The following is a 113,021-nucleotide window of genomic DNA, read 5'->3' on the forward strand; positions in this document are numbered from 1 at the left end:
TTCCCTGCAGTTCTGTATTGCAAACAGCACTTTCAGTGGCACATGGCTTTGTAAGTCGAGTCCAGAATAGACCAATGGCTACACTGGAGAATCTGTCACAGAGATGCAGCTGGTCACTTTCAGTGAGGACTGCTAGCATAGTTTAGTATTTGCTCAGAAGGTGGTAAGCCTTTCTGCATTCCTTTTTCCTGGAATAACACTTAAGTGTACATGTGTGTGTTTATAGGTATGCACTTTTTTCTTTATGTTTTCTTTGTACTTACATGTAAGTACATATAGTGTATGCCACTGCTGGCCTCTCCTGAGCCCTGCCAGATGCTGTCCTCTGTTGCTATGTTTTAGAGTTCCTCAAGTCACTGTTGTGCTTGTTTTGTGGGTTTTCTTTTCCAGGTGTTGCTCCTACGTGGGTCGCCGAGGAGGGGGCCCTCAGGCCATATCCATTGGAAAGAACTGTGACAAGTTTGGTATTGTGGCTCATGAGCTGGGTCATGTGGTGGGCTTCTGGCATGAGCACACACGGCCTGACAGGGACCAGCATGTCACTATCATCAGAGAGAACATACAGCAAGGTAAAAACACTCTTCAGGTTATTCCACCTGGCTTTTGGCTGGGTAGAAACCTTTCTTGCTACACTTTTGGAAAATGCTGGTGGTCTCAGGGTTGGGATTGAAAAGAAGAAATATTGCTGTCCTTGTATAGAATAAGGCTCTAAATAGCTATATGAATAGACATTTTGGATGTCCAGCTGGAATTGCTGAAGCTTAGGAGCACATCCATTTCATTCTAGGCTCCCACAGGCAGAAGTTGTCTTTTTTTTTTTTTTTTCTCTAAGAGTGGTTTGTTTCTTTTCCTTTTTGTTTGTCATCACAGGTCAGGAGTACAACTTTTTGAAGATGGAAGCTGGGGAAGTGAACTCACTTGGAGAGACCTATGACTTTGACAGCATCATGCACTATGCTAGGAACACGTTCTCCAGGTGATAATTCAAGGTTGCATGTCCTTAGGACTATTTTTGGAAGTTGTAGTTGACTCTGTGACATATATAGAGCCTAGGAGACCTCTGGTGTATTGCTGTATTGCAAGACTTGAAAAAGAATTGAAAATCAAGGTAGGTGTAGTATGGTGGACTCCTGTTTTCCCCTTTCCACTATATTTACTCCGTAATAATACTGGTAATCTCAGAGAGTTTCCAAAGCCTTGCTAACATTCTTTTCAGCCTTCCCAGGCAGATACATGTATATCTGTGTGCATATCTGCCCATGTGGAAGTTGGCTAGTACTAAAACAAGCTTTGAATGTGGTTGTCCAGCTTATGCTTTGATGTTACAATACTGCTGTCAGAGTCTCTAGTGGTTGTGCCAAGGGACAGTTTAACTCTAGATCATGATCTTTAATTGTTTGGGTGATTTTTTTAACCATTTATGCATGAGCTTTCAATCATGGCCTCTGCAGCTATGTGGTTCTGTGTGACTGGGCTTTTTCATGGAGGAGTTATCAGTCTTGCCCCAACTAAGTGCCAGTTTCTGCACAGGCTGTTTGTCCTTGACTCCATCTCATACCTCCAGATGGAGCCCGTTCTCTGATTAAACTGCTCTACTGGATAGAGAGGTGATATAAACATAGTTATGTCCTGTCTTTGGAATGGGAGTTACTGGACGACCTGATTCATTTTGCTGCATAATTACAAGTTTTCTTCCATAAATCCTACTGTTGCTCTTTCCAAGAACTTTCTGTCGCTACATACTGCAAGTAAAGGGGTTGGAAGGTACAGTGGAAGTATTCACACTCTCATAAAATTTTTGTTGCAAAAATTTAAGATGTCTTTGGAGCTTTTTTAATTTTCTTACTCCCCAGCTGTATTGAAGGGTCAAGTTTGTTGTTTTATGCTTTTGCTTTGACAGCTTCACACCAACCAGTGGAAAATTGTCAAACATGCTGAAATGCTGCTTGTTGTGGCAGGAGAAGATGGTGTCTGGGCAAGGGTGTTTTGCAGACTTCAGAGATTTCTTTGTATCAGATATCCAAAGCAAACAATTTTTCTTCCCTTGAGGCATCTGCCGGACCCTTCCAGCATTTGCTAAACTCTAAATGGTTAGAATTGTTTTGCACAAAAGCAGGATTAAGTTATTACCACCATTTATAGTGTGGATGCCTTTGAGTCTGTGTCTCTTGAAAACTAGGGTCCTTCAGAGCACTGCTGGGCCAAAATGGGATAAAAATGGCAAGAGTCCTGCTGGATTTAAATTGGTGCTCGATAAGATTTTAAAGTCTGTTTTCTTTAAGCCCTTTGTCTCTGTGACCCACCCTTGCCCCAGTTGCAGTCTTTGTGCAGTAATTGAAGAGAGCACTAAGTGCCTCTGTAGGGTGATTGTGCTCTCACCACAAATAAGCAGTGCTGGTAATGGCTTTTACTTTGCCAAGACCTGTCTTGACATGTGCTCCTCTAAGGGAGCCAGGCATTGACCAGCCAGAGAGACTGGTGGGTGTATGCACCTATCCTTCCCACCTCACTGAGGTTTGTGAGCTCTGTACAATTGCAACCCAAACTGACAAAAGCACAGACTCCATGTGAAGATACTAAGTTCCAGCAAGTTTCGTTGAGATCAGTGGCTAGGAAAGGGAGAGAGTTCCTGTTTGGCCCTGCAAGGGAAGGGCTGCACTGGGTATGTTGATACATGAGCAGACACCAGAAAGCTGACATAAGATGATGTGAGCACCTGACTAGTGGGGATGGGATGTGAGTGAGCAGGGGAAGGACACACAGTCATGTCTGTGACTTACTCTCTTGTAGCAATTCTTACCTGGCACTTAGTACAGCCTTGTTTTTGACTTCAGTCAATATTGATGATAGTAAATCGTATATGCTTGCCATGGTCAAATACTGCTGTAAATCCTTGGCCCTTTTTATTCTAAACTTTTTACCTAGGACAGAAAGGTGCAGCTTTTCTGAGATTTGATGACTCCTAGCAGTGGAAATTGTTTCCATTGATACTTTTGAGGATTGGCATAGAGTCACTCCTTTCCATTTCATAGCAAAACGTGCCTCTCATTTTTGTCTGTGGCTAATAGAAATAGGAGTATGGCACAAGAGACTGTAATGACAGCAGGGACAAGTTTTTACCATTGGAATTTCTGTTCTCATCTATGTCAGAAATTTGCATGTTTTGCAGATTGTGGCTGCAGGCTTTTATTTCCTGGTGCATTCCTTGCAGACATGGCAGCAATCTAAATGGAATGTTGCTGTATGTCAAGACTAGTAAATGGCAACTTAGCAAGAAGAAAGTTTAAACCTCCACAAAGTCCTAAGCAAGTAGCTGGTTACCTTAATTCAGTAAGTGGCTTGCTAGTAGATGTGACAGCACAGTCTGGAGTTACAAAACACGACCTCTGCACGGCTCATGTTCAAATTAGGGTGTAGGCAGCACTGCCTCTGCAACCAGGGACGATATCTTCTATCTGCAATGCACTGTCCTAATCCTGCACAAGACATACACAGATGCTCCACAGGTTTACTGTATGAAGAGTCATGTTGTCTCTCTTCTGCACATGGAGAGAGAAATACAGAATTGGGACAAAAGGTAGCTGCCTGTGCCTGGGTCCTTATATCTGCTGCCCTGAATATCTGAATATCTGAATATCTGCTTCCTGGAGTGTTGTTTAGGCACCTGTATTTGTTACTCTATCTACTGGGTCATGAGTGCTTAACATTTGTTGAGATCAGTTGATAATTTCATAGCATTGGCGTGGCACTTTGCACATACAGGGTGCCATGTGGATGCTAATGACTTGTGTAAGTCTCTTATCAAACTCTGTTGTTCTTAGCTGGTGGGAGTGGTGGGGTGTTGTGCTTGGCTTACGACTGCACTGGGCAGCTAATGCATGTTCTGCCTGTGCCCGGACAGCAAGAGAATGGGGCATCCAGGATTCATGGATTCTTCTCCTACCTCTGTAAAGAGAGTTTAGATATTTTACTCAGGAATGATTCCAGGTGTTAGACTTCTGGAACAGCTCTGTTTAATGACATCTGTTTGTTGTTTATTAACTTTTGAGTCAAAGTATTTGCACTTTTAGAGACACTCACCATATGTGCAACTTTACATGCCAAGTGTTTTTAAGCAGATGAGATTTGGTTGGACAGCATGGGACTTCTGGCTTCTGGGACTTGTGTGGTTTGGGCCAGACAGACTCTCCTGTTCTTGGTTCCTTTGATGGCAAAATGAGAGCAACTGTACTTGCTGATCTGTTGTTGGGAGTCTTGCTCAGCAATGCATGTGAAAGGAGAAAAAATTCAATTGGAGGAAAAAGCAAAACCAAAAATCTTACTGCCTCAACATAGAGTACAGCCTTCTGGAAGAAAATGTGCCTGGCAGGTAACAAGGGTAGTTTGAAGTTATGAGTTGTTTCAATTGTGTGAGCAATGCCTGAGGTATACACTCGAGGGGTCTGCCCACCCCACTATGTGCAGAAAGCTGAGGGCTGTGAGTGCACAGTTGTGAAGGCTGAAATGGAAAAAAGAATCAAAAGTTTGCATGTGCAAGTGGTGGTTTTTCTATTAAACTCCGTTGTTCTTCACTGGTTGAGCCTGGAGATCTGCAGAAAGCATTTCAGAGGCCACAGAAGTATGTCCCAGCCAAATGCTGCGTTCTTCTATGAACTCCTGAGGAGGTTTGAAAATTTACTTTGAGCAAACTGGCCTGTTTCTATTTGGTGTTTCTGGAATTGGAGGATTTATTTTCAGTACATAAAATTAAATAAATTCAGCCCAAGACATGCAGCTGGCATATAGAATAACAACCTGAATTTATAAATCGACATTTGAGGGACTCACCTCAGATCTTGTAAGTATTGGTTTTGATGCTGATCAGGAATTTTTCTGCTGCTGAAAAAATGCCAACATCTCCCATACAACAGCTGATTCCAGTTTTCAAAACCGATTAAATTCGTTTCCCTATATTTCTTTCTTCAGTTGGAATATTTACAAAACAATATCCCCCCTTCCCTCCCCACCTCTGGACTAGGCAGCACTAAATTTATTGCTTCTGCCCCAATTTCCCATTGAACTCTCTGGCCAGTTACATCCTGTCCTTCAGAAAGAGCAGTCTGCCTCACTGAGCTGATGCTGAAGGTTAAGCTCGGTGTTAGCCTTGGCATCCCCAAGCCTGTTTGGCGTTCATGGGTGCAGTGAAAGGCTCCTGTGGAATGGACAGCCTGGCTGCAAGAGCTTGGATTTCACCAACCTGGAGTTCAGGTTTCTGATTTTCTCCCTCCTTCCCTACAGTCCTAATGCTCCCTTGGGTCTCTTTTTGTGTGCAAGCTCTTGCTTGGCTGCATGGACTGCATGTTGAGAGAAGTGAGGCCTGAGCTTAAATCCTTCACTGGACTGAGATCAGAAGTGCAGTAGAAAGCTCCTGAGTGTGAAGCACATGGAAGAAATAGTAGCAAGTTAAAAGAGGTAGAGACAAGTGAAGTTACTAACATGGAGACTCATACAGAGCAAAGGTAGAGCACATGATCTTTTCCTCTTGTCTGTGGCAGCCCCAGTCACTGCCAGCCCAGCCCCATCTGCTACTGGGAAAACTCCCCTTCCCTCTGCTTCTTTGGCTTAAATGCCAAATCTGTGCTCCTGCTGGGCCAGATGTGCCATGAGCCGTCTGCAGGACTATTCCATTGCTTTTTCTGATTTATGGCAAGGAACGTGCTACCTCAAACAGAGGCAGCAGCAGTTTTGAGATATCCAGGAGGAATTTTCTGGCTTGGCAGACTTGCTTGTACATTTGGAAACTGTCTGCTATAGTGAGAAGGCTGTCTTGAGATAGTTAGCAGTTGTTAGAAGCCAAACCACTATTGCTTGTTAGCATGGGATATATGGTCAGGGGGATGGGGTGTGGGAGGCCTGCCAGCTCTACTCGCTGTTCATTGTGTCACTTTCCCTACTTCACTGCTCTGTGTCTCTGTGCTCTCCCCTTTAGAGGAGTTTTCCTGGACACCATCCTTCCCCGTCGTGACGATAACGGGGTCCGGCCAACTATTGGTCAGCGTATTCGCCTGAGCCAGGGAGACATCGCTCAGGCCAGGAAGTTGTACAAATGCCCAGGTAAATATGGCTTGGGGACATGGATCCTGCTTTATCACAGACACATGGGTTATGTGGAAGTCATTGGAGTTCAACAGCACCTTAATGATCCCTTTGAGGAAAGAGACTTGGGAAACAGAGGCTATCAAATGCTTTAGGCTGGAGCAGTGGGAGAGAAGCGAGCTTGCCTAAAACGTTAGGCAAGTTAGTACTTTTCTTGTTAATACTTTTGCAATATTCTTGTTAGGTTTAGGGCTTCAGATTAGTGTAGGCTCTATTCATAGAAAATTAAACCATTGTACAGGACTACGGGCAGAGTGGGGACTAGGAGTTAGCAAAATGGTGGGAAGATGTGTCTGGTACACTGAGGCCCTGGAAGGTGTGGTTAGCTAGTGTGCAAATCCACTGTTTTTCTGTATCCAACTATAGGTCAGAAAGTATGAGTCCATAAGGGTCTAGAGTTAATTCTGAGGTCTTCAGCGTCTATATGTTTGAAGATTACTGCTTTTAGCTAGTAATGGTTGGTATAACTTTTAGGTTTGTTAGTTCTAATTAATCTTCTTTTTTTGTTTTTTTACTTCATCATTACATTTTTCTTTTTTTACTCATCATTATCGCTAAATTGATTTTGGTTGAATAAAATGTTGTTCTTGCAAAATTATCTCATGGATAAATTTGGGAGTTAATTTGTTTTGCACTATGTTTTTTGATTGAGTCAGACTTAATCCAACCAGGCTTTTCATTTCCATAGCTAGAAGAACCAATCACAGATTTAGATTTCTCAAGGCAAGCTGAAAAGCCACTTTGGCCTGAGGTACTAACTAAAAGCTACAAAGCAACTTTCTTTAAAATGAGAACTCTTCTGTGAGTCTCAAGTTTTCCATTTGCAAAGCAGGACTTTTCCTAGTTTGTTTTTTTTTTCCACAAAGCTTTAGCAGAGGTTATTGCAGTTCAGAACATATTAGGCAGCAAAATAATTAGAGATTTAAGCCTACTAAACATTTTTTTCAAATATCTGGCTTTCTGCTTTGTTTTTATTGTTTTTGTTTTTTTTCTTTGCATCAAAGTTTATACACAGGTTGTGTTTTAGGAGAAGATGCGCAATATATTTAATGACATTAACATCTTCATCTGCCATTTGAATCTAGCTTGGAAGTTTTCTTCCTCTGCAAAATACAAACCAAAGGAGTTCAGATCCAAAGGACTTCATCTATGTGTTCAAGCAGGGTTTGAATGAGACTTTAGGATGAAGACACTTTGTTTGGCTATCAAGCTGAGGATTTTAGGGTAAAGTGCAGCAACATAATTCAGAAGTTGAGTGGCAGATGGCTTCCCTTGTAGAGAGTCTCCGTCTGAGAATACCTAACAATTTCTCAAAAAAAAAAAAAAAAGAGATAGTGTGGTGGAGGATGATTTACAAGTGTGCACTGGAATCAGCCAGAGCAACTGCTGTGTGTGTTGTAAGGAACAGGGCTCTCCAGCTCGTTAGACTGGAGCCCATGTGCCTGCTGCAGTTAGGGCTTGCTTAGCTTGTCCATTCTAGAACCTTGCTATTTTAAATTGCTCTTAATTCCTCAAAGCTTATACCTGCTGGGTTAAAGTTAGTGCCAAGCCAGCTGAAATCAAATGAAATTTCCTGGAGGAATTTCTGGAAGGCAAGATGCAGTCTGCTGCATAGTAGTTAATGCTAGATTTGCTATGGCTTCACAGTTGAGGATTTGATGACTACAATCACTACAAACGCTTTAAAACAGCTCATCCTGCTGTCTTGTGCTGTGCTAAAGGAAAAAGACTTGTGTAGCTGTGCTAATTGTGCAGGAATGGTTAAACTGTAAATTGAGAATGGCTCTGCATTATATAATTTCCTCCAGTTCTCTAGGCATTTTCATAAAGATAGTGTACCAGTAACCAGCTGTAAGTGCCTGTCACTCAACTGCTTCATCTACAAAAGAGTTCTGAAGCATTCACCTTGCTGCTTTGCTTTTCACCTCTTTTCCTTTCTACCTGCTCAGTTTCTTGGATCCCAGAAGTACTGAACAGTTGCTTTATTGGACTTCTTGTCTTCTTTGCTACTAAGTGGAGTACAGCCGTATTGATTTTTAGGGTGCTCTCCCCACAAGGATGCATTGCTCAATGTCGTGTTTCCCCTGCACTACAAGCAGTCACTCTCCTCCATGCTGGAAGGCCAACCTGTCACAGTGTCTGGGGAGTTTCCACTGCAAGGGTCAGAGAGTCAGATAGGTCTCCTTTCATATTTCTGCAAAGTAGTATTTGCAAATAGACAGACTAGTACCTGTTCCATGATTACAGAATCTTGCCAGTAGCTGTGCAATTGCACCCTGGGAGAATTAAGTCTGGGCTCTTGGAAACCTTCACTGGTTCAGACAAGGGCAATAACCTCATGTCACTATGGTCATATTGTGCATGTTTCCCATGATTTAAAGTTCCCTTTATCATTTCATGTTTGTTTAAATAGATTTTTGAGCAGAGAAAAAGAACATTTATTTATCCTGGTGAGTTATGGATTGGAATTCCCTCTTTTTAAAAAAAATATTATTAAAAAACTCCTTTCTGTGTCCCCTATTTGTTCACCTAGTCTGATCTGCCAAGCTGTGGATCAAGCTTCCTTAGGAAAATTAAGAAATTCCGGCCTAGGCGACTCCTTCTCCCCTGCTTGAACATATTAAACTTATTCAATGAAACCAGTCTCTTTTCACCTTCAGCTGCCAACCCCACCATCTAAATGTCATCATGGCTGCAAAATTACCGTGTGATAGCATCAAGGAGAGGAATAACCCCTGGCTTTTCCATGAGAAAGGGAAGGCCTTGTCAGATCTTTCAAAGCACTGCTGCTCAGTCAGGGATTTTTGGGGGCTGCCTTGCTGTCCCTGAGGAAACAGAATTGCAGGTCCAGGGGAGCTTTATAATATCAGTTGGTTATGAAATTGGAAAAACAACTGGGAAGCAGGCAAACCAAGGTCCCTGCTCCTTGCAATTGGCACTTGGATGTGTCTAGTGGGCACTGTCAAGGAAATGGGAGCTTTGATATTTGTGGTCCTCCCACCCAGCCAGTCAGCTGCTCTGCAGATGTGGATGGTCACTCCTGGTTCCAGCTCAATCGTCCTGGCTCAGAGAGCAGAACTACAGTAGTCACAGCTTTTCCAGATGTTGGGAGCTGCAGTTCCCTAAAGGATCATATACATGTGCATATTCTTTGCTTCCCAAAAGTCGCTCTGGGATCTACATTTCATCAACTGCAGCAGGCCACAAAACAGGAAGTTTAAAGCAATGGGCTGCTGTGCTCATGTTTTGTCCTGTGCAGTGTAGTGGCTGGGAAGGTGCTGGGCAGCTGAAGCATGAGGGTGATGGGACTTACCCTGCTTTTGTTAGGATGTTTTAAGCCCAAAAAAGACAATTTACAGTGGTAACTAAGGAGAACTTCATTGAGCAGCTTGTAACAAAGGGAAAACAGATTTGCTGGCAGCAGTGTGGGGTTGTGAGGTGAGGTGGGGTTAATATTTTGCATTTGATTAGTGAATGAGATATTCCTCAACTGAAACCTGAAAGTGCTGGCATGTGGAAGGAAGATGAAGGAAGAAGGGCACTTCTTTAGTAGCTGTTTTGTCTGTGTCCTTGCACTGATCATCTTCTATCCCAGAAATTCTGACAGATTTCACATCCCCCCTTTGGCAAGGCCTCAGGTGGTCCATGACCTTTGGCCAGTACCGTGAATGAGCACTGTTGGAGTACCAGCCACCAACCTGCACAGAGCAGCCATAAGGAGACAGTTTGGTGGACCCTGATGTCTTTCAGAGTCACTCCTTTTTGATAGGTTTTTTTTCCCCTCTCCTGCAGCTTGTGGAGAGACCTTGCAAGACTCAACAGGTAATTTCTCAGCCCCTGGCTTTCCAAATGGCTACCCCTCCTATTCCCACTGTGTCTGGAGGATCTCGGTGACCCCAGGGGAGAAGGTAGGTGCCACAGCAGCAGAAGGTGTACTCTGCACTTCTCTCATGTGTGGTTTTGCCTCACTGTGATGACAGTGTTACATCTGCCAGAAGATCTCTGCGTGCCTGGTGTGCAGGAATGGAGCCTGGAAAGGCTTCTGAGCACCATTCAGGAGAGAGATGGAGTCAGAAAGACGTGATTTTTGAGGAGAGAAGTGGTGATGCTGCAGCAGCATCCCTCACATATCTGGGCTGTGTGTTGATCTCTGATCCTCCCTCTCAGTTTGAGACTGAACCCTACATGGACGTTTCCTGACACCTGTTAGCTTGGGCAGGGGCACATTCCAGAGCCAGCCAGATGAGTTAGATAAAATGTGCTGCAGTCTGGGGTCCTGAAGGGAGCTGTGAGTGACATCTGTGGCCTGCCCCTGTCATGCAGGCATAATGTCCCTGTCAGGGAACTCCCACTTCCCGCCTTGAAACGCCAAGCCCCACTGCACATCAATCACCCACTCTGTCCACTTTCCTCCCAGCTCCTTTTGTTTTATTGATCTTCCAGTAGAAATGAAATCTTTCCTTAATCCAGCAACACCAGCCCATCAGGCCTGTCACGCCATACCAGGCTGCAGGAATGAGCAGCCCAGCTTGGGAGCTCCTTGGCAGAGTGACTTTGCTGAGGATCACCCTCAAGACATGCTTAAGACTCGGACAAAGAAGCGCAGAGCTCGCTTGTTTTGCAACAGCTGCCTGGCTCCAGGACCTGTTTCTGTCACCTGCAAGCCCAGTCCCATGCCATGCTGAGCTCCTGCCATCAGCTGCAGGGAGAGCATCGCTGGGGCAAGAGGGCCAAGAGCCATCCAGGTTTGACAACTCTGGCACTGAGAGTTTCGTGGTGTCAGTCTTACTATAAACTCTTCCTTTGCTTCTCAGCCTCTTCAGACCTGTGTCAGGAAGGACCCAGAATCTAAATGTTGTGCCACTAATGTTGAAAGAGGAAATAAAGGATTGATTTCAGATTAAATGATTCAATCTATCTCTTTCATCCAGTGCAGCTATTGGTGCAAATTGTTACACTGAGGTGTTAGTTGAGAACAGATATTGGGCTTATAGCATTCATCTGCATAGAAACAGATGAGCCTCCTTTTGCTGTCCAAAGTCAGAATACTACAAAAATGTGAAAAAAGTGAGTGACATCATTACAGACTGCACTCTGTACACCCAACCAGGACTTTGGGAGAAAACATCCATTTTAATATAAAGACATTTCTGTGACGATGTTCAGACTATGGATGTAAATGAACAATATGGGCCAAATCTTGCCAGAAAAAACCCCACAAGTACACACCAATGGTGACCTCCATAGGTGACTTCCCCCACCAAGGCCAGTGATCTATCTTAGAGAGGAAGGAGACCAAAATAATAACCTTTTAATGCCAAGCCCTGTTTGGTAAAGCCACTGAATGCAATTGCATCATAGTGGTGGTGTGAGTCTAATGGTCAGAATGTGGAACCTAATTAGCAAAATTAGGTATTTCTTACAAGTATTATAATTTATATGCAGGTATAGATCCCAAAAACGTGTGGTTTGTGACAATGTCATTCTCTATGATTTTCACATTACTCAAAACCAAAAGGTTTAATTTTAAAAATCCAAACTGGGATTTTTTTAAAGTAAAATTGTAGTAACTGAGAAGTATTTAATTTGAATTACAGAGTTGATAGTAAAGGGCTCTCTGCTGTCATACACTGTCATGGTTTCATTAAAACACCTTGAGAAGCCTTGCTTTTTTGAGAAAGGTGGTGTACAAATCCTACAAATGGCCCAACTGTCTTTGCCTGCATACTCCCTTAGGCAGCAGTGTAGCAAAAATAAAACAATCTGTAGGGTTGTCTCTTTAAAGTAACTCCCTCCCTAAAGAGAAATGTGCATTCTCTCCTTTCAGATAATGTTAAATTTCACATCAATGGACTTATTTAAAAGTCGCCTTTGCTGGTATGATTATGTGGAGGTGCGTGATGGCTACTGGAGGAAGGCTCCATTATTGGGTGAGTAGCTATTTAATTTTAATTGCATTTTGTGTATTCTTCTTGATGCTTTGGAGAGTGGGTGGAGGAAAAAAAAAAGAAAGTAACTTTTCTTTACTTGGAAGGATCCTAGGTCCAGCACTGGCCATCACTTAGTGTCCCATCCAGAGATTTAGGTGTGCTGTATTCACTCCCAATGATCCATGCTCCAAGCCCTGTGGCCACAAAGGCTTTATTCCTTCCTTTTCCACCTTGAGAAATGAGGCAGGGAGGGAAGGAATCCAGGGCCCTGGCTGGGACTAAAAATGTAGTTTCTGGAGTTTTGTTATTGCTCTTTCTTAAGTCCAGGGAAGAACTGTCAGGCAGTCAGAATGAAGCAGATGCACAACTCCTGACCCAAGCTCCTTCCATTAGTTCTCATGAATTTGTGTTTACAAATGCACAGTACTCTTTACTTTGAGCTTCTGTAGTCCTAGCAGGGAACTTGCTAGACCATGCCATGTCAAATTGTGCAAGGACTCCACTCTGCTCCTGCTCCCAGAGATCTCTAGGAAGTGCAGCTCCTGTCCATCCTCCCTGTTTTTCTCCCTCCTGCTATCATAACTGTAAGTCTTCTGTCACCTTGAGTAGTTCAAGAGTCCTGCCTACTTTGTCACTGCCTCTGATCCTGACCTCATCCCCTAAGCTTGGTGTCCCAACTGTGCAAAATGTGGCACTGCAAACAGCCCCTTCTGCCTAAAAGGAAAGAAGCAATCAGATTTGGCATCATCCCCTAGGCGGTGTTAGAGGGGCTTCACCCCATGCTGCAGCACAGGACTGGGCTGGTCAGCACTGGGTCAGAGGGTTTAGGGAGCTTTGGGTGCTCTCCCTGGCCGCAGTAGACACCCTAGCCCTGGTACCAGGTGAGGTGCTGAGGCTGAACCCATGCTGCTTCCCAGGTTTCAGGGGGCCTACCTTTCAAGGCAGTTGGCAGCTGGTTTTACCATATACTGCCTATTTTGGGCAGCATATGCTGCTGTTCTCCGCTGTATATGCGTCAGGTAACATTGCTCCAGCAGCTGTAACTTAGCTCCTTGTAATTTTTTTTTTCTGCTGAGTAATTTAAAGGTACTTCAGAAGCCAAGCACCTCCCTGTCCCCCTAGTGCAGGTGGACTTGGAAGTGTTTCCATCTGGAAGCAGACACTGCATGAGTGGCCATGGTTCCCGCATGGGGCTGAGCCCATGAAATTAGGTCAGAAGAGGCAGACAGACGGCAATTCAGCAGGGGGTGAGGAGGGGGATTAGTGTGAATTGTGAAAGCACGGGCTTCTTGTGGAGAGAAAAAATACATGTGTGCTGCATATTTTCCCAGGGAAGTGTGTGAAAACCCAGCCTTTAAATGGTGTATAACTTTTTATGAATGGGCCCTTTATCACACTCTGAGGAGCTTGCTCATTCTTGTTCCTCATCTGTGTTTCCTCTTCTTGACACCCTTGTTAAACTCCAAGTCTAAATCCGGGAGGAAGTTGCTGAGTGACCCTAGAGGAAGAAGCTTTGCAGTGCTGATGCCGTTTTTAGCATCCCCTTTGGGAGTGGAGATCGGGGATGCTATTGATATACTGCAGGGCTGTCACACTGCCCTGACAGCACTGGGCAGGTTGGGGGCACAAGAGTAGGTGAGTAAAGCTGAGTCCAGGATAATATTTGGATGGGTGAATCTGCAAGAAAAAAAAAAGCTGGTAGTGAAACTACCATTCCCAGCCAGTTAATGGGAAATACAATGCTGTCTTGAAGGTAAGGCATTAACCAGTTTTTTACCCAGTGGAAGTTGTTCAAAGATATCTTTGCCTGGTGTTGGAAGGTCAGGATCCCTATCACCACTGTCCTGACTGAATTCAACCTGAAGAACTGCTCTTTGCCTCCATCAGATTCTGACTGGGATTCAGTTGGGTAGGGTGCCAAGACCATGTTGAATTCAGTGTACAGCCCTGGTGGTGACAGCTGAAGTGAAAAACCATGTTTGCTCTGTCCAAGCTCCTGACTCAAGTGCAGGTCCCTGCCTATCAGTGCTTGCTTGGTGCTTGCTCTGTTTATGTGAGGAGCTTCTGGCTTTAATAGAGGAGCACCAAATTGTGGTTGTTGAGGTTGTCTGGGCTGCAGATGCCATCTGCAACTGCTCTGTTTCAGGATTCATTCCTACTGGCAAAATTTGGGAGTTTACCAGTGCTGGTAGATGCCAGAGAGCTCAACGCTGGGGAGATCATGGAGCAAAATGGCTCCTGGTCTCTTTCTTTTGAAAGAAACTAAATTACTGCTGAAGCTTAACTGGGATTTGTTGAACAGAGAATGAGATAAATGGTTTGCTCTCATCAGTATGGCCATGTCCTGCCCTTGGTTTGACTTGGAGCATTTGCTCCTGGGTGTAAAGTGCTGAAGGAGTTTTCAAGGCTTAGTAGGTAGAAAGGACATTCCCTAATGTCACATCTCTAGAAGGACAGAGGGATTCTTCCCCACCATGGTAACTCATTTGCTTAATTATAAAATCAAAACAAGAGCCCTTTTGAATTTACCAGGGCAATAGAGGCTTCATCAATAATTACTGGATTCTGCTCCCAGCTGAAGAGAACTTTAATTCACTAAGCAATGGAAAAGAATATGAATTAGTGAAGGGAGAGGACACAGAAACTTATTCAAAAGCACAGTTGATGGGAGTGAAAGAGTGTTCTACACAAACACATTCCTTCAACCAAAGACTCTTTACTTCCCAGAGTCACAGGTGCCTGTTATGCTTTGTTGTCCCTCAGGAGATTATAGAGATCTTTATTGTCTCTTTCCTGCCTTCTAGGTAGATTTTGTGGCGACAAGATTCCTGAACCAGTAATCTCCACGGACAGCAGGCTGTGGATCGAGTTCCGGAGCAGCAGTAACATCCTGGGCAAAGGTTTCTTTGTGGTCTATGAAGGTACAGCCCCTAGCTAGAAATCTGCATGGAGCAGACAGAACAGGATGCAGGGGTTTTATGGGATCAGCAGGAGTTCTGCTGCACTGTGTGGTTAGATATAGCCATGCTTTGGTTTTTGTGGGAATTGGCAGATTTTGTGGCTTGTTTCAGTAGACAAGGCATGGATTTTCCAACTAGATTATCACATTTTGGGGGGCGCAACAAGATGGGAACACAAAGCAATACCTTCCATACTTACACCAGGTTCTGTTTGCTCTAACCAGCCTCTCCAAGCAGCAGTGTGTGGAGCGAGAGTTTCTTTCAGTATTTTAACAGGCAAAGTTCTGTTTGGGATCATACATTTTATATCGCTTACTACAGATTGTCTTGGGGTGTTTTTGTTTGCTTGGTTGGGGTTTTTTTCCCTCAAATGCAAAGATTGTTTTTTTCTTTCTCCTTTGTCTGTTTTACTTACAGAAAATTGGAAATTAGCATGTCAGATCTTCTACAGGTCAGGTATTTTAGAAACTTGCATGGCACTGAGATGATGAAACCACTTCCGAGGAGGAGCAATACTATCACAGTCATTAAAAAAATCAGTAACTTCCCTTTTCCATATATGTTTGGGTTTTTTGCAGTAATGATTCTAAAATGTGTTAAAAGCCCTCATTGTTTTCTGGGCAGCAGGCATTTTTCTTAGAAATACCAGTGTTGTCAACAGTATTGAGGTTGACTGTATTGATACAGGCATTGCATCATCTTCTTTCTTCAGCCACAGGAACAAGCATAATGCTGGAGGCCCAGTGCCCAAGTGTCCCATAAACTCATGAATAATGACACTAACAGAGGGAAGTGAAGCAAACATGGGACTGTTGGGGAAGTGCAAATAAAGCATATGAGGATTTCACAGCAGTTTGGGGCTTACAAATCTGTTTCACAGGAGAAATATCTGGTTTCTGCAGGAATTGTTGCCCCAGAGACAGAGGTAGCTTGCCTGATGTTGGATTTTTTTAAACATCTCTCCTGAAAAACAGCTGTTGCCTGGACCATGTGGTTTGTAACACCCCCTTTATGGTAGTTCATTGGAATTAGAAGTCATCAAATTAGTGTGTATGGCATCATCCTTCATATTGTTAAATGGTATTGGAAGATTTTACACTGGCTGCATTCCAAAGTCACTTTGCAAAGTGACTTTTTTTCCCTTTGACAATTTCCTGTTAATTAATAAATGATCCCTAAAGATTCAGTAAATATGAGTTTGCTTCACTTGACTTTTGAATAGAGCAACTGAAGGTAGAATGTGCATCTAGTGGTCAAACAAACTCCAACTTCATATTTTCCTGCCTCTTCAAGACTGGCTTTTTATGTGACCATTTCCTGCAAGACATTTCCCATTATAAGGGTGTGGAATCCATGGCTATGCCTGAGAGCAAGCACAGAGTGAACAAGCAAGCACAATGCTGGTGTGAACCAGCTTGTACTACAGACACAGTGATGGCCCAGTGCACAGTTCCATCTTATCTCTGGATGATGAAGGGAATGCTAAAGCATTGGGTATCTCAGCCTCTTCTTGTCAGAACACCAGGTAGAGAGATTATCTACATGTCTCTCCATAATTTATTTGCTGAAATAGGACATTTTCCAAAGATCTTCTTTCATCCATATTTCTCTCTTAAGCAGGTTCTGATAATGTCTGGTTTCTTTTGCCCTTTGCAAAGTGACTTCCTCAGCTGTTTTGTGACTTCTGTGCTTAGATAGTAAAGGTAGTTTTTATTTCCAGGAGAGATTGCATATAAGTGTTTAATTTTCTATCAATTTTTGTCCAAAATCTTTCTCTGTTGCCATTAGTTCCTCTTTTTCTTTTGAGTGCCTCCCTCACATTTAACACTGCATCTCCGTCTTCTGCTTTAGTGACCGTACATATGAATGCTCATGCATGTAAACTTTTCTGCAAACTGTGGGTGAGGACTGATTTTTGCATTTGGTTTCCTCCAAATCTTGGCCCTGAAGTTTTCAGAAGATGGGAGGAAAGAGGCAGAAGCATGCAGTCACATGATGGTAGAATTACTTGATAATAAATGACAGTTTATGTAGTGAAAGTGTCCTCCCTTGTTCAATCATTCTGTTCCCTTTCTTTCATGAGATTTAAGATGGGAAGATGTTGGTGGTTTTGCCCTACAGCACTGCTGACAGCCCCGAATTTGCTGTCCTTATCATCTTCTCAGCCTCTACCAGCAGATGTTCTTTCCATTTTGCAGTAAGGCTCTTCCAAGTGTAGTTGATGCTCAGCTGCATGTCAGTGGGAACTTCTGCAGTCGATAGAGAAAATATTATTTGTTGGCTGTCAGTTTCATGGGTCTTAGGAATAAAAGTCTTCTGCTCTGGTAGTCCTCTTTCTGTTAGGTGGGTGAGACAGTTCTTTAAAGGGTTCTTCAGACTTTTTCTCAAGTACCACTTGTAGCTCTGTATATACAAACTCAAATTGCAATCTAAATTGTGCTCTGCAGCTGAATCTTTGGGTGCAACTTTTTGTTGGTGCTTTAGCACTGATTCTGTAATGAAGAGATTGCACTAATGAAGCAGTGCTTTTAACCCTGTTACATTAGCAGCCTGCAATATGAGACCAAGACAGCTTTACCCAGTGCAAGCAATTTTTAGGATGCTACATGGAGACCCATATCTGAATTGCTAATGCATTGCCTTGTGGGGAGAAGCCAAGGGTGAGGATAGTTGATATCTGGTAGGTGTCATTGCAGTACCATCTCTCTTGTACTTACGGCTGGTGCTTTTTGTTTCTTTGACTTTAGGCACAGCCAAAACATTGATGTGTTCTGTAGATGTGTACTGTGTATCATGGGTAACACAGGTTTTAGCCTGTGATCTTACTTTTATTTCTTACATACTCTTGCAGACAGTTTTGCTGAACTGCTGTTGTCTTCAGTATCTTCACTAGTTTTGTATTAAACTAGATTTCCTTTAAATTTTCTATTTTAGTATTTAAACTTTCTCTTATATTTGGCACTAAAACTTAATTTTTCATGCACAGCAGTCAGCCTGATGGCCTGGTGGAGAACAGCTCAAGTTATGCTTGTTAATATTGCCATCGTGTGGCTGGAATACATTTGCACCTTCTCCCTCCCACACCCTGCCCCCCCAGCTTTTCTTGGTTCTTAGTGCTGGTGGCAGGTTTCAAGCAGATACGAAGGTGAGCAGGAGTATGAATAACAGAAATTTATAAAAATTCTCTGTTCCAGTGAGCTCACCTTCTGAGGACATTAGCACAGCAAGATAGGAGACACTGTCCTAAGACAAAATGTTAGATTTGTGAAAACATCCCTGACTTGTGTGTTGCCTTTGTAAAGCAAGCAATACTGAAACAGATTTGATGAGAAAGGTGCATATGGAGCGGGCTTTACCTACAGAGAAATTTGCAATCTTGTGGGTTTGCTGTTGTTTTTTTATGAAGCTATTTGTGGTGGAGAAATACACAAAGATGCTGGCCAGATCCAATCTCCCAATTACCCAGATGACTACAGACCTTCCAAAGAGTGTATCTGGAAGATCACAGTTTCTGAGGGTTTTCACATAGGAATCACATTCCAAGCCTTTGAGGTGAGAAATGTCATTGCATATTATATTACAGATACTATTTTGCCTGTACAAACCCTTTAAATGAAGCAGAAAGTGGTGGTGATAATAATAATAATAATAATAGTAATAATAATAATAATATCTTTTGACTTTTTCAGAGTATCATTTACCTTACCAGACATTTGCTCAGAGATTTTGATTTTTGAAGTTTAAAATGCCCTCAGTTTTCAATAACTGTTACTCTTAGAAGGGATTCAAAAGTGTTGATGATGTTAGATAGGGACTCATGACACCTTAAATTTTCACTCTGGTCAAATGGAAATAAATGGTCACAATCCAGGCAAAAAACTCGTTTCTGTTACTGGGACTTGTCAGACTGCAGGATGTGACTCTCCAAAGAGACATCATGTTCCCAGATGGCAAACAGCCTTTGAAGAGCTCACAAAGAGTTGTCTTCTACTGGGTATAGGATGTCTTACACTCTTAGCTACATGCCAATGATCAGTCTCTGATTATGGATGTTAAGTCACAGAGAGGAGTGGACAGGACCTTGGCTGGTGCATAAATCTTGTCTATCCCACAGGCTCCTGTGGCTTGTGTACACTCACCATGCTTGTCCTGTAAAGGGCTGACACCACTACCTCCCCACAGCTTTTCCTTGAACCTTTTTGTTTGTAGTTCTGCTCTGTTTCTTACAGCTTCTCTTGCAAAAGCAGTTTGTAGATAGTCAGAGGCTGGGTTTCTCCTCAGGATAGCCACCAAGTAGTGGCAGAACAGAGATATGCCTAGGCTTGAATGCAATTTTAACAGCAGAAGAGCTCAGTGGCAGTCACAGCCAGTTTTTTGGGGAACTGGTCTGTGGCCAAAGTCCAACTGTGTCACTAGCCTGGCTGGAGGAACTCTTGCTAGTGAGGTCCTGGCACACCCCTTTCCTATTGCAGATAGAATGGCACGACGCGTGCTCTTACGACTACCTGGAGATCCGAGATGGCCTCACTGAGCAGAGCCCACTCATCGGCCACTTCTGTGGCTATGAGAAGCCAGAAGACATCAAATCCAGTTCAAACAAAGTATGGATGAAGTTTGCATCTGATGCAACCATCAATAAAGCGGGCTTTGCAGCAAATTTCTTTAAAGGTATGTGGTCTAATACCTCTCACAGTCAAAGCTGGGGACAATTCATTCCTTAAAAAACTGCCATCCACAAATCCACAAATTGATTCTATCTATCAATTCACACATTATCATTCTATCTACTTGTACTTTGGATTTGTTTGTACAGTTTCTTTGTAAATATCAAATTTATGTACAAATTGCTTTGAGAGTGTAGAGGGGGTTGATGCTGAGGCAGGAACACCTCCCTGAGAAGAGCAGAAATCAACTCTGCTGGGCTGGTGTCAGCATAAGTGTCGCACAGTTGGATTGGATGTCACCTCCATTTAGCCATGCCAGAGGACACTGACACTTTCAAAGAAGTACTAATACTGCACAAGGACTGTTAAAAACAGCTCTGTTTAAGTTCTATTCCAAAAGAAGCCTCTGGAGAGAGGGTAAATCTACATGCAAGTAGAGTCCCAGTAAAAGGTTACTGAGACCTTTAGGAGACAAATGTGTTCCTGAACTGAGGTTCTGTTCAGGAAGATACAAGACTAAGATTTTTAAAATTTTTTTCTTTTTTTAAGAGCTGAACCCTAGAAATGGTCTTTTACAGGAATCCTGGTGACTTGATAAGGCAAGAACCAAATATTTAACTGCTTGGAAAAATACCTGTGGAGCTGCTGAGGGCAGAAGGTCATGTATGCCTTAGGTTCAGTGGCACTTGTACAGAAATAATAGTTGCAATGCCAATATTTGGATTGCATAAGTCCTGTATTTATTTCTACCTTAACTTTTGTCTTGTGCTAAGGGTGTCATGGTCCATTTAGGTTTCTCAAATTTTCAGGAGAATGTACTCTGTGAATTAAACTTTATTTCACAAACTTAAGATTTACAACAAACAAACACATCAGGGTTCAATCCCCTGGCTCAGACTAGTCTATCCTATGAATTCACTTATTCACCATTCAAGGCATAAAATGTCATCATTTATAACCCATAATTCCTAAACTATGCACTTAAGTGGAAAAAAAAAAAAAAAAGAAAAAGAAAAGATAAATAAAATTTAATTCACAGTCTATATTGACCTGTAAATTTGAGATCACTGGAAAAGACCTCTGGCAAATGCTGTGATATTTGATCTTAGTCCCTGGACAACTCTCACAGTACCTGGGCTTCCTTGTTTAAATTTCTCAGGTTCCATAAAGGCACAAAGAATACTTCTTCCTAAAGATATTTTGGCTCGTTTCAGGAGTGAACAGTGCAGGCTGATGGTGGCAGAGATGTCTTTCAGAGATTTGCACTACATGGAGTCACAGCAAGTCATTCTCTGAAATCTGAGTTTCACCTACAAGTTTGTAGGGGAAGAAAGTTATACACCTGAACCTGAAGTGCTTTCTCTGTGATATACAGTCAGAAAAAATAAGTTAAATATGTTTCTTTTTTATTGTTTTAAATGTAAAAGTGTGTAAACCTGTACACTAGTACAGTTGGAGACACAGGTATTTTCTGTGGAGTTCTTGCTGGCAGACTAAATCTTTCAGTGTCTGCTTGGATTTCTCATGTTTGAACCACAAACCATGTAGCTTGTGGATGGTTAGAGCATTTTTAAATCCATGTCAGTAAATTCAGCTGAGGAGCAAAGTGGTTTTGGTTGAACCAAGCATCACAGTAGTCAGAGCTACACAATTTCTAGCCAGCTTGCACTGTCTGATGTTTGTGTGCAAAAGCTGTGTAGATACATGTGCAGGCTACATGTGGAGTTTCAAGCTGGAATCTGAAATTTGGAGTCTCTACCTCCATATCCAACAGGCCCACAACTACCAGGCACTCCATGAGCAAAGAGAGCAAATTAGATGGCTCTGCAGGCATTCTTCAGACTACTTCTCATAGCTGATTGAGCAATGGGCAAGCTTTGCCTTAATGAATTATGAAAGGAATAGAGCTTCAATTAAATGTCTTACAACACTGAAAGAAAATAACTTAGCCTAAAAAGTCAAAGTTAAGGATGGAATTGAATGCTATGCTTTGTGAAAACATGCAATGGTGATGTGTAAGTTTTCAGAGAAAATAAACCTACAATCAGCTTAGGGAGGGTAAGCTATTTGCCACTCACAAGATGCATTGCCAGGAAGGTGTAAAGAGCAATTACCTGATGTCCACCTGGTCATGTACATCTCATGGGATATCTTCAGCATTATTCTTGTTAGTTATCTTCATTTTGGCAAGAAATTGATTGTATCAATGAAGCCTGTTTTTTATATGGTTGAAGTGTTAGTTCATTTACCTGGAGCAGGGGAGAAGAATGAGAAGGAGCAGCAGGGCGATGTACTCCCTGTGGCTCCCCATCCCTTCTCCCCTTTGCACACCTGTGGCTTTGCTGATGGGGCTGAGTGTAACTCGTAGGGGTACAAGGCAGGGGGAGAGGGGCTTGGAGTGGTGTTCAGCCAGGAAAGGAAGGCAGAAAGATGTTTTCTGTAAGTGTTTTAATGTATTTGTTTTCAGTTTTGATTTCCCCATACCTAAACCAGCACTCAAATATTTATATTATTTGGCAGTAAATTAAGTTAAATTCCCCAAAATTGAGTCTGTTTGAACAGAACAGTAATTAGTGGACAATTTGTCTGTCTCAACCCAGAACTTTCTTGCTCTTATTCTTCCTGGTTTTTCCCTCATTCCATGGGAGTGGCAGGCCAGTGAATGAGTCAACAGGGAGTTTGACTGCTAACGGCGGCTAACCCACCACGGCCACGTTAATAAAACCATCTATTAAGGGATACATGTGGAATCAGGGGTCAGGGTGAGAAGCCAGTGACTATCTTAAAATGATAGTTCAGGTTGTTGAGATGTGATTGAAGAACCTGACTTCAAAGTCTAGGATAGCAAGACTTCATGTGCCTGCGAAAAGGCAGAACTACTTGCTTGTCGTGCCAGCTCCTTTGCAGCCCCCTGTTCTCTGGGGTGTGACCTCCCTCAGTTCCATTACCGTGTGTGCCACAGTGCGTTGGTTCCTGGTAGCTCAAGGTACTCCAGAGTGTGACGAATTTAAAACAAACAAAACAAAGCCAAAAAATGGCATATGAGAACAAAAGACACTGAAGTATTTACAGGAGACATTGTTTTCCTGCTGGTGTCTAGCAAAAGCACTGTTGGCTAGTAGCAGTAATGGTAGTCCCTTACGGTTCTGGTGTTAGCAGTGTTTCAGCACGTGAGCTTTGCTGCAGTGCCTGCTCCACAGTCTTGGCTCGGCAGTCAGTGCTCTGTTCCTTCTGTCCAAAGGGCTGCATGAGGAGTATCAGGCTGTTTGGGTGGTGAGGGAAGCGTGACTTGGCTCTGGTTTTCTCGTGACAGAGATGGATGAATGTTCTCTGCCGGACAATGGTGGGTGTGAGCAGCACTGTGAAAACACACTGGGCAGTTACAAATGCACCTGTGAGCCTGGCTATGAGTTGAGAGCTGATAAAAAGAGCTGTGAAGGTAAGTAACCTACAGATCGAGCCATCTGACTGTAGGATAGGTACTACAGCTAAAATTGGAATTAAATAGTATTGGAAGGGATTTTTCTTGTCCCTGCATCTTTTTTATTTCACTTTATTTTCCCCCAACTGATTTTTTTTTAACATCTTCCATTGAAAAACAAGTTTTGGTTAAAAAAAAAAAGTGAAAATACTCTGATTTATACTGCTAAACGTCCCTAAAACCAGTTGTACTTCCTGGCCAGAGATTGCTGTTCAGACCAGATCTCCCACAGTGCAACATAAGGGAAGTAGGCATTACAACCTAACCATTGAGTGCCCCAAAAGTATTTAAATTTTACTCTGAATTTATTTGTTTTTCAAAAAGGAATTTACTTCATATAATAAAATATCAGTGTTTTGTCTGCATGCAAAACAGGCTTTTCCATATTGATGAGAATTTCCTTCCTTTCCTTCTCTTTTATGGAGGGAAAAAAACCCATGACTATAATGGAAGCTGTTTGTATCAGCTTTCTAGAGAGTTAATCTCATGCAACAAGTGTTGCTTCTGCCAGCAATACAGCTGTTGGTGTGCTGAGGATCCATCCATTGTTCTTGTCTTCTTGTCTCAAAGTTCTGTCTGTAGAGACATTTAGGGAGCTCCACATGTTATCCGTGGTGCTCTCAACATCACCCAGTTTGCCCTGACTTCTGCTTTTGTTAAACTGTTTGAGTAAGAGTGTTGTCAACTTGGTGAGAGCAGTCAGGTCTGTGCAAAAGGCTTGTGAAAGCTTTTTTTTTTCTTTTAGTAATTTCTTGCCGTTTTAGCAAGCCAGTCACTATGCTTTTTTTCTCTAAAACCAATTGCTTGCTACTCTATTTATATTGCAGCTGCTTCCTTGGGTTAGTCCTCTTAATGCAAAATGATGCTGGGAACAAGACACAGAAAGCTTTTATCCCTGTGGATTTTGAAGATATAGCTGTATCTCATTATTCTCAAGAAAGAGCAAGAAAAAAAATTAGAAAAAAAATTGCTTTATTGCAAATAGAATTTTTCAGCAAATTGAGGTTTACTCCTTTGAGATAATGGCCTTGTACTCCCACAGGAGGATGAAGCTGAGATGTTGTAAATTTTTAAAGGAAATGGGATAATAAAGATGAGTCTTGACTTTGCCTTCAACTTTCCCTAGAGAAGATGCAGTCCAAATATAATAAACCACTGAAGAGTTGACAGGAATGTCTTCTCTAGGATTCCATTATCTTGTAATTATTCCATTACTGATAAACTCATAATAGTAAGGTTTGTAGCATTGAGAGTAGGTGAATTTACCAAGCTGGCCTTTACAATTGTGTTGTGCATGTCAAGTCAACTGAACCACAGTAAGCCCAAGGATGGAGATTAAAAAGGAAATTAGTCTTACATGGTGGCTTTCAGGGCCATAGCCTCACTGGGTGTGTTTGACTGGTGATTTACAGCAGGCGAAGTTTCTGTTGTCTTCACACCTCCCAGCATTTTAAGCCTGTTCTGGGGGCTGGGATTTGAAATGTGCCACAAACCAGAATCTGTTTCGTTTGCTAGTTAACGCTGTGGCCCAATCTGTGTGTCTGAACAGAACCAAGTAAAACTTGTATTCATTTATTGCATCTCCAGCTGCCTGTGGGGGCTTCATCACCAAGCTCAATGGGACCATTACTAGCCCTGGATGGCCCAAGGAATACCCTACTAACAAAAACTGCGTCTGGCAGGTGGTAGCTCCAGCCCAGTACCGGATCTCTCTGCAGTTCGAAGTGTTTGAGCTGGAAGGCAATGATGTACGTAAACCAGTCCCTGCATCTCAGAGGTGGGACTACTGGCTAAAGCAGAACTGGATAAATCCTTGGGGTACAAGGAAGAGGAGGCTTTGTCTTACTGGTGGAGCTCCTGGTTGTTTTCCCACCCTCCATATAATTACACCAATAACAGTGGCTCTTCTCCTTGAAGTCTGGATTTGCTTTCTCTATAGAGTGGAAGGATTAAAGCTGTTCTGTTCTGAGCGGGTACAGTGGTTTAACCCAATCTGGCAACTAAGCACCACACAACTGCTCACTCACTTTCCCCCAGTGGAATGAGGGAGAGAATCATAAAAGCAAAAGTGAGAGAAACTCATGGGTTGACATAAGAAAGGTAAAAGTGAGAGAAACTCATGGGTTGAGATAAAGACAGTTTAATAGATAAAGTGAAAGCCATGCATGCAAGCAAAGAAAAATGAGGAATTAGTTGACTACTTCCCATGGGCAGGCAGGTGTTCAGCTATCCCCAGGGCAGCAGGGCTCCATCACACATAATAGTAACTTGGGAAGACAAACAATGTCACTCCAAATGTCTCCCCTTCCTCTTTCTTCCCTCTGTTCACCCTCACTTTATATACTGGATGTGATGTCCTGTAGTATGGAATATCCATTTGGTCAGTGAGGATCATCTGTCCTGGTCATGTCCCCTCCCAGCTCCTTGAGCACTCTCAGTCTCCTCACTGGTACAAGAAGCAAAAAAAAGTCTTGACTCTGTGCAACTCCTGCCCAGCAAAATGTCTTGATATTATCAACCCTTTTCTCAGCACAAATCCAAAACACAGCTGAGTACCAGTCACCATGAAGAAAATTAAATCTACCCCAGCCAAGACCAGCACAATGGGCTTCTTTTCTTTATTAGTTTAGCATAATTGTAGGTATTTGCCATCCCTAATAGCACCTCCCCAGTGCTGCTTTTGCAGGAAAATAGTTGGAAATTAACAATGAAATAGAGTTCTTCATGAATAAAGGAAATAACAGTAAAAGATTCTGTTCTCTGCCATGCATGATGGAGTTTGAACAAAGCATTCAGGTCTGAATTTCTCTACCGTAAATGGGAGCAGTGGCACTTCCATAATTCAGGAGGTTGCTAAAATTCATTCAGCACTGTCAGGTTCTTGGATAAGATGGAAGTAATTACTTTTGCTAAATTCAGTGAAAACTTTGGAATTCTGAAAACCACACCCATGCTTTAAGATTAGGGCAACAAGCAAAGGGGTGAGAAAACTGACAGAGGAGATTTTTGACAAGTTAGGATTATGTTTGAGTTACAAGGCTGTTTCTGGTCCTTCTCAGTGAAGCCTCTGTCTCCTTCCTCTGAAATGCTCTGTTTCAGAGCCACAGAGCTGAGAAATCTCTTCCTCTCTTGGCAGGTCTGTAAATATGACTATGTTGAGGTTCGTAGTGAGCTGGCTTCTGACTCCAAGCTACACGGCAAATTCTGTGGCTCAGAGAAGCCTGAAGTAATCACATCATATGGCAACAACTTGAGACTGGAGTTCAAATCAGACAACACGGTCTCCAAGAAAGGCTTTAAAGTTCACTACTTCTCTGGTATGTGACTGTATTCCTTCACTTGCTTAGCTGTCTCCTCTGACTGAACCTCTTGGTTTTGGTGAACTTTCTTCAACATGCTGTCAGAGCCTGACATGGTTCATTAAATATAAAAGCATGGTTGCTCTGTTCTGTGTCACCTTCATCTTGGGTTCTCAGTGCAGTGTATGGTCCAGTTTCATACTGTGGTGTCAGCAAGATGTATGAATTCCATCAATGCCCCCAGTCCTTCTACTGCAGGAAGCAACATGGGACCTAACCCTAGAAGTTATTTCTGTCCCTGGAGTATTAAAGGAAAGCTTTTTCCTCTGAAGCTAGAAGATTTAGAAAATTTTCAGTTGTATTATATATAGCAATCATTCCCATCAAAGCAGCGTGTACTAGTGGAAGTTTTTTCACCCTCTGTTCTCAGTTCTTTGTCAGTGATGTACCTTGTTGGCAGGCAGTTCTGGAGGTTAACTGTATGTCATTTAGAAGTAGAAATTCAATTTTGTTCTGTCTTTTCAGCAGAGTCCTATGAGTATTAGTGCTTTTGAGGAGAATGATCAGGCTAAACGGCCTTGAATTAGAACAGGTGCAGAGTAGAATCAGGGCTAAGGGTTTGACTTATTGAATCTAACAGGAGGTAGGATGAGGTTGGTATGATTCATCTAGAAATACATTTGGGAGTGAGGAGACAGATTAAGTTAATGAGATCTAGGGAGGGCATTATCCCAAGAAAAATTGGATATAAACTTCTCATAAATTAGACTGGGCTGGAAACCATGAGCAGATCTTGTGCTCAGTGAGTTTGAGGAATGCATAGTCCTGAACACACAGGAGTCAAGATCCACTGGGGCATATTTCAGCTTCAGAGAGCAGCTCACACCTTAGATCTTCTTTATCACCTGGCAGTGTGTGCTCAGGCAGAGCTGTTTAGAAATGGAGGCTCAGCACAGCACATAGGAACTTGAAAATATAAAGTAGATTTTAACCTTGGCTAGTGAATTTGTGTGATCCGTTTCCTGGACTCTATTCTTAAAAAATGAGATGCTGCTCTAGATTTCTTTTAGACAGAAGTCTTTAACCAATAAACTTACATTACGAAATAGAACATAACTGTGATACATTTTATGGGATGTGAGGCAGTTGAAGAGAATAGGATCTGGGCTAAAAAGCTGACTGGACTAATCCATCAGTAGAGTTGGAGGTTTGCATTGCTATCTGCCAGCCTGAGTATGGGCTTTCAGCTGGTGACTCTGGTAGCCTGTGTCACTGTCAACTCAGTATTTGTTGGTTTGATCCTCCCCAGACAAGGATGAATGCTCCAAAGACAATGGTGGCTGCCAGCACGAATGTATCAACACCTTTGGGAGCTATATGTGCCAGTGCAGAAATGGCTTCATGCTGCATGAAAATGGCCATGACTGTAAAGAAGGTAAAGTCCTCACCCCTGTCCTCGGGAAGCCAAGGTACTTCAAACACAGGTTGGTTCAGGGCACTTCCTGCCCTGTGCTGAAAGGAAGTTTGTGCAGCATACCAAGCAAGGGCACTGAAAACGCCTCAGCTAGCTGAAAAACTGGCTAGAAATATGGCCATTCCCATTCCCAGTCTTGCTCTTTATATGCCCACAGTGGATGGACAGGGTGGGGATGAGAAAGTGGACTTGCAAAAGGAGCAGTTGTGGGAGCAGTAGACTGGTCACTGCTGCTTCATTTAATTACTGTGTTTGAGTCAGAAGAGAAAGGATGGGACAATCTAATGACTTGCCAAAACTACCTTTCTTCCTGCACCCTATCTCTGCTATGTGCTCCTGTGGCTTTCCTGTGTATGGTCTCTGGTCCTTGCCTGACCTCTCCATGAGCTGATTGATACAGCTCTCCAAATTGTCAAAACAATAAAGGCTTAGACAGCACCATAGTCAACACTGTGGAGAGATTGACCTCATGGCTCTAGGAACAGGGCAGAGGAGGTGAAGGAGCAAGAGAACAGATTAGAGTATGAGGTTATAGGTTATGTTTATGAGGCCCAGGGGACTGAGATGGTCCATTTCACCATCTGCCAGGTTAGCTCAAAAAAAATATAGGACAAACCCACCAGAACTATGGAGGAATATTAAAAGGACTTGTTTGGAGACTAAAGCCTTCTGTGTCTGCCCTGTAGAGGGTCTCAGTGGGCAGAGAGGACCATGTAGGACACCACAGGGTTGCCGTGTGAGACTTGCCCCAATGTGATTTCTCTCTCCCAAGCTGGTTGTGAGCACAAGCTGAGCGGTGCAGAGGGAATGATGAGCAGTCCCAACTGGCCTGACAAGTATCCCAGCCGGAAAGAGTGCACCTGGGACATCTCTGCAACACCTGGCCACCGAGTGAAAGTAGTGAGTAACCAGAGAGTGAGTGTGTGAGGCAAGAAGCAGACTGGGTTGTGAGGAGCTGAAATGACTTCCTACCACCACTGTGTGTGGCTCATGCCCTCAGATCCTGTTTGGGGTTCTTGGAGGAGAGTTTCTTAGGAGGCTGCCCTGGCTTTCCCTGCCCTGGCTGCCCCCTGAGAAGGTCTCAGAGGTATGCAAGGCAGAGGAGAGGCAGCTTGGAGGGGACTCCAGCAGATGACAACTGTGGAGTAATGCCCTCCATAAACAGGTGGCATAAATGCCCTCCCACCCCCACCTCTCCTTGTAAGCCACTCTGTTGGGGCCATAACTACATAAGGTGGGGGTTGAGCCAGCCCCCAGCCCCTCTGAGGGAGAGGTGTCAGGCCAGTTTTACAACATGGCCTGATGTAAATGGCAGGACATGCCCAAAGCTGTGCATGTACTGGGGGAAACAATCACTGTGCTCAGTGGAAGTAATATTGCAGAACAGCCTACCTGGTGTGCTGGGAAGAATTTCCAGCCAGAAAAATAAGTGTTATAAGGCTTGCAATTGATAACTGTTGTCATACACCCATGTGAGGCAGCAAGGCTGAGGCAACACAGCACACTGATTGGAATTCTGATCTTTGCCACCCTGAGATCACTCTTGTCTAAAAGCACAATATTGTGTTTTACTGTTTGGGGAGAGATGTACCATTTGATCTGTTTCTCACTTGGCATTTCACCCTATGCTAAATCACATGCTCAGATTTACAGCTGTCTTAATTCTCCCTATTCTTGTTCTAGACCTTCAATGAGTTTGAAATTGAGCAGCACCAAGAATGTGCCTATGACCACTTAGAAATGTATGATGGACCCAACAGCAAGTCACCTGTCCTTGGCCGCTTCTGTGGCAGCAAGAAACCAGACCCTGTAGTGGCTTCTACCAACAAGATGTTCCTCAGGTTTTACTCTGATGCTTCTGTGCAAAGGAGAGGTTTCCAGGCAAAGCACAGCACAGGTAAGCTGGTTGCCTGCCAATAACTCAGTGCCAAAAGATGTCACCAAGTCTTACTACATTTTTTACTAGGTAAAAACAGGCACACCTTTCTCTTGAGTAAGCTTAGCCTAAAGTTAAAATGGTGTACATTCAACTCCCACACTGCTGCCAGTGCCATACCATAAATACCAGCTCCCATAAGAGCTCAGAATTCTTTTGGTATTGGACATTCCTGTTCAGGCTCTTTTGTTTAAATTGGAGGTATTTGGTTGAGCAATAATCCGTTTTGTTCCACATCAACCATTGGAAAAGGAGGTGATGCAATTTAGCCCATGTATTGGCCCACCCTCAGAACAGGCCCATGTTTGATTACGGTGGAAGCAGAGCTGTGCTGTGGACAGACACAGCTTGATCCTCCTATCTGTGGCAGCACAGAGAGGGGTGTGTTGTGCCAACATTCATTCTTTAAAATACCTGCCACTGTAAATAGATGAAACATGCTCCAAGTGGCCGTGCACATTACACTTCCTCATTGGCTGTGGGAAAACTCTGCTAAAACACACACGTTCTGCACAAACACAGGGCTACTTTTGTGCATTGTGTGGGCAGAAAAGGATTGTTTTGGTCCCTAGTTTTCTGATATGCTTCTACTTCCTGCTGACAAAATACTTGGGGTCAGAATTTAATCTGCAGGACAAGTGCAAAGAACAAAGCAATTGCTTCCTAATGCAATACAATATACCAAAGTATGTGTCAAGAACCCTATCCTGGCAATTTAAACTGATCACCTCTTTCCATGTGTGTTCTGTACCAAAAGACACCAAGTTCCTCTAAGCTCTGTGAGTCTTTGGATTCATGGATGACTGTAGAATTCACTGGTTTATTGTCGTTTGGTGCAGTCTTTAATTACCTTCCCTTTTGCACTTCAAGCTGGAGGTCTTCTCTGCTCATGAGTGACCCAAAAGTGGGATGAGTCTTTGTTGTGAGTAAGGACTTTGAGGGACTGTTTTGTTTCTTTTTCTCTTTTCAGAATGTGGTGGGCTCCTAAAGGCTGAAGTACAAGCCAAGGATCTGTATTCCCATGCTCAGTTTGGGGACAACAACTACCCAGGTCAAGCCAACTGTGAATGGGTGATTGTAGCTGAAGATGGTTATGGGGTGGAGCTAATATTCCAGATATTTGAGATAGAGGAGGAGGCTGACTGTGGGTATGACTACATGGAGATTTACGATGGGTACGACAGCACTGCACCCCGTTTGGGACGCTTCTGTGGCTCAGGGGTAAGTCATGAGGGTGGTGATTTCAGAGGGATCACTGCGGGTTGGCGAGGAAGTATCCTCATATCATTTTTGGGGAGGGACAGCTCTCACAAACTAGTACTGAGAATGCTTTGTGGCTGGGCTTTTCTTCTTTCCCTTCCACAGGAAGGTCACAGCCATTTTATCTGATGCACAGTGTTGGCTGGAAGATTCTTGCAGACTGACTGTCCTTTTTAGCCCAGGGCTGTGTGCAGCAGCATGAGACTGGCACACTGCTGTGCCCCAGCCCTGCCATGAAAGTGTTGTGTAAATGTGGGAAATGGCTTCCAAAGGCCAGTTTCATCCTCTGTTGCTTCCTGGCTCAAGCCAAGTTATGTTGTGGCCATGCTGTGGCAAGGGTGAATGCTGGAGGGACTCAGAGCTGTGTGATGCTTGCTGCCTTTGTGATGGCAGGCTGTCTCCTAAACTGTCACCTGCATCCCCGTTACCAGGACTGATTTTAGCATGAGTAATGGTGTGTGATTTTTGAAATCAGAGGGTCTGTGTTTTATTTCTCTAGGCCTTCAGCAGTGAACTGGAGATGTTTCTTATTGAATTTAAAGAGAGACAGTCAGGGAGTAGGTCTGTGGAAGAAGTTCTCACAAACTGGGGAAATGGTCTGGAAAATAAACAAAGGCATAGCAGCTTGGTGCAAAGAAACTCAGGGCAGCTGGGTAGTAATCTACCTACCTACATGCTGACAAATGAAGAATGGGTGGGAAAGGGAAGCACAGGGAGATTGTAACAGGTCACAACAGTGAGGGACATAATCAGAATTGCTGTGTAAGATAAGTACCTGAGTTATTTGAACCCTGGGAGAGCCTCAGCTGCCAAACAGGTTCCAATTTCTATTGTCTCCTGAAAAAACAGTGTCAAATTAGGGTAAACCTGAAGACTGTGACAAGACTATTGAGGGACACCTGTGAAAAACTAACTGGAAGAACTGGGATTGTAAAGTGGACTGACATCAGTCTTCAAACATAATGAGCAAAGGAAGCTTAGAAAGGCAGATCAGGGCAGGAGGTACTGAGAATTCAAGTCTTCATGTTTACTGGCCGATCTGTCTGCAGTGTGGACTTAAACTGTACTATCATGGTGCAGACAGTTATTTAGTCTGCATACTTGACCACTATGTACTGTCTTCTTTCCTTTTCTGCAGCCTCTGGAAGAAATCTACTCTGCAGGGGATTCCATTATGATTCGATTCCATACAGATGACACCATCAACAAAAAAGGATTTCATGCCCAATACATAAGTACCAAATTTCAGGATGCATTGCACATGAGAAAATAGTTTGACTGCTCCTCGCAGATATTCTCCATCTGAAGATTGAGACATTTAACTGTGATCTTTGTCTCTTTTTTTTAAAGCTTCTGTGCACTTGGCCAAAAGCAGTGTACAGTATTTTCTGTAACTAAAACTAAATCCAGTCTCAAAGGTTTGCCTCTGCAATTATTCGCATGACCCTTTCTTGTTAACCTACCCAGCACCAAAAAATTGTCTTTTAATCATACCTTCCAGGACATAAACATTGTATTTTGCACAACTTGCCATGGGGCTGAATGAAGACTGAACTTGAATTGAGAATAGCCTTCATCTCTTGCATATCTTGTTTCTAGGTGACATTTCCCAAGGATGGACATGAGCTGTCCAAACATATTTTGCTGGAGCAAGTGTTTTGGACAGACAACCAGTAGGATTCTTTTCAAAGGACTTTGTTAGCCACCCGCTCTCCCCTACCTGCCCCAACTACTGTGTGCAATAAGAGAACAACCAGTGATGGCTGTGCCTGCATCACTCTTTCTGTCCTCTCTGTAATTGTCTTGCTTATTGTTGAATGGTGAACAAGGCAGAGGACAGGGACAGTCTCTTTAGGGCTCCTAGCTGCTTGGATTCCAGGGAATGAGAAGAACCCAGTGTTTGTTTTGTAGTAATTGTCATGGTATATGTTGAATGGAAGTACTTCAGTGCAGTGCCCAAGGGAAGGGTGGTGGCTGATACCAAAATGCCGTGGTGGGATGCAAGGGATTACTGTGTGGTGGTGGCAAAGCTTAGTAACAGGAGTGCGGACAGCATGCTTCAGTTATGCCACTGTGCAAGGCAGCTCAGAGGGCTGTGGCAGCAGTCTTAAACAGGCCCTGTCTTAAATAAGGAATCTCTCCTCCTCACTCCACCCATGCCTCCTTCCTCAGCCTTCTTTACCCTGCTTCCTTTCCTTCTACCACTTCCCTGTGACCCTTAGCTGAGCTGCTCTCCCCGGGGCTCCCTACCACAACCTAGGAGTGCTCTGGGACTTCCGAACATGTCACTGAAGGAACTGCTGGGGCACGGGGAGTCAGGGTGTCTGTGAGGCAGAGGGACACAGGCCATGCTACAGGTCAGCTTTGGTGGTCTCTGGGAACCTGTCAAACATGTGCAAACTGCAGGCATGGGGCTAGGAAGGGAAGAGTTCTGGTTTCTGCTTCCTCCCCATTTGTCACTGGTGCATGGCCCAGTCTCTTAACTTCATGGCAAGCGTGCAAGTGAGATGGTACTTTGACTTAGAGCACTTGGAGCTATAAGGCTCAGACATGTCCTTGTTTGCTCGTGAAAGCTACCCAGCTGCAGGCTTGAAAAATTAACAGGTAGCTGGTGCTTCTTTCAGAAAAAAATAAGAAAAAGTGTGTTTTGGGGGAACCATGGTAACTGAGCAGTTGACATGGGAGGAAAAAAAATACTTTATTCTGAATGTTTCATTAGGGCACTCATGGGCAATTATGAGCTAAAAGCTGAGGTATGTTAGCTTTAATAAAGTATTTATAATCCAAGGATTACTATGTTTACATAACCATTGTGCTGTCACGCTTTGGAGTGGCACCTCCTCTCTTGTGTATGACTGTGGAGAAGTGTGGGGCCAGTGCCACTGTCCAGCACAAACAACATTCCTGGAGATAAGGGCGTTTTCAGATGGATAATAAACAGACCCAGCCCTCTCCAGAAATCCTTGAATAGAATATGGTCCAAGTATTGTGAATACTGGGAGAAGCAAATGCATGAAAATATTTTCTTGCTTAGAACAAGAAAAGTAAAGTAATTTATACACACACACAGAGGATTATATGTATATAAAATGTGCATGTAGAAAACCAGTAGTCAAAGCCTTAATAAGTGTAATGTGAACAATACTGTACCATTGACTATAGCTTTATTGCAGGCTGTATAAAATCATGTTATCTTTGTTTTGGTTTTCGGTTTTTGGTTGGTTTTATTTTAGCTCTGCTTTGGTTTTTTGGTTTTTTGTTTTTTTTGTTTTTTTGTTTTTTGTTTTTTTTTTTCAAATTTTGTGGCCTTTTTACAGGCAAGACCTCTGATCTCAAGCTGTTTGACCATGCAGGTCTGGGGAAGTGAGCTCTGCTAGATGGGGTGTGTGTTTGTCCTCTTCCTTGCTCCAGTTCACGTAAAATTACAGTGATTCAGGTCTGGAAGTACAAATGTGCCATCAATCCCTGTGAAACAGAAGCAAAGTTTCAGCTGACAAGCATCAATTCAAGATTCTGGGCCTTTTAGTGGCAGCAATGGCTCTAGAGAGGAGTTACTGTAACAGGTTCCCATGTACTTTAAGATCTTTGTTCCATGTTCTGGTAATTTTCCATCCACACCAGACTGGTTTGATGCAGATGCTTGCAATGTGGTTTGACAGATATACTACACTTGTTAGTGTTCCTCCAGGTGTCTTTTGTGACAGTGTGTTCACAAATGTTGTACTGTGCATTCCAACCAATGATCTATGTAGAATATTTCTGCTGTACTGACTGGACTTAACAGTCAATAATTCTAAATGAGTGAAATTTTCTTAAGGAAAATAATGTCAAACCCTCTGATGTGTGAATATGTATTCTGATCTTTGTGTGGTTTTACATTTCACTAACTAAAATAATTTTTAGAGGGGGAGAAGAAGAGGGTGTGGGGACAATCACAAATGTACCTGTGCCCAGAACAGATCTCTGCATTCATTAAAGACTGTGGATTCAATTGCACATTCTGTTGTATGCATGCATTTTCAACTTCTTCAAGGAGAGGAAATTTCTTATTACATTCCTTGTTCTGCCAGCTGTTGTTTGTGTCTACTGCTAGTACCGGGAAGGAACTTTCCTCTGGGCCTTTAGGTTTGTATTGGCTATTGCAATCAAGGGACCATTTAGAAAGTGGGGCAGAGAAACAAATTGGCCAGTCAAAGGGCTATTATTGTTCCACGTGTTGCTCACACCTTAGGGGGCTGACATGCAGGTCTGCAGGGATAAGACTCAGGGATGTGGGAATTAGTCCATAAGTATTTTTCAAAGGACTAGCTCATTTGCTACACTACAGACTACGGCCTCCAGCAGCAGGTCCCAAAGACCCAGAGTCATGAAACTCCTGTGCAAAGGTCAGCAGGATGAGGTAGATGTTCCTTACTGCAGTTTTAGTCCACATTCTGTGTCAGCAAAATGCTGCTAAGGCAGCACCTAAAATGCTTTTCTTCCTCTTTCTGTCCACTGCTTGATGTCTACCTTGCTTGCTAAGGACCATGTCAGTGTTCTTCCCCAACACACACATAATTCATTTATGTCCCACCACCCAGAACAGCTCCTGTGGTGTGTGTCACAGCTCCCCAAACCTTCATGGTATCTGAATTTCCTTCCTTTCCAAAGGCAAAGCAGCAATGGAGATTAAATAAGGAATAAGCATCCCCATGTAGCCTCCTGCACCAGAGTACCATGGCACAGTATGACCCAGTGGCACAACTTAACTTCAGACAAAGAATGATGCCTCAGACCAGACAGGATCAGCATCAAGCCACTAGAAATCTTCCACTTTGTCCTGGCATTTCCAGAAAATGCTCTGGCAGACAAGGTGGTAGCCTTAGAAAACAAAAGCAGATTTCCCCTCTGTGCCTCATTTTGAGAACAATCTTAGAGCCAGAAGCTGCCTTATTTGCCAAGCAGCTGGTGAGAATTGATGGAGGCTCCAGTGCCCTAAAGCCCAGCTTCCCAGGTGTATGCCAGAGCCTGGATGTGCTGGGACCCAGACAGTTTGTCTGAGTCAGCCCAAGAAAAATGTCATCATCTCTTCCTCTTCGCAGGTCCTGCATGTATTAGCAGGAAGGGAAGCTTATCCTAAAAGGAGCACAAACCCTGACACTGGGGAGATAGTTACTGCACACAGGGATTTTTCATGAAGAAGCATGAAATGGTGAGTGAGAGTTGGGTCTTTGGGTGGGAGTAGTGGGGGGAAAGCAGGAAAGGTGAGGCCACTGGACCACCTATCTACTACTGGTTGAAAAGCTCCCTGGGGGTGTTTAACCCTCCTGTTCTCTGCCCCAACCATATCAATCAAGCTCACTCCATCATTAGCTCTACCTTTCCTTACAGTGCCAGAGATGGTTTCAGATACCTGCTTGGATTTTAGCATCTGCCCCCAGCCTTTCTGTCCTGGAAGTATTGTCCAGTCTTGGGCCACTTGGAGCAAAGGGGAGGCTGGTGCCCTAGATTATGGAACAGACCTCTGCAAGGTCATTCTCATGGGCAGGTGTGAAGAGGACCCTGTCATTGTTCCAAATGAAGGAGCATTTTTGCATCCAGTTTAGGATACGCTGAATATTGTCCTGATTATGGTCCCCTGTGTGGTTATTTATCCCCTGAGCATTTCCTGTGTTCTGGAGCTGTTTAGTAAGAGAACATTTTCTCACTGCTCTGTGCTTCTCATGCAGTTGTTTGTGTATTACTGATAGATGTTGTTTGTCACCATTTTGTTCATTGCCTCGGATGAATCAGCATCCCAGTGGGCGGAAAGGACATGAATATGAACCATCCCCTCCAAGACCTTCAGATGTAAACCATTTTTTAACTTGTACTCAACAAAGCATACATGCTGCTGAGTTGCAGGACTGGCTCCAAGGGCAGCCTTAGACTAATGGAAGCCTCAAGGTGATCTCCCCATTGTGCCTGGGTCTCATACACGATTGCTATTTCTGCTTGCACGTCTGTCCACTTGATGAGCAGGTGGGCAGTCAGCAATGGTTTGCTGTTGTCTGAGAGTACACAAGCATTAGAGCTGCAGCCTTTATGGGAAAAAATGCAGGGACAAGGAAGGATGGACCTGATATGTGAACAAATATGGTATTTCCATCAAAATAATGCTAAGCATTTCCAAAGAGAGGTGGGAATTCTTGCACACTGTTTTCTCTGCAGTACTCACGTGGTCTCTGAGTGCCTCGTGACAACCAATCACAGAAATTATATTTTGTCACTTGAACTTTTCTATGACCGTGATGCAGGAAACAAGTATCTATGTAAATGAAGATCAAGACAAACACAACAAACTGAACATCCAAACACAACCAAAGGCCACGGGAACATAGGAGTCCAGAAGAAAGTCATCTGTGCTGGAATGCTATTATGAAAACCATCTGGCCTCTTACTCAAAGAAAGGCACCAAATTATAGCTAGGGGCAGAAATAAGAGACACTACCCTTTTTCTAAATTAATTCATTTTAGTAAAGAGCATCTAAATCCCTGCAGTGATACTGATGGTAGAAAAGATCTGCCAGAGGGTTTGTGGCAGTCTCCAATGCTCAGGTAAGTGATCTCCTTGCAACAGCCTGCAAAAAGCATGAATGCATTCTTTTCATTTGGCAGACAGGCTGCAGAACACCCTTCCCCTCCAGCACCATGAGTCTCCCCAACTGGTTGTGTGCTGTGACTGCTGGAGCTCCTTGTAGGCAGCAGCAGTGAGCACAGTGGATGACAAAGGCAGGATTCTTGCCCAGGAGGGACAGCCCTTCCCAAAGGGTGCTGGCCACAGGCTCTGCAGACCTACTCTACAGTGCAGCAGCAGATGTGCACACTGCCCCAACCCAAATGGAATAACAGCTCAAATCTTCAAAAATAGATTTTTGTTTATTGGACCATAAATGTACACCCATTCAGCACTATCCAGCTGTAAAGCATGGTCTTGGTGGGACATGTGCTGCAGGAGCAGCTACCAGCTGTTTGATGCAGCCACTGTGTTCAATGATCCTGTGACAGAGCATCAGTGCAAGAGGCTGCAATGTCACCCAGGGCCTCCTGTGGTGTGGTGGAGTTCTGGGAGGCTTCAGAGGTCTCTACTTTGTGCATGTACTTGTGTTTGGACTGCTTTCCTGTAGACCTGGGATAGGTGGGTCAATGCTCCTGCTGTTGACTTTAGTAAATAAGATGTAAAGGAATAGCCAGTTTCAGGACATTGGAGAGTGGTTCAGTGCCTTTCAGCGGGGAACAGCACGGAGCTGGAAGGGAGGAGGTACATTGCCTGTCCCACTCAGAGTTGGGGTTATGTTGAGCTCCTGGGGGTCAACAACAGACTTCAAAGTAAAGTGCTGCAAGATGGTGGTTATGAGTAAGAATATCTCCATTCGTGCCAGGCCCTCTCCAGGGCATATTCGTTTTCCTGAAAGTGAAAGCAGCAAATAGAACTCAGTGACTGTTTCTGAGTAGATCAGAGTTTGTACTAAGCAGCTGTGTTGCACAGCTTTGTTTGCTACACACAGCCATAGCATGGAGATAACTGTTAGGGTTATCAAAGAACATTTTCAAGAGAAGAATTTGTTGGCGAAAGACCCTTGACAGTTTGGATGGGTGTGTGAAGGAAGAATAGGAGCAGGAGAAGACTTAACCATGGAGGGAGCATCACAGGAGTGAAGATGAGAGAGAGCAGGGTGACACAAAGCACAGTTAAGAAAATGGAAGGTTGGGCCTATTGATAGGTGAATTCTGGCATGTAGCCTAAGAGCTACTTAAAAGGTGCTGGGGAAAAGTGGAGCTACCACGAAAAGATTCATTCAGGACAATTTGGGTATTTGTGTAGGAAGGTGATAGGTATTTTAGACAGTGCCAGTGGATCCCATTCACATCATTACACTGGCAGCTCCTAGTAGGAGATTTGAGAAGCCATCAGGCCTGAAGAAGATGGGAGATGCCACTGGAGATGGGAGCAGAAGGGAGGAGTTATCCAGTGAGCCCCAGGGATGCACCACCGGGACTGTGCTGGGCAGGGAAAGTCAGGGCAGTCACCAGAGGAGGAGGCTGACAGAGAGGAAAAGAGTAAACCTGTGCTTTACCTGCTGAGAAGGGCATGAAGAAGTCACTCTTCCTAAAGGTGCCGTTCTTGTTCAAGAAATGTTCAGGATTGAACTCATGTGGGTTTGCAAACTCTTTACTGTCATGGAGGACAGAACTGAGGACAGGATAAATTGTAGTGCCCTGAAGTAACACAAGAAGAGCAGAATATGAAAGGCAGGCAAATTATATCACTCAATCTGACTGCCTGCCAAGTTGAGATTGTGCTTCCCTGTATAACCCTACCAGTGCCTTTGCTTTCTCTTTATGGACCCTTCTTTAGAGGATGCAGTTATAAGAGAGACCTGCTGAATGTCACAGCTGTTGTTGGTTGCTCTTCCTGAATTCTCCCTTATCTCCAGAACCTTCATCCTTATCTTGCTCTGGTCATCAAGGGGCACACTACCTAATTCTTCTCTTTCTTTTTTTTTCACAATAATGAACTTGTAGGTGCATCATATCCCTTCTTTTCCATGAGTCCGGAATATCAAAAGCACACAAAGTTGTGGGAAAGAAGCTCCTACAGAATATGCTGCTCCTTACAAATTTCTCCTGCCACAATCCTCTACCTTCCACTTCCTGGCCAGCCATTAACAGGGGCTGGAGTATGCAGCAGCGAAGACACAAGAGTTCTCTGCTGGTAGCTCAGCAGTTCTCTGGATCCTGCCTTATGATTCTACACAGACAGCTGGAAATCACACCAGCCCATGTACTGCTGTTTCCCAGCTGCCCACAGTCACCCAGAAGAGCAATGAGCACTGCTGCAGTGGGACAGGCCAAGCCATGGGCTGCTCTAGCCCACCAGCCTGCCTCTGACAGTGGCCAGCAGAGACTGCCTCAGGAAGTGTGCTAGAACAGGGCAAACAGGTTTGGTCTGTTCCATTCCACAGAAACATCCCCTACAGCATTTTGTGGCTCAGAGTCTTTCTGTGCTCAATAACCACCGACTGACTTTGCTCCCAAGCATGTGCACAGGCTATTCTGGATGGTGGTGAGCAGCTCCTCAATTTGCTGCCTTTTGTGTGAAGAATCACTGCTGTGAGTGGTGGCGAACCCATTGTGCTTCTGCAAATGGGTAAAGCTGCAGAGCAAGAGAACGAAAGTGTTGGTCAGAGCTACTGTTTTAGTCGTGGCCCATGGAGCATCTATGAGGGAGTGAAAGTGAGCTACAGCTGCCTGAGGATAAAATCCTCACAGAGGGCTGGGTGTAAACAAGGTCAGGCCACAACAGTTCTAACTTGTCGCTTGCAACTGACAGCCTAAGAACTGCTGAACTTGAGGGAGCTGACCTTAGGAATGACATAGTCTCTGAAGCTGGTGTCTTTGGTGACAGTGTGAGGGAGAGCCAGGGGGATGAGAGAGATGAAGCGCTGGATTTCATGGACCACGGCATCTGTGTAGGGCAGCTGGGTCCGGTCAGCCACACAAGGTTTTCTTGATCGTCCTACTACCTGGTCAAGCTCTTCTTGGATTTTCTCTGTCATGAGAGGCACAAACAATCAAATGTGTAAATAAAACCAAACCTATCTAAATAGGTTGCCCTAAGCTGTTGACAAATCACACATGGCAGGAGCATTAAGTTGGTTTTGATGTTGACTGGAACACAGCTCCACTGCTGCCCATGCAAAGAAATTTCTCCTGTTGATTTGGCTAAATAAAGACGTGGATACAGTCAGGTCCCAGAGAGAGAGATGAGGGGAAAATCTGGGAGAAGGATGTGGTGTTAGTCATGTGCCCAGCCCAGGGAAATAGCTAGAGAAGAAGAGGTCACAAACTGGTACCTTGTATCTTTGGATATTTGATAAGAAGCAGAAGCCCATATCGTATAGTGGTGCTTGTTGTCTCAGTTCCAGCAATGAACAAGTCAAAGGCACTTGTTATCAGGTTCTTCATGTAGAAACTGGAATTAGGACGATCTTTCTCCTAAGGAAAAGGCTTTGTTATTTCTCTGGCTGAGAGAAGTGGCCCTTTCTCATGTCACCCAAGACTTTCCTTTTCTCTGAGAACTGTTGCATTTCTCTGCTAAGGTGCAGCAGCCATCTGAGGCATTGCGATGCTATTTTGAGCAGTAAACTCAATACCAACTTTTTTTTAATCTGTGCACTGACTGGCATTCCACTGCATGTGTCCCAACTGCTTTCCAGTGAAAGAACTGCGAGACCAGACTGAAAAAGTCACTGTGTTTTGGTGAAAGCAGAGGAAGCTCTCCCTCTCTGAACAGCTGCAGGTAGCGGTGGCTGGTGAGCACACAGACCCAGAGCTATAAGCTCTATTACAGGCAGTATCTGGGGTATTGTTGATGTTTTCCCATTGCACATCTGACTGGAAAGGGGTCATCCCAATGTCTGTGTTATTTATGAGAGGAAAGGACTCAGCATAAATGTGTTTGGGGACAAGCTGAGGCCATCTATCTCCTTACCTCCTGTATTTTGTTGAGGAAACAGTCGATGAAATCCTGAGGGGAGTTGGGATCTAGGGAGGCTTGGTGCAACTTCACTTCCTCTGCTACAAAGGCTTTTAGAGCATCAAATTCTGCAAATATCTTGTGCTGTGGGCCAGGCAGGTAATACAGGATACCTGAGAACATCTGGTAGAGCTGGAAGGGAAGAAACAGGAAGGTCCATAGTATGACATTTACCTCATCCTTTGATATTAGCCAAAAGCCCAGGAAAGCCACAACCCTGTCGACTGAGCCAAGCAGAAGGACCATGAGGCTTGACAGTCTGGCAGGGCTTGCTTAGCTGCTGTAGTAGTAGTAGTAGTAATAGGAACCTTAGAAGTGGAGAAGGGTGTCCAGGACTATTGGGAAGCTGCACTTAGCTGGTAAAGCCAATTCCAGCTTTAGTAAGGGAGTTTCTTGATCTTGAATGAAATTCCTTCAGTGCAGCAGAGCACTGATGGAGTCCTAACTAGAAGACTGAAATGGAACTTCATTGGGAGGGAGGCCTCCTGCTCCCCTGGGAGAATGTTGCCATTGTGAAATGCCTACTGAAAATACCTGTCCCCAAAGGGAGTTCATCATCTCAAAGATGTTGTTCATGTTGTTCATCAGAGCCAGGAACTTCTTGTCCTTATAGTCATATCGTTTCCCAAAGACAATGGAGCATATGACATTGGAGACAGAACAGCTCAGCATGAAGGTTGGGTCAAAAGATGCTCCTGTGATTTCAGAAAAGTTACAGACTATTAAAAAAAATCCATGAATTGTTGTATGGCTACTACGGGTAGTTTGAACTCTGGTTGTTAGCAGAAATATCAGATCAGTCTCTGAGTTACACAGAAGGGTCCTCCAAACAGAACATCATCACAAAATTATTACAGCTTTGTAAGGAGGGGTAGCTGGTGCATGGACCAAATCAATTGCAACTTCATTCCTTACTAAAGATGTGAGCTCCCTTAATAAAGCCTATTCTTTTCAAACATAAAATATGTTAAAAATGGACTGTACCCTTTGTTTTGTGGATCTCTTCCAGCAAGTAGTCAGATTCCTCCTGTATCCTCTCTTCAATGCTCCTCTTCCCCATTCCAAAGTTCCGCAGAGTGGTGAGAGAAAACCGCCGGACTTCTAACCATGGCTCATAGTTGCTAAAAACAATCCCTGCAGAGGAAGAAGCATGTCTTGGGCATGCTGGGTGTAAGATGAACAGCGGCTCATGGTGACAGGGAATCCTGTCCCTGGAGAGCACTGGCATGGTACCATCACAGCGTACTGTGGTTTGGAGGTTCTGTAGTCAAAGTGCTTTTGGCCTTCTCCACTACATGCCAAACATCCTCATAAATAATTCAGCACTCACCCATACACAGTTTCCCTTGCTGAAGTTGGTGGCCTTTGCCATTTCCTTGCCCATCTTTGAGAACAATCTGGCTCCCCTTCTCTGCTACCTCACACCCTTTGAGTGGTGGAACTCAGCAGTTACAGCCCTCTCTGGCTTACCCTCTCCAGGTGGGTTGCACCCACCCCTTGCAGTTTTCCCTCATGCAAGGTACGCTCCAGCTGTGACCTGCTGAACACATCCTCAGCCCTTCCCTTCTCTTTCAGAAGAAGCTCAGTCAGCAAACATACCTAATCCATTGTTAGCCCTGTCTCCAATTGGCATGTGTCCTCTGCTAGCAAACTCGTCTGCACGATCAACCAAGGCTTCTTTCACCACATCATGTCCATGCAGCACCACCACTGGGTCAGAGCCCAAGTGCACTGTGAACACTGGTCCATACTCTTCACTGAGCTGTAAAAATGCAAGAGAGAATGTGGCCATGGAGCAAATAGTTAGGAAGAGTGGGAAAGTCTCTTTGTTGCTGCCTCCCACAGCATGCAGTTAGCCTCACACTTTGGTAACATCAAGATTTGGTTCTTTCATGATAAATGTGGCTGTGGAGATGGGTGCCACTTATGAGGCCCTGAACAACATGGCAAGAGCAATGAGGCCAAGCAGCTGCAATCCCCATGACTCTTCTGTTCCTCTGGAATTGCTAGTCATCAAGCCATAGCCATAGGTTGATCCTCATGCACAGGTCCAACACATTTCTCACCCACAGCAGAAAGAGAGAAAAAGAAGTGGCCTTACCTTCTGGAGGGTTTGGGCCAACTGACGTGGTTTCACCTGCAGCAGGTTACCTAGAATGGGAAGGGGAGCTGGTCCTGGAGGCATCTTCCCCTTTCCAGACCTCCTTTTCCATGCTGCAAAGAAGAGCAGGCAAGAAATGCAAACCAGGAGGACAACAGTGACTCCTCCCAGGAGCACCATTTTTTTCTGTGGCTCAGAAGGGAGTGACTCTGGCTGTCAGAGTCTGAGTTTATATACTGAATGTCTCTGTTAGCTCAAGGGCGGGTTTAGGGTCACATGGGTGGGTCAGTCAGTGTTACTAGTCAATCATTTGTTAGATTGCCCTGTGTTATGAAACTAAGACTTTTATTGGTATTAATTATTCGTTGAGGACACACCTTTTCACAAACAACTGCAGATGCCAACAGAGATTAGGAAATCTGTAATGGACTCATGAAACTTGTTTTGTTTCACCTAGAGTTAATAGTTAAAGCGATCATGCTAGGGGCACACTTTCCTACTGAGGCACTCATAAAGATTCACTGTCACAAGAGCATCTTCCAAGTACTTCAGTGATATTTGGGTTTTCTGTTCTTCAGTATTGATTGTGGGAGTCCTCAGTGGTATGAGCTATCCTTCACTGTTCCTGAAATCTTCCTGATATTAGTAGTACAGTTTGCACTGCATGTGATTTGCCAAAGAATATGCAACTGTGTATTCCTCAGTGCACAGCAGTAGCCTCAGTCTCTCTCCCTAGGGGTGTCTGTCCTCACAAGGGAGGAAAGTATAAAATATCTATCTGGCAAGGCCAGAAAGGTCTCCAGACACGAAAACAGACAAGAAAGGACTTGCTGGGTGAGACAAAATGAAGATGTAAGGAAAGGGGATGAGGTCTTGAGACTCTGACCTCTTCAAGGTCTCCTAGAGGAGAAAAAGAGAAAAACAGACAGAGAAGAGAGAAATCCAGAACTTGAGAGTTTCTAAGAAATGGCTTCCCACCCTGGGACAGAGATGCACTTGTTTGAAGCTGGGTATAGGCTATTGCAACTAGTCCTTGCACTTACCAAAAAAGCTCATCCAACATACTGCTGGAAGCTGGCACGTTCAGCTTCTTGTTTCTTTGATGTCTGACTACACTGTGAGGAACTAGTGCCCTGAAAGTTCCCTAGGAGACAGCAGAGCATCTGGTGTGTTGCAAGGGCATAAAAAAGAGCTGGAGGCTTCCAGCCCAAGATTACTCAGGGCTTGTGTATCTGCAGGGTCCCAAGAGCAGTGGCAATGGCTGCTAGAAACAACCCTCAGCACTGCGCTCAGCTTGTTCAGTCTGGCCTTCACCCTCCATCTCTCCTGAACTGTGACACGTTTGGAGGCAAAACTGATTAGAGGGTGTTGCAAGGATAGGGAGTGCAGGACTTGGTGGGAATTAGCAAGAGGCCTGGGTGAACTGAGTGCTTTTGATTCCTTGGCAGTCCTGAAACGGAGACTAGACAGAGCTAAGAAAATAAAGTAGGTATTTATTAAAAGGCCTTTAAGGATACGCCTTGGGCAGTACAGGAGCCTGTCCAGGGCTACACTAAGGGTGGACACAAAAATGGTTACAAAATGGATGACTGGTCATGAGGTCTCACACTTTTATAAGTTTTGGTTCATTTGCATATTGGGTTTCATTGTCCAATTTCAGTTTCAGATTATGAAGTCACATCCTTCTTGTTTTCTCTCTTCAGTCCACCATTATTTGTACTTTTGGGCCTGAAAACTTGTAACAGTTGTCTTCGGTCTCCCTCTGGAAAAGGATTTGTTTTGTCTATGTACTCTGTAAAAAGAGCTTACTAACAGTATGAGGCTCAGAACTACACCCTTAGGCAGCACAGAATCTGAAAAACATGAAAGCTAAAATTGAAGGCACCACTTCATTGAGGCGTGCTGTGTTTGCTGTGCAGCAGTGTGTTAATGTGAGTTTCCCTTTTACTCAGAGGAGCTAGTGAAGGTCTCCATCCCTTGCAAAAGTTTTTGTACCTACAGAAGGGAGTTCTAAGTCATCCTTATTCTCTTGGATAGGTGCAGTTATTCTCTTGCATAGGTGCAATAATTTCCTAGTTGTTCTTTTTAAATCTCATTTTACTTCTTAGAAATGCATACTCAATACTTTGGTGGAAAAACTGAATTGCCAACAATTTTTGGCTACTTGTTGATCTGCTGGCCAAATTCCTGCATCAGCTTAGATGCTGTCAGGGCAGTTCATGGAAGTTCATGTAGGTTCATGGACTTTCACCTAGTGAAAGGGAAGTTCATGAGAGTTTGCACTGTCAGAGGAGGTAGCTGCCAGCCACCAGTGGTCATGACCTTGCCACTTTGTCTACGAAGTTCCCTTGTTCCCATGACACTTATTGATCAGAATATTGGCCCACTGAGATGTTTTCTTCAGCTGCCTTCATTCTCTGCATGTCCTTCCTGTCTGTGGTGGTCTTGGGTGCTATCTAAACTGGTGCTTACAGCTGGGTCACTGTAATGCATGAGAACAACCAAATGGGTGAGGAAAAGATTTCTGAGGAAGAGAGACCTGCTTGTTTCATTTCAGCTAGGCTGGTTTCCACTTTCCATAACAACTTCTTTCAAACAAAGCATTCAATTTCCATGAATTTCAGGCTCATTTGAAGACCCTCTCCTCCCTACATAATCAAACACAGCTGTTTGGTGTCTATGTAGGAACTAGGAAAGGGCAGTTACCTGAAACCATTCTCAGCACAGGGATCTTGGGGGATCTTGGTGGATCTGCAGCAGTTCTGGGGTTGTTTCAGGTAGAATTATTCTTCAAGTCTGTGTAGACATTTTGCTGTCAGTGTAAGTAAAGTATTGATGGATTGAAGTGTAATAAAAGGACTTCCCTATAGCTCCAAAGTACTTCACTGATTTTTACTCAATTATCAGCAGGTAATGCAGTCAAAGGAAGCATTTGGGCATGCACAGTGTTCAGCTTCTAAAGAGATGAAACCTTCCTCCCTGCCAAAGTCCAAATGTTTTGCCTGGGTGTCTCTCCACTGTCACTGCCCAGTGCCCAGGCAGGCAGTGTAGGGAGCACAGCTGATTCATGAGGGCTGCTCAAGCCTCAGCCACACAGGTGGCCTGTCAAGGTCCATTGTCTCTGTCTCCTGTTGCGCAGAATCGTGTACTTTGCAGAGCAGCCGTCCTGGTTGGTGCATGAAATTAGCAGACATAGGCACAGCTGGGATCATGGTACCTTGTACAGCTGTGCAGCAAAGATGGGCTGTGGGCTGAGGTGGAGGGACAAAGGAAATGCTTCCCTCAGACTCAGCTGCTGCCCACCATCCCTGTGAAGAGGGCTGGCAGGGGCCAGTGTACTGATGCTGTACAGCGCTGTGCAAACATCCAGGAACTGGAGGGTCTGCTGAGAGCAGAAGTGTAAAGACATTCACAGTTCCGTTGCATGAATGCAGAAACATGTATGGAAAGATGGACAATGAGGCATTCACTTGGTGTGGCTGCCTGATGTGTGGCTGGGGAGAAGGGTCTCCATGACCCTTGCAGTTACAGGCAGGCAATTCTTGCTGGCAGACAATGGTTGCTGGCAGGCAGTTTCTCTGGGATCACATAGGCTCCCCTTCCCTGTGTTTCAAGCCCATCTCAGGGGCCCACCTGCCAGTTTTTGGGGGTAGGGGTCCCAGAGAGCACACCATCCTTCCACCAGTCCTGCAACTATCCCCACACAGCCACGCTGCAAACAGGGCTGTAAGTCCACAGCAAAGAGTGTTTATGGGGAATCACCACTGTTTAGATGTGCAAAGTCTTCTGAGCTCCATGATTTCTAACAGATTTTATATGGAGGGCTATTTCTGTGTTTTATGTCAGCACCCTGTGTCTGGCATTTGAACCCGTATAATCTTTAAAAGAGTAAAAGGGCATTGTCATTAAGTTTCTTGCACTCATGCCATGTAATGAGCAATTAGAGCAGCAATAGGTTGCATGGGAAGAAGCAAACAGATTTCCTGTGTGTCCCAACTGTGAGAAGAACTCACGGCAGGAAAAAGGGTTTGAAGAGCCTTCTAGGACTCTACAGTACAAATAAAGACCCATCTCTTGACATTAGCTCAGCTCTTCCCCTTTGGCTTCCTTCAAAGAGTGCAAGCAGATCCTGTTGAGTTCAGGTGAGGGCAATGGAAGGTGTTAAAATGCTGGGCTGGGCCCACCTGGACACTTCAGGGATTTCTGCTCCCAGCTGGCTCCACAATTTAAAAGGGCTAGGCTAAGAGCCTAGCAAGAGAGCAGGATGGGTGGTGTAGGGCACTCTAGGGCTGTATCAGGAGCTGTGTTCTGGGTGCTTCTTGGTCCCCTTACCTTGGTTCTGGGGACTCACGGCAGTGTTTTTTCTGATCCTACCCTGCTGACATGTGGCCAAAATAGCTTACAGCTCACCTTACCTCCAGGCTGGGAAGGGAATGCTTCATTTGTGCTGACTACTTGGGGTGAGGCAATATCAAGAGACATTTTAGCCATATGTTTGCCCAAATGCAGAGATGTGTGGAATGAGAAGAAAGGAATAGGTTTTGATGTGAAGTGTTGCTGAACAGCTTCTGTACATCTTGCATAATCAGAGGGCTGTTTATGTGACACAGCAGTCAAGGACTTGGTGAAGTGCTGTGCCGGGATTTAGATGTCTTGGCTGTGGATTCTCTCACTGCTGTTCTAGACTCTAATACTGAATAGGTCCCTATTTTGTACAGAAAGGTAGGATTGCAGTGGGTCTAATCTGTAATGTGGGACTCTGAAGCCCCTGCTGCTGTGTCCTCTTTCCCTAGATACTGAAGGGAGGGCACATGCTCTGCAGAATGACTCTGGCTGTGGGATCTTGGTATCTGGTACTCCAGATGGCTCCAGGAAAGTATCAATCTCTTATGCTGGCTGTTACGTCTTTGAGTGGGTGAGTGACCTTAGGGATTCTGCTGGGACTGTAACTACTGTTGCTCTGGCTGTCCTGACTGGTGTGGCTTTCCCTAGGAACACAATTACCTTATACTGGTTGGGCTTGAAGGAACAGATGCTGCTGGACAAAAGGTTCTCCATGAAGAGACTCTGCTTAGATGCCCTGTGGACCGTCCCGGTAAGATACAAGCACCTGTCGGAATCTTGTGGTGACGAGTGCCATTTCTTTCAGATGGCCATTCCTAGTCAGTTTGAGGCCTAGGAAAGGGGACTTACTGCTGTAAAGAAAGCTCCATGGAAAAGCATTTGGACATAGGAGCCACCAGCTTGCTGGGGACTTGTGCCTCTCTGCAGGGTCAGCAAGTGAATATGTTCATTGTGTCTCCCAGCCATATTCTGGCTGTATGAGTTTCTTCAAGTTCAGGGATTGAACTGGAGATGAGGTACAATGATTTTCTTAGCTACCAAGAGTTGATCCAAAACACTTTATCTTGACAGATCTGATGTAAGCCCAGTTTGCTGTACAAGGCCTCAGGGGCAGTCTCTGTTCCATGGAGATGCAGGTCTCTCCTGACCAGGCTTCCATGCCAGATCCAGGCCTTGTGTTTGACCCTCACCTGACTCTCACTCCCCTTGATTTGTATCCAGAGTCAACAGGACACCTTCAATCAGTCTCCTTCATGTCTTTGTCCCCCTTCTCTTGTGCTTTAGTGCAAAGGCCTGCTGTTTTTCCAGCCCTGGATGCTCCCAGCACTAGTGTCTGTTTGGCTGTTTCCAGCCAGGACCGGCTGCCGTGTACCTCCCTGCCCATCAGCCAGGGAGACTGTGAAGCACGAGGGTGCTGCTATGACCCCAGAGACAGGGTGAAGCCTTGCTACTTTGGTAACACAGGTAAGCGTGAGCAACAGTTGTCCCTCCCTTCTGAGATGCTGCAAAGCTGGATTTCTCACTTTGCTGGCAGGGCAAGCTTGGTGTATCCCCGTACTGCAGGTGCCTCAGGGCTATGTTTTTGGTTGCCAAGAATATCATGTCCCAGAGCAGTGTCCAGCATTTTCCACTGTATTGCAACAGACCTGGTTTTATGCCCAGCATCTGTGTTGATTTTGGAGCTGGTTGTACTTGTCTTGCCATACTTAGCGTTTGTTTTATGGGTTAAAGGCAAGACAGCCTGCAGGACTTGCTGGCCTTGTCTTGGTTAGGGCCTCCTTCCCATCCCTCTTATCTCTGAGCTCAAGATTGATTGTATCTTTTTCTCCAGTGACAGCTCATTGCACACCAGATGGCCAGTTTTCCATTGCTGTTTCTCGAGATGTGACCTTGCCACCTGTTGCTCTGGACTCAGTGCAACTGGCCAGTGGACATAGTACTGGCTGTGTCCCTGTCCTGACAAACAATGCCTTTGTTGTGTACCAGTTTCCACTCTCTGCCTGTGGCACTACTTTTCAGGTAAGTGCTGCAGCTGTTGCTAGGCTGGAAGAGCTGGAACAACCTGATTTGGCTTTGGCTGCTTAATGGACATGCCACAGGCTTCCAGAGGCCAAATGCTGTTCTCCAGGCTCATATTGATCCAGCCTGACTTTACCACAATGATGGTGCCTGTCTGTCATTCCAGATGATTGGAGACCAGGCCATATATGAAAATGAGCTGGTGGCAAGCAGGGATGTGAAGACTGGGAGCCTTGGCTCTGTCACTAGGGATAGCATTTTCAGGTATTACCCTGGGGCTGATGTTGCTGGGTGTCACTGTGCTCAATGTCACTAGAGAAACTCCTGCTTGTCACAAACTGAATTCATATGAGGGCACTGGAATAGGTTAAAGACTGATATATCTCTAATTAGTAGGAATAAAGCTGGTGTTGATCAGTGACAATCTGCAGATTCTCAAATCTAAACACTAAAGAGAATTTCAAGTATTTGTGAAAAGGAAGGGTAGTAAGAAAGAGGATATAACTAATTAAAGCAGATTATATGCTCCCATATTGGAGAAAGGGGGTATCAGAGTGGTTTCTCTTATTTGCTTGATTTGGAGCTTTCCTTTCCCACCAGGTTACATGTCCGGTGTAGTTATTCCATCAGTGGGAACTCCATTCCCTTGAGTGTTCAGGTTTTCACCTTGCCACCACTCCCTGCTGTGTCCCAGCCAGGTCCTCTGTCTTTGGAGCTGCGTCTGGCCTCAGGTAGGAGAGGTTTGCAGGACCTACTCAAGCCTCTTGGTGCAGGGCTCTGGTCTCTGATGAGTAACACTATTGATGGGTTAACCCAGCACTGCTTCTCTACCATGGTGGGAACTGAATATAAAGGATGCCTATTCCTGTTTCTTCTTGCTCTTACATGGCTCTTGGGTTTCTTCTGTCCCAGATGGAAGCTATACTTCCTACTATACAGACAGTGACTATCCTGTTGTGAAGACTCTGAGAGACCCTGTTTATGCAGAAGTCAAGATCCTTCAGAGAACAGACCCAGACCTGATTTTAGTTCTGCACCACTGCTGGGCCACACCAAGCACCAACCCCCAGCAACAACTACAGTGGCCAATTTTGGTGGATGGGTAAGTGACTTGTAAAAAAACTTTGGGTTGGGGGAACCACTTGCTCTTTTTTCCTTAGCTTTTTTCCCTTGCCTTTCCTCCTCAGGTGCCCTTATGAAGGGGACAACTATCAGACACAGCTGATGCCTCCAAGTTTCACCTCCGGCCTACTGTTCCCCTCTCATTACCAGCGCTTCACCCTCTACACATTCACCTTTGTGGACTCCACTTCCCAAGAGAAACTCTCAGGGCTGGTAAGATCCTGTCCTGGCTGCCTAGCTTCATATTGAAGACAAGTAAAATGTGCAAGGAATAAGAACCACTTCATAACTACAAGTCTCTTGGCCTCCTTGGGTGAGTGGGGTGAAGACTAGAAAATCCCCCGCTGAAACAGAAGGGGAAAGGTCGATGCCAAAAACCTTATTCCATGAAGTGAGTGTGGTAGAGGTAAGAGACATCACTGGAGGGGTGTGACAGAAAATGTGACTACTAGAAGGGTCGTGGTTTACTTAAGCAAGTGCTAGCTTGTCTGGTGAATTAGCTTAGGGTGTGTGCTCTAGCTGTGCTAATCGTTATTCTCTAAACTACATTTCTTGGCCAAAATTACTCAGAAATAACTTTAAGTACCTTTTGAAGCATCTGGGCTCTGAATCTCATTGCGCTCTCCAGTTAAGTCACCCTGTCTTGTACTGTTTGCTCAGGGCTCCTGGGATTAACTAATACTCAAAATTGGTCTCAGCTGGTCTTAACAAGGGTCACAGTGAAGTGGTTCTCGGGCAGTATTACTGGGGTCAGGGAGAAGTGTTGTAACGCCAGGTTTGACTGAGGTTGAAAGTATATGGGGTAAAGGTTTCGCAGCTGCCTTGGAGCGGACAGCAGAGGGCTCCAAGGCTACAGCCTGGATGTGAAAGAAGCCGAGCAGACCTCCCTGCCTTCCCCCTGCAGGACAGGTGTGCCGGTATGGAGCTAACTCTCCATACTAGCCCATATGGTGCTGTGGCTTTGGCTTTGTCGCTAAATCTGTGTTGAAAACAGATGTTCTTGCTGTTTGCTGAGTAGAGCTTGCAGAATAACAAGACTTTTGCTTCATTCTGCTATCTGTCAACCCCAAGTGAGTAGGCATGGGATAGGCTAGACCCTGGGAGGGAGCAGAGCTGACTCAAAATGAATATTCCCAAAGGAATATTCTATGCTGCACAATTTTATGCTTAGCAGTAAACATTAGGGGATTTAATCTTCCAGTAGCTGATGCTCCAACTGCAGGGGCACTAGTCTGCCTGTAGGAGCAGGGTAGGTGGCTTTCCTTTACATCACTTGTGCTTTAGGTTTCTTCTTCCCTCTCCTCCTCTCCTTCATTTATTTAACTGTCTTTATCTCTCCAGCTACAGGTTTTCTTGCTTTTGCTCTTCCTGTTGTTTCTTTGCCCTGCTGGGGCAGAGCAGGGGGAGGGAGTAAGTGGGTATCGCCAGTCTCCAGACACTGCATGAGGGATTTCAGGCTGTGTTCCATTTTTCTCCAGGTGTACCTGCACTGCAGCGCTTCGGTGTGCCACCGGTCTCTAAGGGAGCCCTGCATCACCCCCTGTCCTTCCAGAGCCAGTAAGTGTCCTGGCCTTCTGCTTCCCTATGCCAAGGGGCAGCAAGGGCCTAGTCTCCAAGCTGGGGGGTAGGAGACATGTAGCCGATGGAGTAATTCCCTTCAGGCATAGACAGCTTGACAAAGCATTTTCTGCTCCTTTCCACTGACTAAGGGCTCTTCTTATGCCAAAAAGACAGAGCTTCATGGGCTCTTTGTTCTACCTGGAGCCACATGGAAACTGTGGCCTTCATTGCTTTCCCCTGTATTGAGAAGCTGAACTGGGTGAAGTTTTCTGACCTTCAGGGTTGCACATCTTCTTACCTACAGCCTTCACATTGCTCTGTAGGGGGTAGAAGGAGTGCTGAGCATCCTTTTCAGGACGGTACTTCCCATGTCTCCAGCAAGGGCCCTGTGATTTTCCTCCAGGATGAGCTAAGACAGGACACGGCCAAGGACAGCCTCGGTAAGTGTGGCAGCAGGGCAGGGGAAGGGGGCTGTTGTGAGGCCTTTCAGAAAGGCTGAGCCCCTAAGGCACGCCTGTGCCTCGCTGGGAGCAGTAATCGGGGTGTCTCTCCCCGCAGGAGCGGCTGTGCACGCTGCAGCCCCCTGGGCTCTGGGGTTTGCTGCTGTGGCCACTGGGACAGCTCTGTGCCTGGCGCTTGTGGTTTCTGTGCTGAGGCAAAGGAAGGTGTCAGCGACACATGAAATCAACAGTCTGCAATAAAGCAACTGTCAAATCCATTTGGTTGGTGGTGTCCCTTCCCCTGGAGACCCTAGCTGTAAGACTTTATTTGCAAGGCAAAAATTACCCCCAAGGCTTTGAAAACTTTCCAAATGCTCTGAATTCATCTCACTTTGGAATTCTTCTGCTCTGGGTTTGGTGTTATCTATCTGTCTTGGACAAACTGGAGACCTTGTCAAGGCCTGGGCTGCAGACTGAGACAGGATTGCTGCTTGGGGGTGTTGGCATTTCTGCTAATGAACAGAGTGTTTCACATGTAGTGACCTAGGCTCCATTCAAACACCGAGCAGAACTGCAGCAAAACTCACTAAAAGCAGATCCTGCGGCTGCTTCTCTGGGGACCCAGAGCAGGTATTTTGACTGCACCAAGGAGCTGGGAATAGCCCAGTTGTTCATAAGTAACTAGGTAAATTAGGGCTGTGCTCATGTTGCAGGACTGGAAAACAAGGATGTTAAAGCACTTCATAAATGGGCCTTCCTAATGATGCTGTGCATGAACTTGTCTTTCTTGCCCTAGAAACAGAAAAGGGTAGGTGGCATTTTTCTGGTGAATGAGAACATGGAAACATCATTCCAACTGGAAAAAATTAATAAAAGGGCCTAGGCTGCTTGAACTTCAGGGGGAAAAACTATCAAACTTTACTTAGAGCTTAATCTTAGGCCTTCATGTGACAGTAGGCAGTTAGGAGTCCTCAAAGGCCTTAGATTGAAGTTAATTTGACATCACTGCTGGCATTAAAGTGCTTTCCTTAATTTTTTAACTTCTTTTTTAGATGAGATATAAAACCTGCCATTTGGAGCATCAGGAGCAGTTCAGTGTAGTGTTGTCAGTCTCAGCAGCTGGGCAGCATCCCTCTTTGCTTTCTGAGGTCTTGGGTGAAAAGGGCACAGCAAAGCTCTCCCGGCAGTACAGGGAAATGGGGCTCCCCCCCCTCCTTCCTGCCCAGCCTGGGGGAGCTCTGGTGCTTGCACTTAGGCTGAGATCTGCTTCTAGCTGATGGGGTAGGCCTTGAGGGGAAGGAAAAATGCTTTTCCCTCTTTTCCTCTAAGGCTTAATTAGAAATTCTTCCTGTAGAAGAGAAGTCTTGATTGTATTGTTTTGGTGCCTTTAAAAGGGAGGAATAGCACTTATACATGGAAGCAAAGAACTGATCAGTAGCTTGCTTGAGGCAGCAGATGTTCTTTTTAATTCGGTTTTGCTGACACTCTTTGATTGGAGAATGTTAGCAAGTGGTGGGATCTGCATTTTAATTCTTTTGCCATTCCAAGAAACTTCAGGAGTAATCTAATATTTTTATTTTTCTAGTAGAAATTCTTTTCCCTTCTACTGTCAGGATAACCAGTGATCATTGTCTTCCATGCTTATAAAATCTAACCAGAAGGAAAGACTGTTCCAAGTTGTATGGTGGGAGGGAGAAGGAGATCACAGGCTGGAAAAATATTATCTGAATATAGGTCAAACAGCCTCCTGTTTTAGAGCAGACCTCTGGCAATTAAATGACCTTGGTACACGTGGAGCTGTCTGGGAAAGCTGAGTGTAAACTCATGATGTGCCTCCCGACAAGTCTTTAGTAGCAGTCTGTAATGTTAAATAACTGGGCAATTAGAGGAGTAATATAAACCACACCTCAGTGCACCAGGGTGCTCTGACACTGGCCTTAATTGTGCATGCGTAAGCCCAGACCTAAACACCTTCTGTCTGCTACTGGAGCCTTCCTAGGTCTCAGTAAAAGAGACAAATATTTGCGTAGAGAGCTTAGATGACTGGGTGGATGCTGAAAGGGCTGTGAGAGTCAAGTCCTTGCTGCCCTTTGTTGGGTTACTAAACCATCCCAAAGTGGCAGGAAGCTCTGGGCGTGTATCCTATGGGAATTGCATAGATTCCCTTGCAGCGCCTGTCTCTTTTGGTACAGGGCTGTGTGTAGGAGGCTGGTATGATGCCTGGTGGTAGGGTACAGTGCTAAGTGGAGGTGGGTGAGCAAAGAAATAGGCTTTAATTCCCTTATCCACTCTGTGGAGTCTTCTGTGTTTAAGGTGTGCTACTTGGCCCTCAGCTGGCAGGAGGGCTGTGAGCAGCAGTGAGATGTGAGTTGCTCTTGTGAAGCACTGGTACAGGGTGAAAGGCAGCCTGGAGGTTTCCTCCTGTGTTGCACTAGCCCTGTGTTCACTGTCTGTTCTCCAATGCCACTGGGGTATTAGGGGCTCTCATGGCCCCTGTTATGCAATATTCTGCAAAAGGTGTATTCTTTCCCTTCCACCTTCACAGGTGCATTTTTGGCCTACTTTTTTTCTAGGCCACTCTTTAACTGAGCCTCACTGACTTTTCACCATTACTTTCTTTTGAGTACCTGTGTGACTTCTTGTGTCAGCACCCTCTTTAGCTTCAGTCTGTATCCCCTGGCTATAGTTCAGTTAAAGCTGTTGGGGGTGCTGTACACAGTGGCTTAGACACCTGCAGGGGAAAGGAAGCTGCTCTGTCCCAGGAGGGTGCTGCTGCCTGGGAATCAAGGCTGAGAAAGAGCACCCCAGAGGCAGCTAAGATCTGTCATTTGAGGCTGTTGTGTAGTACTGCTACTGAATCCAATTTGCAGAAAGAAACCCCAGTGCTGAGCATCAGCACACTTTGTCCCAGTGCCTTGATCGATTCTTTTTGGAACTGTTGTGTGCGCTGCCTGTCTGTGGAAGCAAAGCCCAGCAACAGCATCTCATAAAAAGGTGCTCAAAATTAACACGTATGTTTTGTCATACCTGAACTTTCAAAAGGCTGTCCTCACCCTCTAGATCTTTGAGAACAGCACCTGCTTCCAAAGACCAAACTTGCTTCTTTGCCAAAGCTAAAGAAGTTTTTTAAAAGCTTGGAGGTAACAATTCCTTTCTTGAGTAGCTATGCTCACCTGACACCCTAAAGGTGTAGCAGTTGCTATACTACAAGCCAGGTGTTCATTAATAAAATATCTGAAAACAATTATCATAATAGTGATACTTTTATTAAATTTCATATACATGGATTATAATGGATCCTGGAGTGGAGAACTATACAGTATGTTACACATTATAAATACATTTATTTCTGAAAATACATGAACATATTTAATATAATGATACATTAAAGAGTGCTAGTTGATCTTATTAAAAAAAAAAACAAAAACCAAACAAACACAAAACACCTGACAAACTCTACCATGAATAGAGAGGGTTATAGGAAATACCAGTTCATGATGCTATGTCTTAAAACACTTTAAATTCAGTTTGCACTGATTCACATTCTGTACAGTCTCTGTAAAAAAAGCTGGAGGGACAATGGAGGATGTAAATTAATGCAGGATTTTTGTCCCCTGTATTTATGGAGATATATAGACTATTCACAGAATAATCAAGTAATGAATCTTTCTAGCTTTGGATGAAGCTAGCAAGATATACAGTGAATAACTAAGTCCTGCAGCAGCAGCTACAACTGAAACATTAAACACAGCACCTTTAGGGTGCTAACCTTGAGTCAGCACAGCCTTTTTCCTTTTAATGAGGATCAGAGTTTGGGTTGTGGGGTTTGGTCATTGTGTTTGTGGGGGTTTTTTGAGATGGTAAATAACAACAGTAGCAACCCTTCTGAGTACTTGAACCCTGCCTTCACTCATCCCTGCAAACTATACCTGCCCTGGAATGGCATGGCTGAGATGCTCCAAATCCCAGAAAAGATCCTGCTCATTGGAGGACTCCAATGGCTCCAGCTGCCGTGGATGAGCAAGGACCAAGCATCTGTTACTGAAAGACTAAGCCTGCTGAAGCTGATCATTCCTGCCAGCTCGTCAAATCTTGGTTCTCAGGCAAGCTGGCGTTGGGGAGGGATTTTTAAACAGCAGTTGCTTGACTTGTAATGTTATTATAATTTATGGGGTAGAACAATCCTTTATCAAGAGACAATGTTAGTTTACTTAAATCTTTACTCTGTGTATTAATTGTTTTGCTAGTACAAATAAGAGCTCGTGTGCAGAGAGCTCTGCAACCATGGGATGTTCAGAAGCATGTTCCTTGAGTCAGGAAGCAGCGGACATGTGGCAATAAGGCAGCCTCCACACACAGTCATGGTGTTACACAGTTATTAGTGTATCCCACAAGAGCACCAGTTTATAAAGTATGTGTTTGAATTACTTTCCCTTGCAGCCTTCCTGCCCTCAACTTTTCCCATAGAGAGAGTGCAGGCAGAGCCGTACAGCAGCATGACTGCCCCACCTACAGCCTCGGGCCTCCACCTGCACAGACAGAGCACTTCACTGGGACTTAAAAGCAGGAATTCAAGCCTGGTGTCCTGTCCCCCATGGGAAAAAAAAAAAAAAATTACATAATGGCTGAGTGTGGGGCACAGGCTGCCCTGGATGCCCCTTCCAGTCTCTTGAAAGGCTGATTTCTACAGTGTTGCTTACTCTGGTCTTTACAATGAGTGTGTACAATGCCAACTTCTGTGCAGGAAAGCAGCAGAGTTCAGGGGCCTCTGCAGAAGGAACAGGCCCACAGGAAGCTGGTAGTGGATTCAGGAATGACCTAAGCTTTACCTACTTTGTTTTCCTGTTGCATCCCAGTGAAATGGCACAGCTGGCCATTTGCTGCTCTGAAGGGAGGAACTGTGCTAGGGACCAAGACTGCAACTCAGGTTCCCCAGAGGAAGGAGACTGTCCTTTCAACAGCCACCTCTGCCCTGGGCAATGAGTCTCTAGCACTCCTCTGGATGACGCTATGTCCCATAAAGCTAATGTTTATTTCAGCTGGACAAGTCCCCAGAAAGTAATGAGAGTTTAAAAGCTTCAGTGTTTCAGGTAATTCTATTCCCAACCCAGAGAAGAGGAAGAATTTCCAAATCTTAAAAGTCTCTGTTGGTTGTGTTGCCAAGATGCTAACAGCAATTTCCATCTGTGGCTTGACTTTTTAAAGTAAACTTCAGATTCGGGAGCGAAGCCATACATAGCTGAGCATTTATCTGCCCACAGACCCTTCTCAACATCCCCCTTCCTTCTTTTCCTTCCAACACTCAGTTCAGAGTTGCTCTGTTGACCATTGTAGGATGTAGATTGCACAGAGTAACCATGGGATTCTTGATTATGTGTCCTTTGGTGTTCTTGCCTTGACTTTCTGAAACAGAAGCATGCAGTGAATGTGAGATTAGAGAGAGTTTCTCTGTGTTTAACCTGTGAGCTGAGTTGGGAAGCTGGAATATGAAGCTGAGGCTGGTTTTCTTTTAGTCTTTATTATGGACAGATTGTCTCTTTCCCAAGACGTCTCACTGGCTTATTATTTGGAAGTCTTTTGACTGACTGCAGATAAATTAATTTAGTGCCTTTTATGTTTTGTAAAAAGGCTGTGTGATGTAGCCTGTATGACTACAGTTGCCTTTAAATTGTGATTTAAACAAAAAATACAGCAACCTAAAATTTGGGGGACTATAAAAATGAATATATATGGGCTAGTCCTCAGTAGGCATCAATCTACATAATTTGAACTTCAGAAATTGGATCTGTTTCTGTCTTTGCAAGATGGAGTGTGTCTGGATGAAATAACAGGACTTCCTCATTTTTGTGCTGAGAAGAAGTGAAAAACCCCAACCCACAAAGAAACACATACTGCTTTTACTTACTTTACCTTGCTCCATTTGACTCAGGTTATCAGAACGGCCATAAGTTTTCATTCTTTGTGTTTTGTCCCAGAACAATCATGGAGTTCCTCTCAGTTTTCCTTAGCTCTGAAGACATAATATCTGGCCTTAAGAAATGGAAAAATACAAATGAAGCTGGTAGGGGCCAGAATGCATGGCTACGTTCTTAACAGTAATATGCTGTGCATTATGTATCTGACCTATACCAAGTGCAGCTTCCCCCTCTCCAGTCTGAAATTCCATTACAGATGCTGTCCAAACATTTGTGGCAGCATCCAAAAAGAGAGCCACAAGATGCACCACTTGGCAGGCAGCCACATTGTAATGGATGGACACAAATACAATTTTGTTCAAAGCAACCAGTGTTTTCTGCCGAGCTGGACAATGAGGGATAGACTTGTGGCTGAATGTCACAGGGAAGTTAAAATTTCTGGCCTTAAGTAGTAAGTAGGAAATTAAGTGTTTTGAAGAGCAACACTAAACTAGCTGCTGTGGACTTATTTTTTTGTTTGTTATTTAATACAAATGATTGATACAAGTATAATACATCCTGATTGGTTTAAATTACTTAGCTCAGGTCTCCAGGGCTTTTGAGAGACAAACCTTTTGAAACACTTGCTAGACACCTCTTTAAAATAGGTTTTGTTTAAGAAAAAAAGCTGTCATTTGTTTTTTGGGTTTTTTTAAGCAATATTTGGAAGTTATTTACAGAAAATAAATAGCTGATACTATTTACTTCAAATCTTCAATTTGAAAGATTCTCAGCTCAAGGTCCTGGCTCATGTGGTGCAGACTCTTTACTGTGCAAACTATATTGGGTTATTTTACTATATTGGGTTTTTTTTCTCAACGTTGTACATTTTTATGTTCTGTTCTGCTCTTAGATCTTTTACAATGGAGTGGTCAATCTTCTGCCTTGATGTTCTTTAATTCTTTGGTGGCTTACACCTTAGTATTAATCTTCCATGTGAAGAGTGTCATTCAGATCTGAGCCTGAGGTGTTTGGGCCCTTTTCAACCTTTACTACACAATATTGAAGATGGGATTTTGTAATGTTAGAACTGCACTGTCCTTGCTAGCTAACTTCACACTAGCCACAAAGTAGGCATTATACAGCAGCAAGCTTTTGGTGGCTTCAAACTGGAACTATCATCTTTACCATGAAAAATACTGTATTTATGAGGTTAGCTCATGCCCATGCATCTGCATTAAATCTACAGCTCCAGTAGATACCCAGGTGGGTATATCTGCACTGGAATGCCAGGAGGGAATTGCCTAAAGCTTCCTACATCAGATCCTGCCCTGGAAAGTGGAGGACTGTGTGCTGCTTAAGTTCACAACACTATAATGAAGTCAGTCCTTTGCACAGAATGGATGCTGCTTTGCAGGAGCAAATATACTAGCAGGAAAAAGAAAATGAAATGAAAACCTGAGCCTGTTTGGAACAATGTATGACAAACCACTGAGTCTTGTGCCAGTATGTTTACCTTGGCAGGCCTCCCCTCTCTCCTGCTAGAAGAACCAAGTCCTCTCTGCTATGAGAATTCTTTTGTGGATGTTAAAAAAAAAATAAAAAGAGAGAGACAGAAAAGAAAAACAAAACAACCACCCTGGAGTAGATCATTCATCATACATAGAGTAGGAGCATGAAAGGGGATTTTCTTTGACCTAGTAACAAAAACAAAGAGACTTTCTCTAATTACCTAAATGACTCAAGTGCGACTGGGTGTCAAAAGCAACAAATCTGACTCCTTCAGAGCTGTATGTTCATACAGGGCACCAGGCATCAGCCTGTTTCAGTACAAGACCTGAAGCCTCAGAAAGCCCAGGTAAGCAAAAGCCAGCCAACTCCATAGGTCTGCATGTACAAACAGGACCAGGAGCCAGGACAAACATGTTTCATAAATTATAACAAAGACAGTGGCTTTAAATGCTGAAAGTATCAGGGCCTTAAGGTTTGCTTTGCCAAGAGCTGCAGATGAGTGAGACTTTATTGCTTTACCATTCTGGTACTGCTGCAGGAGGGGTCTGTCTTACTGTCCAGCAGCATTTGCTAGTCTGTCATTGATCCACTAAGCCTAACTTATTACTTTATAGGAAGCTGAGGGCAACTGCATATCCAAACTGCCACATGAACAAGGTGCCCAAATTTCCCACATACCAGTGAAAAAGACAGGGTCAGTACATTGCTGTTGCTGGGTTTGGGGTAAAAAAAAGCAAGACCAAATACAGAGAGGGCTGGGGAATAAGAGCTAAAATGAAGGAGAAAAGGAAATGGAGGGAAATAAGGGGCATGAAGAGAGGCAAGGGTTTTATATAAATATATGGGAGAAGAAAGTTAGAAGAAAAGGCTGTTCATCAGCTATTGAAAACTGCCTGCAAAAATCAGAGTACAAGAGCTTTGAAGATGCCTGGATACAGCCAGGCAAAAAACTGTCCATTTGGCATCTTGCTGTACAGCATTTCCATGATAGCAGTAGTTGTCCATTCTAGAAGGCTAATTCAATTTCTAAGGAGCTAAAATTTCTTATAGGAGCTATTGGGCTGACCCTTCATTGGAAGTACATTAATTTAGGCAGCTGAGGACCTAGTCCTCAATTCTCATGCAGGGAGTGCTGGCAGTGTCCTCTGTGCTGTGGAGATGGGGCAAGCAGAAAGTTAGAAAGAGAACTTTTCTGAAACCCAAATAAAAGTGCTGGTTCTATTCAGGTTTAGAGGGAAGGTTCACAGGAGTTTGTATACTTTCCCCAGCTGGTTCACCATCTATTTTAGATGGAACTGTTTGATCTCTCTCTGCTTTGTGTTTCTTTCAGTTTCCCAAACAATAGGAGGAAGCTCTCCTGTTACGTGTGCTTGGGCCCCGACCAACCTTTTCCCAGCTGGAAAAATCACTCCATGTGTTACAGAGGGGTTTTTTCCCAGCTGCAATTATAAGATTCCCAGTTCCCTTATGCACTTAGTTAGGTAGGTACAGGCTGTCTTAAGGGGAACAATAGGACATTCCTGAGTGCTTAAACAACTGCTGTTTCCCTGCCATCACCCCCTCTAAAACCGGAGGAGGGCTTAAGCACATTTAAGCTGTTCCACGGAAGGTAACTGAGACCTCAGCTGAAAAAACATGCAGGGAGGTGCACAGCTCCATGTAATGCTCCTGCTTTGGTGACTAAGATACCCAGGCTCTTCCTGTTACCTGATTACATACACAAACACTCCAAATTTACTGGACTAGCTGGGAGGACTTGGCAAGTGCACAGGGAATATCTGTGCAAGGGGTAGCTGGCAGAACTGTCAGATGGACATGCACCACACAGTTTAGCTCAGAGGCCAGGCTACAGCCAGCCTGGTAGACAAACTTACCCAAGGGGAGCAGCATAGATCACTTAATAGAAAAAAGACCTGGTATTTGACCCAAATATTCATCTACAGCAACAAACAGGTCCCACCCATGAGCACACGTTCAGCAAACTTCATCTCTCGTTCCTCTGACAAAAACCATCCAGCTGATCCTGACTGCCCCATCCCAACACACATCAGGTACAATATGGTCTGTCCCACTGGATGAAAAGTGGGAAAGCAGACAAAAGCAAACATTAATGCTGACTGCAATGCTTCTTAGGAGGGAGCAGAAAGACAAATAATTCAGCTATAGAATGGCTCTGGCTAATTGTCATCAACCCGTTCCTTGCCCTTACTGGGAAGAAGCACCTTATTTCAGGGACCCTAATGTTTCCATGATTCTCACACAGCTAACATCCAGTTAGGATCCTAGAGCATCTGGGCACTAAGGAAGCAAATGCTACTGCTAGCCAGGACCAGCATATGCAGTGGAAATAAGGTATGGAGTGGTTTTCTCCAGGCGGCAACAACCAGAGGTAAACCTTCTACCACCTCTCCCAAGACTAAGTGAAAATCTCCCACAGCATTCTCTCACCTGTACAGCTGTGGGCAGGACCTCTTCAGGGCAGCAGAGGACAGCTCCAGCTTGTTCTGGTTCGTCAACCGCGTCTTCCTCATAAGATCTCTCACCCTCCTCCAAGCATGGCTCTCACCCTAGGGAGCAAAAAGAAACCACAACTTAAAGGACTAGAGGCAAGTTGCTGGCAGACTTCATCTGGTCAACATATGATACTTTGGGGCATTCCAGGGTGGTGGGAAGAGGGAAGTTTCTTTATTTCAGACAGATAGGGGTCAGGGCCCACAAAAGAATTTTTAACACTGCAATGATGCCCAGTGGCCAGCCTGAACTTGTATATGACACAAGGAGACAGGATTGATGAACTTTGGGTATTACTTTTGTTTGTTTGTTTGTTTGTTTGTTTGTTTGTTTGTTTGTTTGGAAACATTTCTGCCTAGGACTCTGCTGTTCTTTCTGATTTAGGATTTCAGAGAGGGCACCTCACTGGTGAATGCTGAGTAGCTGCCTAAGGGCACGTTTTACCCTATTGTTATGCTGTGCTAAAGGAGAAGATTGGTTTGGTTTCCTACCTACTCACATGCACGTAGGGGGCCTTTACAACGAAACCCAAAAAAGCAGTTTGACTCTATTATCCTTTCTATTAGGCCAGGTGCTTTGGTATCAGCCCGTTTTAAGGTGGTAGTTTTGTGGACCATGAATTAGAAGAGATCAAGCCTTTGTTTCCCTGTCACATCGGCAAGCCACAGCTATTGGGCCCTTACATTTGAAATGCTAATAGAGATTATCAGGAGGTCAGGGAGTCTCAGGAGGCCATCTCTAATCTCTCTTCTCCCCAGGCCGGCCTCTTCTGGACCCATGAAGTAAATGTAGCCGTGAATCAAAAAATTTAATGGTTTTGTTTCGTTAGTTAGTTTTTGGTTAGGGTTTTGGGTTTTTTTTTTTTCTATACTGTTCTGAATTTCCTAAAGTGATGACTGGAAAACCTGGGGAACAGAACAAAAATTATCATGTCTCAGAACTAGCATAATGGAGAGAAATTATTCCCATTTCAGTGATTTTCTCAAACCATTGTCACGTTCCTGACATTGTTCTGCCCTGTCCCGAGGTTCCACCTCACTGTGTGCTGGTGCTGCTGTGCCACCAGCAGAGCCATTACTACTGGAGTTGTGGCCACCTTGAGAGCACAACTTGGCAGCTGCTCAGCCACAGTTACTAGCCAGCAATACCTATTGCAATAGTTTTTCTTGGGAATCTGCAAAGTTTTCAGTTCCAAGCTTCACATGAGGTCATGGCTCAGCAACGCCTGATTCAGTGCTACTGAGTTAATTGCCTGTAAGCAAGACTGTTTACTCATGGAAATAGCAAACCCCTGTGTTTACTGCTAGGATTAATGCGTGCTGTGGGTTTTGAGGCCTCAGCAATTAGTCTCTCGTTGTGCTGGTGCTGTCTCAGACAAGCAAGCACTGCTGATACACAGAAAGCCTGAGCAGCTGATGCTCCTGTCCTCCATGAGAGTAAAACTTCGGGGGTGAGTAAACCTCTTTTGTTCATACAGTGCTGTGCACTACTGGCCTTACTCTCTGAATATGTAGACACAAGACTGCAAAGGCAGTACATACCGAGATGTTTTTGCTGACATCCAGAGCCTAAAACCAAAAAGCAAATACATTGATAAATAACGAGACAGCAAGACCATCTCCCAGCGTTTGCAACAGACTAGGCTCTGTTCTCAGCCCTGCCCTGGAATGTACCCATAGCCTTGGTCAAGTCCTTTATCTCTTTTTAGACTCAGTCCCTCACATGTGTGATAATCCCTTCTTCCACCTCTCGCCTCTCTTTTGTATTTAAACTGCCAGTTCATGTGTATAGTATCTCATAGCCTGGGGATGAGTGTAACAGACAGAATTCCTATACAGTACCTGCACTGTAGGAATAAATGGGGCGTTTGACGTTCAGGGTACAAAATCCAGTACTAAGTGACAATAATAAGGTGTGACAAGAGAGGATGAGGGTTTAGTTTAAAGAGCGTGGATCTTGGTTCTATGGTCCTGTGAAGTCATCAGAACTTCCCACATGCTTAAAATACTCCAGAAGCTGGCTGGACACAAGGCAGAGCATGGAGCACCTTTCAGACGCCAGCCTTAATTTGAGTTCTGAAGTTCATTGAAATGTTTGTGACCTTTTTGCAACTTAAGGGTGGAAATTTCATGAAGTCTTTCCCATGAGAGACCTACTCCTTCCTCCTTCCTTTTTGCAGGGCTGGGAATACTCTGATTAGAGCCTCTGCTCTGGCATTTCAGCACTTCTGAACCCCACCAGAACATGAAAGAACTGAGGCAGACACAAACAATGGGAAAGAAAGGGAGAGGAAAGCATTAATCCTCGCTCCCTTGGATTTCAGTGACACAGATTTGCTGAAACACTTTCCCTCGAACATACTTTGAGGGCTGGAGCTAATTACATTGATGTGCTGTGAGTCTGGTAATAAGTGTGGCCAGCTGAGGATTGATCCACTAAAATTTTTATTAGTGCTAATGAATGCTTGGTTTAATCTCACTAGCATTAGTAGTGGAGACACTTATGACAGAGTCCACACAGTAAGTTATTTGGAGTTGATGACTAAACCCCATGCTGCTGTGTGCAGTGCTCCTCTCCCCTGCACCAGTGATCCATTTGTGCCTTTCTTGGCATAAAGACACAATCCTTCATTAAAGGTTGGGAGCAGAAAGACACAGACCCCCTGACCCTCACTGGCCCAGCTCTGCTCTGTAGCAGACAAGGTTGACTTGCTCTCCTGCCACCTCACTCTGACCTGCCTGAGCAGAACTTCTCCCTGCTTCTCCCACTGGCCCCACTCAGACTCGGGTTCCAAGCCTTTCACTCACCTTTCTTACGGCAGGGTCCTTTGACAGAAAAGCCTGTCCTTCAGCCATACTCCCAACTTCTTTGAACTCATTCTCCTTGTTGTTCCTATTGTTTGATGACTTCCTGAGCCCGACCATCGGCTGGCTCTTTCCTGATTCTGGGTATCTCTCATTTCCTGCAACGAAATGCAAGGACTTTTATCTTAGCAGTGGCCTGCTAGGATGGCCTCTGGGCAGTGCTGGCAGCAAGTTATGACTTCAGATGGGATGAGAACCTTAAGGATTTAAAGATGGGATAAGACCCCATGTGATCCCAAAGGCTCTGAGTCAATCCTGCAACAAAGTTGTTCCGTGTTTCACCAGGTATGAGAAACAAGCTGAAATACAAGGTTTGAAATAAACTGATCAGCCTCATTTAGTGAGCTGTTTCACATCTAACAGACTTCTCATCTGGTTTTATCATCAGTAGGCTGAGCCCTGTATTTCTCGGCCTTCTGGAAAAGTTGGTCTCTGGATCCAAGCTTTGCAGCTGGGGCTTATTTCCACTTGGTCTATAGAATAAGTCATCCTCTAGGAATGTGTTCTGTGCCTACTTGAGAGGGTAGAAGACTAACAACAGGCATAAGGCTTTCCATCTTAGATCAAGATCCTTGGTCTTTCCTAGGAAAAGAAAGTGGCTGGGCAGCTTGTTTGATCGAGTAGTGCCAAATGGGAGGGCAGGTTAGAGGTATTTGAACTCACCATTGCAGCTGCCCAGCTTCTCGGCATTTGCTCCGATTTCTGGGATGATGGAAAGATCAGAAGGGTTTCCAGTCTGAACCAAGAGGCTGTGAGGTCTGCTCTTCCCACCAAAACTTTTTTTTGTATCTTGATATGAGTTAAGGAAGATACTGGAAGCTCCACAGGAGCAATGCTGCAGAAGGTATTCCTGTACCAGACAAAAAGAAATTATACAGTCTCTCAGGCTACAACAGCCCAAGGTAATGGGTGGTGTGACACTACAGAGAAATTGTAAACTCCAGCTCAGGGACGTCCATCCTTGTCCTAGGACCACTAGAACCCAGACAAATTATTTAATTCTCTCAAAGGCTGAACGGCCTGTAATTAGTAATACAGAGCTTTCATGGCTTCATTGGCATTTAACCTAAATTGCCTGATATTCAGCATCTTTTTAGTTTGTTTCCCAGATGGAAATAAATATAAGTTTCTAAAGAGCTGCTCAGCTAAGACAGTAGTGTAAATAAATAGATCAGTTATAACAATGACTCATGTTTTAAGACGTTATTTGTTTTGGAGCATGCACAGACAACAATATCTTGTATTTTTATTGATGGGATGCCACAGTTTTCTTCTGTCTTACCAGCTAGATTGACTGTATGTGATACTTCAGCCAGTGTACTTGTGCTGTTGCTGGTGGGGTGAGGAAGGGGAGATTTTCTACCTTGCACAACCATGTTGCAGAAGAGTTTAGTAAGGTAGGAAGGAAGAAGAGCTTTATCGAGCTGAAGCAGAAAGGGAACCAAACCATTTACTGGTGTTGGAACCAGGACAGGCCAACACCAGTTTAGCACCTCTGGAGACCCCCAGGCAACTGACAGTTTCAATGTCACTTCTTACCTGGATATATTGCAACAGCAGTGTGGCACTTTGCATTACCTATACCTTTGGGAGATGCTTAGCAAATCTGATGAAAGATGCTGGTTTTGGCCCATGGTACAGATTTCTCTGTAAAGCAAAGGATGTGGAGCAGCAGTGTTCCCTTTGTGTCCCAGGATCAAAGCCATCATTTCAGTGGTGATATCTGTGCCACCACTCAAGAAAAGCTTAGCAAGCATTGGTTATCTACAATCTTCATGACCAGCTCTTAATACTGTGCTAGCCTCACGTTCTGGGGGTTGTGTCTCCCTACCCATGTCTGGGACATGGAAACCTTGCCATGCTCATAGTCCACCTGGAGAGTGAACATGGTTTGTAAAGGAGTCTTCGGATGCCCTCCAAATTGTGGATTGCAATCTTCGTGTTTCATGGCAAATGGGGTAGCAGTGTTCCTCTTCTCTTCAGAGGGGCTACAACTGAAGAACAAAATGCTGGAGAGCTGCTCAAATATAGGAGATGCAGGCACCACGGGATACCTGAGAGTGTTCAGTTTTGAGGACCATGCTGCAAGCACTGAATGTTACATCTAAGGATCCAATTCCCCACTGAACAGTATGAGACAAATGCCTCTGAGAAGACACTGCTGAGAGACCTTCAGAAGTACCAGAAAGATCAAGGTTTCAAATATTTAAATGAAAGCACAGTGCCTTTCATTTCAGTGGGAGCTGGGGAGGGGGCATGTACACCAGATGAATTTGCAGCTTGGAAGAGTTACTTTGAGCAATGACTCACAGTTGTAAAGCTTCAGGAAATGTGTTAACAATTCCAAGGCTCTATGTAGGAGGCTGCATTCCTCTGAGTGTGAGAGATGGGTACATGGAAATGACAAGCTACTCTGCTCTGCATTCTGACTCAGAACTTGGCTTTGGCTCTGAGGAGTCAGTCACCTACTGCAGATCCAGTCCCAGCAGGTGGGAGAGCAGCACCAGGGGAACAATGACGCTATCAGGGAGAATAAAAGACTCACCACAGCACAGCGGGAAGGAATAGCTGAGTGTAATCAACCCTCTCTGTTCCTTTGGGGAGTGTTAAAATAAATAAAAAGGCAGGGGAGGAAAAGAGATGGAAATCTGGTGTGATGGCTGAAGAAGAGGTGGGGTAGAGCTTAATAAAATATGCAAGGGCTAAAAAATGCTTATGGAAATGCTAGGAAGACACTGAAATTATCTGCAAATTTCAGTCAAATTTTCCAGCTAGCTCGGTCTGATAAAAATTACAAATGGGAACACTGAAATGGTTTCATGTCAGAGATTCTTCATCTGGCAGCCCAGGAGCATAGGAAGGGAAAAAAAAAAAAAAAAAAGCGTGGAGCTGGGTCATGGTATTACTGCTTCTCTTTCCCCTTGTGTCTGTTTTGTGAAAAATTCTGGGATTTTGACAGTTTGAAACCAGGAGGAAATGAAAGATCTTATAATTCAAAACATCATTGCTAAGGAGCTCTGTGGATTATGTTTTGATAGCATTAAGGAGATGTGCTCTTGGGAAGTTTACAACAGCAGAGAAGAAAGTTATTGACTTAGAGCAGACCATTGCATGAGGTGAGAAGGGTGCTTTTTAACTCAACAGAAGCAAGCACATTTGGGAAACAAAACTGAAGAACAGAAATTCAAGCCAAACTTCAGGAAACTAAACCCATTGTGGGTTAAACCCACAGGTGAAGACCAGATTACCCAGCCCAGGTGGGTATTGGATGTGGTAAACTGGCATCTTCCTGCACACAGAACTTTGTTTGGGCCTTGAGTTCATTATTTAAGATGTATTATTCTATTAATCAGTGGAAGATACTATGCTGTCTGCTTACCTCTTTTATCTGACTCATCTTCTGCTCTTTCTGCAAGCTGCACACTTGTTTTTGGAGACGTAGGTTGTGCTCCTGAAGCTGCCCAATCTTCTCAATCAGTTGGCAGATGTGTTCTAGGTATCCCAGACCAGGTCCCAGGGCTTTGCTGTTACTTTGGTTCACCTGCAATGACAATGCATCTTGGACCATCGAGTAACAACAGAGCAATTCTTACTGGGAGATGAGAGTCCTGCACACTCCTTACAGTCACATCCTGTGATAAAGTCAGGCTTCCTCTTGCAAGGGACTTTGGTCTTACCACAGATTTGAGCTATAACATCACTTGCTGAAGCTCTTTTCTGGACTACTCAGCAATCTCCACTGTCAAAGGGATTCTTCTAACTGATCACAGGCTGATGCAGAGGAAAACTTCATGACAGTTTCTAGTTCCACCTCACAGGCTAATTTTTGTCTTTAACTGGTCATAGAAGCCTTACAAACAAATATAGTTCTACTGCACACTATGGATGGCTGGGGCTAGTATAGCCATTATCACTTAGCCCACAATCCTCAGTGCAAGTCACACTTACGTGTGCTGAAGCTGGGCTTGGTTCTACCCAAAGGCACATATCTGTAGGTTGCATTGATTTGCTGAGTTGTGACCAACTTGGAGGTACACTTTGTCTGCTGTACTCTGGCCCTTATCACTGGTGTGTCTGAGAGAAACATATTTGAATCAAGCTGCCAAAGTGAAAGAACATCTTTCCACTAGTCTTCAGTAGATCTCAGCTTACATCCCTGCTGCTACTTTCTCAGTCTTGAAGAGATGCCTTAAGAAAGTTTGCAGGATCAACTTTGCAGTCTGGCTGTGGAAAGATAATCTTTACCACTGACTTCTCTTCACCCAGGACCTGCCAGAGTCTCAGCCAAGGGCAGTGCTGGAGACAAACTAATCCTATGGCAGCAGAAAACCTACAATGCTTTCCAGCCTCCTGCTCTGCACCTCACCATTTCTGGTGCCAGGGCTTCCCTGCGCACAGCGAGTGTCGTCCCCTGTGCCGTGACCAGGCTGTGCTGAACGTGCTGCTCACAAACACATGCAGGCCTCACTTCCACCTTGGCGCTGCCTGCTGATGTGCGTGTGATATCAGTGAGTAAAATAAGCCTCGATCTTTACAAAAGCCATGCTCTAAGTTTATCTTACTTCAAAAAATAAGTTCCCTCTACAAAAGCAGGAAGCTTACTCTGTCTCCTTTCCCACAACAATCTACATTTTTGGGGAAATGCCAGCCCTGAGACTCTTCCTGTCTTTTCATTATGTCAGAAAGCTCATGGTGTGTTCAAAAATAATCAACATTAGGATTTACTTCTTTTTAAACAAATGATGATACAACGTTATTTATAAACAGGTATTAAATCCAGATGCTTTTGTGTCTGAAGTTGGGAGAGAGGTTGTTGACTCCAAGTCAAGCAGTCATTTATTTCATGACTTTTATTTTCCTCGCAGGCAGAGCATGCAAGAAGTGGTGGCAAGACAAAAGTTACTCAGCCATAAAACTGAGTATTTACTGTGGTTGTGCAATGGGAAGAGGCACAGGACCCAAAGGGAGAACAAAGTCTATGTAGTATCTAGTGGGATAAGCTTGAATCAAAAGCCCTATAACCAACACATCTAAAAGCATAGGGGTTTGGGGTGCCCAGCTCCAGAAGCATAATTTTCAGAAAGTACATGGGTATTAGCTTCTGAAAATCTGGCCATTTTGAGCTGTCCCAAAATGAATAGTCATTTTTGTACACTATTCCAATGGATAGTCAGAAGTTCCTTATTATCCCTGAAAATATAGGCCTTCTGCCACACTGTACCCTCTTTTTGCACATCTAGCAACTCTCCTTCCTGCCAGTATGCTACTGCATGACTGCTGGCATGTGTGCACTGCCCTAAGGAGACACTGAGCCAAGTCCAACCTGTTACAGCTGTGGAAACATAAGGGGAGGCTGCAAGGGACAGACGAGGTCTTGGAGAATAGGATGAAGTAAAACACTTGGCTCTAACTTAGATTGGAGGAAAATGTAATTGGAGAAAAAGAATTAAGCATTTTACTGCGACCTCTTTCACTTACAGACCCTCTTTTTGCTCCATATTTGTTTTGTGCTTAATGTTTTACAGTGCTGCTTCATGTCTGTGGCTGCTGGGTTTGTGGGTCAATATGGGCAGGGGGAGGAGAGAAGGTCCTGTTTTTCCATGCTCTGTATCTAGGGCTGAAGGCACTGGAAAGCAAAGGTGTGTTTGGGACAGACATAGAAAAAAACTGGCTTTTAGCAGAAGTTAGAGAGAATCTCTAACTACTGAGAGTAAATCCGGGTGCCCAGAAAAGGAGAGGGAGAAGGTATTGAGTAGTTGCTCCAGGTTTTGGGGCAAGATCTTAGATCTACCCCTGTAGGTGAGCTATGCCAGACTGAAGGTTGGACTCAATGTGTTGAAGATCTCTGTTTCACAGCCAGCCTTCAGAGGCTGCTTAGGGCAGTTTGGGCTATTTAATAGCAAATTATTCTGCATTTTATTGAAGTGATGTCAGAAAGCATAGATCAGGCAGAGCTTCCAGTGCTTGCACATTTCTGCAGGGCCAGCCTCCTCTGTGGTCAGAATGCAATGGTAAAAACTTTTAGGGGTGTGCTTCAACCTTCCACAGGGCTGGTAAGCATTAGGAGTGCTCAGATACAGCAGGTGCTCTATACATTTGTATAATTTAGCTGGTTGCCCCCAAAACAATTCCACAGAGAGGGTCTCTCTAGGAACCCTTCAAAGACTGTTTTTTCAGACTGGAAATACCTAAGGGACCCTATCTATCTTTTGGTGGTGTCAAGTGCAGCACAGACTCTGGTCTGTCATGTTCTGGTCCAAATATTTTCCTCTCAGCATCTGTGAGACAGTTTTATGCAAGTAGCAAAGAGTCAGCAACCACAGGAAAACTGCAAACATCTTCCAGGATGTCTATTCAATTCTCTGTCCTCCCAGTTGAAGCTTCATGACTGCAATTTGTCCTACTCTCCACATGGCAATTGTCAAATAGTGCTGGAACAAAAGCTGTGTGCCCATTTTTGAGATGATGAAGCCTATGAAGAAGGAAAAATATCTTGCCTGCTTTTCTGTAAGGTGAAGATGTGGAGGATCGTAAAGACACATTTTATGTATCAAATGGTTAAAGCTTCTCTAGGAAAGTAAGAATGTAACATATAAATATGTGCCAGATTTTGCTTTTAGGCACAAGACTAAGCCAGACTCTCGTCGGAAGAAACAGAGTCAAAGGCTCACAGTTATGCTATGCTGAGTTACTCACATTACATTTTTTGACCCTGAGCAGTTAAGGAGCACTACATTGACTGTACACTTGTGTAACCAAAGAGGGATCTCTGGCCTTGTCAGACTCACCTGTCTAAGTTTTGGGCACAGGTTTTCAGCATGTGTGTCCCTGGCAATAAACCATGACAGATGTGCTGGCCCACAGATTTCTTAGGAAGCTTAAAAAGACAGGATCAGCATCTGCACTGGGAACTTTGGCTAATCTAGAGCCCTCTAGACAATATTTTGACTGCTGTAAATCACATCTTCTCCTCTGTGGCTACCCAGCCCACAGAGGTAGGAGCCTGTGCTCTTGTCTCTGTAGAACATTGTGCTCACTGCAGCATCTGATCACTACGAAGATTTGAAGTTCAGTGGGAGCTGCAAGAATGAGAGTTGCTTCCAAGTCTTTTGTCCAGCTGGGGTATAATCAAAGTCTGCATGTCTGATCATCTGGTCAGCACCTTGTCCAGCCTCATTTCAGCCATTATCTGTTACTTGGATGCATGTGAAGTGCTTTTCTACAGTTGGGCTCACTGGAGAATGTTCTGGACTGGATCTGGCAGCAGGAACTGAAGATGACAGGCAGTTTGCAGGGAAAGCTTTTCTTCATTCAGACAAATGCTCACCGATGTATCTTGCATATCCTTAGGTTTCTGTGCTTCGCACAATGCTCTTCACTTCTCTTGTGGATAGTTTTGGGTTATATTACGCTCCATCCTGTGATAGATCCCTCACTGTGTGCTCTTGCCATGTGAGCGTGGCCGGCACAGGCAGCACGGTCACTGTGCCACCCAACAGGGAACACAATTACCAGCCTCCTGTCCCCAGCTCAGAACCAGCCAGAGACACCACGGGCTGAGCGGGAAGCATTTGTCACTGCAGGCTGACAGCACCGAAAGGCTTGTGAATAACAGGAAAGAGAGGGATCGTGCTGTGTATTTCTGACGGCTCCACCCTGCTGTCCAGGAGGGGCTGTGCTGGCTGATAGCTTTTGGTTTCCTCTGAGGGGCACGCACAGGCTAGAGGGCTGACCAGCACAGGTAGCCCTATCCTTCCCCTGAACTGTACCACCCTGTAGAGAAACATTTTGACTGCTTTGGCCTGGGATAAATAGCACTGCATGGATGATTTTTTTTTGTTTTTTTTTCATTTAATGACGACAGTACCCCCATCATTTTTCTTCTTCTAGGAATATGGGCTGGGCTGACTTTAAATGTAAACTTTATGGAGTGTGAGGAAGTGTTTGTAAAGCAAAAGCATCAAAAGCTATGTATCTTCAAACTTCAAACTCAAAAGGAAATGCTTTTATTTAGGCTTCAAAGTTCTCTCTCTTGTTGTTTGACAGCTTCCATTTTCTTTCATCTTTCAAAATGTAGGCAAATTTCAAAATAACGACAGTTCAAAACAAAAGATCAGAAAGCTTTGTCTAAAATGCTAGACTGAAGTGATTTGATGTATATTTTCAGCCAAAGCCATTCACAACTGAATCCAAATGGTCAAAACATTTGGTCATTTCCAGTCTCTCTTTTTCAGCATTTTCCTTCCTGTTCTCTTGGAAGTGGCCTCAGCAGTGAGGGATGGTCAGGAGGGAATCAAGGGACAACTTCATCCAGAGACTGAATCCTTGTTTGGTGTGGTGAGCCAGTAAGCACAGTTGGCAACACTGCAACAGCCATCTGGGTTGGGGAAACTCAACTGCTCTTCTATTACTTGAAAGTTCCCCAAACCATCAACAGAACTGAGAAAGGTGGTGTCACCTATAATTAAATAATGCTCTCATTGAGCATTAATTATAAGCCAGTGTAAGCTCTCTTGCATTTCTATCAACATTAATTTAATGCAGCAGGAATTGATTTGATGGAGCAATTTGGTATGCCATGTTCTTGCCAAGCAGGGTGGGAATACACTGTGCTGGCCTGCTTTCTTTCAGACAACACTGATTTATTTCTAGGGATATCAGAGTCCCTCAGAAGACAACAGGCTATGGCAGAAGTTGGTTTCTAGGTACCACTTTGTGTCTTGGACAGGTTACAGGCAAATGTGAAAACCACAGAGAAAGCCTGGAGCAGAGCCTCAGATGGGATGAACTAAGATGCATCTCTCAGCTGTATGGTCAGACGATCATCTGGACCTCACTTCTGAACAGGTCTCTGACAGTGAAGACAGGTCAGCCTGGTGTAAGTTTGGTGAGGGCAGAAGGCTCTGCATCTGCCAGAGGCTGTCCTGGTGCTCTGAGGCACACAGAGCAGCAGCTGTGCAGCAGCCCGTGGGCATTTCTTGTCCCGGTCAACTTTGGTACTACCTGGCATCTCAGCAGTTTGAGGAGATATCTCTTGAGATACAGCAGCCTGGAGGTGTGCTGTGAAGAGGGGCAAACTTCCCCAGCATCTAGGTCACAGCTGTATTTACACAGCTCAAAAAACAAAGAAAAGTGCTCTAGGGCACAGAGCTTTAGCTCTCAGCCAGTGAGGATATTAAAAAGGAGGGGAGATAAGCCACCAAGAGCTTAATTTCCTCTTCAGCTTCTTTCTAATTTATTCTCTTGTTTATTTAAATGATTTGCTTTGGGAAACTGAGGCTCCATTTCACCAAGGATTTAAAGGAATTTCACGGGGCATACAGAGCTGTCAGACAAGACCAAATCTGGCTGCAAACTCTCCAGAGTGCAACAGAGAATTTAGGTAACTCCTCATGGTCAGATTCTGCTGTTCTCATCCTTTCTTGAACTCTCTGACAAATGGTCAGGTCTGTTTGGGATCTGTGCAAAATAGGTATCTGTCTTCTGCCATATGTGAGGTAGCTCTGGCAAGGAAAGCACTGCTCACATGAATTGTGTTGCTTGTACTGCCTTGATATGCAGTGTTTACAGAGATAGGACATCTCTGACCTTCCTCACTGCTCAAGAGGGTTTGGCAGGCTGGAGAGGAAGTCCAGTACCCAGTTGCTCATGGCAGCGGGGTCATGGTTAAATTATTTGCACAGCACACATCACTTGTCACTTGGCTTCCTCCCACCCATCTCCAATTCCAATTCATCACTATTACCACAATGAACATCCCCCTCCCAAATCCCTGCTAGGCACCATTTGATGCTTTTGTGTGTTTGTGATCCTCTTCACCTAGCCTGCGTTTCTCCTTTCCCTTTGCTCATGGGGCTCTTAGGTCTGTCTCTCTGTCAAGAATCAGCTCCCCACTGAGATCTTTGCTTTGCAGGTTCCTGTAACCCACTGCAGCGTGCAGGCAAGGCAGTGATCTGTCTGCACTTCAGCAGCATGAGGCTTCAGGCAAAGAACTGCAGGGAGCACTTACCAGCACCTGCTATGGGAGAAGGTGCACAGAAGGGCTTTTTTTTTCTTTTGTATTGGCACAGGGTAGCCAGCAAGGGGAAAGAGAGGAAGTATGGAGTGGGACAACTTGCTGAAATGAGGTCTTTGCAGTTTGGTCCAACACAGCTATGTTGGCAAGTCAAAATGGCACCTCCAACTCCAGCCTGGCAAAAATCTGAATTTGTGAATTAGATCCCTGCTCATGCATTATTTGAGACAGTTGACTCAACAGGACACAACAGGCCTGGAGAGAAATGAATTAACCCTTAGACAGGTTCTTTACAAATTTCAGTGCCCCAAAAACAAGCCAGGAGACAGGAATAATGTGGTCTTGAAAAAAAATCTATGTTCTGACCCCCACCCCATTTATCAGAGGATGACAACTAACTTCATAATCTTCATTTTGAGATCAGAATCAAGTCTATCTTCTCATCTAGAGAAGATAAACTTGATTGAGATCTTGTTTTAGAAACACCAGATCTCAATAAAACATTTGTCATCTTTAAACAGACCTGATATTTATGAATTAATTCAGAATTTTACTGGTATGGAAAGAAATAATAAAAATCAATTATTATTTTTTACTGCTTACAAGTTTCAGGGGAGATATTCTAAACTCACTCAGACATGTCCCGTTTGTGACAAACAGGACTTGAATATTGACTGGGGTGTTTGGACAGGCCTAGATTTAATATTCAGTTTAGATGTTTCTCACCTCACTCAGTCTACAGCACTCATCCATGTATTCATCCAGACTGTCACTTGTGGGGTACTTCTTCAGCTGGTGTTCATGAATCTGAAGGTCTTGCATGCTGCCAAAATTCTCTGGGAAATTGTCAGTAATTGTCTTTGGCTCTTCTACGGGACCTGGGGTGGAAAGAGTGCTTTGCCTGGAAAGGTCCATCTCTGGTGTAGGTTCCTTTTCTGGACACTGCTTGTCACCCTGGTCAAAATGTTCATCAGGACTTTCTTCCTGAGGGGCACTGAAGTCTTCAAGGAAAGCTGTAGGATCCTGCACAGCATCTGCCTCCTGACTGTAGTAATCAGCTTGCTTTTTGCTCTCTGCATCTTGGAGGCTCACTTTTCTGGCATGTTCTTTACATGTTCTCATTAACTGATGGTCAATTTCTGGAGAGGAAGAGGTGCTAAGCACACCCGAGTCACAAAAGGAGTCTCTGCTGTGAAGCACAAAGCTCTTCTCTGAGCCAGTTGGCGTTGATGGAGAATTAGCACCGCTTGGCAACTCAACCCCCGAGTCCTCAGATTCAAATTTGGAGAATCTGTGGAGCCGGCACTTGGACTCGAAGGCGCTGAGGTCAGGCAGGGTGGATACACAGTCGGTGCTTGCCGGGCCATCCACATAGTCTGCATCTGCTGGTGTGGCTGCTGCATCTGGACTTCCCAGGCAGTCTGCTGGGAGACTGGCACCGGGAAGATGGGACTCTTCTGTGCAGGCTGTGTCAGCTGGAGCCTCTGGGATTAACCCTGGGTTTTGAATTCCTTCATTACTCAGTATCTTCATGTGTGTTAACACGACTTTGTCCTCAGCAGGTGGGCTCTTCTTACCTGCTGAAAATAAAACAAGTAGAGGGTCACAGGAGGCTACAAAACTCAGTGTCTGACGCATCCCCTGAGGGATGTGGAATGTAAAATTGCCTATACCAAGGCGGTAGAGGGGGACAGCCCTAATTTGTTTTTCTTGAGCTATATGAAGCTTTCTTGTAGGCTTTGCTGCAACAAAAGCCTTGTGTTTCATAGCTTCAGAGTCCTCCACGGGGGCTCATAAAAGCACAATTCTGATTCGATAGATAGGTAGAAAACAACATATGTAGGCAGGTGACTTTTTAGTAATTATCTGCATATAGATGGAGAGATGTACATGTTCTTTCAGCCTGATAGACATTAATTTAAGGCTCAAATATTTTTTCTGATTAAATGTATTCTGAACCAGCAGAAAAAAAGAGTAAAATGAAATCAGTTTTCCCACAGGCTTAAGTAAATTTTGGTTTGCAACAAGCAATTTGCAAACTCTTTGGTATTTTCTGCAGTATTCTGTGCTCACATACACAGGTAATGAAAATCAAGTTCTGATAAGAAAAGCGAATGTAAAAAGCGCTGTAGATCTTTTTCACTCTCTGTATGGTTTTAGCTATGAAGTAATGTCTTTAAGTGAACACCTACCTTATTTGTAAAGACAAAAGGGACGAGGGCAGCCTTGTTCAAAAGCTTTTGCACATGGACAAAGAAGACTTGTTTTCAAGTCACAATTATCTTACACAGTAATTTGCTAGAACAGTCTCTGGATGAAAGGCTGATCTTCAGGAGTCAAAGATCTGCCCCCAGAATTTTCTTACTGTTCTTCTGAATATAATTTTTCTTAGTGCAAACTTCTGGATCACTATGGTATGAGAGCCAGTGTGGAAGTCCTGCATCTACCTTTTAGTAAACTGGAAATCTCAGCTCCAAATACATATGTTTGTGGATTTGGAACCAAGAATTGATGCAGAACAAAACTCAGTTTCTCTGGTATCTTCGCCTTTAGTGCCCAACCCGGAGTGCCTCAGAGGGCTACAATGCATACACCTTTCTGGATGTCTTACTTTCTACTTCATTCCCCTCTCCTCTTTTTGCCTGAATCAGACCAGCTGCAGCTTCACAAACTCAACCCCAGTAATGGAAACGTCCCTAGGTAGGCAGGAAAGCCTGGGCAGTGGATCAGGGAGAGCTCTGCTGGGCAGTTCTCCTTTATGGAAACACAGAAAGCTCCCTGTTTCAGAAATAACCCATCTTCCAGCTTCATCTCATCCAACCTGCTTTCTGCAATGTACTTAGACAAGAGAAGCTTTTACTCAGTAGGGCCAAGCTAATTCCTGCATGGATCATTTTCTACTTCATTTGAATATCCTTGATTTGATCTTGAGAATTTCCTGGGATACTATTGAAACATCCCCTTTGCTGTTCATAGACACCCACTCATATAATATTTTAGACTGGATTTTCATTAAGGGCAGTCAGTGATAAATAATTTTATGGGCTTTTTGTGGCACGTAGTGCTAATACCCCTTATATAAGATTTGTTTATCATATACAGAATTGCACTGCCTCTCTTAGCAGGATTCACAGGCATCTTCCCAGTGCAAAGAGCCATATTTGGGACAGCCAGCACCAGACCTCGGCAATACAACATCAGGATGCTGCTGTGGTGGGGGACAAGAAAAAAACATTACCCAGAAAAGCTCATCAGGAGCTGCTGATGTGTGCTGGGCCCCGTTGTTATTCTTCCATTTTTGGGATATGCATGAGGGACCCTGAACTGAGGACAAGGAATAGGGTGACTGGTTTGCAGCTTCACATACAGCAAAACATCAGCTGTAAGGACGAGCTGGGTGCCAGGTCTTGGAAGGAGGAGGTGGAACTGACTCACTTTGATTTGGAGTCAAGAGGATCTACCCACTAAACTGCAAACACCTCTTGGCAGCCCAGAGACAAAATGTTGTATCTGCATGAAAAATACAAGGGTTACAGGCTCTTCTGATGGCATCACTACTCCAGCTGGCCAACAAAACCACAGAGAGTCAGGAGGAGAACAGTTGCATCCCTGCAATTACTTTTAAGAACAACCCATACAGCTGTCACTCTTACCAGGAATTACTATATGCAATGGCAGTTCTCTCCCACAGACTGATTGCTCTCACTTATTAATCATGCCATGCTTTCCTTTGACTGGAGATTCTCTCACTTCTTTTAATCTGCCCCTGTTTTTTCTTGCTTAACTGGTTTCACCCTGACCTACACAAATACTGCTTTATCTAAAATCAGGAAGCAGCATATTAAATTTAGGTCTTGCTACTTACAGAAGGAGATGTCAAATGCTTTGGTGTGTATATTTTAGGACTACAAACTCAGCAATGTGAAAAAGAAGTTTGGGCTGGAGTAGAAAAAATAGAAAATAAGATGAAATCGTTGACCCTCTGTGGGATGGCTGCCTTGCTGCCAGCAACAGTTCTTTGCTCTCCCCTTACGGTGGTCACTACTTTCGCAACGTTTTTCCCAAAAATTGTTTCTCTTCTCTAGGCTGCAAACCATTGCTCTCAGCACTGTCATGTCCTGCAAACTACAGTGTTAGAGCATTTCTGATTTATTCTTCCAATGCCCTGTGATGAGGCAACATGTTATCATCCCCCATCACAAGATGAGAGACGTGGCCAAGGATAACAGGATTTTGCAACACACTTCAGCACCTCATCCTCATTCATTCAATAAGACTCTCCCGTGGTCAGTGAGGTCATCTGTGCGCAGCAGAAAGATCTCCAATGTTTAAGGCAGTGACCTGAAACTCAAGTTATTCTTGCTGCACCTCACTGACAGAACAGTCTCTCTTCTTCTTCTCTGTTAACTGGATTATAGAATCTAAACCATGGTGCTTCCAACAAGCAGATTGTTCCTGCTACAGGTCTCGAAAGAGGCGTACAAAACCACTCAGCCCTTTCAAGCATACTGCTCACAAACACCAGGATGGTGCAATTAAAGCTCATCTGCGCACTTGAGAAAAACAAACAAACCAACCCACCCAGACCCTTAGCTGCTATAAATTAACTCATTTCCAGGGCCCTTAACAGAACCGTGTCAGCTAATTTTGGCTGAGGGCTTGGCCTGCAAGTGCTTTGTTCAGCAATACCAGGGGCCCTGAGTAAACCAAGGAGGGGAGATAACTGCTGCCTGGCACTGGAGGGAGTGTGCTGCAGGGGTCTGGCTGCAAACAATCCTGCCCAGGGGCTTCTGAAAGGAGGTGTGAAGAACTTCAGAGGGCTGAACGGTGGCATTAACAATGGTAAGATGTATTTACTTGTGCTGGAGGCCAGCCAGGTTTGACACTGTTGTTCCTGGGAATTCAGCCAAGATTTTTGTTGTTGTTTTTTGTTTCTTTTCCCCTGGACTGGTTTTCCACACCCCTCTGGGTTGGGGGTAAGATAGCAAATGCTGTAGCTTTTAGGAAGCTGCCTGGTACGCTGGTGTGGCAGCCAGGGAAGGAGTGGCGTTTCGTGTGCGTGCTTCAGAATCAGTACAGGTTCCTGAAGCATCTTCAACACGCGTGCCCAGGCTAAACATTGTCTCAGGGTAGCTTGTCCTAGTACTTGCCTAGTAGCCCTCTCAAAGAGGTATATGGCTCTGTAATCACCCTAGAGGGTTCCCTGGACTGAAATATATGCCTATAACAGCTGGTAAGTGATCATGTTTAGCCTTGGCAAGCTGGGTTTCCTGTGCTTGTAAAGCTGGAGAATCGCACTGCTTCCCAACTCACAAGGAGGCGGTGACAGTGAACTAGCTAATACTCGCGGGTAATTGGTAGGGAGTGAAAGGAACGGACGTGTCCCATTTAAGTCTCTAGAACTTTGCTCTGCATCATGTTTGAATTGTTTTCTAGGATACTTTTATGTTGCAGTTAGCAGAGCCTAATAGAGGAACTTAAATCTTTCAAAGGTAAATACCCTCCCATCAGCTCCTGTCCCATTTGGGGCTTCCCTTTCTTGGGACTTTTAAGTCTAAGTTATTTTTCCTGTTGCACAATAGCAGCTCCAAGGACTCAGCCTAGTGTATTAGTACAGAGATCTCTGGCCAGGAGAAGTAGGGCAGATACCTAAACATAAAATCATGTTCAAGCAATTTCTTTTTCCCAAGTAATGGATACACGAGATGAACTCAGATAACTGCACAGGAAAAACTCCAACGCATTTCCAGTCTTGCTTAAGTCCAATTCCTGCAAAAGCTCCCACCTTTTTAGTAAACCAAGCCAAAGCCTATATACAAATCCCCATGCTCCAAAGTACTGAAACCCATATCTAATTTTTTTTTTTTTTTTTTAAATCTCTGCCTGTGGCACAAAGCTGTGTTTCACTGGAAATTCCTTCAGTGCAAGACCTGTTAAGCTCTGCTACATCCCTGAGAAGGGTCCGTGGCCTCTGATGCACTGGCTTAAGTATCATAGCACATGGTTTTTTGATGTATGCAACTAATGGAAGCACTAGTGGACAGGAAGAAGCCGGGTGGTCAGTGGAATGAGTGCTGCTACTGGCAGTGGAGAGCCATACCATACCAGCAGTGCCCTTTGCTGCTCTCTTCCCTTCCAGTCTCTGCCCACCTGTCTTCTCAAAATGTTCATCCTGATTTTTAGGCTACTTGGCATGGGGAGAATCTCTGTTAAACACGGCACAACTGGAGCCAACGCTTTGCTTGTCTCCATCTGGCACTGTCTAGCAGAGCAAGAGCCACGGCAGCCTTCTGCTTGTCTCTAGAATTGCTGCAAGGTCCATGTGCAGAGTGAAGCACATCACACTGGGTGGTGCTGGCAGGCTTGTGCAGGATGAACAGCCCAGAGATACTCAGAGAATCTATTCCTCTCCCTGCTACTGTATGCCACAAGACATACAACATCCTACACACTGCAGTTCATAAGGCCAGTACTTTACTGGGCCACCAAAAATAAAGGGCATCACCAATGACTTGGGTTGCTGGAGTAGCAGGGACATTCCACAGCTGCCCTGCAAAGGAAGACCAAAGTCAAACCACAGCTCTCCTACCAATCTTCTTAGCCCTGAGTACAGGAGTAAGGTGCACATGCAAAACCAGAAAAGGTTTTTCAGCATCCTACAGAGGACATAGCCAGCCTAGTAACTCCTCTCTGGCTCCAGCTGTGGCAAGGATTAAACCCTGCCAGGGGTTCTGTAATGAGGCTGTAGCCTCCAAGTAACAACAGACTAACAGATGATTGTCGCCTTTTGAAGAATCATTAGATAGCAGTGACTAGTGCACTGGAGTCAAACTCATGACCTAGAAATAAAGGCTGCCTCTCCCATTCAGTCCTTGCATTCCCTCATTTTCCTTCCTTTCCTTACAAAAAGACTCCCTTAATTTTGTCACTGTGCCACATTCTCTAGCACTGCTGGCAGGACGGCTCAGGTGGTATTTCCCTTTCATTTGGAAGAGGCGGGTTTTTTTCTCACCAATGATGAGGTCTCAATTTCCCAGCATTTAAGAGAGAAGGGGTCACTTCCTTTCTGAAACAATAGGCATTTTTTGCTGATGACTTTTCCCCCATGTGTGCTGAAGGGTGGGGCTGGGCGCTGGGGCCGTGTTGGCATCTCCTCAGCAGCCCCCACGCTCTGCGGGAGCCGTGTCACCTCCCCGTGTCACCTCCCCGCTGGGAAAGAGCTGTCCCTAGCACAGCCCTGGAGGCAGGCGCTGCACAGACAGGACCCCAGTGCTCACAAGAATTGAATTACTCTTACGCTTACAAAACCCCCAAACCAACCCAACAAACGAAAGAATCCCCACTCCCATAAATGAATAGCCACTACCAACTCTCTGTGAGAAAAATCCATCTCCACACAGCTTTGCCATGGATTTCCACGGGATGGAGATGTCCCGACTACCTGGTGCTTTACTGGACTGTAGATCCCAGTCCCGGCAATGGCAGAGGTGCTACTTGTCACCAAGTCTGCAAACTATCTGCCTGCCCCAATGATTTTCAAGCAGCATGCTGAGCATGCTACCAGAATTTGGGCTGCCCAATCTGAGCAAGGCTTCTCCTATATAATTTAGATAATCGTGAGCTGAAAAATTTATACAGAAAGTTTATCGCAGGGTCTGTTGTCTTCGGTGCACCAGTTACAACTTCCACCTACAACAGCAAAAACTTGTGAAGGCTTGAAAATCACTGAAAATCACAGAGGAAAGGTCGGGTTTTTTGTTGTTTCATTTTGCTTGGTTTGCTTGTTATTTTGGGGTATTTTTTACTGGAGTTGTGACTGGAAAATTCACATTTGCAAGGGAACATGTTCCCATGTCATAACAGTGTTTGCACAATAAACCCGATCCTCTAAACTTCAATTTTTCCACCTGGAGAAGTGAAAAGCATGAGGATTTCATGAACATACAAATACTATTTGATTTGCTCAAAATATTGAATGGAAAGGAATAGTTATGACAAAGCTGAGATTTCAGATAGTCTTTCAACAAAAAAACACAGCTTAGATCCTTTGGCTCCAAGGTGGTCTCTAGTCTTAGTATTAGTTAAGTGTGTGAAGTTCCTTAGGATCGTAGTTTGGTAATATAGTGTGACCAGAAATGCTACAGGTGCCCACAGCTGCTTCTGGTAATGATAAATCTATATAAAGTAGATGCCGAGAGAAAGATAACAGGACTCAAGGACTCTGACTGAAGAGACATTCATTGCTTTAATACCTGTGTTTTAGAAAAGAGGAGATAATTATAGCTCTTTTCAAGCATTCGAGGAGGAATGAGAGGGAGATTGATTGATTGTTTACTGATTGATATAGTTGGGTGAACTAAAGAGGAAATGGATTTCCAAGTAGAAAGGCCACTTGACACTTTTACAGCTTGCTCCTTATTCATTCCAAGTGACCTGTGAAGTTTCTGAGACCAAACGACAGGTCTGATAGATTAGTGACCTCTGGCAGAAAGGCCCGGGGCACAGCAGGTCCCCTCAGACCACCTGGTTTATCAGTTAATTGTGTAGGCTGGTGGTCACCAGTTTTTGGACCAACACCTGACCCTGTGCAATAGCACCAGGCAAAGCGCTGTTCCCACTCATTTCTGCATTTACGCTGCAACTTATTTCTTTGTATCTATGAACCAGTGGGAAAACCCTGGCCAAGGATAATTTTGATGCACAAGGATCAGCGTCCAAGTTCTCCCTCCTCTGCGAACAACCAGTCTGAGGGCTGGGGGAGGGAAGAGGTTCAGCCCCTACAATCACCTATGGGGCTTATCCGTGAGATTTTTGTCAGGGAGATGACAGCTGCCACTAAAGACCTGCAAATCCTTCTCCTTGGAAACTCCCATGTGTTCCTTCAGGAGAAAGGTTCAAAACCTTAAATAAAGGAAACAGTACTTTCATGAGCAGCCCCGTGTAACAGCAAAAGATTATTTAGCACACAACTCAGTGATATGTCTGAGCAGAAAATGAAAACAATAGAAACAAATATATCACACGTTGGCAAAAACTGTCCAATTTAGATCTTTTCCTTGTACATCTGATCTGCAGGCTGCCTCATACCACAGAAGATTATTCAGCCAGAAATTAACTAGGAGCCAGGAGGCCCTTTCCAAGGATGGAACGTGCCCCCCAGGGATGACAGGTATGTAGTAATTCAGGTTTTATTGCCTATAATAAGCTTGGATAAACAACTGTTCAATAGCCCAAAAGGCCAAGGCCATTTAGACACCAGTCCTTCAACTGAAGCCAAAGGAACTCGAGAACTGTATTAAAAGGTCGCTGTTAACCCATTCTTTATGAACAGTCATCGATGTCCCTTGGTAAAACCCTGGAGAGCTGCTTCTGCTCAAAAAAGGTAGCACTGGACAGGTGTAACCATACTCTGGCACGTCTGAAATCTTTCCTAGTTGCAGTGAGAGCAAGAGCCAACAATGCTATTTCTGAACAGAGATGTCATCCAAATCAGGACACACATAATATTTGGTGCCTTTTCCTAGCTGAGGTGATTAGAGTGCTGTTGCTGTTTCTTATTTGGATAAATTCTAGCTGAAACTCTTTTTGATCCCTCAGTGATCTGTAGGATAACTGTTCTCCCACCAAAGCTTTAACCTACCCCATTTAACAATACTGCTATCTCTGGGTGGTGAGGGACACTTTCATGTGGAAGAGCTTCCTTTCATCTCCTAACCCTGCTATCGGGTTTGCACTATGTATCTTGGAGGAAACAAGTTCATGGTCAAATTACATCCAGGGCAAAAAGGAGCAGTTTCCACCATACTATAAAACACTCCTCAAACACCCTCCATGTCTTACAGGGATGCTGGCATGTTCTCAGAGCAGCATTGCTCTTGAGCCCTTTGTGTCGTTGGGTAGCAGTTTCCAAACTGAACCCAGGCAGAGCAACGTACTTCAACAGCCTTGCTGGCAACAGGCAACCTGCTGGGGCACCTCACAGGGGCTCCAGCTCACACTGAGCTCTAAGTAGCTGCCCCAGACCTGGACAGCTGGGAAGCACAATCCAAGCAGAGAGTACCTGAGTGGATGTCCAAGAATGTGGCAGCTCTGATGACTCCAAGAAGGCAGGAGTTTGGCATAAGGATGGGAAGTCAGGACCCCAGGAGGTATAATCACCCCAAACACATGGGTTTGCAACATTTTTACCGTTCTGCTGTTGCACTGCGCACTACATTTACACTCTGACAAACCCTGTCTGTAGCCACCTCCATGCCAAACCAGCCCAGTGCAGTGATGCCAACGAGACAGAACCTGCCGATCTCGTTTACAGCTGCCACAAGCCAAGCTGAGGGATAAGCAGGGATGCTAGGAGAAGTCTACTACATAGGGCATGTGATCTCAAAGCCTGCAACTCTGGCTAAGGCATAAAATATAGTGGCCCCATTATGCCTGAAAAAGGCATACTGAGACCACATAATTTGTTTGCACAACAGGCTTAAAAAGTTACAGGTGATCAACTGCAGGACTACAGCTGCCTTTCCTGCCAGGGTCACCTATCTGCACAGGAGGGAGCAAGTAAAACACTTCGAACCCGCGACAATCCCTGCAGGATGGAGATACACTAGCCCAGAAAGCGAGCCGATGTGCGCTGCCCGCGCCGTGACGGGCGGAGGGCAGCCCCGACCCGCCTCACGGCGCTGCCGGACCCGGCGGTGCCGGGAGCAGCCGCTCCGATGGGTGCCGGTCCCTCGGCAGCACGGACCGCTCGGAGCCGCAGTGCTCCCGCCTCCCCTGCTCCTCTCTCCCAAGCTTTGCCACGCTTACCGAGGCGAAATAAGCCCATTTTAAGAGGAGATGAAAGCGGTTCCTTAAGCGCGATGTTTGTCCCCGCCGGTCGCGGGGCAGGGGCTGAGGGGCCGGAGGCTGAAGCGAGGGGGACGCGCCTCTGGCAGCCTTACCTGCGAGGGGACACAGGCAGCCGGAGAGCAGGGAGCGCAGCATGGGGCCGCGGCCGCAGCCCGTCCGGCGGGGCCCGGGAGCAGGGCGGGCCGGGATGGGCTTGTCCTAAGTATCGTCTGCGCGGCCACCGAGGGGAAGGAAGGGGGTGGCGGGGGTGCGGGTTTGGGGACGTCTTGGCAGCCGCCGGCTGGCTCCGGGGGCGCGGTCGACTCACCTCTCCTCCAGGGCGCTGCCAGGGTGAAGCTCCGATGCCAGCCGAACATCCCGGCGGCGGCAGCCGCGCTCAGGGGCGGGCGGGGCACGGGGACCGGGGTGCCATCGCTGCCGACCCTCCCCGAGCTGCGGCGCGTCCCCCGGCGGGCGGGCCCGGGCTAGGGCATGGCGGGGACAGCGCGGAGCGCAGCGCGGCCGGCGCGGAGGCTGCGGGGCGGCGGGCGGGCGCACGGCCAGCAGGGACTTATAAAGGGAGCAGCCCAGAGGAATGTATCTCCTGTGGCTGATAAGCCGAGATGACTGGAGGGGTTTGAACTACCTTTGCAACCCCCGGAGAAGAGAGGGGGAGAGAGGGGAAGAAAGGACAGGAGAAAAGAAAAATATTTAAGTGCTTGCATAATATCAATAAACAACTCCTTTTCTAGTGGCCGGGAAGGCTGGAATGCTTTGGGTGGGGAGAAGAGAGAGTAAAAGCGTAGAGTGGGTTTGTTGGTTTGGGTTTTGTTTTTTTTTTTTTTTTTCTTTTTAGGTTTTGCTCGTTCTCTATTTAAATTGCATGTTACGTGTTCATAATGCAAAACTGCCTTGGTTGTCACTGATGCTGCAGGCTGTGCGTAAGAGGGGAGAGAACAAAGTGTCAGGATTATCCTGGGTGCAAGCTCCCATGGGCAGATTGGCAGTGCCACCCTACTGGAGTGAACTCCAAACCAGCATGAAGTGTTCTGGGATGCCCTGCGCATGGTTGAGTCCACTGGAGTGTTATCTTGGGAAACGTGGCTACTCCTAGACTAGGTTTAAGGAGTACAAGTTCCCTACAACAAGCAGGCCCATATGGAATCTGCACAGGGTCTCTGCTTGCTAACAGAGCACCAGTCCCTGCATTTCTCCCTCATCCAGACTTTGCTAACATGAGCACTCTCAGGAGAAAATGTGCTGCCCCACCGGTTAAACCGGCCTAATTCTGTGGACTTCAGCTGTCCATAGGATCAGTGGCCCCAAGGGGATCACAGAGTGGTGCTACAAATGCCATGAGAAAGTGAGTGAGAGTGGAGCTGTCAGGGGAGATCAGTCCAGTTTGCCCCACTGCTCTGCAGGTGGCAGCCCTCCTGTGCTTCTGCAACACACACCTCAGGCCAAGTATCAACTAAGGTGAATTCACTTTTTGCTGTAGGAGTCACTGGAGTTTGCTGATTGGCACCAGCCACAATATAAAGGTACGTTGTCTAATTGGCCCCCTTTCCCACTGCATTGTTCTTGTATTTAATTATTAATTACTCCCAAATTGTGTCATCCACCAAAAGGCATATTTTTTCCTCAGGCTGGGAGGATTTTACTGCTTGCCCCTTGCTTCCCACTGCAGTGAGAGTTTTTTGTGGGCTGCATCTGATTTTCTTAAAACACTCCAGGCACTCATGGTGCACCCAGCACCTATTCCTGTTTTTCTGGGAAACCAAAGAGCGTGGTCTGTTGTGTGGACAGAGCCAGGTTTTCCATGCTCTTTGGGCAGGTGAGAAGGAAAGCTGTAGGTTTCCTTGGGGAAGGAGGTCCCTGTTTCCTGCTCTGAGACAGCGCTGTGGTTAGTGCTGTGTGCTTGATGTGTGACATGCTGCCGTGCTGTGCTCATGCAATCACCTCGGGCTCCCCTCTCAGCTCGCAGCTGCAGTGGGCAGACTTAAATTATTACAGCAGCAGAAGAGTAGTTACAGATACCTTAGCATGAATGCAATAGCAGAGCCAAAGGGGTTCTGGGGACAAAGAATTAGCCTCTCACCTTCAGCTCTGCTGCCCATACACCATTGCACTCTCCTTTCTTTCTGACGTTGAGATCCATTGTTTTGTACATTGTTGAGCACACTCCTATACTACCTGGAGGCTCTTTTTTAAAAATAACTAGTTTGGAGAGGAAAAAAGCTACAATGCTGATGTTTATAAATAGCTTCAGCCCGAAGTGTTCTGAAAAGTATCTAATTTGTAGTAAGCAAAGTAAGTGTATGATGCTGTCAGAAATTGAAATTCCTAAGGAATCTCAAGCTGGCTCTTTCTAAGCTTGGTTTAGCCCCTTGTGTTCAACAAATGCTTGAGGCCAACAGAAATGACTGTGTTACCAAATATAATAAATAAAACAACCCACTGACAGTAAGCTTTTGAACAAGAATAAAATATCCCCTGGAATGTGTACAAGACAAGTACTTTAGCTGTGGGCTAGGGCAAACATGGAATGGAAATGGTTGGCAATGAGCACAAGATTTCAATGCTCTAGGTACTTTCACAAGAGGGTGTGTTTGTGTGTATGAAACTGATAATTAAATTGGAAATGCTCTGTTTTGACACAATATATGTCAATGTTCAGAGTCTAGAGGGCTCCACAAAGCTGTTGTTAGTTGTTGCATGTGATTACTTTTATCTGCATTGGGAAAGTTTTAGTAGCATAACTGTGTTTTACGTATTTTTTCATCTTGGGTTTATTTGCTATATTAGCATCAAGATGTTTTACACTTGAATAGCTTAGCATTGAATCAAAAAAAAGCATTAGCATGCTTAGGACTTTTATGCCAGTGTAAATGCATCTACCCAAAGGGAGATTTTACCATTTCGTGCTTGTTTTATGAATAGCAGTGAAACTTTCCAGAGGGTGGACACCAGCCCTCATCAAAAACAATCCACGGGCAAGAGACAGAAGTGATGCTTGGTTTTGATGTCCAAGCTTGAAAAAAAGTGCAGAAAAGGGAAACTGATTATTAATATGCTTTTGTCTAAACCTTGTGAACACCCTTGACCTGGGAAAGACCATATTCCCTTTGTGTATTGAACCCAGTTGCTGCTGTAATACAACAGGAAAGGAAAGATGCAGCTTCATCTCTTGTCTGGCAGTCAGAGTATTTGTCAGATCTCACCATTTAATTGGGAGTTTTGAGGAAGATTGACTCCTTTTCCTTAAAGTCCATCTTGTTAGGGGAGCGTGGGGTGCTGAGGCTGAGCTGTACATTGCTGTCCTGGGGCAGAGCACAAGGACAGAAAGGAACCAGCCAGGCAGGGAAATGGACTTGGGACAGCCTGGCCTGGGGACTGGGGCCACTGTGGCTTTTGGCCCACAATACATCTGCCCTTTCTCTGCAGCTGCCAGTCCTTGTACTGGGTCTCTTTCCCATTCACCCATGTGCTGAGAGTGTGGGATGTGTTCTCCAAATCTTAACTGGGCAGGAAATTCCCTCTTGAGCTGCAGAGGATGTAACAGGAAGAGAAAAAACCTCTTAGTCAGCATCAGCTTGGTTTTTGATGGATGCATCAATTTCCTCAGTCATGAGAAAACTCTCCACCCAAAGAAGTCCACAAATGTGGAAGGCTGTTGTGTTTCTGGATCCCCTGGGTATACAGCTGCATCCTATGTTTCTTGTTATCTCTGTCAACTTGGAGCTTGTGGGAAGCATCTTGAGAGCAGAGGGTACTTCTCTACTGTGGGGAAGTCAGGCATGAGCTCACAGGGAACTGCTCAAACCAAGGAGAGTGGGTGAGGGGGTTGGGCAAGGTCTGTTCGTACTGCAATTCCTAAGTTAGATGCCTGGAAAGCAAGAGAGATACATTTAGTGGTGACTCCTAAAACTATTGTGTTGTTTGGGCCATTGTGTTTTTCCCTCATACGCCAGTTACTACTGTGCAATCCCAGATCTTCCATAAAAAAGACTGCTACAGTGTCTGCTGAGACAGTGCATTTGCAAAGGAGGATGCCTGTCAAATGTGAGCCTTGATTCAAAAAACTCCCCAGGAGCCAAAATATGCAGTAGCAGGACAGATCCCTGAGCAGGTGCATCTTTGCATAGGTGAGGTGAGGCTGGGAGAGGTGTTCCTCTGCTGTTTGGCTTTAGGCATATCCCACATGCAAATAACTTCATCTCCTTCTGCCACAGCTTGTCTGGGAGAACAGGATTTTTGCAAGTAGTTTCAAGGCCCATGTTCTTTAAGTTGTGCAGCCCCAAAAGCACAGGATTTCTCATGCATGTAAAAGGTCTCTCCACCTGGCATGAAGTATTTGTGGTGACGAAAAACACATTCCAGTATCATTGTCACTGTGGTTTTCACACTGAAGCACACAATGAAATAGCTGTCAACCTTTCATCATACATACATATTAGACCTTGTTTTCCATCCCATTCCCTGACCCTTTGGTTAAAGGCTGGATCTGGACAGACTGCTTGATTACCTCCTGGTTTGTTTTGTACACCTGCAGGATAGCACAAAAGGACTCTGTGCAATGCAATCACCTTCTTGACTTAAATATGTTTTCTTTCACTTGTGTACAAGTGAGGTTTTGGGATGTAGCAGGCAGAGGGACATTGCATATCTGTGTGACAGTGTGGGAAAAAGGTTAGATTTAATGCCGTGTTATGGGGGTACTCCCAGCAGCCGAGAAAGGACAGGGAGGATATGTTCTGTGCAGCATCCATCAGCTTGCCTTGGACCTGTGCCTGATGGGTGACTGTACAGGGTTGTTTTCTTTTTCAGGTTTTAGCTACTTTTGCCCAATCTGCCATGCCAGCAGTGCAGTATTAATATCATTTAAGTGAGGACTTACATCACTCTCTGCATGAGGGTGTCAGTGCCAGCCTGAGGGTATCGTGGGGCTGTTGCCTTGCTGAGCCCAGTGCCAGGCAGGGTGTCAGGAGGCATGGCTCAGGGGAGCCCATGGGCCCCTCAGCCAGCAGCCCCTCACAGGAGGGACAGGTCAAGGGAACAAAAAAAAAAGAGGTGTGGGTTCAAAGACGAATTGCATGATATTTGCATTCCTGTAAAAGGAAGTTTCCAGAAGACTACAGCTTCCTGTGAAATGGTTCTCTTGCTAACTTGGCAGTGGCCTGCATATGTACAGCTTGTCCAGGTGAAGGTTTGGGGGTCACATAAGAGGAAGTTGTTTCACTGCAGTGCACTTATGGTGCAAAAAAATAGCTTCTTGGGGTAGTGAGCAGCTCTTGACTCTGTTAGGGGTAATGTGTTAACTTTTGCAAATCTTACGTCTTGCTCCAGACACTTTTCATAGTCTAAATACATTTTGGTTTTTGCTCTTCCTTCATTTAATTAACACTTATTAACACTTAATACTCAAAATGAGCAAACCTTGCCTGCATCTTCTCTGCCTCTCTTAAGGATGCTGCTGCCCCTGGCAACTCCCCAAACACAGAGCAGGAGAAAAAGTTGCCACCTAGCTCAGCACCAAGTCTGCTTGTTGAGCCTTTTAAGAGCAGAGAAGGCTCAAATGCCTGGTGTGTTTGGATCCTGGAGCAGGTATGTGGTCCCCACTCCACCCTGCTGTGAAAGGAGCCCTGGTGAACCACATGGGAAACAGCTGCCCAGAACTCTGCCCTGGTAAGTAAGGGCCAGTGGCTTGCCAGGCACATTACTTCCTCTGGTGCACAATGGAAGCACCTTTGTGCTCACTGAGTTGGGCTGAAGGACTGACTGATGTTAAAAGATTTAAAACAAGTGCTTAAGGTCAGTCACTGCTCTGTAAGCCTCCAGAGCCAGGGCACTTCCCCTTGTTTTCCTGTGCACTACCTGCCCTCAGGGTCCACACTTTTCTCAGCCAAGGGACAAGCTGGCATACCTTCCAAAGGCTGGCTGAGCTGCATTGTATTGTGCTGTGCTGGCTGCTTTCTGCATTATGGCACAACCCAAACCCTCTGTTTTCCTTCTGTGTATGCTTCAGACTGGATGGTGGCAATTTCTGGTGGCAAAAAAATGCAGGCACAGAGAGGGTCCCCATCAACAATTCCTCACCCCACAACACCTGCACCCTTCTCCACCAGTGTTTTTAGGTCAGCTGTCTGAGACAGTATGCAGCAGGTCTCAGCCAAGAGAAGATGGTGCCTGGTTTAGGATGGGATGGGCAGCAGAGCAGTGGTGAGCACCTTGGTGCCACACACTGGTGAGGCAGTCAAGTGTGAGTGGAGGAAGAGAGAGGAGTGATGCTGGAGAGCTGGTGAGTAGCAGGAAAAGTAGTAGAGGTGCTTGAGGACCAGTGACAACAAGGAAAGAAGCAGGCAAGCAAGCTGAGCTGGGTGTGACAAGGAGGTACCTTACTCTTCTGCCAGAACCTTGGGGTCCTGGGGGTGCCAGAAGGTTGCTTTTGTGGCCCTGACAAAGGACAAGTCATAATCAGAGTCACTCTGGAAGGGCAAGATACTTTCATGTTCTGCTTTTCGTGAGGAGACTTGTAAAACTAGATAGTACGCCAAGGAACTGTGACGAAAAAGATAGAAGATAGGGAAGGATCGAGGAGTTTTCCACCATGAAATTGTGTGAAAAGGTGATAGGGAAGAACTCAAAGAGTGCTGTTTTTGACCCGGGCCTCCCTTTTCACTCTCTAAGGTGTTACCAGGCCTGCAAATCTCCAGCCAGGCCTGGACTTGACTTGGTTTTCTATCCCCATCATGACTCTGCCCAATGCAGAAAAATGAGTGCCTTCCACTCTTGCTTGATCTGTTGCTGGGAAGAAGCCAGGCTGGGCAGGGTCTGCCAGGCACATGCCAACACTGTATCCTGGCCCAGATACAGCCCTGTGAGAGTATCCGGAGCATCCCTCAGCCTCTTTGCTTTCTTTGCTTTTAATGCCTGGAGAATCCCAGTGGCTGTGAAAACGCTGCTTAAACCTTGCAATTAATGGGGCTGAAGATCTACTGATCGCGGCTTCATTTTCCTTGTTGGAAACACTGCATCACTGTAAATGCTGCAGTTGTTTTAGTTTGGAAATGCTCACTCTCATTTTAGGATAATCCATTTCAGTGGAGTAGAACAGAAGAATTAAATGTGACTTGCTAAAATGTCACCAGAGTTTAAGAAATACAAACAGCACCTAATGAGATTCTGGACAATTTGCATTGCTTTTCCCCTGGATAAATGTGCACTCACCAGTAGAACTAAATCTTTGTCCTGTATTACAATTTAATTAGAACTGATTAAAGTAAACATCTCCTGAATGTTTGAATATTATAGAAATACTGCATTATAAATGCCATTTTGATTAAATAATGGCTTCTTTGCTTGAACAGGATAACTATCCATCCGAAACACAGGGGTGAAACTTTAGTTAATAATAAAACTCCCACCAACTTCAATAGAGCTATATTTCACCTTAATTGCGCTCATAATTGCACTTTCACAGTTTGATTACAGAATTTACCATTTCCTGCTTGGAGGGGGTATACATTGTTGTACACCTTCTAAAAAAAAATGGGAACAGAGGATTGTTGACATGCAGTATGTGAGCCTGGATTTCCCCTGTTCAGTGAAATGATGAAACTCACTTGTCCCAAGATTCAGAAGAATCACTAAGAGTTTCCACATGGGATCTCACTAAAAAAAGATACTGTAAGCTTGGCCTTGAGCAGTGGTTGTCAGTTCCTGTGGATCTGGCTGCACCAGTCCTGGGAAGGAGTAATTGAGGAAAGCAGGCTGTTAACAAATTTAAATACACTGCATGAGACCTGACGTCCACTAGTAAAGTATACAGGGGCTTCCCAGGCTGAAAAATGTTGAAAACAACTGTCCTTGATAAGCAGATAGGTTCAGTAGTCAAGGATCTGTCTGGATGACCTCAGGACATACTTGATAAATAGCATGTGTTTCTGAAAGCCTGTTATTTAAAAAATCTCTTGCTGAAGCCAAATCAATGCTCTTTCATTTGTGTACAACTCTGATATCCAGTTCTTGGGTGTGTATTTCCTCTGGACATCCCGGAGGATATCTGTGGCTCCACTGTTTGTGAACTGAGGTTGGTAACGTGACTGTGGATCTTACATCACAGTCTGTGTATGACTGTGTGCTGCACCAGGTGACTGCTGTTATGTGTCCCCACACCTGGCACCTCTTCATATGATAGAATGGGCACAGAAGCTCAGATATGGCACCAGCACTGAGGTGCTCTCCCTCCTCAGCACATTGGTTCAGTGTTCTATGCTTTTCATCTCCCTAGCTGAGATAAGGGGAAAAACCAGTTTCTCTTTTGTAAAGCTGCCTGAACACTAAAGTTGTGAGTCTGTATTAAACTGTTTCTATGAGCAATAAGTGACCATGACTTCCCAGAGAAACTAAAGCAAGTTTGTCATGAAGAGACATTTCTTCTCTTCCAAACTAACCCCAAAGCACAGCTCTTCTAAGTCCAGATGGGGAATGCCAGTGACATATTGATATTCCCTCTGTTCAGATCTGATCTAAGCCTACTGTAAAAAATTAAGTACTCCCAGGACTTTCAGGCATTGGGACTTTTGTGATTTTTATCTTAGCAGTGCTATTTATGCTTTTATCTATAAAATTCTACTTCTGTTTGTATGCTTGTTTGGTGTGGGATGACTGGAGACAGTCTACTGTTTTAACTGCAGACTTCCTTGCACTTACTAATTTAAGACTGCTGCTCAGACTGAAATTTCCAGGTTGGCTCATGATGAATCCGTTGTCTATATACAGCGCTTAGGAGATATTTCCGTATCCTGAAATAACAGGAGGTTTGTGATAGATCATTTCATGACTTTGCGGTGTTCCGCGACTCATGGGATGGAGGACAGATGTCACCAAACTGTTGTACACCAGAACAGTCACTGCGCAGCTATTCTTTTTGAAAGCCAATACAATTGAACTGACACACAAGTTTCCATGCCAAGTCAAAATAATGGGCATATGTGTTTTTTGTGGTTTTGCATAAAGGGAGCTTTTGCTGGTATCTTCCCCAGAGTTCTTGGTAGTGCTCTTAAAGGAAAAAAAAACCCAAAAAACAAAAAAACCCACCAACCCTAAAACAACAACAACAACAAAAAAATTCCTGACCTCCAGATGACCCGACTTTGAAACTTGGTGAATTAAAGTCTGGTAGCATAATTTGCTTGCTCCCAAGATAATTTCAATGTAAAGCAACAGGCAAAGGCAAAACAAAATATTGTCCCAAGTTTGCAAACTGAATCAATCAAGTTCCAGTCTGTCAAAATCAGCAGGGACCAGCCTTACCCTTGCCCTGATAACCTGCGTTGTGCAGGCTCAGGAGGCAGCAGGAGATGAGGGAAGGGCTTGCAAGAGCTGCAAAAGGCTGCAGAACAGATTTCAGGTGAGCTTGGCTGCCAGGGAGACACCAAGCTGGAGTCTGACTTCAGCAAAGGTTCCATATCTAACTATTTTAGGGATATTTAAAGTAATATTTTCAAAGCACACCATTACAAAGAGCCTCTTGGAAAAGCTGGCTTCTCATTTTAGTGCCCAAAAATGCAGGCTAAGCTATTCTGAAGACCTGGTTCTGTTTGTAGCTGCTGAACTGTTTTAAAAGCCAAACCCTTTTTTCATATAAACACCAAACTGCCTGATGTCAAGTCAGGTTTGCAAGATAAGATAAGAGGCTTCAGTGAGGAATAAGTGGAGGAGATTTTATGGAAACTGAGTTATTGTAAATAGATAGCATCAAGAAGAAAGGGGGTTTGTGTGGTGCTGTCAAGAGCAAACGTGGATAGGGAGTGAATACATATTTTTTAGAGCTGTGGCAGAAGACAGTAAGTGGGAGGTGAGAGTTCCCCCACCCCTCTCACTGTAGTGGCTAGGAACCCCATGGCACAGGTCTGAGCGAGGGGATCTGGAAGCCAGTGGACGGCAGCAGCACAGGCTCAGCGTTCCAGAGGAAAGCTCAGAGGGCGATGAGAGGAATGGAGGGAATGTGATAAGGCTAGGGGAGGATTCGGGAAGGGAATGAGCAGGGAAAAGGAGGGGGTGTGGGAAGCCAGGAGTGCCCCTTTCTATTGTCTCCCTGTTTCCAATGCTGAAGGCAGGTTTGAGACCTTCAGCTGAAACAACAGGGAACTGCTGTACTGAGGGATGTTCCTGTTACTGTTATGGATTAAACAGATGCCCTGACTAGTGTTCTTTCACCTATCCCTGGTGGCAGGAATGGGGGACAGTATACTGCCAGCTGTCAACTCATCCTGGCTGCCAGGAACCTCAGAAATAGCAAGACCTTTTTGTCTTGCTTTTGTCTTTGTCCTTGTATTTGTAGGTAACTTGGCCCAAGCAAAGACAAAAATCAGTGGAAATCCCTATGCTTCTGTGGATATTCCTGTGAAGATAGAACATATCTGCAGGATCATACTGTAGAGAATTTTTTAAAATGGAGAACTCTTGCTTTTTGAAGAGGTGGAACAGTGTAATTCCCAAGCACAGGAAAAAACCCAGGGAATGACGAGTGGTAATGCTGGGAAGCTGCTGAGCTGTGCTGGGTGGCCAGGTTGTTCCTGAGTGGTGAGGGCAGAGCAGCCACGGCAGTACACCCTCACTCTGCATCAGATTTGGTGTAATGTTCCTGGCTCCAGCACTAACCCAAGCGTCTGCACATTCTTATCAGCAAGACGTGCAGGTAGCATTACATGTTTGTCCACTTGGAATAGAAATATTCCTTAACTCTGAACATCCCTGGCCTTTCTCTTCATAAAATAGTCTCTATTGGTGGACAATAGATTGATATATTTATATTTAACCTTTCTGGCTATATAAATTCCTGCCTGCAATGACTCACAGCCATCAGAATTCAGAAAAAGGCAATTAGAGAAAATCCATCATGACACATACACGCATGAGTTTGTAACTCACTATCCTAACACAAGAGCTAATGACCTGGCAATTTTGATATATGAACATAACCCAAGCCCTATACCTGAACAACTAAACATTCTCAGAGCTTTAATACAGATTTGGATTGTGTAGCTCCTTAACACGTTGAGAAAGCTCTAGGAGAAAAAGAGGTAATCTTTAAAGCCATGGATGGAGAAAGGGCATTAATAAGATAGACAAAGCTAGACAAGGTAGACAGTTCTAGTTAGTAGCTGACTGTGGGGTTTTTTAGGATATTCTTTGTCATAGATATAAACTTTTATGGTTAATTGATCAGTTTTAACTGCTGGATTCTTGCAGGCCATCAAACTTGTAGCTGAAAGTTCTGGAAGGATGGTGCTGACCTTCCAGAGTAGATCAGATTTCTCTGCTGGCACAGAAAATACTACATGGAAAAAAACTGTGGTTAGCAAAAGGTTTTGCAATGTCAGTAGTACCTGAAGGGAGGAGGAGATGGAGCTCCCCATGAGTAATATGACATTTGGTACCAGCAGGTTTAAGTATCTCAGATAATAATTGTGATTTCTCCCTGGTGTTTTGGTGGCAACCTGGGCACCCTTCTTTCCTTTCACAAAAAGAAAGGAATAGTCTTCCTTCCTCTGTTACCAAAATGCTGGCCTCCTGCAAGGGAGAGCTTTTCATCCCTGTTCTCCATCCATCCCACAAGCCACCCAGCAGACCAGCCTCCTGATTCTTACAGTGGTGCTTCCCAGACATCTCTTCCTATGTTGTATAGGCACACCTTGGGCAACCTCTACCTTTTCAAAACCACCCTTTTCCTCAGAACAGGTACTGACTTCCCACCACTTAGAAACTAGCCATGCTCTCTGCTGCAAAACACACTAACAGGGGTTTAAGTGAATGTCAGATGGGTCCTGAAATGTCACACCTCTCTGAGAAGCAGACAGCTGATTTCTGTTTGTGCTGCAGCAAAGGCCCATGCTGATGGATTTCAGTGGCATATTTTGATTCAGTCAGACGATGTGCTGCTGAAAAATATATGATTGGCGTGCTGTCAGTTTTGAGTTGGAGGAGAAAATGGCAAGGAGCATGAATTAATTAGTATTAAACCACACTTGGCAGACACTAACTCCTCCACAAAGTATCTGTTGCTGGAGGGTATGAAAATTTACCTGTTGAGTTGGATGGGTGAGGTACAGAGAAGTTCCAGTTCCAGGAAGCAGGACTTATACCAAGAAAGTGCAGAAACCAGCATAATGTTCTTGGGTGAAAAATAATTTTAAAGCAAGTAGCAATGTCCATGACTTACAGGCCCCTTTTCACCTGGGTCCTGAAGCCAGCTGGTATTGAAGAGAAAATGTTTGGCCTGTTCTAGGCAGGAAAATGCAACTGTGATGCTGAATGTCCGAGAGCTCTAGGGAAAAATATCCCAGCATATGGAAGTGACAAAATTTTTCTATTGTTGTTTCACCAGTAGTTCTCAATGAGTTTTGAAGCAGTTTTGAAGAAGTCTCCAAGGTTATTTCCACTCTTCTGTGGGGAATACAAAGTTCAGATACTCGAGGCACAGGGAAGGGAGGGTAGTCAGGCATTGTAGCAAACCTGCATAAACTGTTACCTTCTTTAGGAACACGATAATTAAAGCAAACACACAGGGAGTCTTTGCCTGGCATGGGATCTCAATAAACTATAACCAAGGTACCTGCAATTTATTGTTTTGGTTATGAGACAGTCATTTGAGTGTAAGAGTGAGTCTTGTACAAGAATGGGTATTTTTTTTTTCCAATTTACCTCTTTCCACCATGCAAAAACTAGAGAACTAGGGTTTCCAAAAAATAACAACAAAAAACCAACCAACCAACCAAAAAATAGCTGGCAATGGCAATTTGGAACCTCTGCCCTTGTCAATCATGTGGATATAATCAGTGTTCATATTCAAATTCTCATGAGTTTCAGGGGAAATGAAGTGTCACTTCTGTGTTTTCCCCACAAATCTTGGGTTTTCTCACCACTACCCTAACACTGAAATTACATCATTTAACCTAAATTGATGTGTTCAATATTACTGCAATATAAGTAAAGACAATTTCAACATAGCATTAAAAATATGTCACCTTCATTGTAGCATTGTACAGGACTTCTTATTTTGCTTGTCCATGGAAAGGAACTGTTATTTTCCTTGTTAAAGTATTTTTTCATTGGATGGAAATGATTACAAATGGAACAAAACAAAATGTTTTGATTAAATACGTGCTGGTCTTGTTTTTTTCCGGGACATGTTTCATGTTTTCATTCTTTCCCCCCTCTCCTAGGGATAATATAATGGGTTGTTAGAGATCACCTTCCACCTCAGAGGATCCCTTCCTGTGCCACTGGAATTTTGGTACCCATGAAGCAAGTTATTTATTCCAATGGGGTACCACAGTGAAGGTGAGTCATCTGCTGCAGAGCAGGGGAGTTTTGAGGAGACAAGACTCCAGCTCAAAATTCATGCCAAAACCAAGGGTTAACACTAAAGTGTCAGATCTGGCTAGCCCATGGCTGAGGAATGAAAACCAGCAGCTGTCTGAATTCCAGGGATGGTGCTGGGAATAGCTGCGATGAAACAAAGTCCCACCAACTTTGATCTTGGATCTCCTGCACAGGATTAAAAGAATAACTGAGTTTGGGCCTGAGGCACAGACATTTGGGGAAGCAGCAGGGGGAATTTACAGAGTTTTCATGGGAGTTTACTAAGCATATGAGGGTAAAGCAAAGATAATTCTCTTTTATCATCGTTACCCATTTCTTTAAACTGTGAGTGCGCTTCGAAGCCCCAGTGAGATCACAGCAAGGACATCAGCAGACTTGCTGTGCTCTCTGCATGGTGCTGCTTTGTTTGGGTTGAAGACGTGATTTTTTTTGTCCTGGATCAACCTTGTAAATAAGAATGGAGCAAGGCAAGATTTGTTTGTGCAAATCCAAGTATCTTCCTCATTCCCCGCTTTTTCCTAAGTTTGATGAGATCGGTTCATATACCTGCCATTTCCCTGGGATATGAACATCTGCCAGAAACCCCTCTGGCTGCTGTCAGTCTGGCTTAGGACACCTTTGCAGGAGTGGCTCCAAGACAAGAGAGTGCAGTCCATCCAGATACACCATTCGATCTCCACTGTTGTCATAGTGGAATCATATTTCTCTCACCCCTGCCCTCTGGGTACAAAAGGCAAATGTTTCATAAAGGTACCATAATAAGTCTGCCAGAGATGTCTTTGCAGCCTCTTTCTCCTCCCCAAACTGGAATGTGCCTAAGTTTCTGGTCTGTTTATTCCTTTTTTCTAGCAGCCCTTGGGGAAGGTGCCTAATACCTTTTTGTAAACATTATTTATGGGCTCAGAACAGCAGAAACATGTCTCTACAAATAGTCTGCACAACATGTCCTGAACCCTCCTACTGGCACCTTCTTATGTCAGTTCCCAGTGCTCAGATTTCTTTGTCTTTTTGCTGTAAGCCAGATTTACTGATGCAGGGCTGTTTCCACATGAGCACTGCTATAGTGACTGATAAGATACTATAGTGACTGCACTTGCCCAGTAGTGTCCCAATTGTTCATGGTTCCTAGTTATTCCTGCTTAGGTCCTAGGGCAAATGTTTAGTGTTTCTGGAAGAAAGGTCAGTGCTAGCGCTGCAGTGTCTGTTACATTGCATAGCACCCTAGGATACACCACAGAGGGTGAGGTCCCTTGATCTGTAGTGGACCACCTCTTACCCAGCACCATTCCCTTCTAGGATGTCTGTATTAATTAGATGTGTGTGGGTGTTCTCCCCATGTACCCACCAGAAAGGTTAAGAACAGATTTGTACCAGAGAACCAGCCATATGTACACTTTTCATCAAAACCATTTAAAAACTTTCCTTTGGAGGAAAATCACTGGTTTTGTTAGTATTTCTGCCCATTCAGGATCAAAACTACAGCATAAAATCTGAAAGAAGCTTAGTGGGTTTTGCCTCTTCTCTTACCTAAAAGAAAGAAGAAATGGCTGCTCTTTCACACTTTTATAGTGTTTCCCTGTGAATCTAGAATTCTTTATAAATGACGTAGGTCTTGGTCTCAATATAACAGTATTAAAGGAAATACCTCACTTCCAGTCAAGAGTTTAAGACAAAATGAAAAACAGTGTGTTGAACTGAAACCATAGGGCAGGAACTGATCTGAGCAAGAATTTTGTCTGGGTGCAAGCATTAACAACTCTATTATCCAGTAAACACTACGTGACTCTTAATGACTGTAGTTGCATACAAACTTCAGTTTTACCTTTAAATCCAAGTGCAGTATCTCACCAGCATAGTCTTGTAGTTTATCCTGTGTTGTTTTCATATGTGGTTTGTACTGTAATACTTTGTGTGACTTTGGGGTTAAGAAAGCACAGCATCACTAGGCCACCACTTACCATGGCTTGTCTTCCGCTCATCCCTTATGTTGAGTCGCTCATTCTTGGACTGCACAGCCTGAGTGGATCACAGCAGAAGTTTTCATCAACAGCAGACTCTAGAGGTGCAAAAAATTTCTGGTGAAATCCTGAGAATTTTGACAGAAATTTGGTGAGGAAAGAATATACTCTGATGGGGCAAAATACTCAGTGAGTTCACTGAGGCTGGGATTCCATTCACTTACCCTTAGTGGGCTGTCTCAGTCCCTCTCCAAGGCTTCACCTACAGCTGCTCCTGAAACACTGTACTGCTTGGTTTGTCTTTGAGGTAGGTTCTGTTTTCTAGGCCAGTGTTTTCTGAATGTTGGCAGAAAGGATGTGACTTGCTGACTTCAGACAAGATGCCAAAGCATGCAGAGGAGACTCTGCTGTAAACAATCTCTTAGAATTAATTTTAAAAGGAGAAAGGGATATGGGGAGGAAAAACAAAATTCTTAGAGACGCTGACTCGCCATCTACAGTCATCCTCCCTTGCTGGTGATTAATCATCTCTCCCTTTGAGCCCAACAGACCAGATACACACATTCCTCATTTTCTCTGTTGATGGAAAATTTTGATTTTTGGCATGCCTTTTGTAGGATTCAAAATACCTTTGTGCTGTGGTGAGTGTGAGGGAAGGGAGTTTCACTTCTCAGCAGATATGCTAAAAGCATGTATTAAGGGTTGGGCTCTCCGCCCCACCAAGTTGCAGGGAGCCACTTGTGGCTGCCTGATCCCACATCTCTGACACATGCTAGACTTACCAGGCTGGAGACTCTGTGTCTGTGTATGCTGTTGCCTATTGCTGAAGATCAACGTACTCTTGCATAGTGAAAGTTGCTTACGAGTCAGCAAAAACTCAGCATGGAGGAATCAGAAGGAATGGGATTTTAAGTGAGATAGTAACTTTACTGTCTGCATGCTGTGAACTGAGTGAATTTTGGATCCTATATTGCAAAACACAAATAAGTCACATTAGTTAGTACAATTGCACACAACCCTTGTATCAAGTAGATTCCCCTGGGGACAATCTAAGCTCATTAATGGTGTTGATTATCCCTGGGGAAAAAAAAAAAATTCTTCATGGCAGGGTCAGATCCCTCACCATCACAGCTGTGGTGAGAAACCTTTGAGAAGGCAAGGCAAATGTGAATCTGGCCCTCCTGTTTGCTGGGGTTAAACCATGGGTTTGCTAATTGTGCAGCATTTCCTGATAGTTGTAATGATGATGAAATGAGTAAAAAACATTAGCTGGTGATAAATACTGTAGCTAGCCCAGTTCAGAAGGAGTCACCAAAAGCAAGACTGATTGTCTCGTGCAAACCAGCTGTCATTGGATCCAGCTGAATCCCTGTGATCAAAACCCACTAAAGGAGCTGATTTATTACCCATGGACAGTTTTGTGAACATTGTGGTGCTCTGGTCACTCTTGTGTCATCAGTGCTGTGTTTGCCTGTGCATATATGCCTCCCCACTCTGTGTTCTCAACCTGTAGTAAGATTTCAACATGAATGTTTGGTATACATTGAACTCACAGATGTTTGTGCTCTTCCTTTGCCTGCCAGCAAAAATTTCACAAGGAGTGTTTTTTTTTTCAGTGTGACTTAGAGGTCCTTGTCTCATGTGACACTCAAAAATGTAATCATTCCTGCTTAGAGCTGACTGTGACTGTGGGGAAAAGCAGGGAGTTGGCATGTTCAAACTGAGGTGACGACTCCCTGAGCTCACACCTCTGTGGGTTGCTGTGCAGCATGGGCAAAGCTGCATCCTGTGATCAGCTTTTCCAGGTCTCTGAGTTTGTGAATTCCCAACATCCAGTGGGTCACAGGCTGCATGGTGTGACGTTATGGTCTCCAGGCTTCTCACTGGCAAATTGGCAAGAGTGTAGCAGATGGGCAGGTAGCAAACTAAAGCACAGAAGAATTTCTGTGCTTTTCCTGTCTGCCTGATCTGTAACATTTTAATTTCTTGCAGCCACAAGCAAAGAGGTGGTTTATCTACCAGGAGCTTTGTGCAACATGGTTAGGTGCCTTCCAGGGTTTGGTTCCACCCTGGTACCACTTCCTGGGGTGCCTCAAAATGAAGTTGTAAACTGTGATACTAGTATGCATATATGTCAAGGGAGACCAGAATGTAATTTTGAAGCAGAAGGTATTAGGTATAATTGTGCATGAATTTGGTGCCTGTGTGGATGCACATCAAACCATTGCAAAGAGCCAAACAATTATGGGCAGAGAAACTAGAAGGGGATTTTGTGACAGTTACCTAAATGTAAGCCAGGGAACACATTGCTGACAGAAATTATGCTTGAAAGATTTGGACTAGGTGATGAGCTGGACAAAGCTGTCATTTCTCAGCAGATGTTGTATTGTCAGTTACAAGCAAAGATGCTGAAATATCCAGACCTGGTCAGGGTGAGAAAACACAAGCAATCTTTCATGTAATATATTAAAAATGTTGTGTATTCAAACACCAGTTTAAGAGCTTGCTGAAACTGTCAGACCTATATGGTAATTATTTTGTCACTTTTGCAGCATCTTTTAAGGAAGGATCCTGCCCCTCAAGAGAACTGATTACCTGCTGAAGCGTAACATCCTGCTATCAATCCTTTTCCCTGACAACCCTAATCCTGCTCTGTCTGGTTCGGGCTGCATGCTGCAGCAGGAGCTAGGAACCTGAGAGCTGTATGCTGGAAATCTTTGGGATGTTAATGAACAGAATGGTGAGTGGTATTTTTTAGATGTCCTTGTAAACAAACAAATATGGCTGATTAAAGCTGGATGCCCACAGAGGTTTCTGCCTCCCTCTGCATACTCCACCCTTTGCCTGGCAGTTATGTGGATATGAGGTTTCTCAAAAGGCCAGGTTGGAAATGAGCATCTCAGAAGTTACTTCACATGTGATTTAGCCCCTGGTGACAGGGACACAGCAAATCTGGAGGAAGGCTGCCACAGCACAACGTGACATTCCTGTCATTTGCTGGGATGCATAAGTCCAGCTGTCAGCAAATGCCCATCTTGCAGCTCTGCCTGCCAGCTCAGAGAACTGGATTGCCTAATAACACAGAGGGGCTGGCACACAAACACACTCCACCGATCAACACATCTCACCATGTGTATTTCAGGTGCACAAGCTGCAAAATCAAATTTGCAGACAACAGCAGTTTCTTGGAGACTGTGCAGCCATCTAGTGTTATTGCATATACAGCATGCTGGTCACTTGCCAAGACTCCGGACACTTCCCTTATTTTTTCCCACACGTCTCCCAGCTCAATGTAAAACTTTCAGTTACAAGAGTTTTACTGAAAATTGCCAATCCTCTGGACAGAAATTTCTGACCACCTGAAGATTGTGCTCGTGGATGGAGATTAGAATCGTGCTATAGTATTTCTTTTACTCATAACAGTGTTTGTTACTCTGAAGAAGAGCAACCAGTTTCCTTGGCTTCTACTACTGCGTTTTAGCAGCCTTTAATTCTTAAGGAAACAAACAACAACAACGGAAAAAAAAAAGGGGAAAAAGAAACATTTAAATTTGAACACCAGTGAGCAAATGTCAGGGATCTACTGCTATCTGCTGGAGTGTTTTTGAGACTTTCTCATTTTATCAGGAGTAGGAAAGCTTTGTATATATATTGTGAGGGAATAAAACAAGACAAAATAGCCTGAATTTGTATGTCTCACTTTTCTCATCTAAAGAAAACCATCTGGTTTCAAAGTCCCAGCTTCCTCTTTGGTCACCCCAGCAGACAAGGCAATTAGTACAAGGAGCTACTTTTATAGTTTGTAGTAAATGAATTAGGTAACCTGTGCAGGCAAGGAGCATGATGAAACGACACACATTCTTCTATTGCATACCAGAATGACAAGTAAAATTCAAAGGTGACAACCTAGGGTTACTGTGACTTAGCAGCAGCCACTTGGCCAACCTGGGAACAGAAACGTCTTTGTTTACAATCTGCATTTTTCTAACTCTTATCTGCTCTCTTGCACTGTAATTTCCCCCAGCCCCCTCTTTGCCACTAGGTTCATCTTTCTCTGCACCTTGCCTTAGAATATAGGAGCGTCCAGGTGTGTTATGAGGGACTTTCATCTTCTGAAACAAAAGCTGACGTACCAGTGACTTTCTGCTCTGCAGTAATAAGTCATTGATTAATGAGGTAAACAAATTGCCTCTAGATAGAAGCTACATGTTACGACTTCTTTGCTTGGGCTAAGCAGTGAATGAAGATTTATGCCACGGCAACATGTAAATTTTTGGATCTTGCTACACTTGTGGAAGGTGCTCTCAGCTCTGCCCACTTAAGACATATTGTTGGAAAAATAGCCCTATTCCAAATACCTAAGAATCTACCCCATGAACAATTTACATAAGGGACTGCCTTATTCCCCTTGTTACCTCAGGCTTTTAATATCAAATACTGATGTCTCAGTCTTGAGAGCAGTTGGAGAGGAGCAGTGACAAGCAGCACATACTCATTCCACAGTAGTGGAATCTGGTGGATCTGGGGGAGGATGTTTGTTGACATCACCCCACTCACATGTGCTAAGTCAGGCTAATAGCCCTTGTCTGCAAGACTGGACATGAATCTTTTGCACACTCCCCTTCTACGTGTCTGTCTGCCTGTGGGATGTTAAAACCAGACAATGGTATGTGTCCAACAGGTTTCAACCACAACTGATTGATCTGGTAGCATTTATCTCAAGTGTTTTTTTAAAAGACATGTTTTACAAAGCTTTCACTGCATCATGTTTTGCGGGTGTTGGATATGTCACCAAAGAGATGGCTAATTACCTTTCAATCATTTTTTTCCTGATGACTTTTACCAATAAACAGGGAAAAGAATATTCTAGATCTAAATTACAACTAGTTGGACACAGAAACACACTGCACACAGAGGCAAGCTTTAGCTCTCCTAAAGCTCACAGAGCCCCTCTCCTGCTGCAGGGCATAGCGGGAGGTCCACGGGACATGCATGTGGATGCAGCCACGGAAGCTGTGATGGGAGGGAGGACGAGAGTCCCTGCACAACAGCACAGCCTCTCCCTGCAAAAACGAATGGCAATCGTGATGCTGAGCCACCCACAGGGAACCACAATGCCACTCTCCACAGGCAAATCCCTTCCCATCCCAAATTGCTTGCAGACAAGGTGTTGGGCAGGGCAGGAAATGGCTGAAACAAGGCCATCTCATTTAAGTGTTAATCGGAGGTAAGGTGGAGTATGTGTGTCTCACCATTCTAGAAATGGTTTAAATGATGTTACAAAATAATGTGTATGGACACAGGAGCGAGATGGAACATTCTATTATGTATTTTACTTTATTCTTTTTGGATAAGAACAATTTCTGGGAAACAAAGATTTAATGGTGGTTTTTCGTTAAAGTAGTAAAGGTTATTGTTCATATCTCCGACAAAATCTTTGCAATTCTCCAAAGTGCTCCTAAAGTTCTAGTGGCATCTTCCCTGCTTCCTGACTACAACGGTGTTGAGAACCACTGCAGCCATCATCATATTGCAGCTTGGATGCCTTTCAGTGGTCATTTAGTTGATTTTTCTACTTTAAAGGTATAGTTTTGAAAGCATTTTAGGTTTTACAGAATGAAAAGTGCCATAGAAAATAAGCGAATTTTTTTTTGTTTATTCACTGTGATGTTTTGAGAATATTTGCAAGTAAAACAGAGGTTTGAAAAAGGTGCATTTGATTGCCACCAGGCCTATAAAATAACTTTATTTGGATTAATAACATTACTCCCTGCTAACATTCCCTCAAATGGATGCAGAACCATCTCCAGTTAACTTCTGAACTATGCCTCGGAGAAGAGAATTACTTTTGCATAAGCCACATTATCCAGAATCGGCCTGTCAGGCTTTGGGAATGAGAAGAATGCCATCCACCTCAGTTATTACTAGATTTGTTTGCCTTTCTTTTCTTCTTTATTCCTCCCCCTTTCCAGGTCTCCTGGCGCAGGCTGCCATGTGCGTGGAGCAAGTTTAAAATAGTAATTCGTTTGACAAATAGACGTAATTACCAGCACAGCATCTGAAGCGATAAGCCCTGTTATTTTGACAGCCTGTGTTATTTACGTGGAGCCGAAATGTTTGTGCTCTGAACAGTGGAAATATTTCTTTAACGTAGTGCCTCTTTTGGGAAAGAGGGTTTCCCGTCGGCTGGGGTGCGTGCGCTCCCGTCCGGATTTCCAGCGTTCCGCTGCCCTCTCGTGGCACAAGCAGCAGTGTCCAGGGAAGCCCGCAGGCCCGCTGGAGCCCACGAGCCCGTGCCCTGTCCTGCTCTCCCCGTGCCCATGCAGCGACGGGCACCGGGGCACGGGAGCGGGAGAGCCGCAGAATCCGTCAGGAGGAGTCCTCTGGGATCACCGAGTCCAACTTGTGACCGAATACCACCCTGCCAGCTACACCACGGCACCAAGTGCCACATCCAGCCTTTCCATAAACATCTGCAGGGAGAGTTACACCACCAGCTCCCTTGGCAGCCCATTCCAAAGGGAACAGCGGGCCCGCCGCCATGCCCCGCCCGTGCCCGGAGCCTGCCAGGAGCCAAGATGGCCTGGCGCGGGCCGGGGGCGGGCCGAGTGGTCTCGCGAGAACGGCGCCACCTCTCGCGCGGCTTGTGCAGCGCGCGGTTTTTGTTCTCGCGAGGCGGCGGTGAGGCGGCGCGCGCGGGAGCGGGGCCGCGGCAGGGCAATGCCCGCCCGCAACTCGGGCAGTGGCGGGACCGTGAGTAACCGTGAGTAACCGTGCGCTCCTTACAGAACCGCTGGGAGCCGACATGGGGGAGCAGGCAGAGGCGGCGGTGATCACGCCGGCCATGCTGAAGGAAGAGGAGCAGCTGGAGGCGGCGGGGCTGGAGCAGGAGCGGCAGATGCTGGAGAAGGTGAGGGGCGGCTCGGGGGCGGCCCGGCGGCAGGGGTCCCCGCCGGCCGCGGGCTTTGTCAGGGTACCTGGGGGCCGGGGCCCTGCAGCTCCTTGGGTTTCAAAACAAACAAACGCCAGGGGTTGATAAAGGCCGTGCTGTGGTGTATAAGCGGCTTTTGATCATCCTCCGGGGGCCCTCATTTTTCTTTTTGTTTTTGGAGGTTAGCGGTGAACTCTTGCACTTAGGGAGAAGCCTGCTGCATTTTATACGCATTGAAATTTGCAGAGAGAAGATTACGTCTTTGCTTTTGTCTTTCTGAGCCTAAAAATGTGAGGTATAATGCCTAAAAAGTGAGCTGATTTCAAAAAAGGATAGAAAGTTCGCATTTTTTGGAATTTCTGTCTGAAACATCAAAGACAAAAATTTCCTGCTTTTGTTTCTCGAGGTGTACATAACACATCTTTCCCTCGTCCTTGATGAGAGAAACCTAATCAGCCAAATGGCCTGTTCTGCAGATGCTGTCCAGAAATAAGGCTGGTTATGTGTTTGTTTCTGTAGCAGGTCTAGTTTATGCAGAAGTGATGGAGTAGTCTAGCTGAGGACGCCCAGCTAACAAGGATCGGGTTGATGCCGGTCACTGCGCTCCTGCTCTTTCCTGCACACAGTTGTGTGGGAGCTGCCTGTGACCTGGCACTGCTGCCAGAAGTGTGATCAAACTGAGAGGCGATGTTTGCTTTGGTGCTTTGGAGATTTCCTGTGTTACCGGAAATAAAACTGCTTCGGGGAAATGGTGCCTCCCCACCGCAAGTGATGTAATCATTGCTGTGCTTCATTTCCCTCTTGCTGAGAATGTTTTCAAACGGTGATGTTAAACACTGGTTGATGCTAACCAGTCTGTTTTGGAGTGAGAAAAGGAGAGCGTGGTACTTCTAGACCTGTGCTGATCCCTTATATAGTATTCTGATGACATGCCAATTTGTATTGAGTTTCAGACATAAGGAAATACAAGTTTGAAAGAACTGTTCTCTTAAATACTTTTTGGAGTATTGTATTTTAAGAAACCATTAGAATTGTTTGGGTTGGAAGGCACCTTAAATATCTTTTTCAAGGAACTAACACTACTACTCAGTATTACAGAGAAATGAGGTGAGGGGTTTTTTTTTTCCCTATCTTAAGAATTGACACATTATTCTAAGGCCCTGAAAAATACCAGTCTCTAAGGCCTGGAACTAATTCTTATTACTCTTTTTCCTTTCTCTAAGACGAGTTAGGATTTATAAAGATATGTTTTGATGAGGCATTATTTTGTGGTACTCTAGTTAAAAAGGAATATCAATTCTCCCAGAAGTCTCATAATATTCTTTGTTGTAAACAGTAAGTGATGATGTAGCCTGTCAGAACTTCAAGTATTCCTTGATTGGACTAGGAACTAAAAATTTGGACGTAATACTTCTGGAAGGTAAGGAGGAAACCCATGTAGAGCAAATTTTCTCATTGCACAGGAACTGTTGAGAAAAAGACTTAAAATTATAATTTCTTTCACAACTACCACTTCTGTAACAATTCTGTGATGTGGATTGTTTTGTATTCTCCATTTCTTGAGAATCCACAGGACTTGCCTCTAGCAAGGATATAGCTCCGTTGTCCTCTGTGCTTTATCACCTTTTCCCTGTGCAATCGGGGGCCAGTCAGACCAAGGGGATTTACTCCTGTCCTTACCACAGGCTCACCTGGGGGGCAGCTTCTGTGTTTCTTACCTTTGTCACTTTGGCAAATCCTCTGCCAGGTGGTTTGTACAGCAGTTCAGCAAGGGAGTTGCCAGTTCTTTTTGGGGATTAATGGTGAAATACCACTGTGCAATTATGTGTGAATGTAGAGTGGTGACAGAGTCGCAAGTTTTTGACCTTTTCAGTCAAAAAGGGGAAAAAAAACCTGTCATAAGGCTTGAGTCAAAAGGCATAAATACATGTCCTTAAGAGTTGAGTGCTGTTTATCTTTGAGTTTGCTTTTTTCCGCTTGAAATTTTTGAATTTGGTCGAGAAACCAGTCTTTCAGTTTGACCAAATAAGAATGCTGTTTTCACTCCAATAAAAAGTGAGCGATAGCAATTTGCTGAAAAAGTAGATTAGTTCTAATTACATTCTCTCTTGGCATTGCCATCGAGAGTTGATCTTTCTGAGCTCAGGTACTTGTCATGTGAAAGTAAAAACCTGGACTGGGGAGAGCAGAAGCAAAGAAAATCAAGATAATGCAATCTCCTCCCCTAGAGAAATTGTGGGGATAGATCTCTCTCTTAAAAGAACAAGGTGATTGCTACCTGATTGGAGTTACTTGGAGAAAATCAAGTTCTGATTTCTGGGTGGATAGACATTCTTTCAGTGTCACACAGTTTGTCCCATGATTCAGGAAATATCCCATTTCCGTGCCTATTGGTGTATTTAGTTTCAGAAGAGTCCCTTGTTTTTCTGCCACTTAGCGTGCCCTTCCCCCTGTGTTTGAAGGCAATGACATAGATAAGCATCTTGTAAAGCTCTGCCTCTTGTCTCTCTGGGTTTCTCTTGGAGATGCTAATTTCAAACTTTTCAGTCTACAACTACTGTAGACAGGTCGGGGGGTTGGGTTGGTCGTTCTCTTTTTCCAGGTAACAAGCAATAAGACAAAAGGAAATGTGCTCAAATTGTGCCGGGGAAGTTTAGATGGGACATTGTTGGAAAAATTTCTTCACTGAAGGGGTGCTCAAACATTGATACACTCTGCCTGGGGAAGGGTGGAAGCAGCATTCAAAAAGGCAGATGTCGCGCTTCTGAGGCATCCTTGGTTCATTAGTAACTTGACAGTGCTGGTTAATGCTTGGACTTGATCTTGGGTCTTTTCCAAACTAAATGATTCTGTCACTTGTTGGGTACCTCGGTTTTGCAGGCAATGTTAGATGAGTGCAGAAGGATGAATGTTTTTTACTTTTTGGGGGTGTCTTGATCAAAGTTTTAAAGAGAAATTTACACACTTCTAAATGCACGGCCCTGATTAATTCGGCAGCAGCTACTTTGAAAAGCATGTGTGGATTTTGTAAGCAAAGTGAGCAGAAGTTACTGTTTTCATACTGGGAATTGACTTGAGCTCTGTAAAACTGTGATAGTTTTGTAGCTGTCTGTATATTTTGTTCTTCATGAGAAACTAATTTGATGTAAATGTACATGAAAGGATATAATATTAGGAAAGCTGTGCTGAAATTTGCCAAGTAGGGTTTTTTCCCTCACAAATTTTGCAGACTGCAAATTAACTGAGATTTCATTTTGCTCTAAGTCTCTGAATTGGAGTTGAGGCATCTTTGAGCCCTTGAGTGCCATATGCTGCTATGCTGGGGGTGTGTATGGTGCATATGCAAGTGAATGTGGCCCTCAGTTATTTTGATCTTACAGCACTTCATAGCCACGGGTGAGTCCAAATCATAGATGAATGATGGCTGGAAAGAAACAGGATCTGTGTGTGAGACACTTGAGAGTTGATGGTTTTAACAGGAGGAACAATTCTTCAGTATAATCACAATCATATCTGTAAATGCTTGACATCTCTTTTTGTTGGCCAGGCTCGAACTTCTTGGGACAGGGAATCAAGTGAAATGCGCTATAAGAGGCTTCAACATTTGCTTGAAAAAAGCAACATCTATTCCAAATTCTTGCTAACCAAAATGGAACAGCAGCAGCTAGAGGTAGGTGTGTTCTTGTCTGCAGCAGGTATTCTTCAGGTGCTGTCTGTTTGGAGGTTTTTTTTCCATCCAGCTGTTTGAGGTAGAAATGTTTTTAAGATTGCATTAGTAACACTAAAATCTACTGAAACCTAGTGCACAGGAATGACATGATGCTTTTCATAGTGTTC

The 113,021-nt window shown here is 44.6% G+C and overlaps 5 protein-coding genes across 8 annotated transcripts in view; 3 read left to right on the plus strand and 2 right to left on the minus strand.

Moving 5' to 3' along the window:
* The first annotated feature begins 453 nt into the window (after positions 1–453).
* TLL2 (tolloid like 2) lies at positions 454–35,135 on the plus strand. The gene is made up of 16 exons (XM_066323973.1): positions 454–569; positions 871–989; positions 5,969–6,093; positions 9,928–10,043; positions 11,963–12,065; positions 14,870–14,986; positions 18,432–18,577; positions 19,498–19,693; positions 23,003–23,128; positions 24,758–24,918; positions 26,307–26,487; positions 27,779–27,904; positions 28,716–28,843; positions 29,627–29,840; positions 30,850–31,100; positions 32,278–35,135. The coding sequence occupies exons 2-16, from the start codon at positions 931–933 to the stop codon at positions 32,410–32,412; spliced, it is 2,184 nt and encodes a 727-aa protein (XP_066180070.1). The 5' UTR covers positions 454–569; positions 871–930; the 3' UTR covers positions 32,413–35,135.
* A 2,882-nt stretch (positions 35,136–38,017) lies between these two features.
* Positions 38,018–44,011, minus strand: LOC136364239 (cytochrome P450 2C23-like). Its single transcript, XM_066323972.1, has 9 exons — positions 43,799–44,011; positions 43,297–43,459; positions 42,682–42,831; positions 42,232–42,392; positions 41,653–41,829; positions 41,015–41,156; positions 40,523–40,710; positions 39,236–39,377; positions 38,018–38,565 (listed from the first exon to the last, which is right to left on the minus strand). Exons 1-9 carry the CDS (start codon positions 43,976–43,978, stop codon positions 38,384–38,386), a joined length of 1,485 nt encoding a protein of 494 aa, XP_066180069.1. The 5' UTR covers positions 43,979–44,011; the 3' UTR covers positions 38,018–38,383.
* Positions 44,012–48,062: 4,051 nt separating this feature from the next.
* Positions 48,063–53,664, plus strand: ZP4 (zona pellucida glycoprotein 4). The gene is made up of 12 exons (XM_066323966.1): positions 48,063–48,258; positions 48,592–48,713; positions 48,791–48,893; positions 49,451–49,606; positions 49,974–50,161; positions 50,328–50,425; positions 50,762–50,892; positions 51,074–51,263; positions 51,349–51,496; positions 52,762–52,840; positions 53,167–53,283; positions 53,402–53,664. The coding sequence occupies exons 1-12, from the start codon at positions 48,063–48,065 to the stop codon at positions 53,542–53,544; spliced, it is 1,671 nt and encodes a 556-aa protein (XP_066180063.1). The 3' UTR covers positions 53,545–53,664.
* Positions 53,665–56,533: 2,869 nt separating this feature from the next.
* On the minus strand, positions 56,534–87,401 carry LOC136364238 (uncharacterized). 4 transcript variants are annotated; one of them, XM_066323968.1, is made up of 9 exons: positions 87,235–87,401; positions 76,806–77,659; positions 69,444–69,605; positions 66,728–66,914; positions 66,008–66,162; positions 64,742–64,768; positions 63,138–63,256; positions 59,194–59,313; positions 56,534–58,686 (listed from the first exon to the last, which is right to left on the minus strand). In XM_066323968.1, the coding sequence occupies exons 1-8, from the start codon at positions 87,281–87,283 to the stop codon at positions 59,217–59,219; spliced, it is 1,650 nt and encodes a 549-aa protein (XP_066180065.1). In that variant the 5' UTR covers positions 87,284–87,401; the 3' UTR covers positions 56,534–58,686; positions 59,194–59,216. The 4 variants fall into 4 exon arrangements, with proteins under 4 accessions (XP_066180065.1, XP_066180064.1, XP_066180067.1 ...); XM_066323967.1 differs by having other exon boundaries at positions 59,189–59,313; XM_066323970.1 differs by lacking the exon at positions 87,235–87,401 and adding an exon at positions 87,020–87,073 and having other exon boundaries at positions 59,189–59,313.
* A 21,580-nt stretch (positions 87,402–108,981) lies between these two features.
* The window catches only part of HELLS (helicase, lymphoid specific), a 21,898-nt gene continuing 17,858 nt past the window's right edge, over positions 108,982–113,021 (plus strand). Inside the window, exons 1-2 of the mRNA XM_066323974.1 lie at positions 108,982–109,163; positions 112,732–112,854. Of these exons, the coding sequence (XP_066180071.1) occupies positions 109,059–109,163; positions 112,732–112,854 (228 nt within the window). The 5' untranslated portion in view covers positions 108,982–109,058. The remainder of the gene's footprint in view (positions 109,164–112,731; positions 112,855–113,021) is intronic.

The sequence above is a fragment of the Sylvia atricapilla genome, chromosome 8 (assembly GCF_009819655.1).
Source record: "Sylvia atricapilla isolate bSylAtr1 chromosome 8, bSylAtr1.pri, whole genome shotgun sequence".
Lineage (NCBI taxonomy): Eukaryota > Metazoa > Chordata > Aves > Passeriformes > Sylviidae > Sylvia > Sylvia atricapilla.

Bases quoted from the DNA above. Each gene is read 5' to 3' on its own strand.
- ZP4 (XM_066323966.1), top strand. From the start codon at position 48,063: ATGGGTGGTGTAGGGCACTCTAGGGCTGTATCAGGAGCTGTGTTCTGG. The intron at 50,162-50,327 runs GTAAGTGCTGCA...CTGTCATTCCAG, and splicing joins CCTGTGGCACTACTTTTCAG to ATGATTGGAGACCAGGCCAT. The intron at 52,841-53,166 runs GTAAGTGTCCTG...ATTGCTCTGTAG, and splicing joins CCCCTGTCCTTCCAGAGCCA to GGGGTAGAAGGAGTGCTGAG.
- LOC136364239 (XM_066323972.1), bottom strand. From the start codon at position 43,978: ATGGTGCTCCTGGGAGGAGTCACTGTTGTCCTCCTGGTTTGCATTTCT. The intron at 42,393-42,681 runs GTACAGTCCATT...CTGAAATCACAG, and splicing joins AGAGATCCACAAAACAAAGG to GAGCATCTTTTGACCCAACC. The intron at 41,157-41,652 runs GTAAGGAGATAG...CCTTTTCCTTAG, and splicing joins TCCTCAACAAAATACAGGAG to GAGAAAGATCGTCCTAATTC.
- LOC136364238 (XM_066323968.1), bottom strand. From the start codon at position 87,283: ATGTTCGGCTGGCATCGGAGCTTCACCCTGGCAGCGCCCTGGAGGAGA. The intron at 77,660-87,234 runs GTGAGTCGACCG...TTTTATTTTCAG, and splicing joins GGCAGCGCCCTGGAGGAGAG to CAGGTAAGAAGAGCCCACCT. The intron at 66,163-66,727 runs GTGAGTTCAAAT...ATTTCGTTGCAG, and splicing joins GAAGCTGGGCAGCTGCAATG to GAAATGAGAGATACCCAGAA.
- TLL2 (XM_066323973.1), top strand. From the start codon at position 931: ATGACTTTGACAGCATCATGCACTATGCTAGGAACACGTTCTCCAGGT. The intron at 6,094-9,927 runs GTAAATATGGCT...CCTCTCCTGCAG, and splicing joins GAAGTTGTACAAATGCCCAG to CTTGTGGAGAGACCTTGCAA. The intron at 18,578-19,497 runs GTGAGAAATGTC...TTCCTATTGCAG, and splicing joins TCACATTCCAAGCCTTTGAG to ATAGAATGGCACGACGCGTG.